This window comes from Halichoerus grypus, chromosome 7, assembly GCF_964656455.1.
Source record: "Halichoerus grypus chromosome 7, mHalGry1.hap1.1, whole genome shotgun sequence".
Classification (NCBI taxonomy): Eukaryota; Metazoa; Chordata; class Mammalia; order Carnivora; family Phocidae; genus Halichoerus; species Halichoerus grypus.
The window spans coordinates 28003787-28121961 of record NC_135718.1 but is presented as its reverse complement, the minus strand read 5'-3'; the positions used below and the strand labels follow the sequence as shown (position 1 = coordinate 28121961).

Below are 118175 nucleotides of genomic sequence, written 5' to 3'. Positions count from 1 at the left end.
CCATCCTAAAGTTAAAAGGTCATCACCTTGATTCAGTAAGTGTCAACATATTGCCACATTGTCTTCCTCCCTGTCCCTCAAGGTGAACAGCACTGTTAATCTCACTGAATCATGTGAAAGTAAACTGCAGACATCAAAAATACCTCGGAGCGTATTTCCTAAGAATAAGGACATTCCCTATTAACACACCTAAAAAAATTAATTCAATAATATCATCTAATACACATCCATATTTAAAGTTCTCCATTTGTGCCCCCCCAATTTTTTTTTTTTTTTTTTTTATATCTAGGGCTTGTTTTAATTCAGGATACACTTAAGTTTCACACTAATATTCAGTCAGTCTCTAGTCTTTTCAAATCTACAATAGCCCACCTACCTTTTTGGTTTTGTTTTTCATGACATTGACTTTTTGGAGGAGTTCAGTCCAATTTGCAGGAGACAACAGTGTATAAGGAAATGGAAACTAAGGTGTTTCTGAAAACTGAGGGGCAGGGAAAATTCACTAAGGTCAGCCAAGTAACTAGAAATTAACTAAAACATAAATAAGTTTAAGGAAGAACCACAAAGTTCTAGTTTTCCTCACTTTGGAGAGAAATGTTAAATTCCCTGTCTCATTAACTATTGATGCCCCTGCTTTGATGGCACACAAAGCATGTGTTTTTTCTACTTTGGGGGCAATCCAGCACAGCCCAGGAGTAGAGATCAGGACTGAATCTAGAAGAGTAGAAATTTACCAAATACGGGCAGGTAATCACTTCAGGAAGAGGAAACAATAGTAAGATATGAAAACTCATCAGTGGAATTCTGTATTATCTTTATAACTCTTAGAAATCTAAATCTACTCTGAAATATAAAGTTTATGGAAAGAAAGCTCATCCATGGGAATTTAAGCTAGCTCAAGATAGCTGAATACAGTGTAAGTGTCAGAGTAATAGAAAATGAAATTGGAAAAAAATGAAAGAAATAGGGGTCTTGATGCATGCTAAGAAATCTGGCTTTAAAATACACATTCTTTTCAAGTGCATGGAAAATTTCTCCAGGATAGATATGTTAGGCCACAAACCAAGTCTCAACAAATTCAAGTACATAGAAATTACATCAAGTATCTTTTCAACCACAATGATTTGAAACTAGAATTCAATAAGAAATAAGGAAGAAAATTAGAAAGTTAAAAAATACATAGAAATTAAACAACACACTCCTGAACAACTAATAGACCAAAGAAGAAATCACAAGGAAAAATAAGAAATATCTTGAGACAAATGAAAATGGAAACACAACACACCAAAACTTGTGGAATGCAACAAAAGCAATTCTAAGAGGAAAGTTGATAACTGTAAATGTCTATATTAAGAAGAAAGAAAGGTCTCGGATAAACAACATTACACATCAAAGAACTAGAAAAAGAAGAATAACCAGGCCCAAAATAAGCAGACGACAGGAAATAATAAAGATTACAGCAGAAATAAGTGAAATAGAGAATAGGAAAACAATAGAAAAGATCAATGAAACTAAGAGTTGGTTTTTGAAAAAGATAAGCAAAATTGACAAACCTTTAGCTAAACTAATCAAGAAAAAGAGGGGACTCAGATAAATAAAATTATCAATGAAAAAAGAGACATTTCAACCGATACCACAGAAATACAAAGATCATATCAGACCACTGTGAATAATTATATACCAATAAATTGGACAACCAAGAAGAAATGGATAGATTTCTAGAAACGTAAAACTTAACAAGACTGAAGAAGAAATAGAAAATCTCAAAAGACCAATAATGAGTGAGGAGTTTGAATCAGTAATCAAAAAACTCCCAACAAAGAAAATCCCAGGACCAGATTATTTCACTGAATTCTGCCAAACATTTAAAGAATTAGCGCCAATCTTGGGTGCCTGGGTGGCTCAGTTGATTAAGTGTCTGCCTTCAGCTCAGGTCATGATCCTAAGGTCCTGGGATCGAGCCCCATATTGGGCTCCCTCCTCCCTGCTCGTGCTCTCTCTCTCGCTTGCTCTCTCAAATAAATAAAATCTTAAAAAAAAGAATCAATGCCAATCTTTCTCAAACTCTTCCAAAAAACTGAAGAGGAAGGAACACGCCCAGACTCATTATATTACGAAAGCCAGCCAGATAAGGATACTATAAGAAAACCACAGGCCAATATCCCTGATGAATATAGATATAAAATTCTCAACAAAATACTGGCAAACTGAATTCAACAGCACATTAAAGGGATCATACACCATGATCAAGTGGAACTTGTCCCTGGGATATAAGGATGGTTCAACGTACTGAAATCAATAAATGTAATAAGCCTCATTTATAGAATGAAAGATAAAAATCATGATCATCTCAATAGATGTAGAAAGAGCATTTGACAAATTTCAACATCCTTTCATGATTAAAAAAACTCTTAACAAAATTGTGCATAGAATGTACCTCAATATAATAAAGGCGCTATATGACAAGCCCACAACTAACATCATACTCAATGGTGAAAGGGTGAAGGCTTTTCCTCTAAGATTAGGAACAAGACAAGGGTGCCCACTACCAGATGTTCTAGCCAGAACAATTAGGCAGGAAAAAGAAATAAAAGGGATCCATATTGGAAAGGAAGAGGTAAAACTGTCTCTGTTTGCAGATGACATCATCAAACAAAACAAAAACAAAAAAACAGAATAAATGAATTCAGTAAAGTTGCAGGATACAAAATCAACATACAAAAATCAGTTGTGTTTGTATACACTAATAACAAACTATCTGAAAAAGAAAGAAAACAATCCCGTTTATAATAGCCTCAAAAACAGTAAGATATTTAACAATACATTTAACCAAAATGGTGAAAGATCTGTATACTGAAAACCATAAGATACTGATGAAAGAAACTGAAGAAGATACAAATAAGTGGAAAGATATTTTGCCCTCATGGATTAGAATTAATAGTAAAATATCCATACTACCCAAAGCCATTTATAGATTCAATGCAGTCTCTATCAAAATCTAATGGCAGGGCGCCTGGGTGGCTCAGTCGTTTGAGCATCTGCCTTCGGCTCGGGTTGTGATCCCAGGGTCCTGGGATCAAGCCCCACATCGGGCTCCTGGCTTAGCGGGTAGCCTGCTTCTCCCTCTCCCTCTGCCTCTCCCCCTGCTCATGCCCTCTCTCTCTCTCTGTATCTCTGTGTCTCAAATGAATGAATAAAATCTTTAAAATAAATAAATAAAATTTTTTAAAAATCCAGTGGCATTTTTCACAGAAATAAAAAAAACAATCTTAAAATTTGTATGGAACCACAAAAGACCCTGAATAGCCAAAGCAATCTTGAGAAAGTAGAATAAAGCTTGAGGTATCACACTTCCTGATTTTAAACTATGTTACAAAGCGATAGTAATCAAAACAGTATAGTACTGATGTAAAAACAGATACATAGACCAATGGAGCAGAATCAAGAGCCCAGAAATAAACCCATGCATATACAGTCAACTAATATTTAACAAAGGAGCCAAGAATACTCAATGGGTAAAGGATAGTCTCTTCAATAAATGGTATTGGGAAAATTGGATATTCTCATGTAAAAGAATGAAACTGGACCCCTATCTTTCACCACTCACAAGCATTATTTAAAAATGGATTAAAGACTTAAATATAAGACCTAAAACTGTAAAACTCCTGGAAGAAACAGGAAGCACTTTGACATTGGTCTTGGCAATGATTTTTTGGATATGACACTAAAAGCACAAGTAACAAAAACAAACATTAACAAGTGGGACTATATCAAACAAAAAAGCTTCTGCACAGCAAAAGGAACAAACAACAAAATGAAAATGCAACCTATGGAATGGTAGAAATGGTAGAAAATATTTGCAAACTATCTATCAGATAAGGAGTTAATATCCAAAATATATAAGGAACTCAAATAACTCAATAGCAAAAAAGCAAATAATCTGATTTTAAAAATGGGCAAAGGATCCAAATAGACACTTTTCCAAAGACTACCAATGGCTAATACATACATGAAAAGGTGCTCAACATCACTAGCCATCAGGAAATGCAAATCCAAATCACAGTGAGCTATCACCTCACACCACACAACAGTGAGAATGGCTATTATCAAAAAGATAAGAGATAAGTGTTGATGAAGATGTGGAGAAAAGGGAACCTTTGTGCACTGCTGGTGAGAACGCAAATTGGTAGTCACTATGGAAAACAGCATGAAGCTTCTTCAGGAAATTAGAATAGAACTATCATATGATCCAGCAGTCCCATTTCTGGGTATATATCCCAAGGAAATGAAATCACAGTATCTGCAACCCCACATTTTCAGCAGCATTATTCATGATAGCCAATACATGAAAACAACCTAAATGTCCATTGTTGGATGAATGAATAAAGAAAATGTAGTGTAATGAAAAAAGAAGGAAATCCTGCCATTTGCGATAACATGGATGAAGCACGGGGGCATTATGCTGAGTGAAATAAGTCAGAAAAAGACAAATAGTGTATGATCTCACTTATGTGAAATCTAAAAAAAAACAAAACTCATAGAAAAAAGTAGACTGGTGGTTGGCAGGAGTTGGGGGAGGGGGGTGGGGAGATGTTGGTCAAAGGGTGTAACTCCAGTTATGAGTAAGCTCTGGGGATCTAATGTACAGTATGGTGACTGTAGTTAACAATACTGTATCATACACAGTTTACCCTTGAACAACGCAGGGTGAGAGGCGCTGACCCCTGCACAGTCAAAAATCTGTATTAACTTTGACCCTTCTCACTGTTGACCGGAAGCCTTACCGATAACATAAACAATTGATTAACATGTATTTTGCATGTTATATGTATTATATACTCTATTCTTAAAGTAAGCTAGAGAATAAAAAATGTTAAGAAAATAATGAAAAAATACACATATAGTACTGTATCTTAAAAAATCTGCATATAAGCAGACCCATACAGTTCAAACACATGTTGTTCATGGGTCAACTATATCTCAAAGTTGCTAAGAGTAGATCTTAAATGTTCTTACCACACACGCACAGAAGGTAACTATGTGGAGTGATAGCTATGTCAGCTAAACTTATTATGTAGTCATTTCACAATATAAACATATACCAAATCATCACATTATACATCTTAAACTTACACAATGTTATATGTCAATTATAGCTCAATAAAGCTGGAAAAAAAAATAAAGTAGAACTTACAACCCCCCACCCCCTGCAACACACACACACACACAGAAAAAAAACTGGTATTTTCAGATCTATCTTGGGAGAACCCTGTATCCTAAATGTAACTGGGGAGCTTGTCCACTACATATATCAATTCCAAAATACTAGTTTCTGTGTCAGAATATGTATCTGGCCAAATGTTTCAAATCTTATATAAAAAAGTTACAGAAAGTTTAATAAAGAACCAAAGGGAATTTCATTAGACAAGTTCATCCTCAGAAACACAAAAGTGAATTGAAATATTTCATTAAAATTTTGGTTTCTGGGGTGCCTGGGTGGCGCAGTCAGTTAAGTATCTGCCTTCGGCTCAGGTCATGATTCCAGGGTCCTGGGATCGAGCCCCACACCAGGCTCCCTGCTCAGCGGGTAGTCTGCTTCTCCCTCTGCTCCGTCCCTGCCCCTGCTCTCTCTCTTTCAAATAAATAAATAAAATCTTAAAAAAATAAATAAAATTTTGGTTTCTGGATAAAGAAACAAAAAGAGTCTGGCTTTTTCAAAGAGGCTATGAGAAGTCACTAAAGGATTCTAAGCAGGAGGGGAAGACTGTTCTGACAGCAGTGTGGAAGGCGCATTGGGGGATCATTACAGCGAGAAGACACAGCTATAGTGCAGCGGAGCAGGGGACAAATAACGGTCTGGAATAGAGACAGTGGGAAGGGACAGAAAAAGGGTTAAGAACTCTTTGGGAGAGAGAATTGACGACGTCAGACCCCTTCCTAGCTGCTAACACCCAACTCTGAATAAGGATGCCTGTCCTCCAAACTAGACTAGCCAGTATCCTCCATCCATTCATGTCTTTAGTCTGAAAGGAAGACAATCGGGTCCCTAGGAGCCCCCTCTGACCCCGCAGGCAAAAGTAGGAAGATGTTTTAGAAAATGCTTTATTTTCTGAGTGGCAGTCCCACCTCCCCACCTAACACATACACACACATACACACTCTTTGTCTCTATCACATTTCCAAAAGGGACCATCTGTCAAGATGTCATCCATCTCCAGACATCTGACTCACACAGAGAAGAGATGGGGAGGGGCCCATTACATACATCAAGCTATCAAAACACTCCTTTCACTGCTTCTGCTCAATCTAGAAGACTCAGCCTGAAATTATTTTAAGATTTTCTGTTATTTGCAATGTTATGGAAAAGTAAATTACTGACATTCACAAGGTGATAATCTGTAAAGAACAAGTTTTCCTTTTTTAATTTAGGATCTTATTAGCAATACATCAGCATCATTAATAGAAAAAAACACTGTTGACACAGAAACTCAAAAAAACCAGCCATTAAGAAAATAATGTAGTAATCAACCACTATGAGAGAAAATGGGTCCTCTCATTTGATTCTACTGGCAAGCCCAGGTTTATCCTGAACTCTGAGAGACTCTGTCCTGAGTGGATGATGAAACATTCAAGTAAAAGGTAAGGAGTTATAAGTGTGAGTTTCTGAGGGATACTGCCTCAAAAGAAGTTCAGGGGTAGCCACAGTCCTCCAGTTTACTCCAATGTTGGGACGTTTCTGGGACGACCAGCATAGTTTCCTTTTGAGGAGTTCTGACAATTCATCAGCCTCAGGATTCAGGTCTTATAAAACGTTCTTCCATGTTAAAAAAGACTTTGTTCCACAGGAATAAGTTTTTCATCGCTTCTCCAGCTTCTTGTACTTGGCTTCTGCCAGGGAGAAAGGGGGGAAATTAAATCTTTAAAACAAGCTCTTACAAAAATCTTTTTAGTCAGCGTTTCCAGGCAAATTCAACAATATCTATTACACTAAAAAAAAAAATCTATTGCCTTCAATCTCATAATCTGTCCAAACTGGGTCTAAATTGGAGGCACACCACAAATGTTAACTATCATATTAGCTAAGGACAGATATTTAGATATCAATCATCGACGTGCACAACCTAAGATAAGGAGTCAAACACACACCCACCCACACACACACAATTAAGAAGAAGTTCACTAAGTTCTAACCCTGTCAACAGCACCTGCTCAGACATCTCCACCAGGAGTAAGCAGATCTCCTGGCACTGGAGTCACGGGGAGCCTTACTAAGCACAGGAAATTGCTGCTCCAGGCACTGTCCCCGGCGCTCTCGGGGAGCCAGACTGGAACTCTCTGAACGTATAAATCTATTTTTCCCCTTTTATTTTCTTATTCCTATACCTCGCTATAGGAAAGCAATTTTGAAAGACACAGAGATTTAAAAGACCATCAAATAAGCCTCTTAATGTGATAGATTATCTTTTTCTTTAAAACCTTGAAAAAAACAAAATGAACCAAAACAAACCTTGAAAGCATCTGGTACAATGCCTTCTATATAGTAAGGTTCACCATTCAGTCACCACTTAGTAAATTTAATTGTGGACAGTGAACTGTTATTCACCACTCATGTCACATCTCAGTCTGTTACAGACCTCTCTCCTGAAGTAGTCAACCGTTGTCCATGATGAAAATAAAATAATCTGTAAATTATATCTAGGATAAAGACAACTTCCTTGTTTTTAATCATGGATGTAAGAGCCAGAGCCAGTTAGCAAGCCATCAGCAATACAAGTACCAGTTTCCTCCTTAAAGGAAAAGTAGTCCTTCAAGAAAACTCTTGATTGACTTTTCTATTTTTTAAGACATATGTATCTACATTACTAAAGATGCTTCAGCCTGCTGAACCACAATTTTAAGAGCTTGAGCTTTGTAATCAAACAGACCTGGTTTGGAATATAGCTCTTTCACATGCTAGCTTGTATCCTTATGCAAGTTATTTAACCCCTTCGACCAGTTTCCTCCTTCAAAGAACAGGGATAAAAATCACGTACTTATCTCATAGATTACTGGGAGGATAAAAAGCGTAAAACATGTAAAGCACTAAGAACAGTGCCTGACATGTATCATTAAGTACTCAGGAAATAGTATTTTTATTACTACTACTACCATTAAAAAATTACCTCACTAGGTTTTTGTGAAGCTTACTTAAAATAGATCATCATTGGTGCACCATAAATGTTAACTATCCTATTAGCTAAGGTCATACTGGGGGGCAGGGTACTCTCATTAATCAAAACAGAAATAAAAATGGTTACCCAGTTTTTTTGAATATGCATCCAACTTGTAGGCTGCCTGCTCAAGAGCTGCTACTTGCTCTTCAATTACATTGATCTGATCCAGATAAGGCTGCAGTCCAGCATCTTTGAAAACAAAGACAGACCACACGTTCATACAGCCTCAACACAGAGTATAGAAAAGAGTAAGGAGTAGGAAAGTAAAAATGCTAGTGTCCCTCCAGCTCTGCCCAATACACACTAGGAGGGGTGACATGATTCTGATCACTCGCAGGACAAACACTAGCAGATCATGCAGAACTGTGACCTGGACAAAGCAAGTCTCTCTCATCCACTGATTTTCCTCTCTTTTAAATTCCTTGATCCTCAAGCAATCTTTCCATTACTGGTTCAGTTTCTTGAGTAATCCCCTACCAAGAATTAGTACCCTAGAGATAGGGAACACAAATATAAGTCAATGGAAAAATATATTCTACCAGTCTAAATTAGCATTTTCCATTTATAGATGTTCTGGTTTTCTGCTTATAGAGTAGTCCTTTAAGGATTCCACTGTTAAATAAATTCACTAAAATCTGACTACCCTTTCTCCCCCCTCTCCCTTTTCAGGAATAAACTGATCGATCACATCAAGATTCAGAAGCAGAAATAACCATACCAAAATATGCTAATCCTCAAAATGGAAGAAATTCTCCATAACTTTATAATTCACTTCTAGAGAACGAGCTCCCTCAGGACAGGTGCCATGTTCCCTCCACTTCTCCACAACCCCAAGCAAAAAAGAACACTAAATACAAACATGTTTAATTATAAAAATTATTACTTACATTTCTGGTTTAAGTCCTTTAAGTTTCTACTAATGTTTATAGCAATATCTTTCATTTCAAGATACTTCAGGCTGGTTAGTTTATTCATATTTTCCAGGAGCTTATAGTCTTCGCTGGTGGCTTTAAAATAAACAGAAGATGTGATGCCTTTAAGATTTGTCATAGATTACTGGAATGTGGAATCATAGGCCAAATGGTAGTTCAAGACAGGATGCAGTGAATGTCAAAGGAGCAGGCCACTACTGATTTATGACATTTATACTCAGCCTGTGTACTCTGAATGTCTAAGTAGAAACTCAGGTAATAATTAGCAAACTATTTAAACCAAATAAGATCCAGAGACTTCAGAACTTTTGTTAAAAAGGAAAATAATAAATTCATGTCCTGGGGCGCCTGGGTGGCTTAGTCATTAAGCGTCTGCCTTCGGCTCAGGTCATAATCCCAGGATGCTGGGATCGAGCCCCGCATTGGGCTCCCTGCTCCGCAGGAAGCCTGCTTCTTCCTCTCCCACTCCCCCTGCTTGGGTTCCCTCTCTCGCTGTGTCTCTCTCTGTCATACAAATAAATAAAATCTTTAAAAAAATTTTTTAATTAAAAAAAATAAATTCATGTCCTAAGAAAAGAGAAGGTGACATAGTATTGGTATTTCTATGGTATGATAACATGTAATCTGGAGGACTGCATCATAAATACATATAAAATCAACTAGGAACCATTTCTTAGTAACTCATTTATTACTGTGTGATTCTATATTGCATTTTATGCACTCCTTCTCCTATCCTTTGTTCCCTTCCCCATCCCTACTCAAAGCAAATGGCTTTTCCTCCAATTTTCCTGAAAAGTGGAAAATTCCACCTACATGAGCTGCCTCAACCTTTCTGCCTCACTTCAAAACTTCTCTGTACCTTTCTATCTTCCCAAGAGGCAGGAGTGCTCCTATTCTTGCCAAGACAACTTCTCCCGTGCTCTTGCTTCCACTTCTTCAGGGCCTCTTTTCAATCATCTCCTTTCCCTGGCATTTCCAAATTCTCTATCCTGGCAGTTTCCTCACTATCTAGAAATATATTCAGGTTTTTCTCCAGCCCAAAAGCACTCTCTCTCTTCTGCTACACCTACATCATTTGCTCAGTAAAGCAAAGGAGCTTCACTGCTAACCCTTGTGAAAGACCAGCTCATATTCACTGCTTCCTCTTCCTCACCATTCACTCATGTAAACCCTTGCAGCCTGGCCCTTGCCCCCACCAGCCAGGGAAATTACATGCTCCAAGGTCATCGGTGCTCTCCAAAGCACCAAATCCACAGCGGCGTTTTCTGTTATTGTCCTCCTCAACCTCTCCATAGTACCTGACACGGTGATCTCCCTCTTTTCACAAAATGCTCATTTCCCTTGGCTGCTATGTCATCGTAGTACCCTGATTTTCTCATCTCTTTCAATCCACTCTTTGTAGGTTTCTATGCTAGACCCTTTCTCATTCATCCTTAACTATCACTTCCCAATTTTCTCTCAGCTGTGACCCAACTGATGTTTACATGGGTGGCACATTCCTATGGGCATTCCCAGGGTGATGCTAGCTTCCTTTCAAACTCAAAAAAGCATTTGTACAAGTAAGAATGACAATCACAGGGAATTACATTCTGTTTAAAATTAATTTTATGATAAGTAAATCATTTATAAACCTAGGTACTTTAAGAACTGTTGTTAGAAAAAATTAATTGCCCTATACAAGCATTCACTGAGATTATAGTTGAGGCCCTCAGCTACCCCTAAGCACATCCCTGCCAATCTCATCCTGCAGAGCCTTGACTCACACCGCTGTGCAGGTGACTCCCAAATCTGTTTCCCCTGCTCAGATCACTCTCTGAGCTCAGGACTCACAAGTGCAAGTCACCTGAGTGTCCTGGTAATATCTAAAATCAGCCAAGCCAAAACCAAAAATATTTTTTACACTAAACATGGTTCTGCTTTCCCACTTCCCTATTTTAGATGATGGTACCATCAGTTTAAAACCTAGAACACCTCTTAAGCTGCTCCCATCCCTCCATAGGCACTTCAACAAGTCCTATAAATTCCACTTCTGTGATATTCTTGCAGACATGCTCTCCTTTCCATTTCTTTTACCATCACCCTGTCACTGACCATCGTCATTACTCTTCATTCGAAATCTTGCTCATGTGTCTGAGCTCTCTCCTCCACAACCGTACTCTGCTAGCAAATTAGTCTCTCTAAAAAAAAAAACAAGGGTCACACTCTAATACCTAGGAGCCTGCAAGATCATGTAAATGAATGAAGTAAGCCAGGTGTTTGCATGTTAAAAACATAAGATTATTCACTTCCACAAAGAAATATGCTCTCTCCCATTTCTTAGAACACGCAGTCATCTTACCTATCATTTACTTTACCAACTTGGATAGAAATATTGGTCCAGAAAATCATTTCTCTACCACTACTAAAAAAAAACAACACTGTAAGAACAGTGATAAATGGCAACTGACCAGGTCCCAGTAAAAGGGAGAAAAAAGAGTAGTGGGGACACACTGCATTGCACTAGACCATTTAGAGGAGACAGCTGCTCAGCTCTAGTCAATCACAGCGTCACAAGAATGAGGAACTAGTACTGCCAAATCTTTGGAATTTTTAAAGAGAAGCCAAAAATCTAGATTCTGTTACTTGGTTTCTCTTGCTCAGAAATAACTAAAAAAACTGATCAGACTGATAGAGCCTCACAAGCCCTCCCACTCTCCATCAGGCATTTTCTCATTAATTCTGGTTCCCAAATTTAGCTCACAGCAATTTCCTGGGGAAGTGAAACAATGCTTATGAGAGGCCACACAGGACCAAACTTCACTTTTTGGACCTTTCTCCACACACAGGTCATGTGTTCACCTGGAAATACACAAGGAACCCAAAATTAATCATGTCCCCAAGGGTGGGTCACCAAATCCTCAGACCAACCTAGTAGGTCCCTAAATCTGCAGGTCACTCTCCATTCCCCAATTTCACTTCTCTTTGCCCTAGTAAATACATCTGCTTTAAGGGAACAAACTGCTTGCTTATACGCCTCACTCACCAATCGTTTCCCCCTTTTTGGTCAGTCATTCCCTTCACAATTCTGCTCAAAATACACCTCCTCCAAGGAAGCACTTCTTGATGAATTCTTTTTTGTCTTCTCATACTTAGTCTACACCACCGAGGCTTGCAGTTATATTAGGTCTTTTTATGTATTTCTGAAATTAGCTAGTGAATTTCTCCAGGGAAGGAATGGACCTTCTTCTTTCCCATTCATAACCTTCCCAAACTTCCAACAGGCACATTTCAGGGCGTGGGGAGTGTTGGGGAGGGAGCCACAGACTGATGCTGCTAAAGCACCTCACAGCTCCCAGAGCCCAACTACAGCTCCAGCGAGTGCCGCAGGGCAGTACCCGAATCAGCCCACACCCCGCCTCACCCGTCAGTTCCCCAGTCAGGTAAGTTGCCATTTTGGAGAACATGTCCCGGCAGAGCTCAGTGATGTCAGCCTCAGCCGGCTCCTTTGCTTCCTCAGCCGTCTCCACGGCGGCATCGTCTGGATCAAAGGAGAACGAGTAAGTGTCCCGCCCTACTCCGGGTCCTAATCCAGCCACGGCACCCTCTCCCCACATCCCTCCACCTGCCTCATTCGATCACGTCGGCTCCATTCTCCATGTGCCGTAATTCCAAGTCCCTTACTTTGTCCTTGCCCCACCTGACACGCCAACTCTGCTCCCTTGCACCGGCCCTTGGCTCAGACCCGATCCCGTGGCCAAACCACCCTAGTCCTCAGGTCAGGTGCGCCCCTCCGACCTGCTCGCTCCTGCCAGGTGAGCCCCCAGCCTCCTGCTGGACACTTCATCCCCAGCTACTCGACGTACCTCGAACGGGCTCCTCTCTTTGGGTCGCGGAGACACCCTGGGCCGCCGCAGCCGCCGCCGCCATGCCTGGCCCCGCGCTGCTTCCGGTTGTGGGATGCCCGCGCCTGCGCACCGGGCGTGCCCCGCCCTCCCCGCCCTGGGTTCGCAGCCCTGGGTTCGCAGCCCTGGGATGCTCTACCTCTCCACTGAGTCATGCGGTTTACGCTTACACGAGAAGTAACAAAGAGTAAGCTTGAAGCTGAAATTGAAGCTAAGATAAGCTACTGTGAGTTGGTCCGTTGCCAAGAGTCTCGACGTCTGGAACTGAGAATGCGCTCATCCCTGTCACTAGTGTAGTAAGACCCACGACCTCTCTGGGATTGGTTTAGCTCTGGTGGCCTACTGACCAAAGTCACAGGGACAGGTTATCCTCTCCCTAGACACTCCCCACCCAGGCTGGTATTCGTCGCCAAAGACTGCTCAGGGAATCCATGCTTTTGAAGGTAGTCTCATCCAGCCTTTGGGAAACCTTCACTCATTGATCCCTGAGCCGAAATACTGGCCCTTCCAATGTCTTGGTTAAACAACTCATTTGGCCCTTTTTCTTGAGCTGCAAGTTGGCACCTACTTCTCTTCAGCTGATACAGTCTTTCTGGAAGAAAGCTTTGTAACATTTTACAGCTGAGGATACACTCGGGTTATCTTGATTGCATTTAGCTGTTTCACAAGTCTCCTAGGTGTATAGAGTGTATGTGATGGGATGGTGAAAAGGGTGGGAGAAGGGAATGGATGAGAAAAAGCAACTGGGGAGCAAGGTGCAAAATGAGAAAGAGGTAAAGATTACAGGGGAAGGGAAAAAGGTATATAGTGGGTCTGGGGACACAGACCTATACACCCAAAATCCTAGTGTAGAAGTTTTTAGTCCTGTTCTTAGTTATTCTCCATCTCACCCTCTTACCTCCCACACCCTACACCACACACACACACACACACACACGCACACAACCCAGCTACCCCTCATACCAGTGTAAGGGCTACCTTACTCTTCATCCTGAGGACCAGGTCTCCATAGGTCACTGTCTCCACTCTCTAAATGGTACAGTCATAATGCCCACCATTTCAAATCATTCCTATGAGCCAGAAGTTCTTATTTCAGCCCCTTCACATTGTCATGGCTGCCAGTCTACCCCTCCTGGCAGGGATGAGTGCTCCAGCCCAAATACAAGAATGGTTCACAGCTCCAGCCTCTCTTCTTCCCCCTACAATCCCAGAAGCAAATGCAAAGTCCTGATTTTTCTAAGGATTTTTATTGATAGTCACCAGAGAAACCCATATGTCCTTTGCAAGAATAGTGTCAGAGCCCACCACATTTTATTCCAAAGATCTCTGAATCCAGAAATCATTTCTTTGTCTGATTCTCCTAAGGCTCCATCTATGTCCCTGTTTACAGCCCTGTCAGTTCCCAGTGTTTAGTGGAATGTCGTGAGCAGCCTCCTCAACTGAGCCTTCATGGTCTTTGCCCTGGATGGAGGGGCATTCCCACACCTCTGCAACATTATAATCTCCGCATGTGAGAAAGTTTCCTCTCCTCCAAGGCTTCCCCTTCTCTTTCACCTGGAAACTCTATGAGGAAGACAAGAATCCCATGGGTGCTAGCAGCAGATCTCTAGATGCACAAAGGATAAGACTCACTGGCAAATAGGAAGACATTTAGAGAATGCTGCTCTCTTGGTTTCTACTTTTTTCACAAATCGTGGCTATCCAGATGCCAGGTGCTTAGGGAACATAACCCTCCCTTCCTTTATTCTGTTTATTATTAACTTTTTTTTTTTTTCATCACAGCAGAGCTGAGAGCACAGGGAGTGAGGGGCCCAGTGGCAAATGTTATCTCAAAGAGCTACACAGAGCTACATGGCTACACACAGAAACACTGAGTCACAAGCCTAAGCATGATGCAAGCTACACGTAGAAACATTGGTTCAAGAGGCCAAACACAGGGTGGGACTCTGAGTAGCAGTGGAGGGAACTGCTGCCCTAGAAGTGGAGGGCATGTCCTGAGGAGGTCTCTGGGGAGGCAATGAGAGAGGAGGCTGCTGTCTGATGCTTTAGGGCCCCTCCCCCACCACTCTCCTGCCCACCCTGGACTCCCCAGGGGGCTGGAGTCACAGCTGGGGTTTGCTGCAGGTGCTCCCCAATGCCTTGATCTGCCTGTTGGAAGAAAAAGGGACAGGTCATTTGAAGAAGGAGTTTGTGTCCCACTTCCTTTCATCTAGAAAATCTGGGTCTGATTCTTCAACCTCAGACTGTCTCCTGGAGGCCAAGGCAGCCCTCAGGCCAGAGCAACCAACTTCAGGCCTTCCCTCCACCCCTTCCCTCCACTGGTACAGTGACTGCGATGAACATGTTGCCCCAGGAGCCTGGAAACAGACTCTTTCAAAAATGGTTTGCTTCCACCCACTGAGTAGAAAAGACGGTAGAGTTCAAATGTGGGGAACCAAGAGGAACCAGGTGAAGGGCCACTCACCAGGCCTGGGGAGGAAGCTAGCTGCCCCTTCCTCTCCAGCATCTTTAGCTTTGAGCCCACAGCATCCACCTGGGACATGACTCCTTCCAGGACAATCTCCAACTGAAGAACTCTCCTTGTGAGTCTGCAGGATTTGAGAGAGACCGAGGGAGCAGAAATATGCATCTGTAGGGCTAAGCGTCTATAGGGGTAGGAGAGCCATTATGGTCTGTGTCTGGATGGGTGCAAGGAAGGTAAGGCCCAGCCTTATAGGGAGAATTAAAGGGGGGCAGAGGTTCTCCCTGGGCTAGGACGGAAAATTAGAAGTTTGAGAAAAAAGCTCAGGGTAGGACATTACAAACACACTCAGCCCTGGGCCCCTGGCTGCACATACGTGTAGAATTCTTCTCCTGAAACCCAGCCACCTGCTCTGGTAGCCTCTGGACCCGACTTGCCTGGTGGACTACTCACAATGGGCTGGCCCAGGTTCTCAATCTTGACGTTGAGGGCCACCTGATCAGGAAGTCAGAGAGGAGAAGATGACTCTGGGAAGTATCAGCTCCTATTTCATCACCTGCTCTCATGGTCTCCCAGGGCAAGGCCCTTGGGCTCCAGTTCATGCATTCCCCTTCCCTCTCAAACTCTAGAGGTAATAGGATCAGTGTGGTGGTGCTGGACACAAAGCTGGACCAACCTCTGGGAGAGAATCACCTCCCACAGAAACAAAACATGAGCTCTTAGAAGCCTTGATTAATGAGACCCTCACTAGAAGCCAACTCAGTTTGGGAAAGGAAGAACAGTACCAGAATTCCTGCCACTTTCCCTCCTGCCCTTGATTTTTGGGTCTACACTGGATAGGGATGAAGCAGGCACAGCAGGGGCAGCTAAGGATCCGAGTTTGAAAGTCCCAAGGAGAAGGCAAGTCCTCAGAAAGAATTGTCAGGGATTCTCGGGTAATTGAACCTTTCCCCCTCAGACTCTGTTCTAGAGCAGTGGTTCTCAACCTTGGCTATGCATTGGAATCAACTGGTGAGTTTTTTAAAGTACTGATGTCTGGGTCCCTCACTCCCCCAGAGATTCTGTCTAGGGTATGTGACCTGAGTATGAGGATTATTTGACTCCCCACCCCCACCCCACCAGGGTATTCTAATGTGCAACAGTTTGAGAACCACTATTCTAGAGACTTCTTTCCTGTCCATCTATTGAAGGGTTTTCAGTCTAGATTTGTGTTCTGGGTGTGTTGGCAGGGAGGGGAGAGTGAATGGTTTTCTTTCACTGCCTCTCCCCCAACCAACTGGGCTCACCCTCTTCTCCTCCAGGTCCTGTTGCATTTGTTCTTGCTCTTTCTTGTCCAGGATGTGATTCCCATCTTGATCAAACCTGGTGAAGGCAGCTGTGAGCTCAGTGATTTCATGCTCTGCGTGCCTGAGTGTGAGGAAAACAGTATGATGAAATGACTTCTGACTTGCTGTGGCTGTGATCTCCCAATTATGGACTCCCCACTTTTTTTTCCAGACTCTCTGACTTTTGCTCTCTGTGGAAGAATGGGACCACATAGGAAAGCCAGGATTTCCAAGGTCTAGCAATTTTACCCCCAATAAATTGTTTTAAATCTATGTCTTCCTTCTCTTAGTCCTGCTGACTAGGTTCAGGCCCTCCTGGTGTTCTATAGGAATTATTGCAAAATCTCTTTACCTCTAAATAATCCATCCCCGCACTCCCACCCCACTGGCTTCCCCTTCACTCCCTACCCCTGAAATCCATCCTCTATAATGCAACTAAAGTAATTAATCTTTCTAAAGTACATGTCTAAATACACCCCTTCTCTGCTTAAAATCCCTCCTGGACACCCTATTCTTTGGATAGAATGGTGGTATTCAAGGCCTTTCCCAATGTAGCCCTTGTTCATTACTCTGGTCTCATCTCCTGCTATGCCCCACTTTTATTTGATACCTTAGCAATGCTTAGCTACTTATTATTCCTATACATGTTGCTCAACTTAACACTTCTATGCCTTTGTATATGCTTTCATCTTTCTTGGAATGGACTTCCCCTGCTTGTCTACAGGTAGGCTATTCATCCTCCTGTAGGTATTCATGCATCACCTCTTCCTGGAAGCCTTCCCTTAAGCTTAAAAATAGAATTGAATACTCTCTTTACTTTGTGCTCCCTCTCTTCTAGTCACTTCTTTGTTGAACTTGTTCTGTGATTCAGTTTATTTGCTTACATGTGTATGAGCTCCTGGAGGACAAGGCTTTGTCTCATTAATTGTGTGCCCTACTTAGTGCCTAGCTTACAACTGGTGCTCACAATATATTTGTTCAGTGTTTGCTCATATGTTTAACTGGGAAACAGGGATGCTAAGAGAATAGGCCAATGTTTGTGGGGGAGCACAGAACCAACTACAGAGTTTTGTGGGAGTGAGAAATGTATGTAATGTTGAAGAAATTGTATTATTACATTAGTCCTACAAGTTGTTCAGTGAGGTCCAGAATGTTCTAGAACATGGTCAGAGACCTTTAAACCAAGGGCACAATTCTGAAGATCAGAATCAGAGATATATAGGCCAAAGTCAAAGGCCAAAAGCCAAGGTCAGAGGCCCATAGGCCAACATCAGAGGTTTTTAGGCAAAGGGTATATGGTCGAGGGCCAAGGACTTATAGACCAATATCAGAAGGTTGGATTTCTGGTTGCTCACTCCCTCAAGGTGTTGGTGAAATCCTCAAATTGGATCTCCTGCTCCCCACCCTGCAGGACCTTCTGTGCATCTGAAACCTGCTCCTTCCTCAAACGCAGCCTCAGTAGGGTCTTGTTGTAGCCCTGGAAGGGAAAAGGAAACAGGTACCAGTTCCTATAGCCTTCTCATCATCCCTTGCCCCCTTCCTCACCCACAAGATGCCAGGCTTCCAGGGATAAGTCAAAGCCATACAAGGGTGGGCACAGGGCCCTACACCAGTCAGGAATAGACCAGGACACAGAGCCTTGGACCTGGTCCCTGACACAGATGTGTGGCTCAAGGAGACTGAGTGGTTACCTGTTTCAGGAGGTCAGAAAGTTGCAGCTCATCCTTCTGTCCAGCCAACTCTTCCTTGACCTCTGAATATGTGTCATTGATGATGGCCAGGAACATGTTCTGGAGATAAAGTAGGGACCTGGGTCTTCACCCCCAGACCCACTAACAGCAATGAGCCCACTAACCCTATTAATATCCCAGACACATGTTCTAAAGGAGCCAATGCTTTCAGTTGCAGCTCTGCAGCCCACTAACCCCCACATCTCAGGGTCCCCAGAGCCCCGTTCAGCACAATCCTGTTAGGGATGGATCAAGCTCCCTCACCCAACTGCTATCCTCACTCAGTTGTTCTGCAGTAACCTGACTACAATGATACCCCATCATATGCAAGAGTTCACCTCCATATAAGGGCCAACCAATCACTGGGAGTATAGTTTTGCTATCTTTATCATATAACCCCAATCTAACCCATCTGTCCCTAACCATGATCAAATAAAGAAACCTGCTGGCTTTGTTAATAAATATTAAACCCAGATCTTTCATAGTTGGCAGAGAGAAAGAGAGACTATAAAGTAATGGTGATAGGAATAGCCAGAGATGCCTAGAGGAAGGAGAGAATAGATATAGAAGCCTCTAGGTTCAACCACTTCTCTTCATGGGGCACATTTCTCTCCCTTTCCATCCTTGGAAAATAGAGGCTTCGTTTTACTGAGGGAGCCTGCAGATTTCCTTATACTCTGCAAATTACCTGGCTGTGCTGGCAATATTGAGCACATTAGCCAGCTCTCAGGAGACCCAGAGCTCCCCCACCTCATTCTCCACCCATGATTTGAGACACCCATCTTAATCCTGAGTACAGACCATGGTGGGGGGCAAAACCTCACCCTCAGGTCCTTTATGTTTCCACCCCTCAAGCTCCCAATGCCCACCTCTCAGAGAGACCCTCACCAGAAGCACGAAGAAGACAAAGAAGACATAGGTGACAAAGTAGGCAGGTCCCAGGATGCGGTTGGCATTGTCAATAGCGTTGTAGTCAAAATCCCCAAGGATGATCCGGAACTGAGTGAAACTGAGAGACCAGTGTCTGGGCTTCACCCAGAGCCTAACCATAACCCTGACCCCTATTCACACCCCAACCCACTTTCCTAATTGCTGCTCTTTGGTGAACTCAGACCTCTCACTGCACTTCCAACCTGACAGAGAGTGAGGTACAGAGATACTTGAGCACACACACCAGAGATCCTGGAGATTCTCACACAGATGCTTTAAGCACAGACACACCTGCACACATACACCCAGCTTCCCCAAGGATACACACACCCACAGAGCTGGAGGGTGAGGGCCCAGGGAGGAGTGAAGGGGGCAGGACACACACATGCACTTGATGAAAGTGCTAAAGTTTTCCACTTGGGTTCCAAAAAGCAGGTAGCCAAGTTGGGCATAGGCGAAGAAAACGATGAAGAACATGATGGCGAAGCCCAGGATGTCCTTGGCACAGCGGGCCAGCGTGGAGGAGAGCTGAGTCATGGTTTTGTTGAAGCTGATGTACTTGAATATCTGGAAGTGCCATGTTGAACCAAGCAGTGAGGGAAGAAAAGAGAAAAGCTTTGAATAGTCCACTCCAGGGGCCTATGGAGGTCACCAGAGTTGCCAAACCAGACAAGGAAAATGAGACAAGTACTGAGGAAGGGAGAATGAGTGCCGTGAGGTGTTGCTGGGGGTGAGGGGTCCCAACGTACCTTGATCCAGGCAAAGAAGAGGTTCACAGCATTCATGTTGTTGTACTGTGTCTGCCAGAAGGCGAGGAACTCAAAGTCCGCATACATGTTTGGCTGCTGCAGGAGCTTCTCCATCAGCCGATTCACCTCAAGGGTTCGGAATATGTGGAAGCCCACGGCCACAATGGAGAGCTGTCATCACAGGGGTCAGAGGCATCAGAGAAGTCGGGATCTCAAGGGAAGTTCAATGATAAGGTCCTAGGGGAGAGCTGGGGTAGGTAAGTCAAGTGGGAAAAAAAAATCCTTCCCTTCTGAGTTGTTGACTATTTCAGGTACAAATGAAACTGAATAGGATGATTGGGGGAACGTCTTAAATCCCAAGGAGAAGGCTTTGGAGCCTGTGGTAAATATGTAGGTTGTAAAGGATCATGGAGAATTGGGGCCAAGTAATGTTATTTCTCCCACCACTTCCTAGCCTTGGTCAAGAAATTAATGTATTGTGTTAATAGGAAGAAGATGAAGATGAAGAGGCAGAATATTTTAATAGAAGAAAAGAGAGAAGGTAGGGGTTTCAAGGGGACAGGTCATTAAGGCAAAAGACAGAAGAGAAAATAGACAGTACATAAAAAAAGGCAGTGCCTGGATCACAGTCAGAGGGAGAAGGCATATGGAAGACAGGGTTTTCCCAGGGGCTGAGCTAGCGGAACATAAGCCTCTGGCTTAGGGAGCTTTCACACAGTGATTTGACCAGAAGTGATAAAGAGGACTTGACACTCCAAAAGGAAGAACTTGGAGTCCCTAACAGGGTAGATCCCCTTCCTCCTCCTACTATGTCCCAAGTATAAGATATCTGTCCCTCACCAAGATAACCACCAGGTCCAGAATGTTCCAGATGCTGCTGAGGTAACGAAGCCGGTGGATGTGGAGCTCCAGGATCTCCTCTACCACGTAGTAGAAGATGAAGATGCAGAAGATGATTTCACAGCCAATGATAAAGAAGTCCCAGTTGCTGACATAGCGGATCAGCTTAACCGTGCGGATTTGCCAGGATGGGATGGCACCTCCCGTAGCTGGAAACTCCACTACCAGTCTGTGGGAGGAGGGGGGGATAACTGGTGAGGCCTGGACTGGGGTAGTTCTTCCCATCCCCTCTCCTCCACAACCCCACCATAGGGTACAAGTTTAAGGAAGGGTCTCAATCAGAGAAGGGAACAGGAACCATGGATGGAGGGAAGATAAGGAAAGGGGACCCACCTCAAAACACAGAAAAGATTGATGTTGGCATTGTAGACTGAGAAATCGATGAAGACCACTCGAGTGCCCCTGTCTAGCCATAGGCCCTCCTGAAGGTCCTGGAGTGCTTTTGCACTGGCCTGTCGAGATCCTGGAAGGTCCAGATAGTAGCCACCTCCACTGTAGCTTGTCAACCGACCCCAGTGAGAGGAGCCCCCCAGCTCATCCTGTGAATGGTATGTCCACCTGTCACGGAAGAAGCCATCTGAGCAGAGAGGTCTGAGCCAGTCCAAAAGCTGATCTCCCAAGGCAATGGCAACACTTTATGATTGCCTGGGCTTTACAATTTCATATATATTATATATACATATCACATATAATATATATTTCACATGTATTATCTTGTTTGATACTAACAACTATGTGAGAAAGGAAGGTAAATATTATCCACATTTGAAGATGAGGAACCTAAGACTCAGAGATGTCTGAGATAATGCAGCTAGTTAGTGGCTGAACTGAAACTCAAATATAAATTTCCTGATTTCTCATGATGTTCCCCAAAACTATGGATGGCAAACTCATGCCTCACTTTTGACCCCAGTCTAAGTAGTTCCCACTAGGGAAACACCTGGCTCACATAATCCAGAAAAGACACTTTCTGTTCTTGTGGTTGTGCACCTGGCTGCTTCACCCCACCATTCTCTGTTCTGTCCACAGATTTCCTCCCTGGGCCCTCCCTTCCTTCCCCTTCTTTCATGTCCTATCCATCCTTTCCCCCCTTCTTTCCTAATTCTTCATCCATCCTCAACTCCTTGCTGCTTCCCCTATCAGGTCCAAGGGTCAGACTCTTCCAATTACGATTTGTGTAGCAACATCAGTGTTTCATCCATTCTCCATACACCTAAGAACGTCTGGGCAAGAAAGGATGCTTTCTCTGGCAGGACTGCCTCCAGAGTAGGGCAAATGTGACTGCAATCTGTGTAGGGAAACGAGTCCAGAGGCTATGGCTCTGTTTGCTAATGTACCTTCTCTGTTCCTGAGTGACCCAAACCAAGATCTCCAAACAGTCACAGATGGGACTCAGAGAGATGCTCCCCACCCTCCGCTCCCCTAAGGCTCTTTAAGACTAAGTGGAAATGGTTCCCAAACCTCAGGATGGTGTGTCAGGCTTAGAGAAGCAAGCCCGGCAATGTTGGTGGGGGGACTCACTCACGCTGTGCCATTGAGAGGCCCAAAGGGGAGCTGCTCTTCCTTGTCTGGAGAGTAGACGTCGTAGCAGCTCAGAATGTCCTCGCGGAAGTCCTCATGCACCACACAGGAGTCATTGCGGACCCTCAGCTGCCGTAGCCTTGGAACCCCCAGCAACAGGTTCTCATAGTAGATGAAGGAGTGGGAGCCTTGGCCCAGGCTCTGGTTGTTGTACCATTTGGTCCAATACAAACTGTCCAGTAGTGGGCCCTGGGCAAACTAGACCACAAGCTGGGTTGAGCTTGACCCTGCCTCATCCTGACCTTTATTCTTGGAATGACTTTTGCTTTCACTCCTTGACCCCCCCAGCTTGTCTCTAGTCTGCTTCTGTTGGACTCCAGCTGACCCAAGAACCTTGACCAGTTCTTGACCTGATGTGGCCCTACTCTTTATTTAAAATGCATTTTGAAGTTCAGCCTTACCTCTGACTCTCAGTACTAGTTTAACTCTGGCTTGACTCCCTGATCATCATCCCTTCACCTTCATCATCCCTCTCATCTACCTTCACCTAAACTCCAGTCTGACCCATTGATTCTTGCTTGACCCTTTGACTCAGCCTGGTCCCAGAATGATCTGGTCTCTGGATATGGACTGGTCTACTGTCTGACACTCCTGAGCTCTGGCCTGTGGCTTTTTGCTTCAGGCCATTGAAAAGGAGAGGGGAGAGGTAGAGGGAATCTCATACTCACATCCCAGAAGTCCGCCATGCTGCTGATGGCCTGGAAGGAGACTCCGGTGTCTGACGGGGTATGTAAGAAGAGCTCGGACATCACTTTTGTGTAATAATAGGCACTGGAGCTTGTCATTCCATAGGTCACTAGAAACCAACCCAAGAGGCTGTGTCCTGCTCACTGTTTCCTATATCCATTCTCCAGAGGAGACAGGAAAGCCCATTTGCCCTGGGGCCAGAGATGCTACCTAGATGGGATCCCATTGGGCCTACCCTCCCCTAGAGTTGTCTGGGGAGGCTAATAAGGCATTGGGGAAACCAGGGAATATCTTAGCCTACAAGGTCTCCTCTTCTCCTCTCAACTTACCTCAGAAAGACTGAACTCCACTCAGAAATTGTCTCTTGATATTGTCATTCTGAAAATTCACTTTTCTCTTCCTAAACCAGCTTAACTTCCTAGTTCTTATTCCCCAGAACCAAGATATTTCCACCTTCTGCATTCTTTCATTTGTCCTATATCTATGCCCTTGGGAAATACCTCCAAATTCTGGAAGACTCCAAGGCCCTGGCCAAACACCTTACAGTGGAGATGTGGTCTCCTGGACCTGACACCTCTGGCCCCAGGGCATCCTGATGGGCACAGCTGTCTCCTGATGGAAGGACTCAGAGCATCCCCAGATCAAAAAAAGACCTGACCTTTGCCCTGAAGAACTGAATCTTCCTTAACCACCCTAACCCATACACCCAGTCTAAAGTCAGGCTGTTAGGGAAGCTATAAGTTTTCTAGTTAAAAGGCAGTATTTGAAGAATATAAGCCATTTATTTTATAGATTGTCCCTCAATTTAGATTTGCCTGATATTTCCTTATGTTTAAATTCAGGTTATACATTAGGCAAAGAATACCGAAAAAGTGATGTGTCCATCTCAGAGCTTCCTATCAGGAGGCACACACTGTCTAATTGTATCATTACTGGTGATGTTAACTTTCATCCCTTGTTAAGGCAGCTGTCTTCCAGCCTTCTTCAATGTACAATTATTTTTCTCTTTGTAATTAAGATGTATTTTGTGGGGAAATACTTTGAAATTATGTAAACATCCTATTACTCATCAATCTTTCACCTACTAGTTTTAATATCCAATAATACCTAGTTTTAATGACTTTTACCTGATTATTACTACCATGGTTATCAAGTTGTGATTTTCTCATTCCATCATTCCTTCTGCATTTGTTAGTTAGCATTCTCCTTAGGAAGAACTTTTCCTTCTTCCTCATTAGGTAGTCATTTATATATACCAGCATGAACTCATGGATTCTTGTTTTTTCTATAGTTTATAATTTGTTAGTATTATGATATTGTTACTTAATTTTTAGCCAAGTCATGCAAGATAAAGAAAGACTAAAGAATTGTTCTAGATTTAAAAAGACTTAAACATAAAAATTAAATGTAAGATGTGCATTTAGTTAGGATTAAATCCTGGACAATAGTTTTTTCCTTTTACTATGAAGTCTGTTAGTGTAATAATTGATGAAATTGTAATAAGGTCTGTTCATTAGATGATAGTACTAAATCAATGATAATTTCCTGACTTTAGTAAGAGAATTTCCTTATTTTTAGAGTTACATATTAAAGTATTTAGGAGCAACAGGGAATTATGTCTGCAATTTATTCTCAAATAGTGTGTGTGTGTGTGTGTGTGTGTGTGTGTGTAAAGAGAGAGAGAGATTGGGAAAGAGAACAATAAAAGAAATGCAAGCCTGGTAAAATATACATATTTGGGAAATCGGGGTGAAATATATATAAGGATTCTTTGTATTATTCTTGCAGCTTTTCTGTAAGTCTGGAATTACACCAAAAAAATTAAAGTAGGATTTGTCAGTCTCTTGTGAGCAATTCTCTTTAAGAATTTTCCTTTTTAGGGGTGCCTGGGTGGTTCAGTTGGTTAAGCGCCTGCCTTTGGCTCAGGTCATGATCCCAGGGTCCTGGGATGGAGTCCCACGTCGGGCTCCCTGCTCAGTGGGGAGTCTGCTTCTCCCTCTCTCCCTGCCCTTGCTCTTTCTCTCTCTCTCTGTCTCTCTCTCTCTCTCACACACACACACACACTCTCTCTCGCGCGCGCGTACGTGCACTCTAATAAATAAAATCGTAAAAAAAAAAACAAAAAAGAATTTTCCTTTTCAAATTTTGGGTCACATTTGCTCCTACCACCCCTGGAGCTCATCCATAGAAAGAAGGACTGGTGAGTGGTCATAGATTAGGCACAAACAACATCACACTTTTTCAGGGGGAAATCAGCAAAGAAGGAAAGCATTATGATTTCACATTTCCCCACTCCACTCTATTAAGTTCAGGAAACAACTTTAATTCTCTCTGATTCAAATCTGTGATTACCTGCCCTTAGTATCTGGAGGACTCATACTCAATTTTTCCAGATCTAGAAAATGGATTGGAAGTCAAGCTTCTGTCTGCTGAGAACCCACCACAGAGTTATAAGGATGGTCAGTGTGCTGAATTTTTCCTAATGCCAAAGGATGATTAAATTGTTACAGCTTCTGGATGGCCACTAGGTGGTACCCCTTGCTGTATCTTTTTCTCCTCCAATTTTCCAGTTCTAAATTACTACTCAGAATTAACATGCTCTGAACTGGTTGTCAACGATTACGGAGGCATAACATCTTTGATTATTACCCAAGGTAGTAAAGACTATGTATTTTGAGAAAAATGATTTCACCTGGTCAAATGCCCACTGACACTCAGAAATTCAGTATTCTTTGTAACTTTTTAACTGAAGTACATGCAAACAGAAAAGACCAAGAAACTATTTTAAAACTTTCTAAATTAAGGTTTGTGCCTTGTGTAGTACCTATTAAATACCTTCTCTCCACCCAAATACCTTCTATTCCTTGTTAATTCTTATTTCAGCAAATTTTGTACTTTGTCTCAGGAGATGAGGTAGCCACCCCCCCCCCCCACCTCTATGAAATTCAAATGACTACTTCTCATACCCCAAATCGATACTTGGTAGAACATATTATCAGTCTACCAACCTGATTATTCTAAAGACACATTTTATATTCATTAAGCAAACATTACTCAAAGTCTAACATGTGTGAAACACCTTGCTGGGTCATTGGTTTCTATCCTTAAAAATGTCTATTGAGAAACATGTCCCAGAATGAACTTTTTTTTTTAGTACATCTTTAACATTTAAAATTGAATTATACAGAATAGAAGCTTTTAATAGTATGCTGACCTACCCTGCTCATGTATGCACTCAGAATGAATTTATTGTTGTAGAATGAGCATGAGCTTTGGAGCCAGACTGACCTAGGTTCAAATCCTAGTTCTGTCACTTACAGTATAGACTTGGACTCTGAGTCTCAGATTCCTCATCACTAAATGGGGGAATACAATATCTTTCTTGTAATATTATGAAGATGAAAGATGATGTCTTTAGAATGCATTGAACACAGTGGGTGCTTAACAACTAGTTCTAGTCACCCTATTATATGCTCCTCAGGGGACAAGGACTATGTTTCATTCAATTAGCAAAGTGCCTAGTATTTAATAGTTTCTCAATAAGTGTTTGTTGGGCTGAACCAAAAGTGGTGGAAAAAAACACAAAAAGAGTAGAATGAAATAAATGAATAATTTTCCAAAAATAAAGTATTATGACTCCATATTTGACACATAGCAGCAAAGTCATCAAAATAGTCAAGGTTAATTCCTATTTAATAGATGTTGGAAGGAGGCTGGAATGTTCCTCAGTCCAAAGAGAGCAATAAATTCATAGTCTTGGGTAAGAGAAACAAAGCCAGTCCTTAGCTGGCCTAGGGAGCAAGTACAGTTGGCCAGGAATCCTTACACAATGTGATGGTAGAAATGTTGATAGCACAGCTCAATCTTCCTAATATGAACCATCCAGAATATCAGTTGAGTATCAATTACTGCAATCTGAACCCAAAAGCAGGGCAGAGGAAACCCAGGATTGCAAGATGGAGTGATGATTTCAGCTCCTATGTCTCATATGTCCCCATCATTATATGATATGGTGACTGCAGCATGCATCAGAATTACTTGGAAGGCTTACTAAAACACAGACTGCTAAGAATGGGGCTCAATAATTTTCATTTCCAATACATTCCCATGTAATGTTTATGCTACTGGTTCTGGGACCACACTAGAAACACTGCCTTGACCTGTTGCTACATAATCCCACTTGTCTTTGATAGAGTTGTCAAGACGGCAGCGTGTTTCCCAGTGCCCGTTTCCATGATTCGCACGACTGGGAGTGAGGAAGAAGAAATAACATCTTTCCCAAGAGGCTGTCAGAACCTTCCTTCTGCGATAGGGAGGGATAGGAAAGCTTTTACAAACTACATACACCTCTTAGAACACCCCCTCCTCACTCCAAGGGAAAAATCACTGAATCTATTGCCCTACGGAGCCACAGGCAGTCATGGGAGTGGACCACATCCCTCTAGCATATTGTAGGAGAAAAAGATTGAAAACAACTTGTTCGTTCTTTCCTGCTGTCTCCTTTCCCCCACTCCACCCCATTAATTTCCATTCAGGTAACTCATTTGACTTTACCATGAAGAACCAGCTTGTCTAAGTGGAACACCCGGTTCAGAGATTTCTGAATCTGACAGGGACTCAGCGTACCCATTCTACCATCATCCTTCTCCATGTCAGGAGAAAGAATAGACCAGACTAGCCATTTATTACCTCAGAACATCTATTATATGCCCTATGCTAAGTGCTTCACATGCTTATTTCATTTAACCCTACAACAGCACTATATATATATTAGGTGCTATTATTATCATCCCTGTTTTCCAGTCTCAAACAGCTGAAGTAACTTGCCCAAGGAGCCAGGATTCAAATGCAAATCTATCTGCGCCCACAGTAAACTCATTCTGCTCTGCTCCTAGGACTGAGCTATATCCAAGGAGTAGAAGTTATAGGAGGAACCATGTAAACTCCATCAAAGGCAGAATTTCCTGACCACCAGTGCTTTCAGATTATGAAATGGACCACTTCACAAACATCCATTTCCTCTCTGAGAGTGTCAGCAATCCTGCCTGCTGAGGATCACATGGACGGGGCTCCTGCAAGGGGCCTCCCTGGTTCTTTCCTTTAAGGTCCAGTGAAGGAGTGGAATTGTTCCATTTCAAAAAGCAACACTAGACCAGGGAATGGGTGGGAACTGGAAGGAATCAGAATTTGAGTCAGTATATGGAATGTCCATATGTCAGTACATTACTACCTTTTTAATATAGTGAGGGCCTCGTTGCAGGAAGTTTTCAGACACTGGACAATGACTGCATGAGAATGCTATCAAGAAGATCGGAGACCAGGTGTTGGTCTCACCATCCAGCACAGAGTATCTGCTTTTTTTTCTCTTGGACAGAAATTAAGTTCTCTTGCATACGCTATATCATGCCTTTTAACCTTAGCCTCAGATTGAATTCCCAGCTGCTGAATATTAACAATAACTGACATCACTGACACATATTGTGCTCTGGGCTTTGCCACATTGTCTCCAATAAGCCCATAAAAACCTCATAAAGTAGGAACTACCATTGCATTTTATTAAATAACTTGTCCAAAGAGCATATAGCAAGTAAATAGAACTTGGATTCAAACTCAGGTCTGCCTTACTCCAAAGACCGTGAATTTAGCCACCATACATTACACTACCATATCCTCTACCACTCAAATCCTTCTGATTAGGGACTCTGACTCTCTTCCGAAAATCAAGCCAAATGTTTGGTATTACACAAGTTTATAAGGCACCCTTATAAGAAAACTCTATTTGGAGAGTCTAATATCTGAGTTAGGAGGTGAATTGTAAAAAAGTACTTGGTAAACTCAAACATCACCATCATAAAGGAAGCTCCAAATTCCTTCATTCTGGTATAAACAGATAATTGTATAAATCTGTATCAAGAGTCATACTCCGACATAGCTGAGTCCCAGAGGAGGAAAAATTCACATGCCCAAAAATGTGACCTGGGTTGTTCATACTATCAAAAGATTGTAAACAACCTAAATGTCCTACAAAGAGGCAATATTGAAGGAAACTATGATATCATTGAGCCACTTAATGGAGTATTATACAGCCATTGAAATGGTAGTAAACACAGAATGCAAAATTGTTTGTGCTGTTGTGACAAATATTTTACAAAAATACTAGGTATGTAAAAACTTGAAGGAAAAATGGACTTTTTGACAAATGAGTAGTATAATAGGTGGGTTTTATTTCTCTTCATTCTCATGGAGTTCAAGTAATGCTATCATAATAATACAATATAAAAATAATAAAATTATCCTTAAAAATCTGTCCACCTCTTTGTTTCCAAGTTACAGGCTGAAATTTCTAGGTGCTGGATGCTGTATTGGATTTCGTGACTGCTTCCTTAAGATCCTCTCCTGGTTAATACCATGATTTTATTTGAGATATCACACCTCTGTGGGTCATCTCACATATGTGGCTAGAAGCTGAATTCAACCCTGGCTCTAGGATTTGGAAGGGACGCTTAGGCCCAGATTAATCCACAAATGTCCCTCCCACGACGCCATTACAGTTTCAGGGATGAGCATGTAACCCATTTCAGACCAAAGGGTCATGAAGAGAGAGTTCTGGAACCTTTTAGGATCTTCTCTCTCATAGTAGATATGAATGAGAAAGCCCCAGACGATTCAGCCCCAAGATGAAACTGATCGCACAACTGGCAGAACTGAGTAACACAAACAGACCGGGCTTTGATGATATCATTAAGCCACTGGATGGATCATCCCTGAACTCTGCCCTCCTTTGGACTTTCATTATCTAGACAATAAATCCCATATGGGCTAAGCCAGTGTTCACTGCATTTTACTTCATTGTAACATGGTCCTTACCTATATGAAAACCATGACATTTTCAAAGAGATTGCATTATTCCTGAGGAAAATGGAGCTAGAAAAGCTTCTGCTACTGTTTGAACATCTCTGGAGTGCAGTCGATGACTTTAGCGTATTTGTGCTGAAGTCCACATTAATTAAAATACATTATTACCCTATATTAAAGGGGGCTTGCTGACCAAACCAACTGATGATGATATTCTAGGAACATACCTACCATTCATCAAGGCTCTCCAAGCTTTATTTCTGGGTAAATCCAGGTCTCTAGAATACAATAAAAATTTACACACACACACACACACACACACACACACGTGTATGTGTGTTTATGAGCACTTATAAATGTATATATATGCATATACACATATATATGCAAATATGTATATCTGTATGTAAAGTGTACATATATATCCCTACTCTTAAAAATGCTTTAAGAACGAGGATTTAATATGGATTTTTAAAGGAGGCAGATATAAAACACAGTCAAAAGAGAAGTAGCCTCAGTCTTGAATATTGCTTTTATCCATTATGATATTCCATGACTCATATAAAATCCAACAAAGCCAACTCTTCCCAGAGCTAGGGTCTCCTTATTAACTGGTGTGCTTTCTCTTAGTCACCAGTGAGAACTGTGCAACCTATTTATGTTTCCTTCTTGCTTTGGTTGCCAGGAACCTCACGCTTTGCTCTTATTTGCTGTACTTTGTTTATCTTAGGTTTTCCGGCACAGGGTATCTTCCTCCCCTACCTTTTCCCACTTTTTTTGCTAACTCTTTTTATTATAGTTCTAATGGGCTATATTTTATTGTGTCTGTGCTTTGTAATGTAAGCTGGCTTAGGTCGCTTTTAGACACAGGTGGGGCATAAGTATATAATATATATAAATATATATATTAATATTATTATTAAAGAAGTATGACTGTAATAATCATTATTAATCATCATGAGCTTGGATAATAACTTGATTTTATCCATTCCAATGTTTATAGTAGAGACTGAATATTACTGTCCTCTCTTTTGAACTGTTGAAAGACCTTCCCAGCTCAGAGCAATAGCAAGAAGTCAGCAGTTGCTTTCTGTGCCTACTTTCCCAGGTGATTGCCATATAGGCCGTCATATGCTACTGAGCTCCTTTCTTGTTCCTAATTACCATGGGATGGAATTTAGCTATCATTTTCCAACAGCAGTCTCCTTGGGCAGGAGGGTATCAACTAATTGACAAAGAAACTTGAAGGCCTGGGGCGCTTCTGCTAGCAAGTGTATAATTATAATTCCTTTATATGTTTATACTACTGCTCTTTCGGAAACTCTGTGCCTTCAAGTTTTTGAAACTCAAAAGACAAATACTCCTTCCTAAGCTGAGTAGCTGTGAGGAAACGTATGGAAGATGCTTCTCTAGAAATCTGGAGGTCTCTTCCCTCTACCCCCAAACCCAGCCCTGACAGTCATTGTGTGGATAGAACTCCCACTGTTCCATCAATCTTCCAGTTGTTGAAGAATTGGAAGTTCCTCGGGCTTTACCTATTTTATAAATTTACCCTGTGGCTACTCTGATGGCCTCTTCCTGAGTCCCTCTTATCACCTGGATTGCTGAGAAGCTCTCTGAAACATCTCTCTACCTATTTCTTAGGGACATAAGAGCTGGAGCATGAGGTGGAAGCCGTATGTTGAGAATGACAACACAAAGAGGTAGAAGCAGTCTGGGCCCCATCTTAGTCCAGGGCTTCAGCACGCTCAGCACGGAGCCTGACCTGGGGCTCAATCTCATGACCCTGAGATCATGCCCTGAGCTGATATCAAAGAATCTGACGCTTAACTGACGGAGCCACCCACGTGCCCCCAGTCCAGGGCTTCTTACACAATTCAGATTATTATGTGAGAGAGAAATAAACTTCTATTCTATTTAAGCACTGTTACTACAGCTAAATCAATATCCCAACGGAAGCATTTCATATGATTACATCCATGTCAGATGGATATTTTGGAAAAGGAATTTTTGTAGGAGAATTAGGGAAAAAGTCAAATGTTCTGTTAAGAAAAAGTCAAATCTAATCACAGATCTCTTGGTTAAAACCATTTACTGAGTTTACAAAACCCTTTATCCTTTGCTTAATAGGAAGTTCCCTATTAAGAAATCCTCTTATTGCTGCTATTCTCCTTCTTGGGCAATTCCTTCTTCCACTCACATATTCTAATTAATGCTATTAGGTCATTTAAAATTGGATTCCAAATGCCTCATGTTTCTTAAGATGGAAAGTAGGCAGAAGAAAATTGCAACTTAGAAATGAGGGAAGGGTTAAATCCTCAGAGCATTCACTAGAGGATTATAAAACCAGTGCATTTCACTAAAATTCAAATATATTTATATGTGCCCAGAAAATGGCTGAAATGATATATACCAAACTCTTAATAGTGTTTAATAATAGTGGCCTTTAACATTTTCCATATTATTTGACTCTTTTTTTTTTTTTAAACAAGAACTATATTAGTTAAACTTTTAATAAAGATATTCCCATGGTTTGGGGGCGGGGGAAGGGGTAGAATTCTTTTGTAATGAAATGAGGAGAAACACTGCTTTATATTTTCCTTTCATACTTGCCCTTCCGAACTCTGACTCTGGCAAAGCTCTTGCATATTCATAGCCTGAGGCCTTAGTTGGCTCTTGGCTCCCACGCCTGCCTTCTCCAGGCTGAGAGCCAATAATGTTAAAACAAAGCAAAACAAAAAACACAAGCAAACGACAATGACTTTGGTCTCCTCAGACTTGAATGGTTGCCTGCTTCTGAGACCCACAAGAGTTCCCAGGTCTCTCTGAACATTTTGTCCTCCGACATCTTGCCATCATCCTGGAGCAACCCCCCCCCACCCCCCCACCCCCCCAGTGTCCGTAGCACTGCAGGTCACTATGGGTTTAAGGCCGCCATCGGCTTCCACTGCTCCTGAAGGCAGGTGTGTCTCCTGTACTTCAAAGGCTTTAACAGTTAGGAGGGTCTGCCACATAATAGGACTTTGTAAAATATGAATGAATGAATGTGTGAATAGCCAGGATCTTGTCCTTAGTTTGAACCTTTTGCTAATGAGCTCTTAACATTTCATTTGTTGAGCACTCCATGCTGTGAAATAATCTGATTTGACCAGCTCAAATTCATTCTCCAAACCAGTGGTTGTCAAACATTTCGTTCTCAGAACCACTTTGTAACTCTTAAAAATTATTAGGAACTCCAAAAAGTTTTCATTTGGGTTATAGCTAACTTTATAGAAATTACTTTATAGAAATTAAAACGGAGGAAAAATTTAGACATTTGTAATAATGATTCATTTTAAAATAATGATAACAAACCCCATATACGTAAACATGAACAACATATTATTATGAAAAACAACTATTTTCTAAAACAAAACAAATAAATTCAGTGAGAAAAATGGGATCGTTTAACATTTTTGCAAGCCTGTTTAACACCTGGGTTTAAAGAAGATTGCTGGATTCTCATATCTGCTTCAGAATTCAATCTGCTGCTATAGGTTGTTTTGGTTGAAGTATGTGAAGAAAATATGACCTCCCACAAAGATGTAATTTGGTAAGGGAAAGGGTCTCAGGAAGCCCCAGGGGTCCTTGGAGCACACCTCTGAGAACATTGCCCTTTGCCTTATATCTGTGACTAGGACTTCCACACAGCCTTAATGATCTGCCTCAACTTAAAATCCTAGATTTATTGCTGCCTCCACCTAATAGCATAAAGAGATAATTATCAATATTACTATAATCCCTTATGTGGGTCCCATGTTCCATAGTTTTCATAGTGTTTTCCCATGCAATGTCTCCCAGTAACGTATCAGGTATGGTCTGACCTTGCCAATGAGCAGTTTTTCTAATGTCACAATTCAATCAAGTAAGTTTTGAAGATCTAATTAGCTTTATTAGTTAAACCGTGAATCAGGCAGCATCCCATCTAGCAAGTAGAGGGGAGCCCCAAAGGGCTACAGAAAAGGAAAGGTTTTTAAAGGTACAGAGTGGAAAAAAGGAAATTATTAGCAAAGAAGCCATTGTTTTTGGCAAGGTAGCCCTTCTATGGGGAATGGAAGGGTTCTATCTGCAAATTTCCTAGTGCTGGCCAAGAAATTTCCATGTTGACTGGTTAAAGGTTACATTTTTGGGGGGTTGAAACTGCAGTTAGGTTAGGTATTAAGTCTTGATTTACTGACATGGGGCCTCAACCTAAGTGACACCATTTGGGACCCGTGGTTTTATTTTTAACACTATGAATCATGAAATTCAAATTTATATGATCTGCTCAGGGCCATTCAGCTGGTAAGAGACAGAGTCAATACTCAGACTCATGCTTTATGAATGCAAACTACATGTTTATTCTCTGACTACTTATACCAGCAGAGGCCCAGACTGATCTCATCTACAAAAATTTAGAATATCTAGATTTTATCAGCTACTGCTGCCTGCTCTCCTATACTTGATCAAAGCATAGTTATAGGTAAAAATTCTTTCCCTGATTCCAAGAACTGGCATTTAAATGTACTACAGTAGAGCGCCTGGGTGGCTCAGTCGGTTAAGTGTCTGCCTTCAGCTCAGGTCATGATCCTGGGGTCCTGGGATCGAGCCCTGTGTCGGGCTCCCTGCTCAGCAGGGAGCCTGCTTCTCCCTCTCTCTCTGCCCCTCCCCCCTGCTCATGCTCTCTCTCTCTAATAAATAAATAGAATCTTAAAAAAAAAAAAAAGAAAGTTACTATGATGAGAAAAACAATTTTAGTTTAAAAAAAAAAATGTACTACAGTATTCCTAGAGACCAATGACAGCCCCACATCAGGGAAAACTATGACAGGTTGTTACCTAGCATTGAACAACAGGATATGTCCAGGCTCACCAATCTTGTAACAGTGATCCAGGCCCTCAGAATTCTGGGGCACCAGGGAATTCTGCTACAGCAAATTTAGGCCAAAGCCTAAATAATCCCTATTATTTAGGTTGAGTTGACTCAGATGACCTCACCCTAGTACTAGAAGGACTTTGTAATTCTCTGTGTCTGGATAGGCCATGGGTAACTGAGCATGCTAGGAAAAGCATGAAATCATGATCCCATGGCCAGTCTTGATCCCTGGCAACTGCTTCTAGAGGGCCTAGTCTTTCTGATCCTTGATAAGCATTATCCTGATGCTTTCTCAGATCTCAAGCTTCCAGTGGGTTAAACTTTACATTTCAATATTTTCCTAATTTATACCTTGACGTGGAACAACAACTGATATTTTTTGAAAGCCCACCATATGCCAGGCACTGTACTATTTGTACTTACTTATTTTCCACCAATCTCACAAAGGCAGTCATTACCATCATTAGATATATAAGGAAAACGGGGCTTCCAGAGATTTAAGTATCTTGACCTAGCTTGCCAAAGGCAATGGCTAATAACTGGTTGCACCATCATTTGAACCATGTCATCTCATTCCAGGTCCCATGCTCTCTCCATCACGATTGCACCTTCACTAATGTCATGGTTCTATGTGACCAATTATCTTCTGTCATCATTACAGTCACATAGGGTATAGGAGCTCACCCACAGACATTTTCTGAACCTCCAACATATTTCTGTTCCTTTCCTTGTCAATTCTAGGAATGCTTAGTCAAGAAAGACATCTTCTATGGAGGTTCCTCAAAAAATTAAAATAGAATTACCATATGAACCGGCAATTCCACTCCTGGATATTTATCTGAAGAAAATGATATCACTATCTCAAAAACCATATCTGCACCCCTATGTTCATTGCAGCATTATTTACAATAGCCAAGACATGGAAACAATCTGAGTGTCCGTTGACAAACGAATGGATAAAGAAAATGTGGTACATATATATGATGGAATATTATTCATCCACCAATAAAGGAAAGGCTGCTATTTACAACAACATGGATGGACATTAAGGACATTATGCTAAGTGAAATAAGTCAGACAGAGAAAGACAAATATAGGATGTCACATATATGTGGAATCTAAAACAAAAACAAAACCCATCAAACTCATAGATACAGAGAACAGATTGGTAGTTGCCAGACATAGGGGTGTGTGTGAGGGGGTGTGTGAAATTGGTGAAGGTGGTCAAAAGGTACAAAATTCCAATTATAAGATAAACAAATCCAGCATGGTGATGCAGTGTACAGCATGGTAACTACAGTTAACAATGCTGTATTGTATATTTGAAGGTTGCTAGGAGACTAAATCTTAAAAATTCTCATCACAAGAAAAATTAGTAACTACGTGTAGTGAGGAATATTAACTAATTGTGATCATTTCCCAATATATACATATATCAAATCATTATGTTTTACACCTAAAACGAATACAGTGTTGTATGTCAATTATATCTCATAAAGAAAAAAAGAAAGACATCTTTTTCCTAGCCTCCAAACTTACTTCAACCTCTCCTATTAATATAAGATCCCACCAATCTATGGACAGAACCTTGACATCCACTCAAAAGACGCAGAGTGAATAGAGGTAGGCATTTCCTTACAACCAGTGATGAATAAAGAACATCCAGTGACACAAGTCACCAAAGGCTGAGGGTCTCTGCCCTCCTCCCCAACTGCGTGGTGACCAGACCCAGCCTTGTCCTGTCTCAGAACCGCTCCTAAACAGGGCCAGTCCCAGGTGCACCTTTGAGATAACAATACTGTCTCCTAAAACAAACAGCCATTGTTTCCACACAAAGACCTTCAATGTTTCCTCCATCAACAAAAGGCTACAGCCATCCTGCCAAGACGACAAAGAGCTGGAAGCCCTTTCCTAAATATCATGATGGTGGGAGGGAAGGAGTGGAGGCAGGAAGATCATTCTCCAGTGCTTTCTATGTGGAGGAATAGGACCAACTCCACCCATCAGGGATCATTCTGAATTACTGATCATTCCTGGACTATTCATAATGACAATAATAACGGCTTCCTAATCTGTGAAATGGAAATAATATCTATCCCTTACAGGACTGCTGTCAGGATCAACTGAGATAATAGGTATACAAGCTCTTTGTAAGATTTAAAAGGCTGCCCAACTGCTATGGTTATTGTGGGAAGATAGATGGTTCACCCACATTGCCTGCATAAAAAAGATAGCTCTATTTCAGCTGATGAAAGTCCAAATAGCTCTGGTATCTAGCTCCACCCAGGTCCTCGAATAAAGCATAAGGGAGAAGAAATGTGGTCAGTATGGCTTACCACTATAGTTTATGAGGGCCCATCCCAAGCCAAAGTTAGGCTAGTATTTCCTAGCTCCAGGAACCCAAATCCTGGAAATGAGCCCCCTGGTGTTTGGTCCCTCACCTAGGGTTTTAATACTCCAAACTTTACTCCCCACCCCCTCCCTTATCCCTCTTAAAACATACCTTCCTTAAGCAATTTACACAAAAGTAGATTTACATAATAAATTAAAGCATGGGAAAACTATCCACCCTCACTGGTGATCAAAGACAAATTAAGGTTTTATGCCTACTTAATAATAAAAATTAAAAATGAGACTATCCAATGTTGGTGAGACTGTGACAAAATTGGTTTGATCTCAGAGTACTAGCGGCATAATAAATTTGTATGATCCCCTACAAAGGCAAAATGACAACACATAAGCAAGTACTAAGAAGGTATTCCTTTTTTTTTTTAAGATTTTATTTATTTTATTTGAGAGAGAGAGAAAGCACGTACAGAGGGAGAGTGAGAGGGAGAAGCAGACTCCCCACTGAGCGGAGAGCCCAATGCGGGGCTCGATCCCAGGACCCTGAGATCATGACCTGAGCCGAAGGCAGACGCTTAACCAACTGAGCCACCCAGGCACCCCTAAGAAGGTATTCCTATCTTTTGTCCTAGCATCTCCCTCCCTGGAAATTCCCAAGGAAATACTTCAACAGAAATGGCAAAAAGTAGCAAGTATAGATATATTTACCTGCGGTTGGCAGGTAAATTGAAATATTGAAATAACAAGAGAATGTTTTAGTTAATTATGATGTGACTGTAGTCATTAAGATGAAAATATAAAAATGACTTACAAACATGAGGAAATATTTAAGATATAATTGTAAGTGAAAGGGAACCATATAAGGGGCGCCTGGGTGGCTTATTTGGTTAAGCGGCTGCCTTCAGCTCAGGTCCTGAGCAGGCTCCCTCCCTGCTCTGTAGAGGAGTCTGCTTCTGCCCCTCCCTCCCTGCTCATGCTCTCTCACTCTCTCTCTGAAATAAATAGATAAAATCTTAAAAAAAAGAAAGAAAGAAAGAAAATATAAGGGCTGGTGATCAGTGACGATATCTTTGGTGTTGTGGTGGTAAATTATAGGTGAATTATATTTCAAAATGTTCTTTAATGTTTTTAAATCATTTAAAAAATACAGCAATAAAAAGAAATAAGTAATGAGCCAGTAGAATTCAAAATTATGCTTCTACTAAGGTAGGACATGTAGTTATCCTTGCTAAGATGTTAACAGGTGTTAATAAATTAATGTGTAACACATTTGCATGCAGAGAGGCTGTAGTAGACTCTAGTTAAAAGCCTCAAAAATTGAGTCAGGTCAATAGTCACTGCATTGGATTCCTGCTTCTGCTACTCACTTGCTGTGTGGCCTTGGGCAAGCTATTTGACATATCTAAACCTTTCCTGATTTATAAAATGGAAGTGGTAACAGAACCAATACCCTAGAATCATTGTGTGTAGTCAATAAGATAAGGTACATGGTGTAATGCTTTTATTCAATAAAAGGTTGGTGTGCATGCTGTTAATAACAATGATGATGGTGGTGGTTGTAGTGATTTACTGAGGTCTTCCAGAGAAAATGCCTTAACTTAAATGATGCTGTTCAAATGATATTATCCCTTTTTGTGAAGCCAACTACAAACCAAATAGATCTTACTTTTTAGAGCAGTTTTAGGTTCAAAGCAAAATTGAATGGAAGGTATAGAGATTTCCCATATACCATACTTGCCTCTGCATATGGACAGCCTTCCCTCTATCAAAATCCCCCACCAGAGTGGCCCATTTACTACAATCAATGAACCTACATTGACACATTATTATTCAAAGTCCATACTTTACATTAGGTGTTGTACATTATATGGGTTTGGACAAATGTATAATGACATGTATCTACCATAATATTGTCATATAGAGTAGTTCCGCTGTCTTAAAAATTCTCTGCACACCACCTACTCATCTCCCTCTCCTCCCAGATCCCTGGCAACCACTGATCCTTTTACTACCTTCATAATTTTGCCTTTCTCAAAATGTCATACAGTAAGAATCATACAATATGTAGCCCTTTCAGATTTGCTTCTTTCTTGATAGGTAATTTTTATAATCAGTCTAGAGGACCAAGTAAGTATTTTGAAATTCCACTAGAGAATACAAAGATGATTACTATCAGTGATTGTGTAAGATTATTTATATATGTTATCTCCATAAGATAAGTATTATTCTCTTTGTTCTACCAAAAGGAAGTGCCCAAAGTCACGAAACCAGTAAGTGGCAGAGGTATTTGAATCCAGTTTGTCTGACTCCAATGTTTATATCTTTCCATTATGCCACAGTGTTTACCCTAATACCAAATATGGGTCCTAGAGCATCTGAACCCAGTCACAGGAACTGACAGGGAAAAGCACACTGATAAAGATGCATATCCAAATACATGTCATTGAAGCTCTTAGAAGACAGCCTCCTGATGGAATAACACAACAGCCATTGTATTTTGTGTCAGATTTTATGGCTAGGACTTGCATCCTTATCATTAGGCAGGAGAGCTTAGCACACAGGCTAGCAAAATTACAAGGGTTTAGTTCAATGTTTCTTAACCTTTTTTGGCATTATCCCTCAACTCAGGGGCATCTTTAGACATTTTCTTCCCAATCACCCCTCACCCCAGTTAAATTTTAATAGCACATAAATACTACATTTGCTTATGTACTGTGGCCTTTTCCGGGGCCAAAAACTTTTGCAATATCTAAGTTGGTTTTTTTCTTTTTTCTTTTTTTTTGCCCTCCAAGAAACTATTTCTACTCCCTCGGGGGTATATGATCCCCACTGAGAATATGTAGTCTAGTTGCAGATGGTCAGAGCTCAGGGAGGCTGACGGGGGCTGAGATGCCAGGGAGGTTGAGGTCAGAACCTTGGAGAGTGCCAAAGTAGCCCTACTGAGACCATGTCCAAGGCTCATGATTGCCTCTAGTTTTGCCTGAAAGAAGAAAGAGGCCTGGGAGAGGATGGGGGGTAGGAAGCTAGTAACAGTACTCTTTTACTACATGTCAGAAGCATCAAAACGTAAAGGCCCTCAGAGCCCTAGGCACATGCTGTTCTCCCTTCCCAGGAACTTTCCTTCTTTTCACCTTCCTTTCAAGGAGCTAAATCCTCCTCATCTTTCAGCTTCTGGTTCAGATATCACTTCCTCTGCTGTTATCATAGATTTCCCAAATCTGAATACAACTGAATTGCATCACAGAACTCTGTACTGGCCATATGCCCATGGAGTATTTTGTCCAGTACTGGGCATCATATAGGGAGGGCATCAGGTCTGGAGACCAGGGTGGTGACCATTATGGAATTTTTTTTACCATATGCCTATTTATTTACTGGTACTAGTTACTCTTTACTGGGGTAATGACTTCATGAATATTATCTCATGTGAGCCTCATATAATCCTATTGGATTGGATAGGTATGGATTAGGAAACTGAAACTCAGAGAAATTAAGCAACTTGCTCAAGTTTCCTCAACTGGTGAATGGTAGAGCCTGGTGTTTGTACCCAAGTCTGTGTAAATTCAGAGCCTATACCTTCAATCTATAATTCTTTGACTCTATCCTTCCATGGTGCACTTGTTCTATCCTTTCACTTGGTATTCTCGAATCAGACACCAAACCTTTCCAGTTTGTATCTGTAGCTAGAACTTCAAATAAGCTTCCTTCAATGCCTGTGGCATGGTGGTCTCTCACATGGGAGAATCTTAGCTGCATTGACCACACTACACCACTTGCATCTTTAGCCCTTTTATTGGGATTCTGAGCTCTAAGGCCTGCTGAACCTTCCTCCTTCTGCTTTTAAACAAATGGGGATCAGACCTAGCATAATAACCACATGAAACCCACCAAACTATTTTTCATTCCAAATAGAAAGGAACTGTTTTCCACTTTTTATAGAAGGGTAAAACTTCCACTTGCCAACAGAACATGGTGGCTGCTGAGTTGGTGTCAGGAACGTGAACTTAAAAACTGTATTTCCCTTGCAACTCTTGACAAAGTAACTTTAACAGCTACCAATCTGCCTTCTTCTCCTGAACTCAGTGACAAGTTCTTTTTAATCAAAACATCTTAAGCTGAAAAGGTAATCAATCCCAGGACATAGCCAGCTCACAGATAGATGCTGTCTCCTCAGGCATTGCTGTGGAAGTGTGTATACGGATGTACACATAGATGCTCCTTACCGCCAGAGGTACACAGAGACAGATGTTACTCACAGAAACAGATATCCACCAGGAACACGATGTATATTAACAGCTCCCGCAGGGTGGTCTTGACGTAAAGCTCCCGGTTCTCAGCTGTGTTCTCAGTCAGCGTTGTTCCCCAAAGTCCTAAGGGACAGAGATGCCTAGGATCGCTAGCAGCAGGTTCCTCCCAGATGCCCAACCCACCAGTCCCTGGATATTACTCCCATTTCTACCCCAGCCCTTTGCTCACCCATCACCATGTATCTTGGCTGAATCTGGCTACTCTAACCACACTCAAGCCTGCCCTCCTTCATCAAACACCCTGAGGTAGACAGTGGAAAAGACATTGGGTAGCAGAGAATGAAGACATGGAAAGGAGGTCCTTGTTTCAGGTGGGACAGCCTAGGGGATCATCACAAACATGTCCTCCTTCAAGCTAACTCCCTCCATACCCTTCTGCGCCCCCAGAGATGACTCTACCAGGCTCTCCCTCTAAGAGACCACTACACTGGCCTCTGTGTTCTGGGGCCTTCAGCTCTAACAGACAATTCATAAAGCCCAAAGAGACTGAGATCCCACCTCTTCTTCAGGTCACATCTCCCCCCCGCAAAGCTTTTGGGACTCCCTTCCTAACTCCAGTATCTGAGGAGAACCCTCCTCCCACCAGGTACCTCTGATGCCACGACAGATCTGGAAGCAGCAGCTGGATACCAGGGTCCTATAGGCCTTCTCCTGGGATCCATCTTCAGGCTTTTTGGGTTGGGGCTGGGGGGGCACTGCCCTGGAGATGGTGCAGATCCTCAGTGTCCCATGTGGGGAGGGGGGACCACTGTAGGCAAGGTTGTCCCAGGCTCCACTCCCCATCTTTTGGAGCTCTTGCCCCTCAGGACTTTCCACAGCATTCATGGGGAATGAGGTAGGGGGCCTGGCACCGCAGGTACCCACTGTCCCCTGAAGAAAGGGGGAGCAAAGACACAGCCCAGTCTAGCCAGCAGAAGGCAAAGGAGTGTGAGAGCAGCTGGTCTCAGGAAGCCTCTGCTTCCTGCCTTTTGTAGTGGGAATCTGTCCCCACTGGGGGAGGGGCAGGCGGCAGGGGGTGGGGAATGGCTATCAGTCCCGTCAGGGGCTCTCTCTCTCTTCCTCTAGCTTCAAGACAGGGGGTGGAAGGGAGCTGGAAGTCAGGGGTTTGGCAGGAGAGAGAGAAGCCTGAGAGGGAGATGTGGCGACTGGGGTGGAAGGAAGGAGGGGTGAGAGAGGCCAGTGCTGAGGGGGGAGGAGGGCTGTTTACAGAAGGGGCCTGGTGGGGGGGGGGTGGTCCCAGTCAGACAGAAGAGGAGATGAGAGAGCAGTGGGAGGGGCTGGCGGACTCCAGCCGGTCTGGGCGAATTTCCACTAAAAGCTCCTGAAAGGGCCGCCATGGATTGGGCTGCAGGCCAAGGCCGGGGACAGGAGACTGGAAAGTGCTGCTTCCCTTCCAGGCTCATTCAATGGTGTCTGAGGCTCCTTTAATGTCTCACCTTGAGCTGTCCCCTGGTGGGGTGGAAAAGGGGGGGCTCCCCTTCCTCACTCTACCCCTATAGCTGGGCGAAAAGCTAGTGGCAGGAGGAGCTTCTGTTTCAGACACTTAAGGGTCAGGGTCTCTGACTGCTGTTGAGGTTGGGGCGGGCGCAGAGAGCGGGGGCACTAGAGTTCCAGATTATCTGTATCCTTCTGAGGTCTGCCCTCATACGGCTTATGAGAGAACTACACTGACAGAAAGGTGTTCCTTAAGGGTGTGGGGCTCAGCCTAGGGAAGAGCCTAAACCCTGATTGGGAGAATGCATGAGAGAGCAAAGGGCAAGAACAGTGTGACTTGGGACTCCTTAAGAGGAGTGGATGTCTGGACCCAGCTCAGCTGACAACTTTACCTTAGGGTTCGTAGTATTGGACTGAGGACTACTAAGCATGAGCACAAAATGGAACTATGAGAGGTATCCGAACTGATCTGCTTTCTTTTCAATCTCTGGTGTCTGTGCCCCGAGCACATCCCTGCCTAGACCCTGCTCCGGCCTCTGATCACTTGTCCTGGCCCCCCTAAAAGCATGTGCTGTGGCCCAGAATGGTACTGGCCCCACAGGGGCAGGGGGTTACCTTCTCCTTGACGGCTGCAGCGGGGGCTGCCCTCTCTCCAACAGCTGGTTCCCCATCTGGGCCACTCTATTGCCCCACTTGACCGAAGCCCATGTTCCCCCCCTCAGTAAAACACCAGCCTAGTGGAAGTCACCAGTCCTGAGTGTCCCCATAAAGAGATCCTGATCCCAGAGAACCCAAGGCTGGCCTCGGGCCCTTGATAAATAGGTGCTTTCCAACACCCGAGAAACGGCTGGAAAAGCAGCAGCTCTCTTACCCCTGGCTCTGCAGCATGCCATCTCCTGCCCCAGGCCCAGATACTGTTAGGGAATTAACTCTGTCTGGGCTGGAGTTAAGGCCTCTCTGTGAGCTTCCCTAGATGGAAGAGTTTCATCTCTACATTTTAGCAGCTAATGAGACATATTCCAAGGTGTTTGTTATCTTTGGAAAGACAAAAGATCATTTTGTATGAAATCAGCTGATAGTGAAGGAACCGGAGCTGCTGCCTCTCACCTACAAGCTTTTCAAACAATTGCAAAAGGACCCCTGGCTTGCAAAACTGAACATTAGGACAGAGGTAATGAACAGGAAGCTAGCAGCATAGTCCAAAGAAACAGCAAGAGGAACAGGAGATGGTTTCGGATTCCTTGGGGGATAATTTTATATTATGAGAGAGGCTTGTGATCAACAAGGTTTTGGATAGACTCAAAGAGGTTCATCATGCGACAGGTCCCACACCCTTGTGACATTAAGGCCAGAGCTGGACTGCTTTATTCACGGTCACCCACCGAGGAAACATTGCTTTTCCCTGCTCAGTCTTGAGCATTCCCCACGTGTGTGGATCAATGCATAATACCCCCGGGAAGCACAGGTTATATAACCAGCTTGAGAAATTTTCTCAAAAGATGCTGGGCATTCCTAGGTTATTTAGTCTTACTCAAGAAGTCCTAAGTATGGTAATCAAGTGGAAGTTCCTGATGCTTTCGTCTGCCAGTTCTTCGTGTCCTCAAGTTTCTGTGGCACTTGGTTTTTCCTGAGTGGCCAGTTAATAAGGGCAACCAGTATCAGAGTCCTGTGGCTCAGGTTGCCTTTTAGCAATTTAGCAAAACCCAAGAGGGTTGACCTTGAAACCCAAACTCCCGGTTTAACTCTTGGTTCAGCAACTTACTAACTGTATAGTTCTGGGCAAGTCCCTTTGAGACTTAGTTTATATATCTACAAAGTGTTCCCATTAAAGCCTGCCCTGCTGACCTGAAGGACTGTTTTAGGATTCAAACAGTAGATATAGAAACCATTATAAACTGTGTGCTATAAAGCACCAAACAAATTTAGTTATCTTACCACAGCATCCATCCTTGTGTACCCCACTCATCCGCAGCAATTCATGTTTCAGGGAGATACCTTCAGTCAGGACTCTGTTGTCATTATCTCTGAGAGACAAGGGTCCCAGAACCCTCTGTATCCACCCCCATTCCATTCCAGCTGACAACGGCAGAGTGGAACGATGGCATTTCACCTGAAGACTATTATAACAGTAGTCTGGAAAGAAAATAGCTCTTAGAAGAGTTTCATGAGGACATGGCAAGACTTGCTGTCCATCAGAACCCAAAGTACTTCTTTACCATGATGCCTCTTAGCCCACTTGGTGAATTGGTCCCATTGCTTCACTGGGATACATTTTTTGGTTGCATGCTATCCTATTGCACACACCAGAAAAAGATTACTACATTTCCACCACCAGTACCCTCCTTTTTCACGCCATGCACATCCTAGCCAGGCTCCTCAGTGCCACTCAGATCCACTAGGTCCTGACAAAGAGACCAGAGACAGCAAAGGCCATGGGATAGAAACTTGTAGCTCATTTCCCTATAAGTTCTCCATGTAAATTTCCCCCAGGAGAAACCACCTTCCATATTCCAGAGAAAGGAACCCTGGGGTGACTCATGGTCCAGATTCTACAGGGAGAAGCTTCAAATCACCTTCTGTGTTTTACATAGTGACCCTCAACCTTTTCCACCCCAATAAACATAAACAATAGAGCACACTCTATAAGTAACAATGGCTCACTATGGCAATGATTCTCAATGGAAGACACTGGAGATCACTCATCTATAAGAAAACCCTGCACCTAAGGACTTACCCTTCACCAGTATACCACCAGTCATCTGTGTGGCAAAAATACCAAAATTTGAGTAGCTGAAGTTTTCAGCAACAAACACAGTGGACCAAGCAAACTGACATGAGAAGGCTAATCCCAAGGGAGTCCCCCCTCCCTGTTTTTGTACAATAAACATCATAGCACTGTGCCCGGGGCCACCACAAGCCACAACTCCTTAGAACAGACAAGCCAGATCCATTGGAAGATTCAGGTGTATGAAGTCCTGTTGCAGCTGTCCCAGCCCAGAAGGCCAAGAAAATAGCATTTTGTTGTATTTTGTCAGGGACCTCACAGAGAGGCTGGAGGAGATCCACTTCCCTCATCGAAATGACCCACTTCAGTCTTTTACTTCCTTCCTGTGACCCCCTGGATTTAACAAGTCCTGTTGGAATACATTTTGCATCTTCTGTCTCTCCAAAGAGAACTTTTTTTTTTTTAAGATTTTATTTATTTATTTATTTGACAGAGAGAGAGAGACAGCCAGAGAGGGAACACAAGCAGGGGGAGTGGGAGAGGGAGAAGCAGGCTTCCCACTGAGCAGGGAGCCCGATGCGGGGCTTGATTCCAGGACCCTGGGATCATGACCTGAGCTGAAGGCAGATGCTTAACAACTGAGCCACCCAGGTGCCCCAAAGAGAACCTCTTTAAATGAGCCCTTCAGCTTTCCTCCCATTTCTAGAGACCCCTCCTGGACAACTATCCCCGTTTGCCCATGCCTTCTACAGAAGATTGGACAGGTAGAGGGGACCAACAAAACCCAGGTAGTGGGAGACAGATGATGCTATCAACAAAAATAAGGAAGTTAGTCTTCAGTTGCCTGGAAACTTGGGTCTGAGGCCATGATCATGCACCCTGCTGAGCGTAGTCCGGACATGGAGTACTCACATGGTCTTGAAGTGATCAGTCAGCGTTATCACTTCCAGGCAGAGCTCCAGCTGGGGCAGGCAGGGTTCTGTATAGGATGGTGAGTGTCAGCCCAGCCTCCTGCTAGAGAAGGTGGAGTGGGGGAGGAGAGAGCTCCATGTGAATTGGAGACACCAGGCTAGAAAGAAAGGAGGGAGGTGGAGGGGAAAGAAAGGCACGAGAGAGAAGGGGGATTAGGGGGAAGAGAACTTGAGAGAACACAGTTCTTTCCTTCAGAGCAACTCACCAAATTTCACAGGAGACTTGGCTGACTGAATGTCCCAAGCCTGTGAAGAGGGGAGACTGGAGCACCCGGGCAAATCCCTCAGGCACTCACCCTTCCAGCATCATTTCAGGGTCTCAGGGCAATCACCCAACACACCCCCTTGTCCCAGCTTCTCAGGGCCCCATCACAGGGGACACATATTTTTCCATCTTGAGTCTCCATTCCAGTCATAATCCAGTCCACAGGTATTTGCTGAATGCCGACTATACGGGATGGACTCTGGGATAAGCAGCAAATAAGATCGTCAGGGCCCCTGCCTCAGAGAACTTAGACTCTGGCAAAGAAGACAGGCATCAAGCAAATACACAGGTAACTTAGGATTTGTGATCATAAAAAGTGCTGCAAGGGAGGAGTACAGGGAGCTACGAGACAATGCAGCAGGAGACCTAAGTCTCTAAAGCAAATAAGGAATAGAACCACGATTTCTACCTCTCTTCCCACTTCTTGGCCCTGCAGCAAACAGGGTTTTCTGAGATTCAGAAATGTTTTACCGCTACTCTACACAAGGGAACAGACTGAGTTAAATGACCAAACAAGGAAAAAGTTATGACAATGCAAGAAATGTTACAACTTACAGTAACCTTTATCCCTCATGGTCAGGGGCACATGAGTTGAGCTCAGCTTGAAGGCTTGTTTTAGATTCCTTCTGAGCACATGGAATCCAACCACTTTTCATTCCTGAAATCGATTATCTCCTTGATACCCGGGAAAGAGGCAGAAATTAATAAGAGAGCTAGAGTAGTAAAACTACAAAGCGATGAAAAATTTCCCAAGGTGAAGGCTTTCCAGGTGTATACTTATCTCCAGGCTCACCAAGTTGCATACATTAAAGATGTGTAGCTTTTTGTATGTCAATCATCCCTCAATAAAGGTCAATACTGCATTTTTTTTTTTAATTTCCTGAATGGGAATTTGGAACCAAGAGCTTAAGTTTCTTTTATTCTGTTCACCCTATACTCCCAAATCTAGAAATCTATCCTGATGTTTCTATCAGCATAATTGATAACAATTTTTTAAAAGCTGAAAAAGAGGAAACTCAAATATCCAACAATAGAAAAAATATTAGATAAATAAGGATACAAGTTTGAAAAATACCTGTGAGTTAAGGATGTAGTTCTTTTTAAAGGGCAGGCAGGCCTCATAAGAAGGAGAGAGTAATGTGTTTATGGTTTGTTAGTCCTTCTTTCTTTGGGGGCTAGAACTTGCTCTTCCTGCCCCCATCTCCTTGAGAAGAGAGAACTATACGGACTTGGATTCCCCCCAAGAAACTTAGGACCCATCCAGCCTTCTTTTCCCCTCACCTTGAGGTGGACTTTGGATGACACAAAAAGAAGCAGTTTTAGTATTAGAAAAGGCTTATTGGAAATTCTCACCCTGAACTCATCCAGAACTGCATGTGATATGGTGCTGCCATTCATTAAAACCAACTGGAAATTTGAAAAAAAAAGGATACATACACATGATGGGTTGTTGTGCAGAAATCAACACTTTGGGTAGTATTTAATGTCATGAGAAAATGCTCATCATAATTCTGGCATATATATCTACAGAGTCCATATTTTATATGTAAATTATACTTGGATGCATTAAAAAAAGGACTAATGTTAGAGAATTTAACAACGTAGTAATGATATCTCTGGGTGGATGCTTTTTATTTTGCTAATTTTTGTTTTATTTTGTTTATTTTATTTTCATTAATTTTTTTCTACGGTGATTATGAGTACTTTCACTTTCAGAAAAAAAGTATTTTTAAAAGCCAGTAGTCAGTAGTTATTATGTTCATAAAGACTTGAGGTGCATTTTCATCTTAGACTCACAGAAGCTCTTGGGTGGTTGCCTTTGCCACACTGGCTCTCCACACCAGCCAGGAAACATGACAGTTCCTTTTTTGACACGAGAGTCATCCATGCAATCACTTTGCTTTTCACCTGTTTGCTCCAAGATTTTGTACTAATTGCTACTTCCTTGGAGACTACAGTTGGGCAAGAATATGGGCGAAGCATGTGATGAGTATGAGAATAGCTGCCGTGAGAAATACAGCATCTAACAGCAGCTCTGAGGAAGGAAGGTAACTGGGGTGGCAAGTGGAAAGGTCAAGAAAGGAAATTTGCAATGAATAGCATTGAAATGGATTTTGAGGGGCGCCTGGGTGCCTCAGTCAGTTAAGTGTTTACCTTCAGCTCGGGTCATGATCCCAGGGTCCTGGGATGGAGCCCAACGTTGGGCTTTCTGCTCCGCGGGGAGCCTGCTTCTCCCTCTCCCTCTGCCTGCCGCTCCCCATGCTTGTGCTCTCTCTCTCTGTGTGTCAAATAAATAAAATCCTTAAAAAAAATGAAGTGGACTTTGGATGACATCCTTTGGAAAAGGAGGACAAATATTTTAAGAGACAAAAAGAAAGCATAGCTACCATTTATTAACCACCCACATGGCAGACGCCTTACAGTGCATTATATTAATTAATTCTCACACAATCCAATGGAGTAGACTTTTGTCATTCTATTTTACAGGTGAGGATTCGAGAGATAAATTGTGCTGGAATCCATCTTTGAGTCAGATCTGTCTGACTACACAGAATGACTTCCTGGGTGTCATCCACACAGGGATAGCAGTGCGTGCAAAATCTGGCAGGTGGGAACATTGCTTGCTCTTGTGGAAGAACAGTCCCACTGTTCTCACTGGAGAATAAGAAAGAAGCCTGGAAAGAGGGTTGGGAGTGAATATGGAAGGCCTCAAATGCCAGACATTTAATTCATTCAGGCAATAGAAATTCAACTGGATTCAGGCAAAAGAAAGACAAAGAAAACTTCCAAACAGAGGAATGAAATAAAAGCTATATTTTATGAAACCTAATCGGACAATAAGGGTTTACTCTGGGGGGAGATTGGAAGCCAGGAAATCAGTTGGAAGTTTGCAGAGCTAGTTTAGGGACAGGAATGAAAGCCTGAATGATGATGGTTACAGACGAATAGAAAGGAATGGGAAGATATGTGAGGCCTCCCAGAGGCAGAACCTGCAGGAATTAGCACCTGACTGGAGGTAGGGTACAAGGGAGAGCAAAATCAAAGCAGCTCCAAGGTCTCAAACCCCTACACCTGGAAGGTCAGTGATGCTATTAATGGGGTGGGCAGGAGGAGAGGGATCAAAAGCAGGTTTCAGGGGCGCCTGGGTGGCCCAGTTGTTAGGCGTCTGCCTTCAGCTCAGGTCATGATCCCAGGGTCCTGGGTTCGAGCCCCGCATCGGGCTCCCTGCTCAGCGGGAACCCTGCTTCTCCCTCTCCCACTTTCCCTGCTTGTGCTCTCTCTCTCGCTGTGTCTCTCTCTGTCAAATAAATAAAGAAAATCTTAAAAAAAAAAAAAAAAGTAGGTTTCAGCATGAGATTCAATTTTAGGTATGTGTAAGTCTAAAGTGCTAATGGGGGGCACCTGGGTGGCTCAGTCGGTTGAGCGTCTGCCTTCGGCTCAGGTCATGATCCCAGGGTCCTGGGATCGAGTCCTGCATAGGGCTCCCTGATCAGCGGGGAGTCTGCTCTTCCCTTACCCTCTCCCTCTGCCTCTCTCTCTGTCTCTAATGAATAAATAAATAAAATCTTTAAAAAATATTTAAGAAATAAAGTGTTAATGGGACACTCAGATGTTGAAATTTGAGGGCTCACTGGACAATTTGGGTTAGAGTTTGAGACAGTAATAAACACTGGTGAGAGTGATGGTGTAGTTAGACGTGTTTATTGGAGCCACAGGAACAGTTGAAATTGCCAAAGGATTGCATGAAAGGAGAAAGGAACTGAAGTTGAGGGGGAAGGAAGAGGAGCCAGAAAGGGAGAGAAAAAGCCGTAAGAGAGGCAGGGGGAGAACCAAGAGTTTTCAAGACACAAAAGTCAGAGGAGGAGTATTTTAAGAAGGGAGTGATTATTGACTGTACCAAACAGTGCTAAAAGGTCAAGTGTTCTGATAAATTAAAAGCCTTCAGATGCTTTAGACTAGAATCTCTCAGGTGACCTTGGAAATTGAGAAGGCTGTGGATGCCTGATTTGGAGAAGTGGGGGTGTTGAGGTTAAAGAGTGGATGGTGAGACAATAAAATAAGTGGCTCCATTTAACTACACAAGTAATTTATTAAGTATTTACTGAATACGTGCACTATGAACTTCTTGCATATCTGCTTGGGGATGTCCTAAGAAACCAAGACCAACCATCCTCATCTTCATGTCCTAAAAGCTTCCCTTGATTCCAACTCCTATTATGGTGCTGGGTTTTATTTTTTTATAGTTTTTTTAAAGATTTAATTTATTTATTTGACAGAGAGAGAGACAGCAAGAGAGGGAACACAAGCAGGGGGAGTGGGAGACGGAGAAGCAGGGTTCCTGCTGAGCAGGGAACCCGATGTAGGGCTCAATCCCAGGACCCTGGGATCATGACCTGAGCCAAAGGCGGACGCCTAACTGCTGAGCCACCCAGGCGCCCCCATGATGCTGGTTTTTAAAAAAAAAACAGCTTCATTGAGATATAATTCACATACCGTACAATTCACCCATTTAAAGTATACAATAATTTTCCATGTGTTCACAGATATGTGCAACTATGGTGCTAATTTTAAAGGAAAAACACTTGGGCATACGGTTCAGAAGTCAACACCTACAATTAATGTTGCAAACGAGGGAGAAGGGGACCCCAACAAATTCTCCACGGGCACCCTATCGAGCAGAGTCACAGAACAGAGTGGGAAGATGCCAAGGGGCTTTGCCTATCATGACCACCAGGTGGCAGCAGAAGCGTTGCCCTCTCTCCGTCAGTCAGAGCCAAACCAGTTTGGAGAGATTGGCATTCAGAGGGTCCAGAGACCATTCCTCTCTCCATCTCCTTCCTGTTGTTTATTCTTTTCTTCTAGGTAACTCTAAAGGTTCACGACAGGTCCCACTAACAGGTCCTAACCCACAGGGATTTATCATTCTGGCGACCTAGTAGACTTCTGTGTTGATCTGAGTCTTCTGAGACGCAGACACCAAGGCTGAGAGGCGGTTGTAAGGTTCTGAGGAAGGAAACAGCTGTGAGAGGAAATTGGGCAGGTGCCCAGGAAGTCTAGGAGAGCTGTCAGACCGTGAGGTAAGTCTGCCCCTGAGTGAAGGAGAGAGTGTGGGAAGGTTGGGTGGATTTCTGCGGCAGAGTTAGTCTAAGAACGTTTGGCCAAGGCCTTCAGCGAGCCAAAATAAACCATCAGGGGAGTTCGGTGTCTCGCAGGATGGGGGGCCCACCTTAGTATGCTTGCTCAGCTCAATTAGTGGCCGGGCAGCTCCTAGGAACGGGAAGTTCCCAGGCTGCTCACCTGGAAGTCTGGTCCAGGTGAATGCTCTTAGTCAGTTATTCATAGTTGGAGGTCCGTGAAACCCATTCTCATGGCCTCCACACCTTCTTTTGGAGAAGGGACAACCTTAGCCCTCAGGCAGCCCTCCCTCTACCAAGTGTCATCTGTGTTCCCCTCTGAGGGGGACAATTCAATCCCTACCTCTCACCTACCCCCACCAGAGACTAGGCTACTCCCATACCCTGCATCTGACTCTGTTCCTGCTCTCCCGGATTAATCCAGATACAAGCATCCTCCCAAGCAAGCCCTACCTTTTTGTGCCTCTGTCTTTGGTTCCTTCTTGCTGATAAACCTGGAAACTTGAAGGTGGTGACAGGACTAGCAATGTGTTGAGTTTAGTCCTGACCCATGGTCCCAGCAGCCAGCCTGTCCTGGCAGGAAGCTGATTGGCCAGCACCAGGCCCCATCCCTTTCCTGAGGTCCCCACTGCCTCAGGTGACACTGCCCAGGCACCTGAGTGGTTGGCAGTGTGGTTCTGGCCTCAGTCAAGGCCAAGTACATAATAGGGCAGCCATAGCTTTGCCAGGTGGTCCAGAGGGCCAGGTAGCTCTTGGGGGTTCAGGATGAAGAAGCTGGCACTTGTCTAGGGAAAGCAGAGGTTTGGTAAGGAGGGTGTTAGGGGAGAAGACTACTGGGTATCCAGCATGACAGGGACCGACTGGGTCAATGGCCCCTGTGGGCCTCCCTGAGTGCCCTTGGGGCTGAGGGGCCTGCTGTGTATGGGGCTCTGGGTTCTCAGAGAACCCATACTCCCCTTGGCTGGTTCTCAGCTAAAAGACAGGCTTGGGAGGGATGGGATGAATACAGCTGGCTCTCTGGGCTGCTTCTTGAAAGGAGGGCATGGGGAAACCAACAATTCTGCAAGAGTATGCCTGGGCCAGATGACTTTGCAAATCCTGAGTCCTCAAGGTAAATAAAAGGCAACAATTCCAGGCTTTAAAAGGGAATCCAGCCAGGGGTGCGTGGGTGGCTCAGTCAGTTAAGCATCTGCCTTTGGCTCAGGTCATGATCCCAGGATCCTGGGGGTCCAGCATGTGGGCTCCCTGCTCACTGGGGACTCTGCTTCTCCCTCTCCCTCTACCCTTCGTCCTCCCTCTACCCCTCCCCCTCTGCCCATGCTCTGTCTCTCACTCTCTCTCAAATAGATAAAGGATGGGGGGAAACATGGTGGAGGAGTAGGGGACGCTATTTCAACTGGTCCCTGGAATTGAGCTGGATATCTACCAGACCACTCTGAGCACCCACGAAACCAGCCTGAGATGTAAGAAGATCTGGATCTCTACAAACAGAATATCGCAGGCGGTTGGTTTTGAGGTACGAAGCGGGGAGCCGTGATTCCACGGGCAGATATCGGAGGATAAATGGCAGCGGGAGGGTGCCTGGCTGTGGGGATCCTACACCGCCGGTGAGTGACAGCCTCGCGCGCTGCGGACGGGCACAGACTCGCAGACCAGTAGCGGTGGGGAAAGGACTTTAGGGCAGCCCCTGGGGTGGAAAACCAGAGCGGCGGGGTCTTGCGAACTGGGAGCGGCTGGCGGTTTTAGAAGCACAAAGGGCAGAAACGTGCTCTGACCTGGAGGCAGGACTGGGGGCGCTGCGGAGGGGCGCACAACCCAGGCCGCTGCAGTTTATAGCAGCAGGGACAGAAACGGAGACGGTGTGGCCTGGAGAGCTCACTGAAGAACAGACTGAGGTCTCTCTGCTCTGAGGCAGAGGGTTGGAAATGGTCTCTTCTGCTCTGACTCGCGGAAGAGACGCGGAAAGCCGCCAGGGAAAGCCACCAGAGAACAAAAGCCCCAAACACTGATTCCCGCTGAGCCCATCCCCCGCCACAGGGGTGCAGGGCAACTCCACCTAAACAGGGTTGCCTGAGTAACAGCACGGCAGACCCCTCCCGCAGAAGACAGGCTGGGAAAACAAGAGGCCAGCAACCCTAAGGTCCCAAGAAAACAGGTGCATCTTGCTTGGGTTCTGGTCAATAATTTGGACTCTATACATTCCTTCAAACACCCATCAACAGAATGACTAGGAGGAGGAGCCCCCAAAATAGAAAAGACTCAGAGATTATGACTTATGCTGCAGATTTACAAATGGATACAGATATAACCAAGATGTCAGAGATGGAATTCAGGCTAGCAATTGTGAAGACAATGGCTAGAATGGAGAAATCAATTAATGGCAACATAGAATCTCTAAGGGCAGAATAAAAGGTGAATTGGCAGAACTTAAAAATGCTATCAGTGAGATCCAATCCAATCTAGATAATCTAACAGCTAGGGTAACTGAGGCAGAAGAGAGAATAAGCGACCTGGAAGACCATATAATAGATAAAAAGGGAAAAGAGGAGGCCAGGGAAAAACAACTCAGAATCCATGAAAATAGAATCAGAGAAATAAGTGACACCATGAAGCGTTCCAATGTCAGAATAATTGGAATCCCCGAGGGGGTGGAGAGAGAGAGAGGACTAGAAGATGTATTTGAGCAAATCGTAGCTGAGAACTTCCCTAATCTGGGGAATGAAACAAACATTTGCATCCTAGAGGCAGAGAGGACCCCTCCCAAGATCAAGGAAAACAGGCCAACACCCCGGCATGTAATAGTAAAACTTGCAGATCTTAGAACCAAGGAAACCATCTTAAGGGCAGTTAGGGGGAAGAGACTCCTTACGTACAGAGGGAGGAACATCAGAATAACGTCAGACCTATCCACAGAGACCTGGCAAGCCAGAAAGGCCTGGCAAGACATATTCAGGGTACTAAATGAGAAGAACATGCAGCCAAGAATACTTTATCCGAAAACAGAAATTTACAGGGACAATCTATAAAAACAACGTCTTCACAGGCAACATGATGACAATTAATTCATATCTTTCAATAATCATTCTCAACGTGAATGGCCTAAACGCTCCCATAAAACGGCACAGGGTTGCAGATTGGATAAAAAGACAGAACCCATCCATATGCTGTCTACAAGAGACTCATTTTGAACCTAAAGATACATCCAGACTGAAAGTGAAGGGATGGAGATCCATCTTCCATGCCAGCGGACGTCAAAAGAAAGCTGGGGTTCTCCCTCTGCCTCTGCCTCTCTCTCTCTCTCTCTCTCCCTGTCTCTCATGAATAAATAAATAAAATCTTTAAAAAAAAAAGGGGGGGGGCACCTGGGTGGCTCAGATGGTTAAGCTCTGCTTTCGGCTCAGGTCATGATCCCAGGGTCCTGGGATCGAGTCCCGCATCGGGCTCCCTGCTCAGTGGGGAGCCTGCTTCTCCCTCTGCCTCTGCCTCTCTCTCTCTCTCTCTCTCTCCCTGTCTCTCATGAATAAATAAATAAAATCTTTAAAAAAAAAAAAAAGAAAGCTGGGGTAGCAATTCTTATATCAGACAAATTAGATTTTAAACTAAAGTCTGTAATTAGAGACACAGAAGGACACTATATCATTCTTAAAGGGTCTATCCAACAAGAAGATCTAACAATTGTAAATATCTATGCCCCCAACATGGGAGCAGCCATCTACATAAGCCAACTGTTAACCAAAATAAAGAGTCATATTGATAACAATACGTTAATTGTAGGAGACCTCAATACTCCACTCTCAGCAATGGACAGATCATCTAAGCAGAAAATCAACAAGGAAAGAAGAGCTTTGAATGATACATTGGACCAGATGGACCTCATAGATATTTACAGAACATTCCACCCTAAAACAACAGAATACTCATTCTTCTTGAGCGCGCATGGAACTTTCTCCAGAATAGACCACATACTGGGTCACAAATCAGGTCTCAACCGATACCAAAAGATTGAGATTATTCCCTGCATATTCTCAGACCACAATGCTCTAAAACTGGAACTCAATCACAAGAAAAAATTTGGCAGAAATTCAAACACTTGGAAGCTAAAGACCACTCTGCTCAAGAATGTTTGGGTCAACCAGGAAATCAAAGAAGAACTTAAACAATTCATGGAAATCAATGAGAACGAAAACACATCGGTCCAAAACCTATGGGATACTGCAAAGGTGGTCCTAAGGGAGAAATACATAGCCATCCAAGCCTCACTCAAAAAAAAAAAAGAAAAATCCCGAATTACCCAACTAACTCTACACCTTAAAGAACTAGAGAAAAAGCAACAAACGATGCCTAAGCCATGCATTAGAAGAGAAATAATTAAGATTAGAGCAGAAATCAATGAATTAGAAACCAGAAACACAGTAGATCAGATCAACGAAACTAGAAGTGGGTTCTTTGAAAGAATTAATAAGATCGATAAACCACTGGCCGGACTTATCCAAAAGAAAAGAGAAAGGACCCAAGTTAATAAAGTTATGAATGAAAGGGGAGAGATCACGACTAACACCAAGGAAATAGAAACAATTATTAGAAATTATTATCAACAACTATATGCCAATAAACTGAGCAATCTGGATGAAATGGAGGCCTTCCTGGAAACCTATAAGCTACCAAGACTGAAACAGGAAGAAATTGACAACCTGAATAGGCCAATAACCAGTAATGAGATTGAAGCAGTGATCAAAAACCTCCCAAAAACAAGAGTCTGGGGCCTGATGGATTCCCTGGGGAAGTCTACCAAACATTCAAAGAAGAAATAATACCTATTCTACTGAAGCTGTTTCAAAAAATAGAAACAGAAGGAAAACTTCCAAACTCATTCTATGAGGCCAGCATTACCTTAATCCCCAAACCAGGCAAAGACCCCATCAAAAAGGAGAATTTCAGACCGATATCCCTGATGAATATGGATTCCAAAATCCTCAACAAAATCCTAGCTAATAGGATCCAACAATACATTAAAAGGATCATCCACCACGACCAAGTGGGATTTATCCCCGGGATGCAAGGGTGGTTCAACATTTGCAAATCAATCAATGTGATAGAACACATTAATAAGAGGAGGGAGAAGAACCATATGGTCCTCTCAATTGATGAAGAAAAAGCATTTGACAAAATACAACATCCTTTCCTGATTAAAACTCTTCAGATAGAGGGAACATTCCTCAAGTTCATAAAATCCATCTATGAAAAACCCACAGCGAATATCATCCTCAATGGGGAAAAGCTGAGAGCCTTTCCCTTAAGATCAGGAACACGTCAAGGATGCCCACTCTCGCCACCATTGTTCAACATAGTACTAGAAGTCCTAGCAACAGCAATCAGACAACAAAAAGAAATAAAAGGTATTCAAATTGGCAAAGAAGAAGTCAAACTCTCTCTTTTCGCAGATGACATGATACTTTATGTGGAAAACCCAAAAGACTCCACCCCCTACTAGAACTCATACAGCAATTCAGTAATGTGGCAGAATACAAAATCAATGCACAGAAATCAGTTGCTTTCTTATACACTAATAACGCAATTGTAGAAAGAGAAATTAGAGAAACAATTCCATTTACAAATAGCACAAAAACCATAAGATACCTCGGAATAAACCTAACCAAAGAGGTAAAGGATCTATACTCTAGGAACTACAAAACACTCATGAAAGAAATTGAAGAAGACACAAAAAGATGGAAAAATATTCCATGCTCATGGATTGGAAGAATAAACATTGTTAAAATGTCTATGCTACCCAGAGCAATCTATACCTTCAATGCCATCCCGATCAAAATTCCAATGACATTTTTCAAAGTGCTGGAACAAACAATCCTAAAATTTGTATGGAATCAGAAAAGACCCTGAATCGCCAAGGAAATGTTGAAAAAGAAAAACAAAGCTGGGGGCATCACGTTGCCCGATTTCAAGTTATATTACAAAGCTGTAATCACCAAGACAGCATGGTACTAGCACAAAAAGAGACATACAGACCAATGGAACAGAATAGAGAACCCAGATATGGACCCTCAACTCTATGGTCAAATAATCTTTGACAAAGCACGAAAAACATGCAATGGAAAAAAGACAGTCTCTTCAATAAATGGTGCTGGGAAAACTGGACAGCCACATGCAGAATGAAACTCGACCATTCTCTAACACCATTCACAAAGATAAACTCAAAGTGGATGAAAGACCTCAATGTGAGACAGGAATCCATTAAAATCCTAGAGGAGAACATAGGCAGTAACCTCTTTGACATCGCCCACAGCAACTTCTTTCAAGACACATCTCCAAAAGCTAATGAAACAAAAGCAAAAATGAACTTTTGGGACTTCAGCAAGATAAAAATCTTCTGCACAGCAAAGGAAACAGTCAACAAAACAAAGAGGCAACCCACAGAATGGGAGAAGATATTTGCAAATGACACTACAGATAAAGGGCTGGTATCCAAGATCTATAAAGAACTTCTCAAACTCAACACCCAAAAAACAAATAATCAAGTCAAAAAGTGGGCAGAGGATATGAAAAGACACTTCTCTGAAGAAGACATACAAATGGCTAACAGACACATGAAAAAATGTTCATCATCATTAGCCATCAGGGAAAACCAAATCAGAACCACATTGAGATACCACCTTACACCAGTTAGAATGGCAAAAATGGACAGGGAAAGAAACAACAAATGTTGGAGAGGTTGTGGAGAAAAGGGAACCCTCTTACGCTGTTGGTGGGAATGCAAGTTGGTACAGCCACTTCGGAAAACAGTGTGGAGGTTCCTCAAAAATTTAAAAATAGAGCTACCCTATGACCCAGCAATTGCACTCCTGGGTATTTACCCCAAAGACACAGATGTAGTGAAAAGAAGGGCCATATGCACCCCAATGTTCATAGCAGCAATGTCCGCAATAGCCAAACTGTGGAAAGAGCCGAGATGCCCTTCAACAGATGAATGGGTAAAGAAGATGTGGTCCATATATACAATGGAATATTACTCAGCCATCAGAAAGGATGAATACCCAACTTTTACATCAACATGAATGGGACTGGAGGAGATTATGCTAAGTGAAATAAGTCAAGCAGAGAAAGTCAATTATCATATGGTTTCACTTATTTGTGGAACATAAGGAATAACATGGAGGACATTAGGAGAAGAAAGGGAAAAATGGGGGGGGGGGAATTGGAGGGAGAGATGAACCATGAAAGACTATGGACTCTGAAAAACAAACAGGGTTTTAGAGGGGGAGGGGAGAGGGGGGATTGGTTAGCCCGGTGATGGGTATTAAGGAGGGCACGTACTGCATGGAGCACTGGGTGTTATACAAAAACAATGGATCATGGATCACCACATCAAAAACAAATGATATATTGTATGGTGACTAACATAACATAATAAAATTTAAAAAATAATAAATAAATAAATAAATAAATAAATAAATAAATAAATAAATAAAATATTTTAAAAAGGTGGGGAATCCAGCCAAATCCTGTTGTGGGAGCAGCAGAGAAATAGCCTGGAAATCCACCATGATTATATTATATTATTTTACACCTTAAATGTCAAAGGCGAGGCTGAAGGCAAGCATGGGATTTTTCCCTTTTCCCTCTTGGACAGGGAGAGTGGAGAAAAAAGGTAAAATGGCAAGTGGAGTAGAAGGAAGATGCCTCTGGGTAACCAGGGGGCCTTCAGACTGTAATTTGCCTGTGGGCCAGACCCTAGGTTCCAGGGTTTATGGAGCCTGGATGGGACCATGGGGGCAGGGGTGGGTGGTGGCAGGGTAGAAGAGAGATGGGACCCATCAAGTCTCCCACCCACTCTCTGCTTAGCATATTTGTTCTGTGCTTGGAAAGAACTCCTTGCTGGATAGTCTGTGAAGTACCTACTACACACCCAGCAGCTGTACTATTTCTACCACATCACACTACCACTTCTGCCCAAGCCCTGAGCTGGCACAACTTTCCTGAGCCTTGCAAAATAAGGTTAAATATAGGGGTAAATATTAATAGACAGTCAAAGCACTTAGCACAGTGCACATAAGTAGACACTAAAAGAATGCTAAGTGGGTCTGTTTCAAGCCCATCCTCTCCCCCTAACCAGGTCTAAAGCACCTTTGTTAGGAAGGGTGAACCTATACTCCACATCTTATATTCACACTGTGCCATGAGCAGACATTATCTTGCCCAAATGACTACTGTGCTTTGTCTTGTTTCTCTTAGAAATCTGTGAGCTCTCTAGGGGTGGGACAGAACTCTGGCTCCATTCTCCCCGCTGCAGAGCACAGCTCTGACTTTTTGCTGGGCACATGGAAGCTCGGTCAACACTCAATCCCCAGGTGGACACACTGGTTCAGAGGGACAGCATTGGCAAGCAGCAGGCTCTTGGCTGGAAAAGGCTAGCAGAGAGGACACAGAGGGAAGCTTGGCTCGGGACACAGCCAGCTGCCCTCTGGACCCTGTGCCCCACTCAGCTGCTGTGTCAGTGCAAAGCAGAAGTGACATCAGCTATGGAAGAGGTTACTATCAGGCAAAGGGAAGGCCATGGGAGATAAAACTATCTGTGCTCCCTGGCATGGGATTGAAGGGGGAAAGGTTGTGGGGTTGGGGCCCAGTTCTGGCAGGGGCCTGCAGGGAGCTACAGAAAGGGAGAAAAAGGGGAGGAGAGAAACAAGAGTGAGGGGGGAAGAGCTAGCAATGGCTAGGGTCCTGGCCCTTTCACTTGTGGGAGGGAGGCACTGGTTTGGAATTCTGGAATACTGATGGTGATGCCCTCAGGGCACTCTTAGCAACTAAGGGAAGCAAATGGGCATATACTTCTCTCTGACCACAGAAGAAAGGCTGAGGCCCCCCTCTCCTCTTCCCACTTTGGCTCAGAGCAGAATCAGGACAAGAAAAACTTTCTTTCAGCTCATATGTTATGGGAGCTGCTGGGCCTGTTTCTGTCCTATATCCTGTGCTGTCCATCTATATGGAATCCTCAAATGTGGGGCTGCCTTCCCAGAATGGGGAAAGATGCCCTGCAGCAGGTCAGGCCGCCAAAGAAATCTCCAACCTGGCCTGGTCTGTGATCTTCTTGTCCCCAGGGTCTTACCTACCCAGGCTGTCACTCCCTAGGTCACATATTATGACCCAAGACATTAAGTGCTCCAAATCACACTATCTCATCTGGAGACATAACCCAAAGTCCTGGGGATAGATAGTATGGCCTGGTAGAGGCCCTTCCCCTGGTACGTACACCTGCACATGTAAGCACAAGTCCAGAAGATGTGCTCAAGGAACCTACTCAGTGGGGTAGCAGTTTAAAGTCTCTATCCTTCTTCTGAGCACATAGACTCATCAACTGCCCATTTACACTTTCACCCTAAATGGCCCCATGGGATTTAGCACCACCATCTCCTCCAGAAAGTCTTCCCTGATTCTCCCAACCTGGTCTGCTGTGTACCTCTTCTCACTGTGTGCGAAGCTCCATCATCCAGTCATAAGGATCTCCTCCACTATGGTGATTGCCCAAGGTCAGGAGCTCCTTATGACCTCAGCACTTAGCACTATGCCTACGACCATGTGATGTTCCATAAACGTTCACTGAAGGTAAGAACCAACATAGTCATGGAGGTGTGGGGGCCCCATCCCTTATTTCACTCAAGCACCTCCAGAAGCCAGTGGTGCCAGGACAGGATCGAGAAGGGCAGACCAGCCTGGCCCCCTCTCCTCTGGGAAGGAAGAGGGGAGTCGACTCACCCTAGCTCTCCGGATTGTCTGCTGCCTGTGACTCAGCTTGGGCCAAGGGACAGGGAAGATTCCAAAGCCCAAGAGGGTCCTTCCCCCATCTCTCCACACAGAGAACTGGCTGGGGCAAATGCCAGGCCAGATGCAGGAGCTGGCTTCCCTCCCTTCTCCACATTGACTGTATCCCATGGGAAATCCTGAGGTCAGAGTTGCGAGGACATTGTGTACAGTGCTGGCCTCTTGCCCTGCTGCCACGATGCCATGGACAGTGTGGATGGACAAATACGTGGGGCTGGTTGGATCACAACTGGTCTCGGTGTGCTTGTTTATTTGAGCAAGCTGACACTTTAATCTCAGGACCTAGAAGGGCTGAGCCACAGCAGCTGGGAGAAGGCTTGGGTCCAACACCTATAGGTCATGGGGGAGGGGATGGGCCTAGTCTCTGTGACTCATGGGGTAGGGACTTAGGTCAAGGGAATGTATCATCTTTACTTAGGTATACCCAGGAGCTGACTTAGATCTGTGTTTTGAAGTGTCAAAGTGTGAGGAAAGAGAAGGTAAGAAGGACAGAGCTAGAGGGCAGCTGGGCCACGCAACAGTGGTGAGTTGCCTGAGTGCCTCTGGGGCTCCCAGCCAGTCCTCCTGGGGCCTTCCCTCCCCAGGCTCAGAGCCTTATGGATGTTGCTGGCCTCTCCTTGCAGGGAGCCCGGAAGGGCAAAAGGAAGGGAACATCAAGTGGGCTGTCCAGGTTGCATGAAGATCTGTGAGCATACCTCCACTCAGCCCCCCACCCCCATTTGACATCTGGCTGGGGACACTCACAAACCCACAAGGTAGGCTTTCCACAAGGACCAGACCCCATCACTGAGCTGCAGCTCCATCTTGCTCTTCCTATCAGCAACCTAATGCTCCGTAAGTCCATGGATGTGTCCCCAAGCTCCCTCTCCCTGAATGGGTCAAGAAGAGAACAGGGAGGCCAAAACTGTCCCCAGTGCTGGGGCCCATCCATGTCATGAGGCAGCATTCATGAGAATCACAAGATGTCCTGGGATAAAGGTCACTCGTGTGCAGAAAGCCATTCACAGGGGCCCTAATCCTGTCCCCAAACACCTGGGAGATTGATTCACTCTGGGGAGGGAAGCACATGATGATCCAGGTCTGCCTGCCCCCATTTCACAGAAAAGAAACTGAGTGGCAAAGCATTGAAAGAACAAACCTGGGAGTAGAGTTGGAAGAAAGAAACAGGCTACTGGAATCTTGCTAGTTTCCCTCCTCCCAAGTGGCCGTTTATGACTACAGTGTCACCCCCTTGCCTAACTGTGGCCTAGGGAAAGAAACTGAAACCTACAAAGGGTGTGGTTTTGATGGCCACAATGCAACGCAGTGTCAGTACCATGATGCCCAGGACTTGGGGTCTTCCACATGAGTCCAGGAAGCAGAGACCAGCACACAGTGTGTGCCCAGACATTTCAGAACCCTTGGCCAGGCCATGTCAGAGTCACCAGAGAGACTGCCTTGACAGACCTGGCAGCTGATTCTGCAGCAAAGAGTGACTCACAGCCACAGAGGTGAGACAGGGAGATGCAGCAAGGCTGCTTCTTCAAAGCCCAGGGAAGCTCTGGGAGGAGGCACCCCCCCTCCCCAGGCCTGGAAGCCTCCCCTTCAAGGGAGATCATGGCTTCCCAGGGAAGTCTTCCCCCCTCTCACTGGGCCGCTTCCACCGTGAAGCCCAAAGCCACGCTTGTGGCCATGAGGTCATGAAAGGGAGGCAAAGCCACTGAGAAGTGCCCACCCATTCAGGAGACAGAGCAGTCTCTCTCATCTCCTCTGACAGTGACCTGCCTGGGGTCACGTCCTTCCTTTGTCAGGGAGAGGAATTTTGACAGGACAATCAACATCTTTACCCTCTCAGCAGTGCCCTCTCAGAAGAGTCCTCTGACTGCCCACCCTTCCATCAGGCGTCCCTACAAGACAAAGATCAAATAGATGTAGCAGTGCAATTGCTGGGTGTCGTTCAGCTGCCAGGACTCTGATGGGAAGCCAAAGCAAGTCAGAGTTAGGGCACAGGATTCCTCAGAAAGATCGCTATCCCTGATAGAGGCCAGGAAGTTTGGGAGGTCAGGTGGAGAGACTCAGGCTGCTCTGGTGAGCTCTGCCCTCAGGCTGTCCCCTGCAACTGTGTGCAATCTACAAATCAACGTCACCTGATGGAGTTTCTGCCCATTCTGGGCCAGGCTCTGAGCACATCCGTGAGGGTGAGTCTTGATTACAATATTTGTTCCTCAGAGGGGAGCCAGAAAAGTCATAGGCTAGCGGCAACTCAGCTAGGAAACTTATAAGACCCACACACTGAAGCACCAGGCTTATAGGACAAGAGGACAGAAACAGGAAGGAAGGAAGGAAGGAAGGAAGGGGAAGAGAGGAGGGAAGGAAGGGGAAGAGAGGAGGGAAGGAAGGAAGGAAAGGAGGGAGGGATGGACCTTTGGGTTCCTGTTGAGCAAAGGTGATGCCCAGAATCTGCAAAGTTCCTGCATTTAGTAGAACTATTACTTTAAATCCCCTTATCCTTTCCCCCCCCTGCACCTGAGCTTCTGTGTTTATTTTGTTAATTATCTCTCCCACTGGAATGTAGGCTCCATGAGGGCAAGAACATGGAGCTAACTCACCAGTGATACCAGCTTCCAGAACAGTGCCTGCCTGTTTAGTAGGGGCTCGATAGATATGTACTGTATTTTGAATGAATGAATGAAGCAAGCAACTTCTAGGACTCCCTTTCCTGGCTACATACTCTGGTTCCCAACCCTTCCTAGCTGGGTTGAGGTAAAATGATCATACGCTGAAACGTGCACTTCATAGGCGTTCAGTTTGATGATCTTGAACAATTGTATATATTCAGATAACTGCCACCCAAAACAGGATATGGAATGTTTCTATGACCAAAGTCTTCCCCCTGGCCCATTTCAAATCAAGGCCCCTTATCCTGAGCAACCACATTCTGACTTCTCTCCCTGGAGATTAGTTTTTCCTGCCAGCAGACTTCATATAAAGGGAACGAGCCATTTTGTCCTTTCAGCGGCTAGCTTCTTCGCTGTGCATGTTTTTGAGACCCATCCATGTTGCTGCATGTCTCTGCTGTCCATTCTTTTCCATTCAGAGTGTCTGTGCTGGATGAATGGCCCATCAATCACTTATCTGGTTTCCTATGGGCAAGCTTTGGGGATGTTCCCCTTTGGGGCAATAATGAATGAATCTGCAATGGATTTTCTTGTACAAGTCTTCTTGTGGACATGGGTTTTCATTTCACTTGAAGAAATTCCCAGGAGTGGAATTAATGATTCTTAGGATAGACGAATGTTTAACATTATAAAAAAACTGCCAACCTATTTTCCCAAGTGGTTGTGACATCTCATGCTTCCACCAGCAATGGATGAGCATTTTAGTTCTTTCACGTGCTCACCAACATTTACGGTTCTCAGTCTTTCAAACTCAGTCATTCCAGTGAGTATATAGCGTTACTCACTGTAGCTTTTTCTCAGAAATGCTTTTCTTGAGATAAAATTTACACACCCTACCGTTTACCCACGTAAGTTGTACAATTGGTGGCTTTAACTATAGTCACAATGTGGTGCATCCATCAGCACCATCAATTTTAGAACACTTTCATTACCCCAGGAAGGGTAATGCACTCCTTAGCCTTCAACCACCCTCTTCAATCTCCCTCCTAACTCTGTCCAAGCCTTAGGCCACCCTTAATCTACTCCATTTTTATAGATTTCCCCATCCCGGACATTTCCTGTAAATGGGATAAGGAAGTGTGTGGTCTTTTGTGATAGGTTTCTCTCACTTAGCATTGTATTTTTGAAGTTCATGTACATTGTGGCTTGCACCAGCACTTCATCATCATTATTATTATTATTGCTGAATAATAGTCATTTGTAAAAACATACCACATCTTATTTATCCATTACTCATTTGATGGACATTTATGTTGTCTCCACCTTTTCTATTATGAATACTGCCGGATGAATATTTGTGTACAAGTTTCTGTGGGGACATATGTTTTCATTTCTCTTGGGTATATACCTGAGTGGAACTGCTGGATCAGATGGTGACTCCAGGTTTGGCCTTTGAGGAGCTGCCAAAATGTTTTCAAAAGTGACTCTACCACAATTGCACTACTGGGTATTTACCCCAAAGATACAAACGTAGTGATCCGAAGGGGCACCTGCACCGCAACGTTTATAGCAGCAGTGTCCACAATAGCCAAACTATGGAAAGAGCCCAGATGTCCATCGACAGATGAATGGATAAAGATGTGGTATATATATATACGACGGAATGTTATGCAGCCATCAAAAAATGCAATCCTGCCATTTGCAATGACGTGGATGGAACTAGAGGGTATTGATTATGCTAAGCAAAATAAGTCAATCAGAGAAAGACTATTGTCATGTTATCTCACTCATATGTGGAATTTGAGAAACAAGGCAGAGGGTCATAGGGGAAGAGAGGAAAAACTGAAACAAGACGGAACCAGGGAGGGAGACAAACCATAAGAGACTCTTAATCTCAGGAAACAAACTGAGGGTTGCTGGAGTGGAGGGGGGTGGGAGGGATGGGGTGGCCTGGTGATGGACATTGGGGAGGGTATGTGCTATGGTGAGTGCTGTGTATTGTGTAAGACTGATGAATCACAGACCTGTACCCTGAAACAAATAATACATTAAAAAAAAAAAGTGGCTGTATCATTTCACAATCTTACCAGCAGCATATGAGGATTCCAGTTTCCCCACATCCTTGCCAACACTTGTACTGTCTTTTTAAAGAAGACACCCTAAGTATAAATTATCTCATGATGGTTTTGACTTGCATTTCCCTGAGGAGGATAATGAGATTGAGCATCTTTTCTTGTGCTTATAGACCATTTGTGAGTCTTCATTGGAGAAGTGTCTATTCAATTTTTACTTGGGTCATTTGTCTTTTTATTATGGAGTTGCAAGAGTTCTTTGTATGTTCTACGCAGAAGTCCCTTATCAGATATGTGATAAGCAAACATTTTCTCCCATTCCGTGGGCTGTCTTTTCTTTTACGTGATAATATCCTCTGAAGCACAAAAGTTTTTAATCTTGACAAAGTCCAAATTATCTATTTTTTCTTTTTCCTTAGGTGTAATAACTGAGACTAGTGATGCTGAACAATTTTGATGTGCTCAATGGTTCATTTTTGTATCTTCTTTTGTGAAGTGTCTATTCAAATCTTTTGCTATTTTTCTTATTGAGTTGTTTATCTTCCTTTTTTTTTTAAAGATTTTATTTATTTATTTGACAGAGAGAGACAGCGAGGGAGGGAACACAAGCAGGGGGAGTGGTAGAGGGAGAAGCAGGCTCTCCGCCGAGCAGGGAGCCCGATGCGGGGCTCGATCCCAGGACCCTGGGATCATGACCTGAGCCAAAGGCAGACGCTTAACGACTGAGCCAGCCAGGCGCCCTCTATTTCTTTAAAAAAAGAAAACCTGTTGGATTTTTATAGGGATTAAATTAATCTACAGAACAACATGGAGTCTTCCCATCCATGAACATAGTATATATCTTTTCTTATTCCCTCTAGTTCTTTAAGAACTTTTAAATTTCTATCAAAAATGCTTTGTTGTTTTCAGTGCAGATATCCTGCAAATAGTTCTTTAGATTTATTCCTTTCTATATGATATTTGTGATGCTATTTAAGAAAACATATTTAGAATATATTGTTTTCCAATTATTCTTTAATAGTATACGGAAGGAAATTTTTTTTTATCTTGACTTTGTATCCTTGACGTTTCTTTCTTTTTTTTTTTTTAAAGATTTTATTTATTTATTTGAGAGAGAGAGAATGAGAGAGAGCACATGAGAGAGGTTAGCGTCAGAGGGACAAGCAGACTCCCTGTCGAGCAGGCGCCCGATGCGGGACTCGATCCAGGGACTTCGGGACCATGACCTGAGCCGAAGGCAGTCGCTTAACCAACTGAGCCACTCAGGCGCCCCTGTATCCTTGACGTTTCTAAATTTGCTTGCCAATATTGGCAATTTGGGGTAGAATTCATAGAGTTTTTCGTATGCACAATTATGTCTCTGCAAATAATAACAGTTTTCTTTTTCCTATCTTTATGCATTTCATTTCTTTTTCTTGCTATTATTTATACTAGCTAGGATTTTAAGTGCAATGTTGAATGGAAGAGGTAAGAGCAGACATGCTTGCCTGCTCCCTTATCTTAGCAATAAAGGATCTAATATTTCACCATTAAGTATAATATTAGCTGCAGGTTTTTTGTAGATGTTCTGTATCAAGTTAATGAAGTTTCCTTCTATTCCTAGTTTTCTAAGAGATTCCTATTTTGAATCCCACCCCCAGCTTTAAGAACAGTACTGAGCCCTCTTACTGTTTCCTTCTGCCACAATCAGTATGACCCAAATGCACAGTGACTTCCTTTATTCTCAGGAACCAGCTCCGTGCCTAAAGTTTCCTATACATTTCCCTCCTACTAGGCCCCATGAAACAGATGAAAGATGGCAGCAGGGGCCTTGTCTCAAGGAGCTGGGGGTTTGATAGGAGAGATAAGATACATGCAGGTGATAATTCTTAAGTCTGTGTAAGAAGGGCCATAAATGATGCCATAAACTCTCTGGAGGCCCCAAGTAGGAGGGAGAGAATGTCCAGCAGTGGTGAAGTTGATGGTGAAGTTGAGGGAAAGATTTAAGAAAGGGATGGAGTTGAATTTGCCTTGAATGGTGACTAATATTTGGACAGGCAGAGTAGAGGGGAAGAAAAAGTTGGGAAGATGGAACATGATGGATGGCTCCGCGGTAGAGCCCTCTTCAGGCACAATTAAGGGTCCAGCCCGCAAGAAACTCTGGATCTTCTCTCTTGAGGAATAACCCTGTGATTGGTAGAGGAATTAAGTCAAGAGACACTGCAGAGCAAGCCTGAAGAGGAGCAGCATGTGCACAGACTTCTCTCCTCCACGCCCAGCTCTTCTGAGCTATGACAAGACCGGCTGTCCATAACTGAAATATCTAGTCTCATTCAAGACTCTTGCACTGGCCAGGGAGCCAGGACCGGAATGGAGGCGCTGGTGACTGGCCAGGGAGTTGGCCTAACCTGAGACCAGTGGCCAACAAGGGAGCTCCTTAGTCCTCCTCCCAGGCAATCCCAGGTGCCTCTCTTCCTGAGAAGCCAATGGTTGGCCCAGAGCTCCTTCTTTTCTCCTCTTCTCAGAGGAAGGATCCTGGGGGAGTATTTGGGAGGCCTGGGTGTGGAAGGAGGCTGGGAGAATGCATGCCCTGTCTGGTTCTGAGCTAACTCTGAATGGCAAGGCACCACAGGCCCAGAAAGACGGGGGGCATGAGGGACAGGTCAGCGAGGTCAGAGCATCTCAGGGACTGGGGATTCTGGGAACGGACCTAGACTTGAGGGCTCAGCTCCTGGCTGCTGTGACCAGAAACAAGTGCCTTAACCGCTCCGTATCTCACTTTCCTCATCTTTAAAAGGTTAGAACAGACAACCCACCTCCCCGGGGTCGCAGTAAGGATGAAATAAAACGATCCTTGTGACTTGGCTTGTAGTAATAATGCGATACCTGTTAGTTACTTGTGCGGCACGTACCAGTCAGTCCTCGGGCCTGCGTCTGTGTGAAAGCACGTGCCTGCGCTTCCTGCCTTTTTCCTTGAAGGCGATCCCCAATGACAACCTGGCAGCCTGAAGAATCCCCAAACATCCCGCACACGTCCCAGCCGCCTGGGCAGAGGGATGGGATCCCCCCACCCCCCCGCCGCGCTGTGCCTGGCGGTGACTGTCCCCTGCTGGGCGCGCCCAGTGGCAGAACACCGTGCGCGCGTGCAGTTCCACACACGCGAACACACGCGCGCGCGCGCACACACACACACGGGGGCGCGCGCGCGCGCGCGCGAGGCCTCGGGTTAGCACGGCGGGGCTGGTGCGCGGAGCGGGGCCGTTGTTCCGCAACGGCCCCCGGCCCGGCTCCGCGCGGGGAGCTGTCCCTCATGCCCCCTGTCAGGCGGGACCCCGTCGGCCTCCTGGGCTCGCGACCCCAGCTCTGAAGCCACGTCTGCCCTCCCAAGCGTCCCTGCGAGCGGGAAGGCGGGAGCGAGCCGCGCGCCGTGGTCCGGCCCGGGGCTTCCCCGCTGTTGCCGGGGAGACTTCCGCGGGCCCGTCCGGCCGCCGAGTGCGGGGGGCCGGTCCCGGGAGGGTGCCCACCCCCCACCCCAGACCCGCCTACCCCCGGCCCCGGTCCTCTCCCGCGAGCGGGGGGAAGGCTCCCGAGCGCCTCCGAGGCGGCGGAATGCGGGGCACAGGCCCAGCGGCCGGTGGAAGCGGAGCCGAGCAGGAGAAAGAGAGGGGAGGGGGAGCGAGTAGCTCGCGGCCAAGGGAACAGCAGATTGCGCCCAGCCAATGGCAAGGCCTGGGGAATCTCCTGGCCGGGCCTCTGTCCCGTGATCTTTGTCCCCAGGTCTCACCTAGCAAGCAGTCAGTGAACTCTCTGGCCCTGGCCCTGGTCCGAAGAACTTTCTCCCCAGGTGTCACCCAGCTTGTCAGTCGCCTGGTCATGCACTCTGCCCAGAGACATTACCTGTTCCTGGCCACACTACGTGATCTGCAGACATACCCTCGGGACAGAATAACCTGTTAGAAGACCCTTCCCTGGTAAGCAACCTGTACACGTGAGCATGGATGCACACACACACACACACTCCTGCTGCCCGGTGCTTCACAGAGGAGAACCTCCAGGAGAAGGACTGGAGAGGGTCAGCTGGTAACACAGGCAGCTGGCTGGATAAGCACACGGCCTCTTCAACACCAGGGTCACTCAGCCTAGCACCTGTGGCACATTCTGTCTGGCTTGGACTCTAGGACGCACCACCACAGAGGAGCCTACTGAGGGAAGTGTCACTTTAGGGACTCATCTCTCTGTGTTTCTAAACTCATCCACGGCCCTTCTACATGTTCACTCTTTTTTTTTTAGAGAATTTATTTACTTATTTGAAAAAGAAAAAGACACAAGCAGGAGGAGGGTAGAGGGGAGAAGGTCAAAGTGAGAGGGAGAAGTAGGCTCCCCTTGGAGCAGGGAGCCTGACACAGGGCTCTATCCCAGGGCCCCCAGTTCATAATATGAGCCAAAGACAGATGCTGAACCAACTGAGCCATCCAGGCGCCCCTCCGGTTTCACTCTAAATGGCCCCATGGGATTTAGCACCACCATCTCCTCCAGAAAGTCTTCCCTGATTCTCCCAACCTGGTCTGCTGTGTACCTCTTCTCACTGTGTGCGAAGCTCCATCATCCAGTCATAAGGATCTCCTCCACTATGGTGATTGCCCAAGGTCAGGAGCTCCTTATGACCTCAGCACTTAGCACTATGCCTACGACCATGTGATGTTCCATAAACGTTCACTGAAGGTAAGAACCAACATAGTCATGGAGGTGTGGGGGCCCCATCCCTTATTTCACTCAAGCACCTCCAGAAGCCAGTGGTGCCAGGACAGGATCGAGAAGGGCAGACCAGCCTGGCCCCCTCTCCTCTGGGAAGGAAGAGGGGAGTCGACTCACCCTAGCTCTCCGGATTGTCTGCTGCCTGTGACTCAGCTTGGGCCAAGGGACAGGGAAGATTCCAAAGCCCAAGAGGGTCCTTCCCCCATCTCTCCACACAGAGAACTGGCTGGGGCAAATGCCAGGCCAGATGCAGAAGCTGGCTTCCCTCCCTTCTCCACATTGACTGTATCCCATGGGAAATCCTGAGGTCAGAGTTGCGAGGACATTGTGTACAGTGCTGGCCTCTTGCCCTGCTGCCACGATGCCATGGACAGTGTGGATGGACAAATACGTGGGGCTGGTTGGATCACAACTGGTCTCGGTGTGCTTGTTTATTTGAGCAAGCTGACACTTTAATCTCAGGACCTAGAAGGGCTGAGCCACAGCAGCTGGGAGAAGGCTTGGGTCCAACACCTATAGGTCATGGGGGAGGGGATAGGCCTAGTGTCTGTGACTCATGGGGTAGGGACTTAGGTCAAGGGAATGTATCATCTTTACTTAGGTATACTCAGGAGCTGACTTAGATCTGTGTTTTAAAGTGTCAAAGTGTGAGGAAAGAGAAGGTAAGAAGGACAGAGCTAGAGGGCAGCTGGGCCACGCAACAGTGGTGAGTTGCCTGAGTGCCTCTGGGGCTCCCAGCCAGTCCTCCTGGGGCCTTCCCTCCCCAGGCTCAGAGCCTTATGGATGTTGCTGGCCTCTCCTTGCAGGGAGCCCGGAAGGGCAAAAGGAAGGGAACGTCAAGTGGGCTGTCCAGGTTGCGTGAAGATCTGTGAGCATACCTCCACTCAGCCCCCCACCCCCATTTGACATCTGGCTGGGGACACTCACAAACCCACAAGGTAGGCTTTCCACAAGGACCAGACCCCATCACTGAGCTGCAGCTCCATCTTGCTCTTCCTATCTGCAACCTAATGCTCCGTAAGTCCATGGATGTGTCCCCAAGCTCCCTCTCCCTGAATGGGTCAAGAAGAGAACAGGGAGGCCAAAACTGTCCCCAGTGCTGGGGCCCATCCATGTCATGAGGCAGCATTCATGAGAATCACAAGATGTCCTGGGATGAAGGTCACTCGTGTGCAGAAAGCCATTCACAGGGGCCCTAATCCTGTCCCCAAACACCTGGGAGATTGATTCACTCTGGGGAGGGAAGCACATGATGATCCAGGTCTGCCTGCCCCCATTTCACAGAAAAGAAACTGAGTGGCAAAGCATTGAAAGAACAAACCTGGGAGTAGAGTTGGAAGAAAGAAACAGGCTACTGGAATCTTGCTAGTTTCCCTCCTCCCAAGTGGCCGCTTATGACTACAGTGTCACCCCCTTGCCTAACTGTGGCCTAGGGAAAGAAACTGAAACCTACAAAGGGTGTGGTTTTGATGGCCACAATGCAACGCAGTGTCAGTACCATGATGCCCAGGACTTGGGGTCTTCCACATGAGTCCAGGAAGCAGAGACCAGCACACAGTGTGTGCCCAGACATTTCAGAACCCTTGGCCAGGCCATGTCAGAGTCACCAGAGAGACTGCCTTGACAGACCTGGCAGCTGATTCTGCAGCAAAGAGTGACTCACAGCCACAGAGGTGAGACAGGGAGATGCAGCAAGGCTGCTTCTTCAAAGCCCAGGGAAGCTCTGGGAGGAGGCACCCCCCCTCCCCAGGCCTGGAAGCCTCCCCTTCAAGGGAGATCATGGCTTCCCAGGGAAGTCTTCCCCCCTCTCACTGGGCCGCTTCCACCGTGAAGCCCAAAGCCACGCCTGGGGCCATGAGGTCATGAAAGGGAGGCAATGCCACTGAGAAGTGCCCACCCATTCAGGAGACAGAGCAGTCTCTCTCATCTCCTCTGACAGTGACCTGCCTGGGGTCACGTCCTTCCTTTGTCAGGGAGAGGAATTTTGACAGGACAATCAACATCTTTACCCTCTCAGCAGTGCCCTCTCAGAAGAGTCCTCTGACTGCCCACCCTTCCATCAGGCGTCCCTACAAGACAAAGATCAAATAGATGTAGCAGTGCAATTGCTGGGTGTCGTTCAGCTGCCAGGACTCTGATGGGAAGCCAAAGCAAGTCAGAGTTAGGGCACAGGATTCCTCAGAAAGATCGCTATCCCTGATAGAGGCCAGGAAGTTTGGGAGGTCAGGTGGAGAGACTCAGGCTGCTCTGGTGAGCTCTGCCCTCAGGCTGTCCCCTGCAACTGTGTGCAATCTACAAATCAACGTCACCTGATGGAGTTTCTGCCCATTCTGGGCCAGGCTCTGAGCACATCCGTGAGGGTGAGTCTTGATTACAATATTTGTTCCTCAGAGGGGAGCCAGAAAAGTCATAGGCTAGCGGCAACTCAGCTAGGAAACTTATAAGACCCACACACTGAAGCACCAGGCTTATAGGGCAAGAGGACAGAAACAGGAAGGAAGGAAGGAAGGAAGGAAGGGGAAGAGAGGAGGGAAGGAAGGGGAAGAGAGGAGGGAAGGAAGGAAGGAAAGGAGGGAGGGATGGACCTTTGGGTTCCTGTTGAGCAAAGGTGATGCCCAGAATCTGCAAAGTTCCTGCATTTAGTAGAACTATTACTTTAAATCCCCTTATCCTTTCCCCCCCCTGCACCTGAGCTTCTGTGTTTATTTTGTTAATTATCTCTCCCACTGGAATGTAGGCTCCATGAGGGCAAGAACATGGAGCTAACTCACCAGTGATACCAGCTTCCAGAACAGTGCCTGCCTGTTTAGTAGGGGCTCGATAGATATGTACTGTATTTTGAATGAATGAATGAAGCAAGCAACTTCTAGGACTCCCTTTCCTGGCTACATACTCTGGTTCCCAACCCTTCCTAGCTGGGTTGAGGTAAAATGATCATACGCTGAAACGTGCACTTCATAGGCGTTCAGTTTGATGATCTTGAACAATTGTATATATTCAGATAACTGCCACCCAAAACAGGATATGGAATGTTTCTATGACCAAAGTCTTCCCCCTGGCCCATTTCAAATCAAGGCCCCTTATCCTGAGCAACCACATTCTGACTTCTCTCCCTGGAGATTAGTTTTTCCTGCCAGCAGACTTCATATAAAGGGAACGAGCCATTTTGTCCTTTCAGCGGCTAGCTTCTTCGCTGTGCATGTTTTTGAGACCCATCCATGTTGCTGCATGTCTCTGCTGTCCATTCTTTTCCATTCAGAGTGTCTGTGCTGGATGAATGGCCCATCAATCGCTTATCTGGTTTCCTATGGGCAAGCTTTGGGGATGTTTCCCCTTTGGGGCAATAATGAATGAATCTGCAATGGATTTTCTTGTACAAGTCTTCTTGTGGACATGGGTTTTCATTTCACTTGAAGAAATTCCCAGGAGTGGAATTAATGATTCTTAGGATAGACGAATGTTTAACATTATAAAAAAACTGCCAACCTATTTTCCCAAGTGGTTGTGACATCTCATGCTTCCACCAGCAATGGATGAGCATTTTAGTTCTTTCACGTGCTCACCAACATTTACAGTTCTCAGTCTTTCAAACTCAGTCATTCCAGTGAGTATATAGCGTTACTCACTGTAGCTTTTTCTCAGAAATGCTTTTCTTGAGATAAAATTTACACACCCTACCGTTTACCCACGTAAGTTGTACAATTGGTGGCTTTAACTATAGTCACAATGTGGTGCATCCATCAGCACCATCAATTTTAGAACACTTTCATTACCCCAGGAAGGGTAATGCACTCCTTAGCCTTCAACCACCCTCTTCAATCTCCCTCCTAACTCTGTCCAAGCCTTAGGCCACCCTTAATCTACTCCATTTTTATAGATTTCCCCATCCCGGACATTTCCTGTAAATGGGATAAGGAAGTGTGTGGTCTTTTGTGATAGGTTTCTCTCACTTAGCATTGTATTTTTGAAGTTCATGTACATTGTGGCTTGCACCAGCACTTCATCATCATTATTATTATTATTGCTGAATAATAGTCATTTGTAAAAACATACCACATCTTATTTATCCATTACTCATTTGATGGACATTTATGTTGTCTCCACCTTTTCTATTATGAATACTGCCGGATGAATATTTGTGTACAAGTTTCTGTGGGGACATATGTTTTCATTTCTCTTGGGTATATACCTGAGTGGAACTGCTGGATCAGATGGTGACTCCAGGTTTGGCCTTTGAGGAGCTGCCAAAATGTTTTCAAAAGTGACTCTACCACAATTGCACTACTGGGTATTTACCCCAAAGATACAAACGTAGTGATCCGAAGGGGCACCTGCACCGCAACGTTTATAGCAGCAGTGTCCACAATAGCCAAACTATGGAAAGAGCCCAGATGTCCATCGACAGATGAATGGATAAAGATGTGGTATATATATATACGACGGAATGTTATGCAGCCATCAAAAAATGCAATCCTGCCATTTGCAATGACGTGGATGGAACTAGAGGGTATTGATTATGCTAAGCAAAATAAGTCAATCAGAGAAAGACTATTGTCATGTTATCTCACTCATATGTGGAATTTGAGAAACAAGGCAGAGGGTCATAGGGGAAGAGAGGAAAAACTGAAACAAGACGGAACCAGGGAGGGAGACAAACCATAAGAGACTCTTAATCTCAGGAAACAAACTGAGGGTTGCTGGAGTGGAGGGGGGTGGGAGGGATGGGGTGGCCTGGTGATGGACATTGGGGAGGGTATGTGCTATGGTGAGTGCTGTGTATTGTGTAAGACTGATGAATCACAGACCTGTACCCTGAAACAAATAATACATTAAAAAAAAAAAAGTGGCTGTATCATTTCACAATCTTACCAGCAGCATATGAGGATTCCAGTTTCCCCACATCCTTGCCAACACTTGTACTGTCTTTTTAAAGAAGACACCCTAAGTATAAATTATCTCATGATGGTTTTGACTTGCATTTCCCTGAGGAGGATAATGAGATTGAGCATCTTTTCTTGTGCTTATAGACCATTTGTGAGTCTTCATTGGAGAAGTGTCTATTCAATTTTTACTTGGGTCATTTGTCTTTTTATTATGGAGTTGCAAGAGTTCTTTGTATGTTCTACGCAGAAGTCCCTTATCAGATATGTGATAAGCAAACATTTTCTCCCATTCCGTGGGCTGTCTTTTCTTTTACGTGATAATATCCTCTGAAGCACAAAAGTTTTTAATCTTGACAAAGTCCAAATTATCTATTTTTTCTTTTTCCTTAGGTGTAATAACTGAGACTAGTGATGCTGAACAATTTTGATGTGCTCAATGGTTCATTTTTGTATCTTCTTTTGTGAAGTGTCTATTCAAATCTTTTGCTATTTTTCTTATTGAGTTGTTTATCTTCCTTTTTTTTTTAAAGATTTTATTTATTTATTTGACAGAGAGAGACAGCGAGGGAGGGAACACAAGCAGGGGGAGTGGTAGAGGGAGAAGCAGGCTCTCCGCCGAGCAGGGAGCCCGATGCGGGGCTCGATCCCAGGACCCTGGGATCATGACCTGAGCCAAAGGCAGACGCTTAACGACTGAGCCAGCCAGGCGCCCTCTATTTCTTTAAAAAAAGAAAACCTGTTGGATTTTTATAGGGATTAAATTAATCTACAGAACAACATGGAGTCTTCCCATCCATGAACATAGTATATATCTTTTCTTATTCCCTCTAGTTCTTTAAGAACTTTTAAATTTCTATCAAAAATGCTTTGTTGTTTTCAGTGCAGATATCCTGCAAATAGTTCTTTAGATTTATTCCTTTCTATATGGTATTTGTGATGCTATTTAAGAAAATATATTTAAAATATATTGTTTTCCAATTATTCTTTAATAGTATACAGAAGGAAATTTTTTTTTATCTTGACTTTGTATCCTTGACATTTCTAAATTTGCTTGCCAATAATGGCAATTTGGGGTAGAATTCATAGAGTTTTTCGTATGCACAATTATGTCTCTGCAAATAATAACAGTTTTCCTTTTCCTATCTTTATGCATTTCATTTCTTTTTCTTGCTATTATACTAGCTAGGTTTTTAAGTGCAATGTTGAATGGAAGAGGTAAGAGCAGACATGCTTGCCTGCTCCCTTATCTTAGCAATAAAGGATCTAATATTTCACCATTAAGTATAATATTAGCTGCAGGTTTTTTGTAGATGTTCTGTATCAAGTTAATGAAGTTTCCTTCTATTCCTAGTTTTCTAAGAGATTCCTATTTTGAATCCCACCCCCAGCTTTAAGAACAGTACTGAGCCCTCTTACTGTTTCCTTCTGCCACAATCAGTATGACCCAAATGCACAGTGACTTCCTTTATTCTCAGGAACCAGCTCCGTGCCTAAAGTTTCCTATACATTTCCCTCCTACTAGGCCCCATGAAACAGATGAAAGATGGCAGCAGGGGCCTTGTCTCAAGGAGCTGGGGGTTTGATAGGAGAGATAAGATACATGCAGGTGATAATTCTTTTTTTTTTTTTTTTTTTTAAAGATTTTATTTATTTATTTGAGAGAGAGAATGAGACAGAGAGAGAGCACGAGATGGGGGAGGGTCAGAGGGAGAAGCAGACTCCCTGCCGAGCAGGGAGCCCGATGCGGGACTCGATCCCGGGACCTCAGGATCATGACCTGAGCCGAAGGCAGTCGCTTAACCAACTGAGCCACCCAGGCGCCCTTTGCAGGTGATAATTCTTAAGTCTGTGTAAGAAGGGCCATAAATGATGCCATAAACTCTCTGGAGGCCCCAAGTAGGAGGGAGAGAATGTCCAGCAGTGGTGAAGTTGATGGTGAAGTTGAGGGAAAGATTTAAGAAAGGGATGGAGTTGAATTTGCCTTGAATGGTGACTAATATTTGGACAGGCAGAGTAGAGGGGAAGAAAAAGTTGGGAAGATGGAACATGATGGATGGCTCCGCGGTAGAGCCCTCTTCAGGCACAATTAAGGGTCCAGCCCGCAAGAAACTCTGGATCTTCTCCCTTGAGGAATAACCCTGTGACTGGTAGAGGAATTAAGTCAAGAGACACTGCAGAGCAAGCCTGAAGAGGAGCAGCATGTGCACAGACTTCTCTCCTCCACGCCCAGCTCTTCTGAGCTATGACAAGACCGGCTGTCCATAACTGAAATATCTAGTCTCATTCAAGACTCTTGCACTGGCCAGGGAGCCAGGACCGGAATGGAGGCGCTGGTGACTGGCCAGGGAGTTGGCCTAACCTGAGACCAGTGGCCAACAAGGGAGCTCCTTAGTCCTCCTCCCAGGCAATCCCAGGTGCCTCTCTTCCTGAGAAGCCAATGGTTGGCCCAGAGCTCCTTCTTTTCTCCTCTTCTCAGAGGAAGGATCCTGGGGGAGTATTTGGGAGGCCTGGGTGTGGAAGGAGGCTGGGAGAATGCATGCCCTGTCTGGTTCTGAGCTAACTCTGAATGGCAAGGCACCACAGGCCCAGAAAGACGGGGGGCATGAGGGACAGGTCAGCGAGGTCAGAGCATCTCAGGGACTGGGGATTCTGGGAACGGACCTAGACTTGAGGGCTCAGCTCCTGGCTGCTGTGACCAGAAACAAGTGCCTTAACCGCTCCGTATCTCACTTTCCTCATCTTTAAAAGGTTAGAACAGACAACCCACCTCCCCGGGGTCGCAGTAAGGATGAAATAAAACGATCCTTGTGACTTGGCTTGTAGTAATAATGCGATACCTGTTAGTTACTTGTGCGGCACGTACCAGTCAGTCCTCGGGCCTGCGTCTGTGTGAAAGCACGTGCCTGCGCTTCCTGCCTTTTTCCTTGAAGGCGATCCCCAATGACAACCTGGCAGCCTGAAGAACCCCCAAACATCCCGCACACGTCCCAGCCGCCTGGGCAGAGGGATGGGATCCCCCCATCCCCCCGCCGCGCTGTGCCTGGCGGTGACTGTCCCCTGCTGGGCGCGCCCAGTGGCAGAACACCGTGCGCGCGTGCAGTTCCACACACGCGAACACACGCGCGCGCGCGCGCGGAGGCCTCGGGTTAGCACGGCGGGGCTGGTGCGCGGAGCGGGGCCATTGTTCCGCAACGGCCCCCGGCCCGGCTCCGCGCGGGGAGCTGTCCCTCATGCCCCCTGTCAGGCGGGACCCCGTCGGCCTCCTGGGCTCGCGACCCCAGCTCTGAAGCCACGTCTGCCCTCCCAATCGTCCCTGCGAGCGGGAAGGCGGGAGCGAGCCGCGCGCCGTGGTCCGGCCCGGGGCTTCCCCGCTGTTGCCGGGGAGACTTCCGCGGGGCCCGTCCGGCCGCCGAGTGCGGGGGGCCGGTCCCGGGCGGGTGCCCACCCCCACCATCCTACCCCCGGCCCCGGTCCTCTCCCGCGAGCAGAGGGAAGGCTTCCCAGCGCCTCCGAGGCCGCGGGATGCCGGCAAAGGCCCAGCGGCCGGTGGAAGCGGAGCCGAGCAGGAGAAAGAGAGGGGAGGGGGAGCGAGTAGCTCGCGGCCGAGGGAACAGCAGATTGCGCCCAGCCAATGGCAAGGGCTGGACGAGGTGGCACCAAATTCCCTTCGGCCAATGACGCGCCAGATTCTACAGAAGCCCATTAGCATTTCCCCAGGGGCAGGGGCAGGGGCTGGGGCTGCGGCTGCGGAGCCGCGGTGTGTCTGCAGCATCCTGTTTGCGCGTCTCCAGTCCGCAGCACGCCTCGGCTCTGTCTCCTCCCCTCTCCCGCCCAGGCGGGTCTCCCAGGGTGAGTCAATTCCGCGCACTTTGCCCCTTGTTGGCAGCGAATAAAAGGGGTCTGAGGAAATACGGGACTCGGTCAGCCACGGCCAGCTCTAGCCTTTAAATCCCCAGCCTGGGTAGACCCACGTACCGCAGATCGGAGCCCGACACCGATCCAGCGCGCACCGCGCAGAGGAGGCTCCGAGAGCAGCGCCGCGGGTCACCGCGCAAAAGCCGGCTCGGTAACCGAAGTCTACGTGTGTGCGGGCTGTCCCGAACTGCGCTGTGCCGTTTCAGCCGCGGGCGAGTGATCCCAGCATCCGAGAGCCCAGATGCCGGCCCACTTGCTGCAAGAGGAGGTGAGCTCTGAGCAGTTGCCCCAGACCGCGGGTTCACAGGCGCTGCGGGGACGAGAGCGTTGAGGTCTCCGCGGACTATTAGCCATCTTTTGCGAGTTGTACTGCTTTCAGTTTGTTGGGAATGTGGATTGTAATTTGCGGACTTTGTTCCCCAACTTTTGTTTCTTAAGCTTTAAAGAAAAACCCGGTCGTACTTTTATGTCTGTGTGCATGCGGGTTTTTCTTTGTGCGTTCTTAGGGGTGTGAGTGTTTTACTCCTCCTTCCTACTGCACCTTCATCTTGAGGTTCCACTACCCTCCACAACCTATCTGCACAGTTCCTGGGGACTTCCCTCTCTTCCATCAGGGGCGCACCGGGCTCCCAGTTAATGCGGGCTTTGGGGACAGGGTCTGTGTCTGTACTCCACCATTCCCCCAGCTTGAGTAGAGAGTGAAGTGGCAGGGGCTACTGCACGTGTCCTCGCCTCTCCTGACTCTGCTTCCTCTCCCCTCCAGATCTCTAGCTCCTACACAACCACCACCACCATCACAGCGCCTCCCTCCAGGATCCTGCAGAATGGAGGAGGCAAGTTGGAGAAGCCTTCTCTATACTTGGAAGAAGACATCCGCCCTGAACTAAAAGATGACATCTATGACCCAAGCTACAAGGATCCGGAGGGTCCAAAGCCCAAGGTTGAGTATGTTTGGAGAAACATCATCCTTATGTCTCTGCTACACTTGGGAGCCCTGTATGGGATCCTGCTGATTCCCGCCTGCAAGATCTACACCTGTATCTGGGGTAAGAGACTCCCTTGTTCTTCCGACCTAGTACCCCTGGTTCTCCCTACTCCTTCAATAAGGTAGGATCTTGCATAGAGCAGAGGCAACAGCCCTTCCCGGCCCAGGTTTTCCCAGCCATGTGTCTTGGTGACCTGACGATGGTGGCTGCGAATGGAGCCAAGGGGGGTTGGGGGTCCTTCAATGTGGGTGTTGGGCAGAGAGCCCTGAGACCATGTGCTGCAGGCCTTGAAATGAGTAGACGTGTGCCAGAGAGTCAGCTTTCCCTGTTTCAAGTCATTTGCTTGGCTGCCTGTCCCAGCCCTGCCAGCCACAAAAGATTCAAGGCCACGACCTGGAAGGCCTGGGAACATGGCAGCAGAGCAGCAGCTCCAGGGGGCATATGCTGAGCACAGTCATAGCATAGCAAGGGAAACTGCTCGGGACAAGAGTTGGCGGAAGAGGGAGGAACAGAGAAGAGGTTATCCACAAAATCCTTTTTTGCCCTGGTCCTTGGCCCAGCCAGGCTCCTTTGTTAAACAGACGGACCAAGAAGGCTCCTGTAGAACCCAGGTTACACAGATGTGTTGCTCTGTGACTCCCGTGTTAAGTCTCCAGGGAGCAATACATGCCACCAAATGAACATGTTCTGGGAATGAAATGAGGTCAAGGAAGCATCTCCTATTCCCATCTAGCCTGCTCCAGCCCTTCTCTCCTAATGTCATGAAGTCCCCCTCTTGCCAGGGACAGAGAAGAGAGCCCTCAGCAGCCCCAGCCTCGAGGCTGCTGCAGTGCGGGAGACAGTTCCCAGTTTGTCCCTGACCTGCCCTTAGCTCAGCTCTTTCGGGGATGCCTGGGTATGGTCTGATGGCAGGGCCCTGCCCCCTGGACACACACATGTGCTTTGCAGGCATTTTCACCTCCGCCACGCAAAGCCTGACTTGGGGAGGGCAGGGGGGAGCAGAGAGCTCCAGTGTCCCAGGGGCTCTGCGTTGGCCCTCTCTGCGGCTGGTGAGAAAGGAAAGATTGTCCTCCAGAAAACCACGTTAGGGGTTCCAGCACCGTCTTGGGTATGGGGTGCTTGCCGACAGCTGCACTCTTGGAGGACAGTTGTGTCGAAGGGCTGGTAGGCCAAGTTTTAGCTGATTCCCCCAGGACCTCTTTGGTCTAAAAGTGGTAGGATCTGGTCCCTGGAGCTTTGTCTTGGGAAGTCCTGAGTGCCACAGACAGAAATGCAGCTGGGTAGACCCCCTCTCTTTGGGATCTCAATTTTTCTAGGTACAAACTGGGACAACAGTACTTTTTTTAGGATTAGGTAGGTAGTTCTCCTTAGAGTATATGTGTGTCATTGCTGGGGCTGGCCAGGCTCTGGAAATCAGTTCATCTGCAGACCAGGAAGAGCTCTTCTATTTGGGAGGGGAGGGGGATGTGTGTTCTCTGCCCCTCTGAGAAGCCAGCAGAACTTCAGCTGTATCGGGAGAGGTCAAGAGCAGGGATAAGGATCCTCCAGGGAGACTGTGGATTCCTGTCTCCACCCCTTCTCCCCAGTAGAGGAGTCTTCACAAGTAGTTTTTGTCACCTGCAAGCCCCTTCCAGCCTCAGGACGCCCTGTAGGCCTTGTGAAGCCCAGAGCTTGGCCAGACTGCCGCTCATCGCTCCCCACCTTGGCTGCTGGTGCAGGGGGCAGAGGGTGATCCACAAACCCAGGCTGTACCTGCTAGCTTTTGGGTGCCCTGTCCATGGATGTGTACTGTGCCTTTGGACAGAGAAACATGGCCCAGGGGGACTGGACGGTGACCTTTTTTCCTGTTCCTGGGCCATGTGGTAGATGACTTAGCTGACCGAATGACCAGCTGGATGAAGGGAAATCAGAACTTGTCCATGTTAAGGAACAAGGGGGAGGGGAGGGTCAGAGGTCTACCTGCAGAGTTTAGGAGCTTGGCTTCACCTTTTCTTGTTTTCTCCCTAAGGACAGTGTTAAATTAGCAACTGGTTGTGATTCCAGTATTTCTCATGACTCTGAGCAATTTTGAGAGCCTCTCAGAAGAGCCCTTAGGGGGAGGGCTGAAAAGAGATCTCTGGCAACACTGAGGGCCAAGGGGTAAAATTTCTCCAGTCTCTTTCTTGGAGTCAAAACTAGGAGACTTTACTTAGGCTGACAATTTGGACATTAATAGAGATGTGACTCTCCAACTGGCTTAAGATCTTCTACTAGATAGGCTTTCGAGGTTGATAGGAAAAGGCACCAGAGTGTATGGGCTCTTTTCCCAATGCCCCTGGTAATACTAGGATCGTAGGCACTGAGTCAACTTGCCAGGGTCCTCTCTGGCATGAAACAACCCTAGGAGCTTCCTTTGTTCTGAGCTGAGTGCTTCTGCTTTCCTGCCCAAAGCCATTTTCTTTCCTCCTTGGTGTTCGGTGGGCTGTGGCTAAACTGTCACTTTCCAGGTGCAGACGCAGGCAGATACTGTATCTGGAAGAAGTCAGCACATGGCCTGAGGCCAGCAAATCACCTGGGGCCCGAATGCCAGCACAGAGTATGGGACTGTGGGTAGAACTTTTGCTGGGACACTCTGGCTCCATGGCTCTCCTCCAGATCCTGGAGGAGGGGTAGGAGAGCATGGAGGAAGACAGGGTTAGGGGAGGAGGGGGGCAGGGGGTTGTTTAGGAAACTGGTATCTATGGCTGGAGAAGAACACAGGACAATTTGTGACAATGTGCAGTGTCTCCGACTGCGACTAAGTTCTGTGGCCACTGAGGATCCATTGTTTCCAGCTGCTTCCCTAGGAATGAAACATTGTCAACAGTCACCGCTCTACCAAGGTCTCTGCCCCTGCCTGCTAGAGCCAACAGAGGAAGACGGGTATACCCAGAAGCCCACTTCCCAGTTAGAGACTATCTCTCGCTATCATCGAGAGATTAGATCCTGCAGGCTTACAGGAAAGGTGAGGCAGGACAGTGTTGGGGTGTTGCACCGAACACTTGGAGGATATCGGGGCACTATCTAGAATTAGCCTTGCCAGAGGGAGTATGGCTGACCAAGGCACGGGGCAGAGGAGAGACACAGGAACCATGTGCATATCTTGGGGAGGTGGATGGGACAGCAAGAACAAAGAGTGCTTGTTGACAGAAAACTTGGTTTCAAACCATGGCTCCCATTTCTTACCAGCCATGTGACCATAGATAAACACTTAACCTTCAGCTGCAAAGTGAGGATGTTAAACCCTATTCAAGGTATTCAAGGAATCAGAGAAGATAAAATCCTTGGCAAAGCTTAAGATACTGTGCAGATATGACTTAGGTACAGGGCAGATTTTCCCCTGATGGGACTGCACTGCCTGCTAGAATATTTAAATGCTTTTATACTGGTTGGTAAATGCCATAGTTCAGAGCCCTGTGAGTGTCCCTGAGAGCCCAGGGTCCCTGGAATTGGTCAGAGCTCAGACCATACTAGCTTTCAAATAGTTTAATACCGCCCTTGCTTATGGGTCCTGAGACTCGCAGGAGTCGTCTGTGGTCCTTAAAACTTTGGAAAAGGTTAGCTGAAGGCCAAAGGAGATAGGACCGGGGACAGTGTCCCTCATGACGGAGAATGACAAGTAGCTAGCTGGGTGGTAAGAGCCCTCTTCTCTGCCCGGCCTTTCTCAAGTGCCTGAGACTCAGCTAATTCCAGAGGATTGGGTAGTGATGGTATTTTTCAAGGAGTAAAAGTGAAGGGACAGAGGAGACCAAGGCATCCCTGGAGTTCAGGGTGAAACAAATCCTCACCCAGAGCCTAAGAACACACAGACTCAGACGGGAGAGCAGCAGGTGAGTGCTTCCCCTGAATCGCGACCACCCACACTGACTTCCCCCCCGCAGGATTCTTCTACTATTTGACCAGTGCTGTGGGCATAACGGCAGGAGCTCATCGCCTGTGGAGTCACCGGACTTACAAAGCTCGGCTGCCCCTGAGGCTCTTCCTGATCCTTGCCAACACGATGGCATTCCAGGTGAGAAGCTGGCTTTGCTCAGCTCTTTGCTGTCCACTCTTTTGATGGTCTGGCAGCAGAATGGAGAAGCTCAGCACCTGCAGAGCAGCCACGCCTGGGCAGCACTTGACTTTCCTCTCCCCTTACAGTCACCTCAAGTGCAGCCCCAGTCCCTAAGTCCACACCGGAAAAGGGAAGTGGGAGATACATAGGTAATAGTCTCAGTGTCATGGGATGGTTTTTTGATCCTAGGGTCCCTCTGTTATCATGCAGTCTTGGCCGTTGTGGTCCTTTATTGTAAGGGGTCATAGTGTATAAGCCAGGAACTGACCCTGGTTTCCTGGGCAGATGCTGGACGATAAATTCACTATTTTAGGTGAAAAGCTTAGGATTCCACCACAACGGGATTGAGGTTGATGTTGCATAGACTCTTGAACTCTGTGTTCTTAGGTCTAAGAGCAAATACTTCTGTAGCACTATGTGCCTGACTATTCTAAGCCCTTGACGTAAATTACCTCATTAAATCCTCACAACAATCTTAGAAGATAGGTACTATGACCCCCAGTTTACAGATGAGGAAATGGCGTCCCTGAGAAGTTAGGTAGACCAACATTATGGTCCTGTCTTGGGCTGCCAGGCTGGCTAAGTCAAATACTGAGGGTTGTTGAGGCAGAAAGTTTATAGCAGAGATAGAATGCAGGGAATTGGGAGAAGGGAACTCCTGGTTGTTAAGGGGCAGCAAGCGACAAAAGATGGCTGGTGGTGTGGAGCTTAGCTGGGAGCAAGAGGAAAAAGGAAAGAAACCAAATTGATCCCCTTCTTCGTGGCAGTGTCCCAGGTACCTGCCACAGTCACATAATCCTCTCGGTCGTAGCACTTTATGCCTTGAGGGCTCCTGATGTTGTCTTTGTGGGGCAAAGGAAGAGATTTGGCACATCCTTTAAGGTATTAAAAGAATCCCAGAGGAGCCCAGAGGTCATTTGGAAATGTGGCCAAGATCATGATTTCTATGCCTGGCCATGATCTGGATGCAAGGCATCAGAATGGAGCTCCCTGACGCTTCACCCACCAACCAGGACCTGGGATGCAAGGCTGCCTGCCTCGTGTTCTCCATGCCCAGGGGTTTGGCATTCCGTGAGAACATTTTCCAACATTTTTTCTTGCTTGAAGGATTGCAATGTGGTTTTCTAATGAAACTGAGCTCTGTATGATCTGTCTCCATTCTGCCCACCATATAACCTTCAAGAAGCTAGTCCTATTCATGTGTCCTGGGACTTTAAATTGCTTTTCCACTTAAGCTTCAGTGGCAAGTTGGGGGAGCAGAGGGGGCAACTGCATGACTCCTATTTTTTGAGGTTGGGCTGAGAGCCAGGGGCTCGTAGAGTTGCCTATCCGTTGGAATTCCCCTAAGACGATATCTCTCGCCAGGCCTACATTCCTCTTCTCTGTCCCTCCAGAACGACGTGTATGAATGGGCCCGAGATCACCGTGCCCACCACAAGTTTTCAGAAACAGATGCTGATCCTCACAATTCCCGGCGTGGCTTTTTCTTCTCTCACGTGGGTTGGCTGCTTGTACGCAAACACCCAGCCGTCAAAGAGAAGGGTGGTTTGCTAGACTTGTCTGACCTAAAAGCTGAGAAGCTGGTGATGTTCCAGAGAAGGTGAGTGAAGCAATGACGGAGCTGGGCATCTAGTGTTTGGGGAACTCCCTTTTTTCTCCTAGAGCTTATAAACTTAAGCTGAGAAATTTATTGGGTTTGCATGTTCCAAATTCAATTTAAAACCCTAATGTTTAATAGCCCACAGGCTCATGGCCGTGGACTATTGTTCTTCCTCTCAGAGCTCTCGTAATTAAACCGATTAGATTCAACAAATACTTATGACCTAGGACAGTCACAGATACAAAAGACAAATGTGTCACAATCCTTACCTTCAAGGAGTTTGTAGCTTATTGGGAAGCAGAGGGAAAACCAAGGATCTGAATAACTATGATATGTGGCGAGATATTTTCTTTACCAATGAGAGGCACAAAGGAAAAGGAGCTAGTGTGGTAGGGGACATCGGGGAAGGGTTTACGAAGAAGGGAGCTTTGGAATCCACTGATGGATAGAGATTCTCACAGGCGTGTGTAGGGAGGGAGAGTACAAAAGCATGTTCCAGCAACAAAGGCCTTTTGCTTGAAGCGTAGGGTGTGGTCGAAGTAAGACCAGAAAGAGGCTGATGCTATTCTTGTAGAGCCTTAAAAGCAGATTTAGGATTTACTTCAATAGGCAGTGGGAAACCATTACAAGTTTTTTGAGCAGGAATGTGGCATAACTGGAGGTGTGCTTTAGAAAGGTCACTCTCGGGATGGTTGAAAAAAAACACTGAGTCAAAGAGGTGAGAAGCAGGGCCACAAGTTAGGAGCTAACGGCGATCTGTGCTAGGGAAGCAGCAGCAGGAACAGAAAGTTTGAGGCAGGGAATACTAATGATATAAGAGTATAAGACTTGGCTGCTGAAGAGAAGCAGGAAATCCATTCCCTAGGAATGTCAATGGCATGGTCTACATTTGAGACAGTGAAGAATGGCATGGGGCCTCCAGAGGGCTTGTGCACATCAAGGACACCCTGTGCCTCTCTGAGGAAGAAAAGGAACGATTTTGGGGTGGCTAGCAGGACCTGGGGGCAAGGCACGAACCCTAGACTCTGCAAAAACATGAACAGGAAAGAGAAAGGAGCCTAAAGGCAGAATGGAAAAACAGCCTGGGAAGGAGAACTCAGTTTATGAGTTGGTAATCTGGACCTCATCTGTTTTACCAAGATGGCATTATGCTATAGTCAGAAAGAACAATGGATTCAGAGGCTGGAGACAAGCCTTCCAATCCTTGCTCCACTGGCTCCTACCCGTGCGATCCTAGAAAAATCAGTTAACCCCTCACTACCTCATTTTCTAAAAACTGGGACATTCTCGAAAGATTCCCCCCTCCCTCATCCCCTCTTTCTCTGCCTTGGGCTACACAGTGCTCAGGTAGAAGGGAAGAGACAGCCCCACCAGTGGCAGAGGAAAATGAGGTGGGTCCAAGAGCCCTCCTCTCTCCTCTGACTCGGCGTCTGCTCTCTCGATGTAGGTACTACAAACCCGGCATCCTGCTGATGTGCTTCATCCTGCCCACCCTTGTGCCCTGGTATTTCTGGGGTGAGACTTTTCTACACAGCTTGTTCGTCGCCACTTTCTTGCGTTACGCCGTTGTGCTCAATGCCACGTGGCTGGTGAACAGTGCTGCCCACCTCTACGGATATCGCCCTTATGACAAGAACATTAGCCCCCGAGAGAATATCCTGGTTTCCCTGGGAGCTGCAGGTAAGTCCACAGTCCACAGCAAGACCCTTTCTAGTGGTCTGCTGGTTCGGGTATTAGGTGAGGAGCCAGAAAAACCAGATTAACTTGTTTTAGGACTTTTTTCTGTCTGGTTTTCCACTACAAAACGAAGGGACAATATATAAAAAAAACTCTCTGGAGTTGGGCAATAGGTCTTATATAAAAAGAAAAGGATAAAGAACAGCAGTGCATTTGATTTCAGGTGCGGAACCTTCGCAAACGCTATGTATGATAAACCCCTTTGGGTGTTCCTTTTTTCCAGTCACCTCTTGTGCTGGACTGCAAGTCTTGCTTGGGGCAGGGAATGCATAAATGGAATAAAAGGATCATCTGAGTGGGCAGCGAGCCTAGTGTTTTATATTTAAACATGCTATATAGGAGCACCTGGGTGGCGTGGTCGGTTAGGCGTCCAGCTCTCGGTTTCGGCTTCGGTTGTGATCTTGGGGTCGTGAGACTAAGCCCCATGTCGGGCTCCAAGCTCACTGAAGAGTCTGCTTGGGATTCTCTCTCCCTCTCCCTCTGCCCTTCCCCACTGCTCGCTCGCTCTCAAAAAAAATAAAATAAAATAAAAATCTTAAATCTTAAAAAAAAAAAGAAATAAACATGCTATATAAAATGTAGAATAATTCCTTGTAATTAAATTCAGTCAACTTCTGTTTTCTCTTCTTGCCATATTCAGGTAGGCCAGAGCTGAAGTGTATGCCATGTCGTATTGCTTGGTGGTGCCAATAGGAAGGACATCAAAGCACTTGTTTATGGCCCTCAATGACCACCTATCAGTCTTATCTCTTTTGTCCTTTCTTTTTCTCTCTTCTGCTTCTATTCTGTGCTAGGAGCAGCCCTTCCCCACAACGTGGCTTAGGGAACCACCAGTAAAGCCCGTAGTTTGCTCACAAATACCTGCTCACTGATCTAATGCTGACTATTCATGAATTGATTCCTATCGTTCCTGTCCCACTAGCCAGAGCCTAAGACAACAGGCTTCTACCATCTGTCTCCATTCTTTTTCTGTCACTATTTTCAACTAAATATAGACCTTGATCAGGGCCTGGAACTTATTTTCCTTAAGCAGAACCCGTGGCCTCTTCCTCACCAGTGGTCAGTGCCACTGGTCATCTAGTATATCTAGGCAACCTCACTGGCGCACACGTTTCTGCATGCCACGGCATAACCTTCACTTTCTCTCTTTAAAAATCTTCCTTTAGATTCTCAACCCCAGTCATCTCTACTATCTGGACTAAGGCATTCTTTCCTATCTCTTTTGCACTTTCATGCATCTCACCTTCTACCATCGTACCTATTCTTACTTTGAACCATGTTTGAAGTCAATCACCTCGGCTATGTAAGTCTGAGATTTTCATAGAAATGGAAGTTTCTGGAATGAGATTTGTCCTGGGCCGCCACGGGGTCTATAGTGAGCTTTCCCAACTCCAGCCTCTTTATGAGCATCAGCTCAGAATGGCGGCCAACGTCTTACTTTGTCTCAGTTACCGTTCATCTCTGCTACCTGTTGCTCTCCTCCCTTATCACCTCCACCTTTGTTCTCCTGTGGCTTGTTTCTCTGCCATTCTAATCTGTTTCTTCCTGAGTTACCTGCCCCACAGTCACATGTTCATTTTCTCTCTGCCAAAGCTGACCTCCTCCCTTGAGCCTTTCTTGGGCTGTATCTTGCTGCCCCAGTTGCAAAGTCTTGTCCTTCTTCCATCGGTGGACCTTCCTCTTTTTTCTCTCTCGGCTCTGTGTGTATCTGATTCCATTTTAAATCTGATTAAGTAGAGGCCTGGTTCGTGCTTCTATGGACCTGGTACAAAGCCACTTATGGAAATTAGTAACCCTGTCAGTACCTTTGGCCTTGTGGTTATCCCAGCCTCCTACTCAGTTCACACTGTGAATAATCAGGTGTCACAGGGAGAGGACATACCTTGACTTGCCCTGAGTGGTGTCATTTACTCTGTAGGATTTCCTTCACTTGCTTGTTATTAATATCATTACTACTCTCCTGGGGTTCTTTTATCTTCAAAGGGCTCACCGCGCTCTTTTATTAGCTATTCTTGACCCAGCTTTCCCCTAGCTTTAGAAGGGTCAGTATTGTTAATTGTTGAATACGATCCAAAAAGAAGAGTCCTGCCAAGGGTCGGAGAACTTGCTGTCTGTGGAGTTCCCAAAGCTTTACCTCTTACTGAAATTCTTCTGACAGCAGAATGTCTTTGTTTCTCCCCGGCGTGTCGTTATAAGAAGTGTGGCGAAAGTCCTTCCTTCGGGACTCTCTCCTCTCCCCACCCAGACGCGTCCACGTGCACCCCAAGAGCCTGTGGCGTCTCAGACCAGTACTTAGGGAACTTTCCCACCTGAAATCCCTTCCCAGCCCAGAGCCATCTCTCTCTCTAGTCAGCCTATCCTCTGGGAAGAATCGCGGGTCCTCCTCTGACACAGGCTCCTTTCTAGGCTTGGTGGCCAGGTCTCCCCAGTTATTTCTTAAGACGCCTCCGAGGCGATCAATCTGGTTCAGAGTCGAAGAGACTGGATTCGCTCCTTTGTCCAACAACAGCAAGTTTCTGCTAGGTTTGAGGTCGTCTACTAGGTCCCTGGCGTGCAGAGACGGCTCCGTAACCCTTGTCCTTGCTTTTGTTCCAGGGGAGGGCTTCCACAACTACCACCACTCCTTCCCCTATGACTACTCTGCCAGTGAGTACCGCTGGCACATCAACTTCACCACCTTCTTTATCGATTGCATGGCTGCCCTCGGGCTGGCTTACGACCGGAAGAAAGTATCCAAGGCTGTCGTCTTGGCCAGGATTAAAAGAACTGGAGACGGAAGCTCCAAGAGTGGCTGAATTTGGGGTCCCTTGGGTTCCTTTTCCAAAAGCCAGCCGGGCAGAGGTTTAATGTTCTGTTTATTAACTACTGAATAATGCTACCAGGATGCTAAAGATGATGATGTTAACCCTTTCCAGTACAGTATTCTTTTAAAATTGAAAGCCAGCAACTCTGCCTTCATGATGCTAAGCTGAGGTTCTTATTTCTTCTCTTCCTCTCTTCTAGTTCATTGTCCTTTTCTTTGCTTTGTCCTTATCACCTTCCTTTCTCTCCTCGCTCATTGCCTGCCAGGCAAGCAGCTGGTCATTCATGGGTGGGTGTCCAGCTTCCAAAGCCTAGCCAACCTTTCTGTAGTCCAAAATTAGTGGTCTTTGTCCCACATAACTCTTTCCTTGAGCTGTCCTGAGCTTTAGGGTGGGTGGCTCTTGCTAGAGGTATGAGAACATACCTTCTGGGAAGGCCCCTGTTAATTATCTTCAGCTCAGGCTTTTGCGAGTTGGAATGGAAAATAACTTTATTTGGCACAAAGCTTCTAAAGCAGGTAAACTGTCAGGGGAGAGAGTTAGCGTGCATGGTATGATTGAGAAGTAAAGATGGGGTGAGGTGGGAAACAGGGCAAGAGGCTCCTGCTATGATTGGACACACGGTTGCTTGCCTAGTGAGGACTTGGAGCCTCACCAGACAGCATGTCTCCTTTCTCTCCTGACTCTGACTAGGGAATGGCCACAGAGCCTGGCAATGCTGGAACACAAAAGCAGATCTCAATGTCCCAAATGTAGTTTAGGTTGGGGATAAAGAAGAAGCATTTAGTTTGTAGTAAAAGTGGTCTCTGCTGGAGAAGGATTTTTTTTTTTCCTTTAATAACAGGAAGATTTCTTATTCCTTATGACAAGAAATCTTGAGGTTGGTTGTTTCCAGAATTGGCAAATCTAGCAGATCATGGGATCATCAAAATTCTTTTGTCTTTCTGCTCTGCCATCTTCGGGCTGTTAGTTGGCTCCCATCATGGTAATAAGGTGGCTGAAGCATTTCCAGACACCCAAAAAAGGAATGTGTTTGTGGCATAGTGGTGAGCATAGTGGTCTTCCAAAAAAGGAAGGATTTTAAGAGGTGGAGTTGGGTCCAACATAAAAATATATATACATACACAGTCTGCTTGGAGCATTAAAGTAATTCACTTAGGGTATTTCCCTCTGAAAGAGGGATGCTTGAAGAAGAGGAGAAATTAGGTGGGTTGTCTACTTTCCTCTCACTGCTGGACAGGAGATGGAGAGGTTCAGGGCCAGATCTGTTGGCAGTTCCTAAGAGATAACTTTACAAAAGAAGGGCTCTGAGAACACATTGCCAGGGGATTCAGAAGGTTACTACTGAGGAAGTCTTTGGGTGTCCTGATTTGGAAGCCGGTTATACAAACAAGTTAAATGTTAGGTTCATTCATGAATTCCAGTTTCTCCTTGGAATGAGGACAAACCAGAAGGCTTCTCCCCGCAGTGTTGAACCATTTCTCCCATTCCTTCTCAGTTAACTTTTAGCGTAAAGTATAGGACTGCCTGGGGGGCGAGGTAGGAATCTCTTAACTACTGTGGGTTTTGATTCCTGGCTCTACCCTTATCTGTCCATTTTCTCCTACCGGTCCTGTCTCCTCCCTGATGTTTTCTTCTTTCTCCGGACAGGAAGCCTCCTTTGTATGTATTCAGACGCAGTGCTGGTTAAGGCTCACCAGCAGCCCCCTCTCCTGCAGACAGAATGCTCAGGGTCACTGAACCACTGTTTCTCTTTATAAAGCTCAGTAGGCTGCCACTTTCACTTGGCCTCCAGAGTCTCTCCACCTACACCCCTGTGCTCCCCTCCACACTGATGACTCAAGAGGAGGCTGGCAAACCTTACTAGAAACATCCCTGGCTCGGGCACTGTCTCTCATGAGGCACAGCCAGGCCAAAGGCTCGTGTTGTGCCAGTGAGCCAGCCACGGAGCCAAAAAAAAAAGGGTTTGTTTTTAGCCTCCTCTGTCTGGATCAGAACAAGAGAGCATGCTAGATGCCCCCTGCTCGCTCGGTATGCCTGCCCAGCCCGAGTCCGAGCTCCCAGTGGACAGTGCAATGCTTGTAGGAGCAGGAGGGAGCCTAGTCTTCACTGGGAAGCACAAGAAGCAAAGGAAAGTTCCAAAGTGCCTCACGCAAAAGGAGGCCCTGTTCCCTGGAGCCAGGGTGTATTGCAAAGCCCAGACTTGGGATCTGAGATGCCATGAACTTTGCTGAACAGCATCTCTGCTCGGCAAACTAACCAGCATTCCCCACCACACAGCCTAGGGCAAACGGTAGTGTAGAAGAGGTCTGAAGAAAGCGTCAGTGTTTTGAGAACCTTGGACTGCCCCTGTCCCTGTACCTCGGTCATCAATGCAAAAGCCTGGCTTTACTCTATGAAAGATTGGAAATGTACAAGGCCAAATGTTCTGCACGCTGTTGAGCCCCAATACTGGAAGGGAAGAGGGCCTTTCTTCCTGTATTAATTGAATAGACAGAGGCTACAGGGGTTCCCTGGACTAAAGGCATCCTCATCTTTTCAGCTGTTCCTCTCAGTAGAAAAGACTAATGGAAGATCACTGTAGTTCAGATCTGCTGACTTGTGGACTTATCCCTTGGAAATGCCTGTTGGGTGGTTTTAATTCCACAGGTTATCAGATGCCTGCTTTATAATTTTGGACCAAAAACAAGTTTATCTTTCTATTCTAATCATGTCCCAGGGATCTGACCCATACCATGACCCTACACAAGGCTGGACAGGGTCCTCAGGCTGAGGGCCCCTCCGTATAGGAGAATGTGGAGGTGGAGGGGTGTCTGCGAGTAAAGAACACTTTCTTCAAGATTCTAAAGCTGAGTTCAGTTGACGCATTAATGATCCAGAAACTCAAGTCTGAATTTCTAACAGTCCTCGCTTTGTGGGTGTGCTGACAACTTATTTGGGTGCCTTACATCTTTTCTAATCAGTGTTGCATATGAGCCTGCTCTCACTCCCTCCTCGCTCCCTCCGTGGAGTTCCTTTGCACCTGAGACCCTACAGAAGTGGCCGGTAGAAAAGGGGGTCTGGCTGGAGGATTATCAGTAGAGCTATTCGCAGGATTCCCTTCAGGGCTTCATTTTGGAAACTTTTCTTAGGGCTGTTTTTATTAAGTGCCCACATTGACGGCGGGTGGAAGTAATTTGAATGTATTTGATTTATAATATTTTTTAGATTAAAAGATGGTTGTAGCATTTAAAATGGAAACTTTTTCTCCTTGGTTTGCTAGTATCCTGAGTGTATTCTTTGTAAGTATAGCTCATATGGGTCAGCGTGAAAGGTTAAAGAAAACAAGATGTCCATGTTACGCGGGTGGTTAAGGCCAGGGCCTCTCCTACCACTGTGCCACTGACTTGCTATGTGACCCTGGGCAAGTCACTTAACTATAATGTGCCTCAGTTTTCCTTCTGTTAAAATGGGATAATAATACTGACCTACCTCACAGGGCAGTTTTGAGGCGTGACTAATGCTTTTTATAAAGCATTTTGGGATCCTTCAGCAGAGGAATTCTTTTAAGTCCTGAGTATTTTTATAAAAAGTAGCAGTATCCACCGTGAACTTGTGTCCATCATGAACCATGCGTCCTGGATGCTGTCATTAATCGATATGATTCTCTCTGAGAGATTGAATAAATCCATTGGCTAAGTGGTGGATAACTAGCCAGACAAAATTTGAGAATACATAGACTCATTGCCATGGAAACAATACACAGGTACCTTTTCCTTGATTGGGTGGGATTTTTTTTCCCCTTTTATGTGGGATAGTAGTTATTTGTGACCTAAGAATAATTTTGGAATAATTTCTATTAATATCAACTCTGAAGCTTAGTTGTACTGATCTGAAATTGTGTTTGTTCATAATAAAAGTGAAGTGAATCCGACTGCACTGTGTCTGGGTGATTTTTGGCTGCAATTTAAAGTTTCCTGGAACTTATCTCTATGGTCTACCGTACTGTCTATGCCCTATTCCTGTACCTTTAAGAGTAAAAAAGAAGGAGATGCCAAGCTGGTTGACTCATACCCCAGTAACCCGCCCTGCCCTGCCTAAGGGTAACTTTAGGTTAAACGCAGCCTTGGCAGCAGGAAACCAGGAGTCTGCTGCCATGAAGTCAAACACATTTACACCAGTTGGCGCTTTGGCCCTGGGGAAATGCCAGGTATCTGGTGTGTCACATGGTCACGTGGACCCAAGACAGAGAATCAGAGAGGAAGAGAACCGCAGGAGAGGCACTCTGGGCAAGCACATCTTTACCTTGCAATCCAGGCTGGGCAGTCCGGGTCATTCGTCCAAAGAAATGTGAAGAAATGTGGTCCCTCCTGGGAATTAAGTGGCTTCCTGAAATTGCTGATTAACTGCAGCAGGAAGAAAGGAAAAACAATCCAAGGGAAGGTTTGTAAACTCCCAGAATAAAGAGGGCTCCATGATCTTAAGGTGGAAAAGCCTTTAGCCTTTACCACTTATCTGAGAATCCTCATGTAGAAAAGAGAATGTGGACTTTTTACAGTTTGAAGGAGCTCCGTCTTCCAGTAGGAGCCACCCTGACAGTGCCTAGGCTTCTAAGAGTTCCCCAGAACCAGCATCCCTGGCTTGCTAATGTAGGTTGCCCTCACCTTGGACGAGAAGCAACATTCTCTCAGAGTAATTCTGAGCATGCAAAATCAAGTCTATATTCATTGAGGCCTTGTCAGACCTTAATAACTTGAGTAGAGAGTGGCATTCACTTCACCAGGATCTGCCTCTCAGCCCTTTCCCTCTATTTTGTTTAAAATGTTCAGGCTGGACTATTGTTTCCATTGCTCTATAACTGCACCCTTCCTTCTAAGTATCAGCTTTGTTGCCCATTAACTGGCATCCAATTGAAACAATTTATTCTCACTAAGCTCTGCTACTTTCATTTCCTTTCCTCCTCTCTGCTACCTGGCTGGCCTGATTAAACCTGCTTCTCTGCTTCCTCCAGGCAGTCTGTATTTTGTATATTTGCTATTTCACCCTGTGGCAGTTTCCTGATTCCTATCTGCAAAAGTTCCAAAGAGGAAAGAAAGGGGAGAGCTCTTAGAGCTTGATCAGTATGTTCAATTGAATTCAAGATTGAGAGAGAAAAGGAATACGTAATGAACTTCCCTATAAGGGTGAGTTGTACAATAAGAGCTCCCAGGGGGCAAGGTAATGAACTCTTCTTCTTGATGTGTTTTGCATGGGGAGGTAGAAAGAGGTTAAGGCTCTGTTTAGTAACTAAGGTTTAACCATGGGACAAAAGATAAAATAATTTAAGATACTGATGGAGAAGAGCATAGAAATAAGATTACTGATGCAAAACCGCCACCAGTTTTCTCCCTCTTCCCTAAGGGAAGAACCAAGATAGGCCCTAAAAGTATCCACCAGGGCAGAAAAAGAAAAGGCATCTAGATTGGAAAGGAAGAAGTAAATCCATCTCTGTATGCAAAGGACATGATTTTGTATATAAAAAAAATACTAAAGAATACACATGGAAAAAACTATTAAAGCTAACAAATTCAGCAAGGTTGCAGAATACAAGATCAATACACAAAAATCAACTATTTCTATAAACTAGCAATGAATAATACACAAATGAAATTAAGAAAAGAATTTCACTTATAATAGCATCAAAAAGAATAAGATAAGTAGAAATAAATCTAGCAAAAGAAGCCCATAGAATGGTACATTGTTAACTACAAAATGTCATTGAAATAAATTAAAGAAGGGGCAAGTGTCTGCCTTTGGCTCAGGTCATGATCCCAGGGTCCTGGGATCGAGTCCTGCATCCGGCTCCCTGCTCAGCAGGAAGCCTGCTTCTCCCTCTACCTGCTCCGCCTGCCGCTCTCCCTGCTTGTGCTCTCTCTCTCTGACAAATAAATAAAATATTAAAAAAAAAAAAGAAAAAGAAAACAAAGGTATAAATCTCAGTAACCTTGGTTTAGGCAATAGTCTTTTAGATACAACCAAAAGCCTAAGCAACAAAAAATAAATAAATAAATTGGACTTCATCAAAATTTTAAAAATTTGTGCTTCAAAAGATACTATCAAGAAAATAAAAAGATGGGGCGCCTGAGTGGCTAAGTCAGTTAGGCGTTTGCCTTTGACCCAGGTCATGATCCCAGGGTCGTGCGATCAGGCCCCACAGCGGCTCAGTGGGGAGCCTGCTTCTCCCTATCCCCCTGCAGCTCCCCCTGCTTGTGCTCTCTCTCTCTGTCAAATAAATAAATAATATCTTCAAAAAAAGAAAAAGAAAGTAAAAAGACAACCCACAGAATGAGAAGAAATATTTGCAAATCTCTATCTGATAAGAGACTAGTACCTAGAATATAAAAGGAATTCTTACAGGGACACCTGGCTGGCTCAGTCAGTAGAACATGTGACTCTGGATTTCCGGGTTGTGAGTTCAAGCCTCACGTTGGGTGTAGAACTTACTTAAAGAAAAGGAACAACTTAACGGTAAAAAGACAACCCAATTTTAAAATAAGCAAAGGGTCTGAACAGACATTTCTCCAGGGAAGATACACAAATGACCAATAAGCACATGAAAAGATGCTCAGTATTAGCTCTCAAGGAAATGCCAATCAGAACCACAACGAGAAACCATTCACACTCACTAGGATGGCTCCAATGAAAAGACAGTTAATAACAAGAGTTGATGAGGATGTAGAGAAACTGGAACCCTCATTTATTGCTGGGGGGAATCTAGAATTATGAGGCTCCTTTGGAAAACAGTTTGGCAGTTTCTCAAAAGGTTAAATAAAACATAGTTACAGTATGATCCAGCAATTTTATGCTTAGGTATATACCCAAGAGAATTGAAAACATGCCCACACAAAAATATGGCAGCATTATATACTATACAATAGCTAAAAAGTAGGAACAACCCCAATGTTCCTCATAAATGAATGAGCACAGTGTGGTATAGCCATGTTATGGGATAGTATTCAGCCACCAAAAAAAAAAAAAAAGAAAGAAAAAAGAAAAAGAATTACTGATGCCTCTACAACATGGGTAAACTTTGAAAACACTATTCTAAGGGCAAGAAGCCAGACACAAAAGACCATGTACTATATGGTTGCATTTATGTGAACTGCAGCACAGGCAAATCGAGAGACAAAACCAGACTGGGGGTTGCCAGGGGTTAGGAGTAGAACTGAGGCATGGGTTTTGGTGCGGCAGGGGAATGATGAAATGATCTAAAGTTAGATTTTGACCATGGTTGCACAACTCTGTGAATATGCTAAAAACCACTGAATCATACACTGAAAGGGCAATTTTTATGGCCTATGGATTGTATCTCAGTAAAAAACATGAGAAAAAATTCTCGGTTTTAATGTTTTTACCATTAATTGTAAATAGGTGAGATTCAAACTCATGTATAATCAAAAGCAGCACTCAGTATTTTCTTAATTAAATAGTGATGTGGTCTCTGTTCTCAAACTGCAAGGAGACAGAGACGCCAGTCACATGAGAAAAGGCATATGCTATAAACTAAAGAGTCTCGGATGATGTTCTTGCTAAACCAAAGTCCTTGGAAAAATCCACATACCACATACGATATTCTATCGCGATGAGCGCTTGCTAATGCCTTACCTCCCTGTATCGGAAGTAGGTGCTATTATTACCCCAAGTTTACGTGAGGTCATTGAATTCACTTGGGGAGAAGTTAAGCTGTGAGAGAGTGATTGATGGTGCTGTGATCCAACTCCAGAACTGTGGTCATTAATTACTCTCTGTTGGGTGTGGAGTAGATGACAAACCAAAACCCAAGAGCATAAGTCTCATATATTCCAGGGTACGCCTCGTGATATTCAGTTATACCCAGAGACAAGCCTGGTTGTAATTTATGCAGTCCAAACTGCAGATGCGTCTTCTGTTCCGGAAGAACCCAACTCATTCCATCTCATGACCCAGTTCAGCCACACCTGAGTGAAGCTCGCCTCTCAAATGGTAGAAACATCTGTGACATTTCCTCTATACTTTTCCCAACCATACTCCACCCTCCTGTCAGGTTTTGAGATCCTTAAGGGCATCTTCTTCTTTTAGAATATCTCCTGCACCTAAACAATCAGTGGTTGATAAAATTACTGAAAGATCACATGTCTTGTGTTAAATTCTGCCTCCTGCCACGAACTGTTGATATGTCACAGGGATTAGGAGCCGAATTCTGTGACCTATAGTTAACTTTGTGCACTGCAGGCGGGCAAAGTGCTGATTCTTGTATACCAACTTTGGGGCAAATACCACAGGCCTTAATTGCAGGCTCCAGGGAGCTGAGATTCTATACTGGGGTTGCTGGAGGCAGAAGTCCCCCCCCACCCCCCACTTTTCAGGACCAGGCCTGGCCCTTCCCCACCCCCCCACCCCCGCCACGCCCAGGCCACAGATAGCTCACAAAGGCCAAGTGTCTGCTCTGCTGACTCACAGCGGCTCTCCGGCCGGGCTAGGACAGTCTCAGGGGGGCCAGGGGCCCTCTCCCTCACCCCCTGGTGAGTAGCCAGGACCATGTTAAGCTTTAAAAAACTGTGTAACCAACCAGAGGAAATGAGCACCACGGAGAGGAACGTGAAAGTGAAAGGTGGGGGAGGGTGCCAAACTGCTCATGAACAGTCTCATTCCTTTCTTAGGGAATTCCGGACAGCAGTAAGGATTCACCCTGTAGTCTTTTTGTTTGTTGGTTTTATATGTATATATTTTTAAATTGAAGTAAAATTCACATGCCTTTAAATTAACCGTTTTAGGGGCGCTTGGGTGGCTCAGTCGTTAAGCGTCTGCCTTCGGCTCAGGTCACAATCCCAGGGTCCTGGGATAGAGCCTCGCATCGGGCTCCCTGCTCAGTGGGAAGCCTGCTTCTCCCTCTCCCACTCCCCCCTGCTTGTGTCCCCTCTCCTGCTCTCTCTCTCTCTGTTAAATAAATAAATAAAATATTTAAAAAAAAATTAACCGTTTTAAAGGAAACAATTCGGTGGCATTTAGCCCATTCACCATGTTGTGCAACCACCACCTCTAACTAGTTCCAAAACGTTTTTCAACACTGCAGAAGACTTTGTACTTGTTAACCAGTCACTCTCCATCCCCTCCCTTCCCCACACCCAACCCCTGGTAGCCACCCATCTGCTTTCTGTGGCCATTACTGTACCTATTCAGGATACTTCATATAAAGGGATTATCCTGCAAAATGGGACCTTCTGTGTCCCGCTTCCTTCTCTTAGCATAATGCTTCCGGGGTTCATGCACGCTGTAGCCTGTATGGGGACCTCATTCCTCGCTACTGCCAAATAATATTCCATTGTACATAAACAGCACAATTGGTTTCTCTGTTCGTCTGTTGATGAACATTTGAGTTGTTTCCACCTTTTGGCTATTAAGTACTGGGGTACCTGCTTTCCATTCATTTGTGTATATACCTAGGAGTGGAGTTGCTTGGCCATAGGGCAATTTTGTGTTTCACTTTTTGTGGAACCACCAAACTGTTTTCCACAGGGGCTGCCGCGTTTGACATTTCCACGAGCCGTGGGTGAGGGTCGCCCTTTATTCTTAACACGCACGTACCCATCTGTTCCTTTCCTCTTCCCTACTTTCCACAAAGCCAGTCCCCACAGACTTCCCTTTCCCCTAGATTGGGTGGGAGAAAAGTTGCACCTCTAGTGAAAAGGCTATCATCAGGGAACACTGAACAACAAGGAACCTCCCTTGCTTGAAGCTATGCCCCTACTCTTGTCTTTTCCACAAAGAGGACACTGTGACCAGGAACAGGCAAGGACAAGCTGCGACACGCCCACTACAGCCATTTCGGTTACCCCATAAAACCACGCTTCTGCGCCCTCCAACACCCCCATCCTCGCACAGAACATTCCATTAAACCCTCTTAAACAGTCAAAGCTGAGTGCAGAAAGGAAGCATCGCTGTGTGGAAGCTGCCAGTCCCGGCTCCGACCCGCGGGCGGGTCTTAACTCTCAGCTCCTGCTTAAGATCTCCGAAGACACGGCCCCTCGCCTCGTCCTGCCCAGCCTCCTCTGCTAAAGAGCCTGCCTGTCTGGGCCTGGCCCGTAGCAGACATGAATGGAGAGGGAGAGCCTCCCTCTGCGCCCCCTCCCACCGGGGTTACTGCCGGTCACAGAGCTATTTACATTTACAACAGCCCAACAGCGCCTGATCAAGCCGGGGCCAATCAGCAGCCCCCAAGCTTGTCTGACTCCGTCTGCTCCAATCAGGAGCTGCTATCCTTACAGCCTCTCTCTCTTTGAATCGCAGGCCGGCTGTCGCCTCTTTTAGGGAGGGGAGCCTGACTCAGAGCTCTGCGCGCGTAGACCTCAGTTTGCCGTTCTCAGGAATGGGGGGAAATACCGAAATGCCGTTCGGTTGGGAAGACATCGTGCACTATAGAACTCGAGGAGAGTTTACACAGGAACGGAGAACGCTGTTCCTTACCCGCGCAGATCCAGCGCTTCTCTGCGGCATAGAGACGTAAAGAGAGATTTTAACCCTCCTCACTGCCGGCCCCTACCTAACTCAGGGCTAGCCTTATGAGCTCTTAAATCCAGGGCTTGCCTTTGAGGTGGTGTGAGCCCTCGCTAACCAGGACAGGCCGGTAGGCAGAGCGAGTTTTGATCTCGTCTGCAATAGCGCCAACACCTGCCGTGTACGAGGCAGGCGGCAAAGACTCAGCAAAACAGACCAAAGACTGGGTAGTCACAGGGTAAAGCAGAAGCGCGAACGCGCTCGGGAACAGTTCATGGCTGATGCAACCCGAGCATAAAGGAGGAGTGGGAGAGTGGGCAGGAAGGGTGTAAAGGAGGACTAGAAATGCTGCCCGGAAAGTTTAGGCTTGCTTCTGTAAGCGATGGGGAGCCATCAGGTATTTTCAAGCAGGAGAGGAAAATAATCTCCGTGTTTCCGAAAGTTAACTGGTGGTAACCTAAAGAGCAGATCAAAGGAGGACCAGATTTGGGGCTGGAAGATTAGTTAGCAGGTCATGAACCCTAAAAACCGGGATAGTCAGAGGAGAAATGGATAGAAGGGGCACAGACTGAGAGGCATTTTGGAGTCAAATCAACAGCACTTAATTGATTGGAAATGTGAGATGAGAGAGGACTCAAAGATGACTTTCAGCTTCCTCTCAGTGACTGCAAGGGTTAACACCTCCAACTCACTGAAACGTGGCCGGGGGCGGGGGCAGAGGGGGAGCCAGGGGGAGAGGAGAGAAAAAGAAGCAGATTTTGGAAAAGGAATAGGAGTTCAGTTTTTGACATGTGAAGTTTGAGTTACCAGAAGAATATCCACCTGGAAATATTACCCAGCAGACAGTAGGGAATAAGAATCTTGGTCTTCAGAAAAGAAATAGAGATGAGATCCAGAGAGTGTATAGTGAAACTAGAAAGGAAATTGATAACCTAGGAAGCGATTACAGGTAAGAAGATTCAACGACAGAATCTTGGGAAGTACCAACACTTAACAGGTAGAAAGAGGACAGAGTTAGCAAAACAAAGAAATATCAGATATGAAGAAAACCAAACTAGGCTCATATAATAAAAATAAAAAAACATAATTCTAGGAAGAGGGAGTAGGACACTGTAAAAAAAATAGATATCTGACAAAAGGACATTGGTTAAATAAATTATGAAATATTTGTTTAATGGACTATGATACAGACATTAAAATTATGTTGTAAAACTATATGAATTGCCATCAGAAGATTTAACATTCAAGTTAAAAAATAGTATATACAAAATCCCATTAAAAAAATACATATGTGGTGGGGCGCCTGGGTGGCTTAGTCCTTGAGCTTCTGCCTTCGGCTCAGGTCATGATCCCAGTTCCCTGGGATCAAGCCCCGCATTGGGCTCCTTGCTCAGTGGGGGGCCTGCTTCTCCCTCTCCCACTCCCCCTGCTTCTGTTCCTTCTCTTGCTGTGTCTGTCAAATAAATAAATAAAATCTTAAAAAAAAAAATACATATGGGGGGCGCCTGGGTGGCTCAGTCGTTAAGCGTCTGCCTTCAGCTCAGGTCATGATCCCAGGACCCTGGGATCAGCCCCGCATTGGGCTCCCCGCTTCGCGGGAAGACTGCTTCTCCCTCTCCCACTCTCCCTGTTTGTGTTCCCTCTTTCACCGTATCTGTCTTTGTCAAATGAATAAAAATCTTTTTAAAAAATAAAATAAAAAATAAAAAAAAATACATATGTGACTTCAAAGGAGCATAAGGACACTTTTAGGGTGAGGGTCTGGATCCTGACCCCTGAGTGGGGGGGGGTTACATAGCTGTATACAATTACCAAAATCCTCAAAGTGTAATGCCTTAAAAGGGGGCTGGGGTGGGGCCTGTTGATGGGGTTGTTCTGGGAATTAAATGGCACAGTGCCTGAAATACAAGAAGGGCTCATCAGGAGAAAAGAGAAGGTTAACCCAGGACCACTGCATGGAGGAGGAGACACTGGACACAAGGCCTGGAAGGATGAAACTACATTTGGCCCTCTGACACAAAACCCCCAATAAACAAACACACACCCTGGAGTAGGTCCAGACAAAAAAGAAAGTGGAAAAAACTGAGTGCTTTTAGGAGTACTTTTTAGACTGAAGAAAAGGAAGAAGGGGCTTGGTATAGATGAGGGGCCTTGGTGCTGACTTAATATATGCCACAGAAGAGTAGAGAGACCTATTACTTATTGCTCTGGAGAGTGGGATAAAGGAGGGAAACTAGGTAGGAATGAGAGTGGGGCTTGTGGGGGTCAGGGAGTAGATCCAGTTTTAAGTTAAGGTAACTTGAACTGTTATGAGATCTAGGGAGAAGGAAGCCACTCCTTACCAGATTGGTTTGACCTGTCGGAGATACCCAGAGGAGGTTCTCGCGTGGATGACCTCTTCAGTTCCCCCTAGTTTTTGACTCTCTGTGATTTTAAGTACATGAAACCCTTTCCAAAGGCGGTAAGATTTAAGTTCTGTTATTTTCAGTCTGTGGAATGGATGTCAACCTTGTCTCTTTGGACTGTCTAGCTATATCCCATCTCTTCATGCTTTTAAGCACATCTATTTAAGCGACCTTTATGACCCAGACTGGTGGAGCTTAAAATGATCATACGTGGCTGATAACCACTAATTGCATTTTTAACTAGGCCTCTGATAGCAATTTAATTAAAGTTGACTTTCGAACCATGTGGGGGTTAGGAGTACCGACCCCCATGCAGTAGAAGATCTGCTATAACTTTTGACTCCCCCAAAACTTAACTAATTATAGACTACTGTTGATCAGAAGCCTTCATGATAACAAACTGTTGATTCACACATATTTTGCATGTTATATGTATTCTATACTGTATTCTTATAATAAAGTAAGATAGGAAAAAAGAAAATGTTACTTAAAAAATCATAAGAGAAAATATATTTATAGTACTGTACTGTATTTATATATATATATATATATAAAAAAGCCTGCATATAAGTGCACCCGGGCAGTTCTAAGCTGTTTTTCAAGGGTCAACTGTGTTTGGTTACAGCTGTATTTGACCAGCTATGTTTGTTATATGAATTCCCATTAGACTTCATATGGGTGTCACTCATTTTGGCATTCTGTGGTACAGTGAGGAAACCATCAGATGAGGAGTCCGTAGAGCCTAGTTTCATGCAGTGGTTTCACCACTTAACTAGATGCACAACTGGAAGAGGCATTTGACACAGAGATTCTCAACATGTGATCCGCAGACCCCTGAAGGTCCCCCAAGACACTTTCAGTGGGTCTGTGAGACCAAAATGATTCTCATAATAATATTAAGCCTTTATTTGCCTTTTTCACCATCATGTTGACATCTGTACCCAAGTAATGGTGGGTAAACTCTTTGCACCTTGACGGGAATCAGGGTAGGAGCTCCATACCATACTAGTGGTCATTGGATTCTCCACTGCCATGCACTTGGAGAGAGGTCAGTTTCATTTAAAAGTGTTTTTGATAAAGGAGTAAAAACTATTAATGATATTAAATCTTGACCATTGAGAACATGTCTTTTAAAAATTCTGTGTCAGGGGGCGCCTGGGTGGCTCAGTCATTGAGCATCTTGCCTTTGGCTCAGGTCATGGTCCCAGGGTCCTGGGATCGAGTCCCGCATCGGGCTCCCTGCTCTGCGGGAAGCCTGCTTCTCCCTCTCCCACTCCCCCTGCTTGTGTTCCCTCTCTCTCGCTGTGTCTCTCTCTGTCAAATAAATAAATAACATCTTTAAAAAAAAAAATTCTGTGTCAGGGGCGGCTGGGTGGCTCAGCTGGTTAAGCATCCGACTCTCAGTTTCAGCGAAGGTCGTGATCTTAGGGTCATGGGATTGGTTCCTGCGTGGGGCTCGGCTCAGCATGGAGTCTGCTTGGGGCTCTTTCCTTCTCCCCCTGCCTCTCCCCACCTCTCAAGTAAATAAAAATCTTTAAAAATTCTGTGTCACAAAACAGAAAGTACACCTAAATTAGCACTCCTGCTGCATATCAAAGAACAGTGGTTACTTGAGGAAAAGCATTACTGTAAAATCATTTTAGTTGTGAGCTGAAGTAACCACTACTTTCATTATAGCATCATTTTTACTTGAAAGGATGACTGACAAACTATGGATATTCAGACTTGAGTATTTAGCAGACATTTTCCTGAACATTAGTAAATTAAGATTATTATTTCCAGAACTCACAATATTTGTCCCAATGGTAAAATTTGAGCTTTCAAGAAAAAAATTAGGATTTCGGAAACCTTGCATGTGGCACGGAGTTTGACAGCTTCCCAATAATTAAAGACTCATTTGATGAAATTGGTGATATTAACAAATGTGACTTTTGATATTATAGAACGAAATATGTCAACATTTTGGAAGATTTGCTTAACTCAGTCAACGGATATTTTCCAAATGACCAAAGCGTAATGTTACTAAATCATGCATGGATAAAAGGTACATTCAAAATGCAAGAGAGACCAGTAGGTTCTCATGTAACAGAAAATGGTTTCAGATTCTAGGTTACAACTAAGCTTTAAGAAACTTACTTGTTGAGTTTTAGTGTAGTATCAAAGAAGAATATCCACAATTATCTTTTAAAAAGCTACCAAAATACTCCTCCCTTTTTAAATTACATATCAGTGAGGTAAGATTTTCTTCATATACTTCAACCAAACAACATATGGCAACTGATTTGAGAATCTAGCTATCCTCTATTAAGTCAGACATTACAGAGATTAGTAAAAATGTAAAACAATAACACTATTCTCACTGAATTATTTTTTGTTTTGGAGAATATATTATTTTTCATAAAATTTGTTTCTGTTAACATATAATAGGTTTATTATTGTTATTTCAAAAACAAATATTTTAAACATTTATGTTTTAATTTCTAATGGGGGAATGTTTAATAGATATAACCTTCATAAACAAAAACTCTTCTTTTATATTAGCTTTATTGAGATATAATCCATGTGCCATAAAATTCACCCATTTAAAGTGTGTTGTTCAATGGTTTTTAATATGTTCAGAGTTGTGCAATCATCATCACAATCAATTTTAGAACATTGTCATTACCCTAAAGGAATCCCCTATCCACTAGCAGTCACTCCTCATATCTCCTAATGATTTCCTCACCCTAATCCTGGGCAACTGCTCACTATTTTTCTTTCTGTTTCTATAGATTTCCCTATTCTAGACATTTCATATAAACAGAATCATACAAGATGCAGTGCTTTGTGACTGGCTTCTTCCACTTAACATGTTCTCAAGGTTCATCCATGTTGTAGGATGTGTCAGTGATTCATTCTTTCGATGAATTTCTGATGAATAATATCCCATTTTAAGGATATACCACATTTTGTTTATGGATATTTGGGTTGCTTCTACCTTTTTGGTTATTGTGAATAATACTGCTATGAACATTCATGTGTAAGTTTTTGTGTGTACATAGGTTTTCAATTCTTTAGGATATCTATCTAGGAGAATTGCTGGGTCATATGGTAACTCTATGTTTAACCCTTAGGAACTGCCATGTAGTTTTCCAAAGCAGCCAGCACCATTTTACATTCCCATCAGCAGCGTGTGAGGGGTCCAATTTCTCTGCATCTTTACCAACACTTATTATCTGTCTTCTTGATTATCGCCATCCTAATGAGTATGAAGTTGTATCTCATCATGGATTTGATTGGCATTTTCCTAATGACTAATGATATTGAGCATCTTTTCATGTGCTTATTGGCCATTTACATATCTTCTTTGGAGAAATATCTATATGAATCCTTTGCCCATTTTAAAATTGGATTTTTTAAAAAAATTGTTGAATTATAAAAGTTCTTTATATATTCTGGATACTAGTCTTCTTATCAGATATATAATATGCAAATATTTCTCGCATCTTGTGCATTGTATTTTTACTTTCTACATAGTATCTTTTGAAGCACAGATTTTAAAATTTTGATGACGTCCATTTCACTTTTTTCTTTTATTAGTTATACTTTTGATATCGTATCTAAGAAATCATTGCCTGATCCAAGGTCCCAAGTATTTACACTTAACTTCTCTTCTAAGAGTTTTATAGTTTTAGCTCTTACATTTAGGTCTTTGATCCATTTTTATTTAATCTTTGTATATGGTGTGAGGTATCTTGATAATTTTAAGACCATAAACAGGTCCTGAGAGCAAAATGTTTGAGATTCAGTGATTTACTTCTCTGAGCCTCAGTTTCTCATCTTTAAAATGGTGACTGTATTTGACTTACCACCTCCTAATGCAACTATAAGTCAAAGGAAATGATAGAAATGGTTGTACATAATAAACGTAAGCACTCTTCAAATATAAGCCATCATTACTGCCATCATTTCTTACATATATATTTCTGTCAACCTGCTGAAAGATCCTTGAGCCCTTCCTCTTGTTCTCCACCTGTCAAGCACTTTCCTCATACTAGACACATAGCAGATCCTTGGTAAATATTTATTGGTAAACTGACTGATACAACATAAGCAATCTTGCCTGTGTTCTCAGGGAGGTAGAAAGAGAAGAATTTACTTTTTCGGCAGTCACTCCTCAGCCACTTCCTGCTGTCAACGGGTTAAGCTTGCAGTTAACTCACAGTCTTTTTCACTTGAACTGTTCAGCCAAATCTTCCATGTGTTATGTTTGTGAAATTTTTTTGAACAGAAGTTTTTTGTTTTGTTTTGTTTTTTAAGATTTTATTTATTTATTTATTTGAGAGAGACAGAGAGAGAGCATGAGCATAAGCCGGGAGGGGAGGCAGAGGGAGAAGCAGGCTCCCCACTGAGGAGGGAGCCCAATGCGGGGCTCCATCCCAGGACCCTGGGATCATGACCTGAGCCGAAGGCAGACGCTTAACCGACTGAGCCACCCAGGCATCCCTGAACAGAATTTTTTTGAAAAGAAGTACAGGACTTTAAAATTATTTCTAGTAAGTTTCATTTATTTGCTAATCTTAAATTTGGAATCCTAATTCTTTCTTCTGAGATATTAAATATCTGTTCTAGCTTTGTTTAATTGAAAGTAGGATAAGCACACTTTCCCTATCGCAAATAAGAGGGCTGTCTAGCTCAGAGCCAAGGACAGCATGAAATGTTTTGTTTTGTTTTCCACTAGTCTAAAATGAGACATTCTTCTCTCCTGAGTACTGTGTAATGAATGGATGAGCTCACCTGATCTACCAAGTTCATTCTGTATCCTCCAACCAGTTCCCTTATTTATGTCATAGACTAGCCTTAGAATCAGAGCCAATAGAGTAGCCAGTGAAAGAGAAAAGGAAAATATTTGAGAATTTGGTAGGTTAAGGGTAACATTCTGTGCAAAAAAATAACTATTGCTAATAGTACCTGTCTTTTATCCATGGTGAAGGCAACACAGTGAGGTGAAAGTGTAACAGTCTGTCACCCAAGTGTTGAAGACTTGGCAGGTGTGGGTGCTTGCCAAAAGCAGATGGACCCTGAGGCCATTCCTGCCTCTAGAGGAGGAGAACCTAGAGAAAGAAGGAGAAGGTGCATTCAGAATCAAGGGTTTTGAAATTAAGACACTCAGTGAAATGTAAGGAGGATGAAATACATGAGGAGAGACGATCTAGTTTTGATGTTTGTAACTTTAATTGCCTACACTAATAATAGATTAAAAATGATCCAGGGCTCCCAACAAGATCCTGACAGAACAGATCCCAGACTCAACTAGTGTCTCCCTTTCCTCTCTTGGTGCCCTGGTTTGGGTGTGGAGGTGGTGGCCATACTGGGGGGCGATTGGTGAGATAGGAGATAAGACAATGTCAGGATCATAGATCTGGCAGTGGTAGGGGGGGAATGTCCCAGTGGGCTCTGTTCACTTGAAAAGTCTCTTATAGTCTCTTTGCATTTTGCTTTTATTTTATATATAAGTTACACATACACATAGTTTATTTTTTATTTTTACTTTTTTAAAAGATTTTATTTATTTATTTGACAAAGAGAGACAGCGAGAGAGGGAACACAAGCAGGGGGAGTAGGAGAGGGAGAAGCAGGCTTCCCGTGGAGCAGGGAGCCCAATGCGGTGCTCTATCCCAGGACCCTGGGATCATGACCTGAGCTGAAGGCAGACACTTAACGACTGAGCCACCCGGGCGCCCCCACGTACACATAGTTTAAACCATTTTATAAGGCTTATTTTGAAAATAGCAATACCTCATCCACCACTCCTTACCATGCTTCTATGGCTACTTACGGATTTAAAATTTTTTTATGCATTATTTATTGTCTCCCACCATGGAAGATGAGACTTTCACCTTCTTCACCATCACCACCTCTCCCACCGCCACATCCCATTCGTGCACATGGGTATATGCATGTTTCACTTTTCCTGTCCTCCCAGTACAGTTGTGTTTTATGTTTTGGTTATACCAATATTCAGTGTTGATATTACCATGACTATGTAAATATTGTTCACTCAATAGCCACATAATATATCCCTGATTTCTCTCCTGTGCAACTTTTTGTTTTCTCTGAGCCTAATGATTGTCTTTTTTCTTTTAGTTTTCTAGGCACTTACCATTAATTCAACCCAAATTCCCTACCAGTGGTCTATATCTGTTCTTAATACATTTGGTTACATTGGGCATTCTATCAATCTCATCTTCTTAAAGAGATCTCTCCTGGAACCTTCTCCAGGTTCTCACCTGCTCCAGCCTGGACTGGCTGCTCTCCAAGCCTGCTGACTAGGTCTTATTCGGCCAGTTCTCTTCAGCATCATTCTAGAGAGTCCCTTTTCTTCTCTCCTACTTTGGATTTCCTGCTCCTGGATCCTTTGTGTTTTTTTCTTTCTTGGTTTCTTCTTATTTTGGAAAAGCCCCTTCTCTATTAGTCTCATGAAAAAGCGTGTTCTTAAGATATTCTCTGTCTTCCATTTTCCAAAATATCATGATGATGTGCCTTGGTATGGATCCATTTTCATTTGGTATCAAGGCCTTGGTGGACTCTTTCAATCTAGAAATTCTTGTCCTTCCATTCTGAGAATTGTTTTGATTATTTCCTCCCATTTTCTCTCACTCTCATCTCCAGAATTGATCCTCCATTTTTTTTTTAATCTTTCTCTTTTATTTCCCACATCTTTTTCTTTTGCTTGGTTTTCTAGGCGGTTTCCTCAATTTCATCTTACAAACCTTGTATTGAGTTTTTAAGATCTGCTATCATACTTTAATTGGCAAAAGCTCTTTTGGAATTTTCCTTTTTATTGCATATTGTCTTGTTCCATGGATGCAATATTTTCTTTTTTTCCTTTGAGATTATTAATGATAGTTTGAGGGAATATTTTTCTTCTCACTACATAGTCTCTTGTCCTCTGAATATTTTGTTCCTGTTTTTTGTTTTGGCAAATATGTTTCCGCAGATAACTGATGATCCTTGGCTGTCTATTCATGTATCTAGTGAGGCACCAAAAGGCCAATCAGAGGCTCTGAGCGTGTGGTAGGGCACATCTGGTGCAAGCAGATCTTTGTGTTCCTGACTGGACTGTTTGTTTGCATCATTCCCAAAACTACATCATAAGTTTTTCTGTAGGCTGTCAGAGTCTGCAAAGAAGCTTCTTCCAATCTCCTGCTTGAATAGTTCAGCCTGGATGCCAGCATTTTAGAAGCTGAAAGAAGAGAAGAGCTGAGGAGTGTACGCTTCAGTATATATTCTACTTAACCCCCACCTTTTTGTATAATACTGTGTAGTTTTTGTCTCCTGCTTGGATCCGGACCAATACAATAACTCTGCCCTTAGAAGAATTTGTGTTCTCCAGTCAAGAGATGCTTGATTACAACCCTACCAATGAATAAACCTCCAGTGTTTTGCCTGGAGTCGGGGGGAGGAATCTCCTCACAACAGAACAATTACCCTGTCCTAAACCATACCTTCACACCATTCCCCACCCCCATGCCCACTTCCAAAAGTAGCTGGTACACCAAATCTTGAACCCTTTTGGGTTCTTCAGTGTAAATCATTTGCCTCTTGGGTTTCCCCACTGCCTGCTTAAGCTTCAGCTTTCTAGGTTCTACTAAGACAGTTAATCCCTCACGCATCTGTTTTTCAGCTTCCTAAGACCTTTTTCCCTGTTCTTTTTGATCTTCTGGGATTATGCCTTAAAAAAAAAAAAATCCCCTTACTGTTGTTTTACTAGGGTTTGGAGAGGGAGGAAAGGCATGTGTTCACAACTTCTTCCTTGTCTTGAAACTCTCCTGTAGGTTCTCAGAACCTATTTATCCCACAGATATGTATTGAGTGCCTCATATATATTAGGTACAGTTTAAACACTTGGGATACATCAATGAACAAAACAGAATATCTTTGCACCGTGGAGTTTACATTCTAGTGTGTGTGTGTGGAGGGAGAGATAATAAAAATTAAACCTAAATATATACATTACATAATCGGTATTACATAGGTAAGGTAAAAAGTGGAGCAAGAAGTGGAGAATTAAAAGTAATGGGCAGGGGGATAGGCTGCAGAATTTAGAGTGATCAAGGTAGGTGGCACTGAGAAAGTATATTTGAGCAAAGACTTGAGGGAATTACATTCATAAATATGTATATTCCTAATAGGATGTGTTTCTACATATTTTCCACAAGTTTTATCCTCTCTTTATTTTTAGGCTGAAGATAGACCGATGTCTTCTCTTTATTTTGCACCCTCACTGCACCTGGCATATAATGTTACAAAGGACCTGACATGGCCGCTGGCTGCCTACGTGCCTGGAGAGAGATTTGAATTTAGGGGCTGACTTGCCATATTCTTTTAGGTAAGACACCATCTGAATCTCTGTGGCTTCATTTTTATGTGGAATAATAATAAACCACTGGACCTCATTCTCTTCCTGGAAGCTAGTATCTATGAGCTTCTAAGATTAGTAAAGGAAAAGTACAATGAAAATTGAGGTATTATAATGACATTTTTAATGATGAATGAGTGGCAGAGCCCACACTTGTTTGACGGGGAGAAAATACTCAGCTTATCTTGGACATTAGATTAGATTTAAGTTGGGGAATATTGAGGTAAGCTGGTTTGACTTTACCATTCCCATTCACCCACCCTCAAGCCCCAACCCACATTCTTAAAGGCTGGCTTCATGATCAGATGGCCAAGTAGTGTTCTTCCGTTCAGGGTCACAATATAAGGAACTAACTTTAAGTGAGTATTTACATGCCTGGCACTACGCTGGTGCTGCTGATACTCATAACAGCCTGATGAGACATAAGTTACTAGCCCTGTTTTCTTTCTTTTCTTCTTCTTCTTCTTTTTTTTAAAGTAGGCTCCATACCCAACATGGAGTCCAATGTGGGGCTTGAACTCATGACCCTGAGATCAAGAGCTGAGCTGAGATCACGAGTCGGACACTTAACCGACTAAGCCACCTAGGAGCCCCAAGTCCTATTTTTAAATAAGGAACATGAACCTCAGGAGGTTAAGTAACTTGTCTAAAGTCACACTGCTAATACGTGGTACAACCAGAATTCAACCCATGTCAGTCTGATTCCCAAGCTTGAGCCCTTTCTGCACACCACACTGCCTCTTAGGACAGACTCCCAGAATTGCATTTCAGAACATTTTATGATTCATCAAATACAGATATTAAATTGAAGAGTTTTTGAAATGTGAGCAAACTAAGCTTACGAAAATAAAGTAAAATCCTATTTTATTTAGTAGGTGTTTTAGTCTGGGTTCTCCAGAGAAACAATCAATGGAATATCCATCTTTATCTTCTTTCTCTCTCTCTGTCAATATATAGATAGATTTACTATAAGGAATTGGCTCACATGGTTATGGAGGCTGAATAACCAAGATCTACAAAAGTCAAGACCTGCAGTCAGAAAGCTAGAGACCTAGGAGAGCCGATGGTTGAGTTCCAGTCTGAGTCAGAGTCCAAAGAAGGGAGAAGACCCATGCCCCAGCTTGAAGACAGTCAGAAAGAGAGAAAGAATTCTTTCTTACTCAGCCTTTTATTCTATTCAGGCTTTCAGCAGATTGGATGGAGGCCCACCCACACTGGAGAGGGCATTCTTCTTTACTCAGTCTACTGAGTCAAATGTTAATCTCATTCAAAACGTCCTCACAGAGACACCCAGAATAATGTTGAACCATATACCTGGGTGCCCTGTGGCCCAACCAAGTTGACACAAAATTAGCTATCACAGTAGGTAATAAATTTAGAAAATTCATTTCTCTAAGAGAAGCTATGGGAAAAGAAATATAAATGGTCTTTTAATACATGGTGTAAATACTTTATTTGTTGCATTGATGTATCTGTTGAATATTGTGTGTTCTTTATACAAGTTTTTAAATGGTTTGGAAAAATTCATTGGCAAAAGCATAAATATCAGGGCACCTGGGTGGCTCAGTCACTAAGCGTCTGCCTTTGGCTCAGGTCATGATCCCAGGGTCCTGGGATCGAGCCCCACATCGGGGTCCCTGCTCCGCAGAGAGCCTGCTTCTCCCTCTCCCACTCCCCCTGCTTGTGTTCCCTCTCTCACTGTGTCTCTCTCTGTCAAATAAATAAATAAAACCTTAAAAAAAAAAAAAAAGCATAAATATCTACTAAGAGCACATGGGATGAGGTTAGTGGGGCTGAGAATAATCCTGATCTCTTTTCCTGTCATTTTGAAAAGACATGGCTCCTGCTCTAAAGGACTTTATTGTTTCCTGGAGAGACTGACTTGTAAACAACAATTAGAATATAATTGTCACAATGAAAGTCGGTACAAATTACAGTATGCAGTAGGGCAGAATGAGCACACAAATCTACCTTTGTTTGGGGCAGGGGAGGGAAGAGGGACAGAGAAAACTTCACAGAGGAGATAGTTTGGCCACATTTTTACCAAGGCCTACCTCTGCCTAGAAAATCTCATCTTGTACATGGCCAGCTCAAAGGCCAGCTCCCTACAAAATGTCCCAAACATTACATTGTCTGGTAGTATAGATAATTGTATATGTATAGCTTACCTCCTCTGCTAAATGATAAACTCATTAGTGGAAGGTATCAACCTCTTAGGCATCTAGGTATCTCCCATACAGCCTAGAATATTGCTAACACACACTGTGTATTCAGTAAATGCCTACTGAGTGAAGGATTGAAACAAAGGAGTAGGGGCTACACCATTTGGCTCCCATTCTCCCAGATACTTGACCCTTTAAACATTTTAAGTAATTGCTAAATCAGACTGCTTTCTGCTATTGTCAAAGTAACAGGAAGATTTCAAAACAACCAAACAAACAAACAAATTCTTTTTAAGGTCATCTGCCCTATTCCATGGTACAAAAAACATGTTATGTAACATTATAAAATCTGGCCAACCAAGAGGGCTTTCTCTAGTTTTCTGTTTCTTGCTTCCTTAATAAACTCTACATTCTCCATTCAAAAGATCTTGCCAACACTAATTCATTAACACTGTACCCATCAGCAGAATGAAAAATATTTGCATATCTCTTTGGTATAGCAAGGGAAAAGAGGTCAGAAGCAATTCAGGACTTGGAAGCTATTGGCTTTTATACTCTCTGTATTAAGAGTCTTCCTCTTTCTTTTCCAAACTGTTCTCCCACTCCATATGGAAATAGGGAATTTGATTGTGCCCCAGGATTTTGTGAGAAATATACACTGGCTATAATCTAACAGACCTGTATGAAATAGGTTTTGTTTTTTTTTTTCCCATAGCTTTTTATACATGTCTACTTAATGATACTATCTATATAGATGAAACCAGAAAGCTATGAAAACATAGGTGAAAATATTTGTGGATAGGTGAAAAATTATACTGGCTTATAAATCCTCTATGTTAAAAACCAACCTGCAGAGTAAAGTACAGAATTGTTGAATCACTATATTGTACACCTGAAACTAATATAACACTGTATGTTAATTAACCGTAATGAAAATTAAAAACAACAATAACAAAAACAAAAACTAACCTGCAACCTGGGGTTTTAGGTTGGCAGAGAGACACCAAAGAGCAAACATCAAAGATGTCCCTTAGATTTTCTTTGCCACCTGAGCCACACTTGTCACTTGGACATATCTGTGGAAACCAGGCTTGGAATCAAAATCTACTAACAGGTCTACCCTTACAAAGAATTGCAATGGGAAATCTTCATTTAGGAAGATAAGAGGCAAGTACTTGCATATCATAGTGAGAATCTTTAGATTTCCTTCATGAGGGAAATGCATTTTGCATCTTGTCTTAGGACCAAGATAGGAGATTCTAGGGGGGGGAAAGGATTCTGTTCATGAAGACATTTTCAATAATAATCACAATACTTTTTATTTTCTTAAAACATTTTACAGAAAAGGCTATTCTTGAAATGATTTAGTTACCGCAAGAATCAGGAGGAAACACACAGGAATCCACTGGTTTCACTCTGGTGATGGAGGACCAGTATACACCACCTATGAATGTTTCCAAACTTCAAGATGAGTATAACACTTCTGTCAGTTACTAGACTTGTATGAAGAAAGTGAACCTCTTCATAATTATTCAATAAGGGACCTTATAAGGAGGTAGTGTGGGATAAAGAGGATGATGAGTCTCTCCATCGGGGTATGGGCTCTAAGATTCAGTGGTGATAGAGTGGTGCCAGCCAAGGGTAGAGTGACTGCTTGGGGCAGGAATGAACTGCTTTCTGTCAATTCTTCTTCCTTTCCATTTTGTGAGCATACTCTTCTCTGTCCGTGTTCAGTATATTCATCGGACTCTACCTTCTGTCTGGAAGAAATAGACACCGGCCCCTCATAGCCCTGTTCTTAGTATAACACTGAAGGGTTTACTTTCAATTATCTCTGGCTTTAGAAATCTATACTTCTTTCTCCCCAGCCTGGTAATTAAATGAGTGATTCAATAAAAGGAAAAGGAATTAGTCAGGCTTTTTTTTTTTTTTTTGATGCCAATAAAAGGTATACCTTCATGTCTTTTGTATTCACCCTGCAAAGCCAATACATTTTTAAAAATCCTGTATTTGTAATCCTGTGAGGCTACAACTGACTTAAGCCCAGATTAAGATAAAGTGTCAAATTCAACCTCAAACAGACTGAGCTATGCCAGAATTTTGACACTAACCTAGAAAAGTGGAATTCTTCTCTAGTTCAGCTAAGCATCCCTGCTCCCAAACTCTCAACAAAATTAAAATTCTAGAATCTTAGAATTGGACGGGACATTTGTCCTTGTGATTACCCCTCCGTCTTGGAACCCATGAGTCTTGCCTCCAAAAATGTCCTTTTTTGTGACGTGGGACTCTGGGGAACCAGAGTTTTTTGTCTGTTACCTCTTTGTAATCAGAGAAAACACAACTGGCCAAGATTGTTGTCGGTATGTGGGTGTGGCTGGAAAAAAATACCCTCTGTGACCAAGAGTTCTTTCTTCACTGTATTCTGCTTTCATACTGCTGCTCATGAATAAAACATATTCACATGACATTTTGTACTTTTCTTTCCTTATTCAGTCGATGCAGATAGCCACTTCCTCCTGGCCAGTAGGAGAGAGGTGTTGGCTCTGTGTAGCTAGAGATTAAGCAAAAGATGCATGAAAAGCTATAGAATTTGCTTAAGAGCACATGATGGGATCCACTTAGAAATGAGATGAAAAGTCAAAAGTCTTAGACTCTGGTTGATAAGTTGGTCTGCTTTCTTCCCTACAAAAAAAAAGCTTATCTAGTTTCCAGGACAAAAAAAAAAAAAAAAAAAAATCCCTTCCTCTCTCTTTTAAATTAAAAAATATCATTCCTCAGCGATGCCTGTTACAATGGCAGGCACTGGGTGCCCCGCTCATATGGTATAGTTCCTGCTTTCACAGAGCTCGTGGTCCAATGGGATGCACGGACAGGAAACAATGACTAACCATTTTAAATGTGTCATAGTGTTAGGAGAGAAAAAACAGCATCATGAGAGACAATAAGAGAAGAAAGGACAGAAGAAAAGAAAGAAGGAAAGGAGAGAGAGAACCAGAGCAATTTCAAACATCAACTTTTTACAAAAATACAAACTTGGGCCAGTTTGAAAATAGGAGCCTGCACTAAGGTGGACACAATCGCTTTGTTTTTGTCGAATAAGGTAAATCGTTTGGAAGGTCACATACAGCAAGAGCAGTGAGGGTCAATCTGAATAAAGTCGAGACAGAG

At 44.4% G+C, this 118175-nt stretch overlaps 3 protein-coding genes and 2 long non-coding RNA genes across 5 annotated transcripts; 3 read left to right on the top strand and 2 right to left on the bottom strand.

Annotated features, from left to right (window-relative positions):
* Positions 1 to 6392: 6392 nt before the first annotated feature.
* Positions 6393 to 13122, bottom strand: BLOC1S2 (biogenesis of lysosomal organelles complex 1 subunit 2). Its single transcript, XM_036065117.2, has 5 exons — positions 12988 to 13122; positions 12546 to 12662; positions 9101 to 9220; positions 8298 to 8402; positions 6393 to 6888 (listed from the first exon to the last, which is right to left on the bottom strand). Exons 1-5 carry the CDS (start codon positions 13049 to 13051, stop codon positions 6857 to 6859), a joined length of 438 nt encoding a protein of 145 aa, XP_035921010.1. The 5' UTR covers positions 13052 to 13122; the 3' UTR covers positions 6393 to 6856.
* Positions 13123 to 14256: 1134 nt separating this feature from the next.
* Positions 14257 to 109500, bottom strand: PKD2L1 (polycystin 2 like 1, transient receptor potential cation channel). The gene is made up of 19 exons (XM_078077237.1): positions 109395 to 109500; positions 95833 to 95933; positions 47741 to 47860; positions 45160 to 47384; positions 42381 to 42660; positions 41740 to 41853; positions 23371 to 23498; positions 22647 to 22900; positions 21455 to 21679; positions 21062 to 21290; positions 20222 to 20392; positions 19858 to 20039; positions 19431 to 19551; positions 18504 to 18602; positions 18168 to 18289; positions 16774 to 16894; positions 15864 to 15982; positions 15491 to 15614; positions 14257 to 15174 (listed from the first exon to the last, which is right to left on the bottom strand). Exons 4-19 carry the CDS (start codon positions 45169 to 45171, stop codon positions 15001 to 15003), a joined length of 2475 nt encoding a protein of 824 aa, XP_077933363.1. The 5' UTR covers positions 45172 to 47384; positions 47741 to 47860; positions 95833 to 95933; positions 109395 to 109500; the 3' UTR covers positions 14257 to 15000.
* On the top strand, positions 77697 to 79252 carry LOC144382547 (uncharacterized). Its single transcript, XR_013449648.1, has 2 exons — positions 77697 to 78043; positions 78268 to 79252. It is a non-coding gene; the product is annotated as an uncharacterized LOC144382547 (long non-coding RNA).
* On the top strand, positions 80219 to 95461 carry SCD (stearoyl-CoA desaturase). Its single transcript, XM_036065107.2, has 6 exons — positions 80219 to 80620; positions 81116 to 81398; positions 85238 to 85368; positions 86805 to 87010; positions 88458 to 88690; positions 91343 to 95461. The coding sequence occupies exons 1-6, from the start codon at positions 80594 to 80596 to the stop codon at positions 91540 to 91542; spliced, it is 1080 nt and encodes a 359-aa protein (XP_035921000.1). The 5' UTR covers positions 80219 to 80593; the 3' UTR covers positions 91543 to 95461.
* A 3174-nt stretch (positions 109501 to 112674) lies between the features above and the next one.
* On the top strand, positions 112675 to 117472 carry LOC144382546 (uncharacterized). The gene is made up of 2 exons (XR_013449647.1): positions 112675 to 112815; positions 116350 to 117472. It is a non-coding gene; the product is annotated as an uncharacterized LOC144382546 (long non-coding RNA).
* Positions 117473 to 118175: the final 703 nt, after the last annotated feature.

Bases quoted from the DNA above. Each gene is read 5' to 3' on its own strand.
- SCD (XM_036065107.2), top strand. From the start codon at position 80,594: ATGCCGGCCCACTTGCTGCAAGAGGAG. The intron at 81,399-85,237 runs GTAAGAGACTCC...TCCCCCCCGCAG, and splicing joins GATCTACACCTGTATCTGGG to GATTCTTCTACTATTTGACC. The intron at 88,691-91,342 runs GTAAGTCCACAG...CTTTTGTTCCAG, and splicing joins GGTTTCCCTGGGAGCTGCAG to GGGAGGGCTTCCACAACTAC.
- PKD2L1 (XM_078077237.1), bottom strand. The intron at 23,499-41,739 runs GTGAGTAACATC...GTTGGTTTCTAG, and splicing joins CCTGGTGGATATCTGTTTCT to TGACCTATGGAATGACAAGC. The intron at 20,393-21,061 runs GTGAGGGACAGA...CTGTGATGACAG, and splicing joins TGGACCTGGTGGTTATCTTG to CTCTCCATTGTGGCCGTGGG.
- BLOC1S2 (XM_036065117.2), bottom strand. From the start codon at position 13,051: ATGGCGGCGGCGGCTGCGGCGGCCCAGGGTGTCTCCGCGACCCAAAGA. The intron at 12,663-12,987 runs GTACGTCGAGTA...CCTTTGATCCAG, and splicing joins AAGAGAGGAGCCCGTTCGAG to ACGATGCCGCCGTGGAGACG. The intron at 9,221-12,545 runs GTGAGGCGGGGT...TTTATTTTAAAG, and splicing joins CCTGACTGGGGAACTGACGG to CCACCAGCGAAGACTATAAG.